Consider the following 125,139-nt stretch of genomic DNA (forward strand, 5'->3'; position numbering starts at 1 on the left):
TGCTACTGAGCATATATGTGATAGCCAACTCCTACAGAGCAGAAAACTGCTGTCAGACACCTCTCCCGGAAAAGAGAAGGGTTGAGCATTTGAATTCAGACTCTAGCCTTATCTTCCCAGGGAAAATCTGTTGAAGAAGAGCCAAGAAAGACCCGTACACAAAAGATCATAGAATCATAGAATCGTAGAGTTGGAAGGGACCTCCTGGGCCATCTGGTCCAACCCCCTGCTCAAAGCAGGATTCGCTAAATCATCCCAGTCAGATGTCTGTCCAGCCTCTGTTTGAAGACTTCCATTGAAGGAGAACTCACCACTTCTCGTGGCAGCCTGTTCCACTCATTGATCACTCTAACTGTCAAAAAGTTTTTTCTAATATCTAATCTGTGTCTCCTCCCATTCAGTTTCATCCCATTGCTTCTAGTCTTTCCTTGTGCAAATGAGAATAAAGTTGATCCTTCTACAATGTGACAGCCCTTTAGATATTTGTAGACAGCTATTAAGTCTCCTCTCAGTCTTCTCTTTTGCAAACTAAACATTCCCAAATCCTGCAACCTTTCCTCATAAGACAGGGTTTGCAGACCGGTCACCATTCTGGTCGCTCTTTTCTGAACTTGCTCCAGTTTGTTGATGTCTTTTTTAAAATGTGGTGCCCAAAACTGGACACAATATTCCAGATGAGGTCTGACCAAAGAGGAGTAGAGGGAAATAATGACTTCACGTGATCTAGACTGTATGCTTCTGTTAATACATCCTAGAATTGCATTTGCCTTTTTTGCTGCTGCATCACACTGTTGACTCATATTCAGTCTGTGATCTATTAGTATACCCAAGTCTTTTTCACATGTGCTGTCACTTAGCCCTATTCCTCCCATTCTATATATGCTTTTTCCATTTTTATTGCCCAGATGTAGTACTTTGCATTTCTCCCTGTTAAAAACCATTCTGTTTGTTGCTGCCCACTTCTCCAGTTTATTTAAATCTTTTTGAATCCTCTCTCTCTCTTCTCTAGTATTAGCTATCCCTCCTAGCTTTGTGTCATCAGCAAATTTAATCAGTTTACCCTCAATGCCTTCATCTAAATCGTTGATAAAGATGTTGAACAATACAGGGCCCAGGACAGAGCCCTGTGGTACCCCACTTGAGACATTCTTCCAACTGGATGTGCAGCCATTTACGACCACTCTTTGGGTCCGATCACTAAGCCAGTTATGAATCCACCTAACAGTTGCCTTGTCCATTCCATACTTAATCATTTTTTCAATAAGGATTGTATGAGAGACTTTGTCAAATGCTTTGCTGAAGTCAAGATATACTATATCTACAGCATTTCCTTGATCCACCCAATCAGTGATACCGTCATAGAAGGAAATTAAGTTAGTCTGACATGACTTATTAGTTACAAACCCATGCTGACTCTGTTTAATCACTTCATTCTTATCCAGGTATTGACATACATGTTGTTTAATAATTTGTTCAAAGATCTTTCCTGGTATAGAAGTCAGACTCACCGGCCTATAGTTACCTGGGTCTACCTTCTTCCCCTTTTTGAAGATAGGAACAACATTTGCTCTTCTCCAGTCTTCTGGCACTTCTCCTGTTCTCCAAGAATTTTCAAAGATTATAGAGAGGGGTTCAAAAATTTCTTCTGCTATCTCCTTCAGTACTCTGGGGTGTAATTCATCTGGACCTGGAGACTTGAATTCATTTAGGCTAGCTAAGTGTTTCCTCACTATCTTTCTGTTTATAGATATCCTGGATTCTTCTATTCCCTTAATAGGACAGTGAATAACAGTTGATGTTACATTTCCTTTCTGAGAGAAAACAGATGCAAAATAGGAATTTAAAAGTTCAGCCTTCTCAACATCCTGTCTTACCATTTCATCATTTTCATCCTGTAAAAATCCTATAGCATCTTTGACTTTTCTTTTACTTTTGACATATCCCCAAAATCCTTTATTATTGCTTTTGACATCTCTTGCAAGCCTCAATTCATTTTCAGCTTTAGCTAATCTGATTTGTGCCCTGCAGGTTCTGCAGACAGCATTATATTCTTCTTTAGATATGCCTCCCTCTTTCCATTTTATAAACATTTTTTTCTTCCTTTTTAGCATGTGCTTAAGTTCTGTGTTCATCCATCTTGGTTTCCTTAACTGCTTCCTATTCTTCCCTCTTTTCGGAATTGTTAACAACTGTGCTTTGAGAATTTCATTTTTCAAGATTTCCCATCCTTCCTGGACATTTTTGTCTTTAAGGATATCCAGCCATTGGATCCCTCCAATTCTCTTTCTGAATCCCTTAAAATCTGCCTTTCTGAAATCTAACCTTGACGTCTGAGTCTTCACAGGTCTTCCGCCTCTAGTTATCCAAAATTCTAAAATAGCATGGTTGCTACCTCCTAGGGTCCCAGCCACTTTTACCTCCTCAACCATTTCCTCCCTGTTTATAAGGATTAGATCCAAGGTAGCAGTTCCCCTTGTTTTCTCCCTTACCTTTTGGAAGATAAAGTTGTCAGCAAGAGAGGATAAGAATTTCCTTGACCTGTTAGTTTTGCCTGAGAGAGATTCCCAACAAATGTCTGGATAGTTGAAATCTCCCATGACAACTATGTCATATTTTTTGGAGAACTTGGCCATTTGATGCATAAAGAGTTCATCCATATCTTCAGCTTGCACAGGCGGCCTGTAGTAAATGCCTACAATGGTGTCCTTTCCATTGTTCTGTCTGGGTCAGCCGATCTTTTTGATATTGACTTTCAGCAGATTTTAGTCTAAGGTGACATTCACACGTTCAGTATTTGATCAGTATTTGACATCAGTATTTGTAAGCCAAAGTCAGGAGTGGAGCAGTGAGAGGAAAAGTATAATAGAAACACATCACCACTGCTTCATTTTTCACCCTCTTCTGGTTTTGGATTGCAAATACTGAGGTAAACTACCATATTTTTCAGACTGTAAGATGCATTTTTAACTACAAAAACTTGTTAAAAAGTGTGTCTTATAGTCCTGAGGCAGCCTCCTGTGATAATAATAATAATAATAATAATTTCATTTCTACAGCGCCAACATATTCCGCAGCACTTTACATCATAGAGGGGACTGTGATGGAGAAGAATGCTGACACCACATCCTTCTCGATCACATGGAAGGCTACTGTCTTTCCTCCTGTCTGACACTGACCTATGTGATTGGTTCAGCACAAGAGAGAAAGCTTACCGGGAATGAACGGAGGTGGCAGGACCTTCTGCATGAGTAATTCCAGGACCTTTCAGGTCATGTGACTAATCACATGACTTGAAAGCTGCTTGAGTTAATCAAGTGTAAGGACCTTGAAATGTTCTGTAAGATGCACTTTTTTCCTCCAAAAATGTGAAGGAAAATGGGGGATGCGTCTTATAGTCCAGATGTACCGGCTCTGGCTGTGGTGGGGAGGTGGGGGAGCGGCATTGGTGGAGCAGCAGGTCACTGGACCTGGTGGCTGTGGCTAACTCCCATTCCTGCTGCTAAAGAGAAATTAATATTCATTGCATTCCACGCTCATGGGTGTGGAGGGCAATGAATATTCATTTCTCTTTAATAAGAGTATCTTGGAATGATTGGCCTTCAACCCTGGTCCTGGTATGCATGGCCCCATCCTTATAATTGGCCCCCTCCCCCATCCTGGTATGCCTGGCCCCATCCGAAAGTATAAAGCAATTGCTGGCATCAGAGCAGGACGCTGCAAGGGAGCGCAGGAAGGTAAGTATAGTGGTTTATATTTTTAATGTTTTCTGATGGGGCCATGCATACCAGGACCGGGATGGGGGCCCTGCATACCAGGATAAGGATGGGGGCCATGCATACTAGGATGAGATGGGGGCCCTGCATACCAGGATATTGATGGGGCCATGCATACTAAGACAAGATGGGGGGCCCCTGCATACCAGGATGGGGATGGGGCCATGCATACCAAGATAGGAATGGGGCCCTGCATACCAGGATAGGGATGATACTAGTATAGGGATGAGGGCGATCATTCCTGCCAGGATAGGGGTGAGGAATCCATGCATACCAGGTTAGGGATGAGGGGGCAATGCATACCAGGGTTGGGACGAAGGGGCCATGTGTATCAGGATGGGAATCAGGGGACCATATATACCAGGATAGGGGATATTAAGTACAGAATTGGCCACATTTTTTGCATCAAATTTTTTTCCTAATTTCCTCCTCTAAAACCTAGGTGCGTCTTATAGTCCGAAAAATACGGTATATGCCCATCAATTTTTCACCCAAAATCCCACGTCATCATAGGTGAGATGGACCCCTGTAAATGTTCTGCATATGGGCATAGTCTGAAAACCAGACCTTTGATAATACTGGAGTACTGATATTCTCTACAGTACACAGGTATTCCGTATGGCCGTGACAAGGGCATGATTTGAAGCAATCCAAAAATGTTTGCATTCTAGTGATAATGCACAGTGTCCTCCACAAGATGATCCTAACTTTGATTTTTCTATTTAAAATTTGGTCAGTAGTTGAACACTTCAACCCCCAAAGGGACATATCTGTAGATGAATCCCTGGTTCAATTTAAAGGGAGGCTAAAACTCCGACAATACCTGCCCTGTAAGAGGTCCAGGAACAGAATTAAACTGTACAAGCTGTGTGAGAGTACCTCAGGGTAGACCCACAGATTTAGGGAGTAGAGAGGAACAGGGAGTCTCCACCCAAACAGCCCAAATCCAAATGAGGTAGCCAAATGACGCTGGAGGGTGCGGATCCTGCTGGTGAGCACAGCAATGGTAACAGGAAGGGAAGGATTTGTTCTCAGCACTCTGTCCAGGTAAAATCAAATCCAAATTCTATTAATTAATTGTTAAAGCAAAAGCATAAACAACCTGACGCCTTTCTGGCACGATAAGCGCCCTTAGTCATAGGGTGTCAATTTGTGGATAAGAAAGAGTATTTTTAGAGGACAAAACCAATCATAATGTAGCTAATGATTACATTAGAAACAGCAGGTGATCACAGGCCGACGGACAGGTTAAAGTGGTATATACCATCAATAGCTGTAAAATACGGTACATCATTTTTAAAGTTCATTCCATTTTGAAACTTGGTATCTAGATGTAAAATCCAGAAGGCTTCCCTCATCATTAAGTTTCTGTTATTCAAATTTATATTAGACTAGCTAAAGAGCCCAGCATTGCCTGGGCATAGTAACTAACTGTGGTTAGTTATAAAAAATTATAATGATTATATTGCACATAAAAACATTTCACATCATATATTCAACACTACAGATTTGCAACACAAATTAACTAATCGATTACCAAAGTATTGATAGTATTTTATTTTCAACTCATTCAAGATTTTTGGTTTTTCCTTTCTGTGCAAAGATGAACAGATTTATGGCAGTTCCAACTCTTGAACAGACCGCGTAAAGTTGACCATGAGAAAAGCATGGAGATTGCAAATCGATCCCTACTACTTTCAAGGACTGTCCCTGAGCATTGTTAATGGACATTGCAAATAGCAGTTGAACTGGAAACTGGAGGCGTTTAAAATCAAAAAACAAATCAGATGGAATGAGTGGAATTCTTGGAATAAAAATATCCTCTCCTTTGGCACATCCTGTTTCTCAGCTGTGTATCTAACTCTATCCTGTGTGATAATGTCTGCTGAGCTGTGTACCTAATCCTCTCCTGTGTGATATTTTCTGCTGAGCTGTGTATCTAATCCTATCGTGTGTTACTGACTGCTCAGCCGTGTATCTAATCCTATCCTGTGTGATACTGACTGCTGAGCAGTGTATCTAATCCTATCCTGTGTGATACCGTCTGCTGAGCCGTGTATCTAATCCTATCCTGTGTGATACTGACTGCTGAGCCATGTGTCTAATCCTCTCCTGTGTGATACTGACTGCTGAGCCGTGTACCTAATTCTATCATGTGTGTTACTGACTGCTCAGCCGTGTATCTAATCCTATCCTGTGTGATACTGACTGCTGAGCAGTGTATCTAATCCTATCCTGTGTGATACTAACTGCAGAGCCGTGTATCTAATCCTATTCTGTGTGATACTGTCTGCCGAGCCGTGTATCTAATACTATTCTGTTTGATACTGTGTGCTGAGCTGTGTATCTAATCCTATGCTGTCTGCTGTGCTGAGCTGTGTGTTTAATCCTATGCTGTCTGCTGAGCCATGTATCTATTCCTATCCTGTGTGATACTGACTGCTGAGCCGTGTATCTAATCCTATCCTGTGTGATACTGACTGCTGAGCTGTGTATCTATTCCTATCCTGTGTGATACTGACTGCTGAGCTGTGTATCTAATCCTATCCTCTGTGATACTGACTGCTTAGCCATGTGTCTAATCCTCTCCTGTGTGATACTGACTGCTGAGCTGTGTATCTAATCCTATCCTGTGTGAAACTGACTGCTGAGCCATGTATCTAATCCTATCCTGTGTGATACCATCTGCTGAGCCGTGTATCTAACCCTATCCTGTGTGATACTGACTGCTGAGCCGTGTACCTAATCCTATCATGTGTGTTACTGACTGCTCAGCTGTGTATCTAATCCTATCCTGTGTGATACTGACTGCTGAGCCGTGTATCTAATCCTATCCTGTGTGATACTGACTGCTGAGCCGTGTATCTAATCCTATCCTGTGTGATACTGACTGCTGAGCCGTGTATCTAATCCTATTCTGTGTGATACTGTGTGCTGAGCCGTGTATCTAATCCTATCCTGTGTGATACTGTCTGCTGAGCTGTGTATCTAATCCTATCCTGTGTGATACTGTCTGCTGAACAGTGTATCTAGTCCTCTCCTGTGTGATACTGACTGCTGAGCCATGTGTCTAATCTTCTCCTGTGTGATACTGACTGCTGAGCTGTGTATCTAATCCTATCCTGTGTGATACTGACTGCTGAGCTGTGTATCTAATCCTATCCTGTGTGATACTGGGCTCCCCCTGCAGTCTGTGTCAGAGGGTGGTCTGTGTTGGCACAGTAAAAAATTGTACTATTTCCAGCTTTACAGAAGGATGATAACACCATAGAAATGATAAGAATAATAGGCCAAATTGTTTGGTGAATTGGAACGCACGGGGTTAAAATTTCACCTCACAACATAGCCTATGACGCTCTCGGGGTCCAGACGTGTGACTGTGCAAAATTTTGTGGCTGTAGCTGCGACGGTGCAGATGCCAATCCCGGACATACACACATACATACATACATACATACATACATACACTTTTTCCCCATTATGTACCTAGGGGCAAAATTGTTTGGTGAATTGGAATGCGCAGGGTTAAAATTTCGCCTCACAACATAGCCTAGGACGCTCTCGGGGTCCAGACGTGTGACTGTGCCAAATTTTGTGGCTGTAGCTGCGACGGTGTGGATGCCAATCCCGGACATACACACACACTTGAGCCTTATATATTAGATACTATGTTCTGCAATCCTTTTCTCGAGTTTACGAATCTTGCAGCCAATGAAACTGATCTGACAATGTAGGCAATAGATGACATAATTTGTATCACAATTGATAAAAGTAGTAATGTTATGTTTAGATGTGAGAGATATAGGGAAGGATTTTGTTTTATTCAGGGCATATGGACATAATGTACATTGCATCTATTACTTCCACATTTATTTATATAATTTATACAATGTGATTTTCTGGATTTTATTTTTGATATTCTATCTCTCAATGTTAAAATTAACCTACCCTTAAAATTGTAGACTGCTCATGTCTTTGTCAGTGAGCAAACTTACAAAATCAGCAAGGGATCAAATACTTATTTCTCCAATTGTACATTCTGCTTATCGCGCCAGAAAGGCGTCAGGTTGTTTTTACGTTTTTGTTTTAACCATTAATACAATTTGGTTTTGATTTTACCTGGACAGAGTGCTGAGAACAAATCTTTCCCTTCCTGTTAACACAGATTTAGGGTCTACGAAGGGAAGGACATCACACCATACATGCCACCACATCATAAATTCCTGCACAAGTAAAACCAAAAGCATTATTATTATTACTATAACTATGCCTCTAGAGAGGAATAGTTTCCAAAATAGGGTGATGTAGGAGGGGTTCTACTCTTTAGGCACATCAGGGGCTCTCCAAATGTGACATGGCGCTTGCAGACCATTCCTTCAAAGTCTGTGATCAAAATCGTCACTCTATCCCTTCCGAGCCCTGCCGTGCACCAAAACAGTAGTTTTTCACCACATATGGTCTATTGGCGTACTCAGGAGAAATTGCATAACAATTTTTGTTATCCATATTCTCCTGTGACCCTTGTGAAAATAAAAAGAAATTGAGGTTAAACGAACATTTTTGTGGCAAAAATGTTTATTTTAACATCCCAACGTTATAAATTTTTGTGACACATATAAGTTCCCTGAGGGGTCTAGTTTCCAAAATTGGGTCACTTGTGGGGGGTTTCCACTATTTACATTAGGGGCTCTCCAAATGTGACATGGCATCCGCTCTCGATTCTAGCCAATTTTGTGTTCAAAAAGTCAAATGGGTGCTCCTTCCCTTCTGAGCCCTGCCATGCGTTCAAACGATAGTCCTTCCCCCCCATTTGAGGTATTGGCATACTCTGGGTAAATTGCACAACAATTTTTTAGGTTCATTTTCTCCTGTTACCCTTGTTAAAATGAATAAAATTGGGTCTACATTAAAGTTAAATCTCCTCATCTCGGCATGCTTAACATGTCACTCTCCGCATGGAGAAACATTACTTCTTGGATCCCAGTCAGACGCCTCTCACACAGCCAAACCAGATCTCACACTTTGCACTGATGAGGGGCAGTAGCCTGAAACAGAATGTCTGCAAATTGAGATTCTGGTTTTGGCTTTTATCCTAAGTCATGTAACAAGGCTCGTTAAAGGGTTGACATTGGCTTCTAGGATTGCTTCTTCCTATAGGTGGCACTAGAGTTCGTCCTCTCTGAAGAGACAATTTGCATATATCCCAAAGAAGCATTGCGGCTTTAAGTCTCCTCATCTCAGTATGCTTAACATGTCACTCTCTGCAAGGAGAAACATTACTTTTTGGATCCGTGTGAAAAAAGTTAAATGTTCCTTTTTTCCTTCCACATGGCTTCAGTTCCTGTGAAGCACCTGAAGGGTTAATAAAGTTCTAGAATGTGGTTTTGAGCACCTTGGGGGTGCAGATTTTAGAACGGTGTCACTTTTGGGTATTTTCTGTTATATAGGCCCCTCAAAATCTCTTCAAATGTGATGTGGGACATCACAGGGTGGGACCTTGTGGGATGATGTGGGACCTTCCTAGGGTCTCACCTAGATGAAGAGACTATTAATAAGATTTGGTCCAATGATTATGTGGCGCCCCTGAGGGTTCAGTCGCCACAGAGGTACTGCACCTCGTCCTGAGGTGTGGTACCCCACCATCCAGGTGAGGTGGAGACACCTGACCACACTCCAACACCTGCACCCCACACCACAAAGTAGTGTAGCAAAGCACCTAAAGTGGCTCCCTGATTGGAGTGTAGCATAGCACCCCTTGGTGGCTCCCTGCTTGGAACACGAAACGTGCTGGGAGGTGGGTGGAGTTTAGTTCACATGAAAGAGCGGGAAGAGTTGAATAAGCCGTTCAGTCAGTCCTTTCACTCAGTGAGTGAGTGATGATGTAGAAGGACAGAGTGTGAGACAGAGAAGATCCCCGGGAGAGGGATGGAAGAAGGAAGTGCTGCAGCAGGCCACAGTGATCTGGGTCTGCTGGCACAGGAAAGAGACAGAGAAAGGAAGCTTGATTCTCCATTGGGAAGAAGGATTAGCACGGAACGTGAGGAGAATAAGAGAACAAGGACCAGGGTTAGAGGAGAACCCTTTTCAAGTTCTAAGCGCAAGGCCGGGGCCCGGTCCCCGAGGTTGTACGGATACTAATGGTCCTGCAGCAGACACCGGAAGAATAGAAGTTGTCTCCGCTTTATTCCCACACAAGACTTGGGGGCACAACAGCAACATATTAGTGAGCCGGGACTTGGTAGCAAGGAGTCCCCGAAGCAGGCTGCAGCTGTCTGCCGTACAAGTAGAGTTCATAGGAACATCTGACAGCAGGAACTCAAGTGTAACTCAGTACTAGGAGTACTTCATTCAAAGGCGCTATAAGAGGAGACGTTCAGAAAAGGCACATATGTTGGTGGAGTGTTGGAAAGGAGTACTTCATCTTGCCTGGAAGTTGGCTGAGCTCCTGACCCGGAGGACACGGTACGGATGCGGGCACCTGTACCTGCAACAGACTGTGAGTAAAGCTTTGGAACTACATGCCATGGTGTCCACTTATTCCTGCGCCAACCTGCCCAGCACTGCTACATCCCTTGCGCCTGACACTACACTATCTAAGTGTCACTTCACCTACACTGCCCTGGGACTACAGCCCTGCCTGTGGAGGGCTATAACATCACTGCTGCACCACACCATCTGTCCCAGAGGATCTGTCTGCAGCGTCGGCTTACATCTCTATTGCCAAATACCACAGGTGGCGTCACGAATCACTCATCATAAGCACACTGAACATTCCCCTTTTACAATGGGCGCCTAGGGCCACGGGCAGTGTCCCAGCTGTCGTGACATCTCCCATTGAAGCTCATCGGGCCCAGTACCGAGTACCCCACAGCCCTGGGAGGGCGACCCAATTACATCAACATTTAGTCCCTAGTCTCCACCGACCAGCATACAGTTGATAAGAAACATTGTGCTGGAGATAGGCTTGTCGTGCGCAAACCAAAAGTCGCTAAGACCATTAATTATTGGCTGCAGGCCTTTTTTGTCATGGGGTGTGTTATGGGTCAAAAACAACCTGAGCTCTGCTTGGAGATATTTATTCACCTTGACACTATAATTCCTATAAAGCCCACGGTGGAAACACCTGGTAGTGATGTGATGAGGAATTTAGATGGTGTTTAACCCTTCATCCCCCATTGGGTTTAGGGGTAAAGGCCACAGATACTTGGCTCCGTCTTATGTTAGCCCAAAATGCCCAAACACTATTTCATGCAGGGGCCTCTGGTTCCACCACCAGCACGGAGTCAGTGGCCGTCCACAAACTCGTTCCTGCTGGCGGTTTAATAAAGGTCATTGCCATTTTTATGGACTCTACAAATATAAACATGAGTGTTCCGCTTGCAGAGGCCTCCATGCCAGCCGGAGCATAAGGTCCTCAGTGATGGTAACTGTGATCAGGCAATGGCTTGAGCTGTACCCCAATAAAGAAGCAAGAGCTCAATCTTGTTTTGGTTTCAGCTGTGGTTTATTTATCCCCTTCACTTTTATCAGAGAGCCGTCCTTTTTGTTGAACCTAAATTCAGCCAGGGATTTTCCTCAGGTTTTAGCTGAAAAGTTATAAAATAGAGATATCCATGAGTAGAATTTTGTAGGTGCCTTTTACAACTACCCCTTTTTACAATTTACAGGTTTCCACATTAGGAGTTGTTCCCAAGAAATAAGCCGGAAAGTTTTGTTTAATTCAACACCCTTCCCATCCCAAAAGTTCATCGGTAAACGACGGCATTTCGGATGATGACGCGTGAGTTACATACGTTTCATTTGACAAAATGGTCACTCTTTCTTGCAAGACCATATTAAATGCCTAATGTACCTGAAGCGTTTCTGAATCACTCCCATGGCGCCAGAAAGGGCGAGCGCAGATAAAGGCTGACCAGGTCCGGAAGTAGACATTTCAGGTCCAACCTCCACACTGCCAAACCAGCAACCACGGATGAAGGGTGAAACAGGCCCACATTATGCATTTAATGTGGTCTTGCTTTTAATACATTTAGGAGGCCATAATGGCACAGTGAATATAAAAAACATAGAGTAGGACTGCCCCATGTGAGAATGCCTTGGTGTGGCGGGGTGGCTCAAAGAATTGATCAATTGTTTGCTAAATGTCTCATTTTTGAAGTGCAGTTATTAATATGTGCATATGCACTTTATGTATTGCGTTCTGACCATAGGCAGCGCTGGCTTCTCCCCTTTTTTTTACTCTTTGTCTTATGTCACATTTTAGGGTCACCCTGTCCAAAAAAAAACTTTCAGCCTGGTTACTACTTTTTCCTTTTTTGGAATTGAAATTGATTTGGTAGCAATGGTTTTCTGCCCTCCTCTTGAAAAACCTCTTATTGCCATACTGTATTCACAACAGAACACTGAGCACAGAAGCTGAACGTTAAACATTTTTCCATTTTATTTGAAAAAATTATCTAATTTACAAACTAACGACAGCAACACATCTCAAAATGCTGGCATAAGACCATGTCTACCATCGTGTAGCATCAGCTCTTCTTTTTACAACTGTCTGTAAACGCCTGGGAAATGATGAGACCAATTGCTGCAGTTTTGGGACAGAAATGTTGACCTATTCTTGTCTGATGTAGGTTTCTAGTTGCTCCATAGTCCGAGGGCTTCTTTGCTGGATTTTTCCTTTCATAGTATGCCAAAAGTTTTACAATTGGGAAAGGTCTAGACCACAGGCAGCCATGTTATCACCAGAACTCTTCTTCTGTGAAGCTACGCTGATGGGATGAATATTCGGACCCCCCAATGATCAGTAAGTTCTTCCCTATTCTATGGACCTCAGATAACTTATTATTACATTGAAAATAACCATTTAACAAATTTCACCAGTGTGTAACATATTTGTGGCCACTAGAGGACAGTAAAGCCCTGCACTACCAATATTGAATAGGATCACATCTGTTGATGATGATATGAATACAGTATTTTGGCACAATTATGTTTTGTGCACTTGTACATTTTGAGGATAATAAAACTATAAACGCCCACAAATTTTTTAACATATCAGTAATAACAGTAAAGCAAGCTGTCTAATGCTGACCATGCCTCTAGAGCTGTGATAAGGGGCACAGGACTTGTGACCACCATATTTGCGAATAGCAGGGCTCCCTATGATCTAACGAAAGCCTAGCACTGTGGAAAAAAAGCATCTTTAATCCTTATTGACAGCCCCATACATGTATAGTGGCCCTACATTGTCTCTTTGTGGAGCAAGCTCAGGAGCTGATCCTGCTCCATGCAGCTCTAATGCCCACAATATTACATGGCCAGCAACTCATGATAACTGGTGAGATAATAGCTAGCCCTGAGCTCAACAGTTTAACCTCTTAAAAGTTGATGTCCAGTGTTGACTGTAGGCGAGACACACTTGTCTTTGTACTCATCACCTGGTTGCCACCACACACGCTTGACACCATCTTAACCAAATATGTTTATCTTGGTCTCATCAGACCACAGGACACAGTTCCAGTAATCCATGTCTTTTGTTTGCTTATCTTCAGCAAACTTTTTGCTGGCTTTTTTGAGCATCACCTTTAGGAGAGGCTTCCTTGTGATATAATAGCCATGCTGACCAATTTGATGCAGTGTGTGGCGTATGTATGGTCTGAGCACTGTCAGGCTGACCCACCATCCGGGTAATCGAGCCCCCTCTCTTTTGCTCACCTGGCTCCAGTGGCAGAATTCTGCCGGTTCAGTAACTGAACATGCGTCATAGAGCGCATATTCAGTTAGAATCTATATTGTCGTTCGGGAAGGCATCCCTCATGGCTATAGGTAACAGCCGCCAGCCAATTACTGGTCGGCAACTGACATTAGCACACACGTCACCGTCATATGATGTCACTTCCATATGCGGCGCGTCCCCACCTTAGATGAATCAGAGAGAGGATGCAGCTGGACTGTGGACAGGTAAGGAGAAACTTTTTTTTTTTCAATTTTTATTTTGTAAAGCCGCAGTACGCAGAGACATGGGGCAGGATGGAGTCACATAGGGTAGAATGGAGAGGCTAGGGCCAGGAATTGGAGAACATATGAGGCTAGGAATGAGAAACATGGGGTCCAGATTGGAGTGTATATGGGAGCAGGATGTAGGACATTATTACTGTAAGGGCTAATTAAGAGATAGTATTACTACTGTGATGTATTTTATTTTTTAGGATACTCTTTTCAGTGGGGGAGTTCCTGTTACTGTGCAGGGCGACACTGTTGCTTTTTTCTTCATCTGGCGTAGTGTACAAGTTGTAGAAAAATTGAGGAATGTGCTCTAGATAAATGTGATATTTTCTACAGAGATGATTCCTGGCTGGAAGAAGTGATGGCAGTCTTTGCTGGATGAAGAAGAATAGTTATGAAAGACTTCAACTAGAGACATCACCACTGGGTCAGTGTGTTACCTGTATACTGACACTGTACACTATACACTACGTATAGAGCTCCTGTGTATAATGTCACTGGTGATCACTGTATTAACTGTACATTATATTCTACAGTTGAAACCAGAAGTTTACATACACTATACAAAAATACACATATGCATGTTTTTGTACTGCAACCCCCGACCTACTGTCTCCTTCCCCATAATCCTGTAGAATGTAAGCCTGAAAGGGAAGAGTCCTCTTCCCTCTGTACCAGTCTGTCATTGTTAGTTTATTTACTGTAAGTGATATTTGTATTTTGATGTAACCCCTTCTAATGTACAGCACCATGGAATCAATGGTGCTATATAAATAAATAAATAATAATATCTGATATGAAGTCGGAATAAACCGTTCCCATTTTAGGTCAATTAGAATTGCCATAATTATTAATATTTGCCAAATGCCAGAATAATGAGAGAGAGAATGTTTTAAGGAATTTTTATTACTTATTGCAAAGTCAAAAGTTTCCATTCATTTTATTAGTATTTGATACCATTGCCCTTAAACTGAATAACTTGGGTCAAACGTTTGGGATATCCTTCCACAAGCTTCTCACAATAGTTGGATGGAATTTGGGCCCATTCCTCCTAACAAAACTGGTGTAACTGATCCAGGTTTGTAGGTTGCCTTGCTCGCACCTGCCTTTTCCGCCTTGCCCATATACTGCATACTATGTACAGAGCTCCTGTGTATAATTGCACTTACGGTAATATTAGTATTGTGTTTTTTTTATTAATCAGTATTGTAGTATTCAGTCACTATGTGATAGTAATATATGGTCCGTTCATGGTGTGGCGGTATTTGTCCCTTGTATGTGGTATTATTCTGTCAATATGTGGTGGTAATATGTGGTCTGGTCATGGTGTGGTGGTATTTGTCACATCATGTATGTGACATATTCCCTTAAAGAAAAATAAATAAAAATTTACCAAAAAAGGAAGGATATTTTAACAAATGTTCAATAGTTTACAGTAGAGTAGGCACTGCCAAAAGAATCTACCTTTTCGTGGTGGCAGCTTAAAAAAATCTTTAAAAATTACTGGCTATAAATGTGATGTGGTGTTCGATGGGAACGGTTAATGTGTGATTTGTGAGGACGTGGTGCAGAAGTATAGTTTTTCCAAGAGTGGGAAATGGGACTGTGGAAGGTTCAAGGGGTGGAGGCGGAGCTGGGGTGGAGCCTGGTCAGAGTCTCAAGGGGGTCCAAAAATGTTGCCATTATGGGGCCACTAAATACCTGGTGTAAGCCTTCTATATATCTCTTTTAGTGTTTGCCCCTGATCAGCATAATTGAACAAACCTGAAAAATCATGTTGCCAAGTCTTAAAAATAATTTGATCAATTGCATTTTATTTTATTTCACATCAGTTGTAATTTTGTTTCCATAACATCTGGTAAAATAAATGATGTCAATCAAAACTACGTCCTGCAAAAAAAAACAAACAAACCCTCAGACAGCTTGAAATGAAATGAAAATTGCCTGGTCTGAAAAGGGTTAATAGCAAATTGAAAAAAATAATTTTACAACTGAATTGAACTTACAAAGCACCAGATCCAAAATTGTGTTTAGTCTAAATGTAAAATGAAAAGCAGCACATTTTTCCAGTTCACCTTCACATCACTTCTAAAATTGATGACAGAAACTAGATAGCAAGGCAAAAAAAAAATACATGTACAATGTAATTCTGTTCTTAGCTGAGTCTGGGAATAAAATTAAAGATAAAGAAAGATATTGCTATTGCTGATGTAGCAAAAACGACACACCAAGCAAGTGAGTCTGACCCATTCCTTGCTGTCGCCCTCTGTGACTGTGCTTGTGTATAAGCTGGAACCTGACGGAACAGATGAGGATTTCTGCATTAATGATGTATTCTTTTTATATACATTACATGTAAAATAGCATGCAAAACCAAATAAATGAGCCGGACAACAAGCTGGTATATTATTATTTATTATTATTATTATTATAGCTCCTTTTATTCCATGGTGATTTACTTGTGTAGAGGGGTATACGTAATAAGAAACAAGTACAGTAATCTTGAACAAAACGAGTTACCGACTGGTACAGGAGGAGAGAGGACTCTGCCTGCGAGAGTTTACAGTCTAAAAGGGATGGGTGAGGATACAGTAGGTGAGGGTAGAGCCGTTTGTGCAGTGGTATGGTGGAACAAGGGTTACTGCAGGCTATTTGCTTGTTGGAAGAGATTGGTCTTCAGGTTCTTTTTGAAAGTTTCCATGGTAGGCGAGAGTCTCATATGTTGGGGTAGAGAGTTCCAGAGTAAGGGCGATGCACGGGAGAAATCTTGTATGCGATTGTGGGAAGAGGAGATAAGAGGGGAGTAGAGAGGGAGATCTTGTGAGGATCAGGGGTTGCGTGCAGGTAAGTAATGGGAGACTAGGCCACAGATTTATGGAAGACACAGGTTGTGGATGGCCTTGTTTACCATGGTTAGAGTTTTGATCTGGAGTCTCTGAGTAATGGGGAGACAGTTAAGGGAGTGACAGGGGGAAGAGGCCGGGGAATAGCAGTGGGGGGGACAGGTGGATTAGTCGGGCAGCAAAGTTTAGAATAGATTGGAGGGGTGCGAGAGCGTTAGAGGGGAGGCCACAGAGCAGAAGGTTGCAGCAGTCAATGCAGGAGATGAGGGCATGCACTAGTGTTTTTGTAGACTCTTGGTTAAGGAATGTACGGATCCGGCAGATATTTCTGAGTTGGAGTCGGCAGGAAGTGGAAAAGGCTTGGATATGTGGTTTGAAGGAGGGTTACCCCGAGGCAGCGAGCTTGTGGGACTGGGGAGAATGAACAGCGATTGACTTTGATGGGTAGGTCTGTTGGTGGGGCTAAGTGAGATGAGGGAAACATGATGAATTCTACGTTTTCTATGTTAAGTTTTAGAAATCTAGAAGAGAAAAAAGATGAAATAGCGGACAGAAATTGTGGGATTGTGGTTAGTAGGGAGGTGATATCAGGTCTAGAGAGGCAGATCTATATGTCATCAGAGTCCTATGACTTTCAGTATCACCTCTATGCTATGAGCTGCCCAAGATGTGCAAAGTGTTAGAGCACGTTCATACTGTAGCCATTTTACAGACAAAATCAAAAAAACAAAACAAAATGAGAATATATCCTAGAGCAAGTAAATAAGTACATAGTAATAGTAAATTTAAATAACATAGGGTACTATTTTAATCAAAAAGGCATAAAAGCCATCCCACAACAACAAGGTGTATCCATAGGGACAGTGCTAACCTGTCTAGTATTAAACTCTCACACTGTGTCACACAATGTCACGGTGAATAAGGGCAGTGCAGGATAGAGCCCCAACTGAGGCACCCAACCATGGGAGACTATGCAGATTAAATAATTAGGTCAGAATGAATGAGACGTAACTTCTGACTGCACAAAGTACTAGAGATTACTGTGTTTTGAACCAGATTAATAGATGTGCGTCCACAATGCCCGTTTCACTCTTGCTTCGTCGCGCCCCTAACGAAGAAAGGGTGGCGTGGGGACTCACATCTACTGTATTACTGAAGAACCTGGAGGAAACCGACACAAACACCGGAAGAACATACAAACTCGTTGCAGATGTTGTCCTTGGTGGAATTTTAACTCGGGACCCCAGCGCTGCAAAGTAACAGTGCTAACCACTGAGCCACCGTGCTGCCATAGTGTATAATAACTGATCATAGCAAATGTAGATTTTTGTGAATTACTTTAACCTTGTAGAAACAACTCAGAAAAAAAAGTAACATACTGTCACTGTGTATTCATTTATTCATTGTTATGTGCAATAACCCACATACCGGTACAATTGACTTGTGAATCAAACTTTAAAAGGGTTGTCCGGTGCCGCTTGCTTCTACAGGTGAGCGGCGTTGATGAGTCGATGGATACCTGCCGATTGTGTAAATGTCCTGGCAGATATCGGAGAGTCATCAGTACCGCGCACATAACATCCCTTTGCAGAAGTGAGTTTCGCTGGACAACTCCTTTGGTGCAGGCCTTCCATATGGTAGGCTTCAAAATAAAATGTGGTGTATAAATATATCCTTTACAAACTGAATACAAATAGCCATGCATGTGTGTAATTACACAGAAGAAGTGAGTGTTCAACCTGAAGTGTCCCTCAGCATTAAAGGTCAAGTCAAGTCTATGAGCCAGCAGTCCGTCCTATTTTAGTAACCGCAGTGACTGTTGATCTCACTACTATTCTTGCAATGTACATTTGATACATGTTGGAGAGGACACCCAGAGCCCTGGCCTTAGGATGGCAGGGAGATCTTTACTAATCCTTGGTAGCCACAATCAAGGATATACTCCCTATAGACAGATCTGTGTCATCAGCGCTTGTTCAGCAATGAGGTTTAGAGCTTTCTTACAAATGAACAGATGAAGAGTTTGGAGCTACTCTGCCTGTTTCGCCTGCAAAAGGTTATCAGAGCATTGACATTTAGCACAGAAAACCTTCCCAGGCTCAGTGCTCAGTCAGCAGATTAGGTTCCTTCTCCCTGCATGAGGGGGTGGGAGGCTGAGTCCTTGGAAAGGTCAGAGTCTACATAGGCAGGGCAAGCCCCTCAGCTGCCTGGTGGTCAGAGGCCACTTAGCATGCACCTTGTGTGGTGCACCTTGTGTAGTGCACCTACAGGGCAGACAGCTGCTCAGAGATGTCTACTAGTTACCTGTCCATGGCAAGAGGTCTCTAATTCAAAAGACGCTTGACGCTTGAGCTTCCTATGTTTTAGTTAGTTTTTCTCACTTCCTATGTGTTCAGTTGGAAAGACTATATCACAAAGTTGAATTGTCAGCTCTTCTCTCTTCTCTGGAGATGTCTGTATGGATTTAATTTTTTTCCTTTCTGACACTTTCAAATACTAATATAAAATACTGACCAGAATACAACCATGGGTATGAAGGTAAAAGCTTGGCTCAAACAGAGGTTTTTTTGGATGTTCTAAAACTTCAAGCTTCAGAAATTGCTTCAGAAAATGTTCCAATTTTGGGTAATTTTGGAGTAATTTTTCTTTTCATGCAGTGTTTTTAAAGAGGTTTTTTTTCCCTGAAGAACAGTTTTCAGAGTTTTGATTTCAGAAAGCCTATTATGTAAAGGTTTTCTTCAGGATCAGCTTTGAAGACGCAATCTACACATTCTTTTAAAACAGGGTATTTTTTTCTTCAGGAAAAAAACTTAAAAAAATGTTACATAACAGCAAAGTAGATTTCCCATATAAATCATTTTTTTTCTTAGGGTATGTTTCCACGTTCAGGATTACATCAGGATTAGCTGCGGATTGGACGCTGCGTACAGCCCCAGCGTCCAGATGTTACAGCATAGTGGAGAAAATTTTATGAAATCCCATCTCCACTATGCGTGCAAGAACGTGGGTGACACACCCGAAATCACGGACATGCGGCGCATCTGTTTAGACCGCAGCATGTCTATTTATCTTGCGGAGACACTCAGTCTACGCAAGATAAATTACACAGTTTATGAATACGATGCCGTGATACCGCATGTGTTCAATGAACATATGTGGTATCACCGCGCGTAGAAAAAGGGGCGGCTCTTGGGCTGAGCGGGGTATCCGCAGCGTCCAAAGTGCCGGCAATATGCTACGTGGAAACATTCCCTTACCCTTTTTCCAAGAGCCATAACTTTTTTATTTTTGCATAAACAGGGTCTTAATTTTTGCCAGTCGAGTTTCATTTCACTATGTAATGCACGGAAAAACAGAAAAAATGTACATCTGTCAGACTGGTAACTCCCCCTACCATGTAAAAGTATTTCTGGAGGCAGATTCTCATGCAGATCAGTGTCCGGCCCATAGATCTTAACAGCTCATTTGCATAGAAGACAAACATGGATGTTTTTGGAATAAGGCTAGTTTCACATTAGCGTTTACGGCCGCCACCGCTAAGCCCCGCCCCCTGCCACGCCTCTGCCGGTAGCTCCACCTACGGACGAATGACGCTGCATGCGTCTTGCGTCCCCTATCTTTAGCACTGGGGACGCAGGCCGTGCGCAGTATGCGTTTGGCGGCACATGCGTCCTTTTGACGCTGCGCCTAGCACACCAAATTGCAACCTGTTGCGTTTGGCGCTGGTCGGCGCAGCGTCAAAAGGACGCATGCGCCGCCAAACGCACACTGCGCACGGCCTGCGTCCCCAGTGCTAAAGATAGGGGACGCAGGATAGCAGGAGCTACCGGCAGAGGTGCGGTAGGGGGCGGGGCTTAGCGGTGGCCGTGCGCAGCCCGACGCTGCGGCCGTAAACGCTAATGTGAAACTAGCCTAAGACATCGGATTGCAGATATAGAAGGCATAATTTTATTCAGCTTCCTATGATCTACATGCCCATATAGATGGCTTAGAAGGGTTGATCCCACTGACAGATTCCATTTAAAGTTACTTTTTTTTTTTACTGCAGCAACAAGGAGATTCTCTCCTACCAAGAGATGCTACTGTGCAAGCGCCGGCGCCATTTTGTTGTAGTGTACATTTTTATGGTTGCAGCAACAAGGAGACGGTGCTGGCGCTTGCACAGTAGCATCTATCAGAAAGCGATAGATGCTAATGCGCAGGTGTACCCAACGGCGCCATATTGATGGTGATTTTTTTTCTTTGAAACACAGGAAGATAATAGGCACTAACCTATAAGAGAAAGTGCGCCGGCGCCCCAGGCACCTCCATTTTGATTAAGTGACATGCTTTTTTCAAATACATACATTAGTATATTCATTATGCAAACTAGGGGGCAGGTCAGTGAGGAAGCAGTGACCTGTCAGCAGTCTGCATTATGAATAGCTAATCAGAGCACACATACACCAACCCTGCCTTAGGGCACAAGAATTTCATTAACACAAAACTGATAATAAAGATTAAGAAACAACAAAAAGACATATTTCATCAACCAAGGTATAATTTTATTCAGTATAATGGCACCGGCCTGACCCTGTGTGTAGGTTACTATGCACAATCTTGCTGACAGGTTCCCTTTAAATATCAGCAATGGAATTTATTTCTGGTTGCTGCTGTTAGAGGTAGATGCCAGCCTGCACCCTCCAGTTTTTGAGTCCACTCCACACACTTGTTCCTGACGTACGATATAAATATAGGCTATTGTGTTGATAGGGGGTAAGTGGGCCCAAAGGTGCCTCTGTTACATAGGAAGACACCATTGGTATAAGCGACCCATGATATATAGTCATTGCCAAAAGGTTGGCACCCTTGAAATTGTTGCAGCAAATTAAGTATTTCTCCGAGAAAATGATAGCAATTACATATGTTTTGTTATACACATGTTCAAATTGGACAATTTCGCCCAAAACCCCAAAATTGGGCCAGACAAAATTGTTGACACTAGAGTTGAGCGACTTTGGTCGGATCGGGTTTCGTGAAACCCGAATGAAACAAAATAAGTTTCAGATGAAACTCGTCCGACTAGAGCAAAAAAAGTCGGAGTTTCGTCCAACTTTTATTTCCCATTGACTTGCATTGGGGTCGGGTTTCGGACGAAACTCCGACTTTGTTTTGCTCTAGTAGGGCGATTTTCATCTGAAACTTATTTTGTTTCATTCGGGTTTCACGAAACCCGATCCGACCAAAGTCGCTCAACTCTAGTTGACACCTTTTCAAAATTGATGGTAAACAACTTTGTTTCAAGCATGTGATACTCATACAAATTCACCTGTGGCAAGTAATAGGTGTGGGCAATATGAAAATCATACATGAAACCAGATAATAAACAGAAAAGTTGACTCAATCTTTGCATTGTATGTACTACATTAAGCATGGGGAACAGAAAGAGGAGAAAAGAACTGTCTGACGATTTGAGAAATAAAATTGTTGAACAGTATTAACAATCACAAGATTACAAGTGGATTTCCAGAGATCTTGATGTTCCTTTGTCCATGGTGAGCAACATAATCAAGAAGTTTACATCCCATGGCACTTTATCTAATTTCCCTGGACGTGGAAAATTTGATGAAAGGATACAATGCAGGATTAGTCTGTATGGTGGATAAGTAGCCCCAATCAGGTTCCAAAGAAATTGAGAGGTGGAAGAAGCTTGTTGATGGTAATAGGAAGTGATTGATTTAGTTATTTATTCCAAAGGGTGTGCAACCAAATATTAAGTTAAGGGTGACAACAATTTTGCCCAGCCCATTTTGAGGGACTTGTGTGAAACTATGTCCAATTTGCCTTTTTCTGTTTTTTTTTTTGTGTTGTTCCAATACACACAAAGGAAATAAATATGGGTACATGTGCAATTGCAATAATTTTTCTGTGAGAAATACATTTTCTGAAACAATTTAAAGGGTGCCAACACTTTTTGCCATTTGTATAAGGGAAACTATACTTTTTTTTAACTTTTGCTGTAAGGTTTGCCAGAGCAAAGTACCTGCCTAGATGTATAAGGAACCATAAAAATTGAGTAACTGATTCAGACTTTTGTGGAAGAACCTTGACCTAAGGGCTACTGGGCAAAGAGAGGACTTTAGGTAATAAAACTAATCAGCAGTGTAAAAATGATTAGTAATAACACAGGTCAACGAAAAAAATTTTTTTTTCTGGTGTCCAAAATATTTTAATGAATTTGGGGTATTTTTGGGGTGCTGATTCTGAATATGTCATCAGTTTTGCCAGATTGGCTCAAGTTTTTGAGATTTTTGGTATCTTATTTATAGCACTTGTTGGTAAATGCGACGCATCATCTCATTAATTTCTTTGGATTAGTACTTGAACTGAGCAGTTCTCAATATAGTTTTGTGTTAATTAGTGTTCTAAAAGTTTGTTCATAGCTTGATTTTTGCACTAACTTTATGTTGTTGTCTGTTTTCCAGTGAAAAGCATGAACTCATCATGAAGAAGTTGTCTTAACGATCCAGACTCATTCTGTTACATTTGTGGTGAATATACACTGCCAAAACATAGAAGAAACATAACACACTTCGTAAAAAAAGTGTATTTTGCCTATTTTGGGGTTATGCTTGGGGACCAAGACAAGTTTTGGGCACCACACATAGTGTGCAAAGCATGTATCGAATTATTACGAAAATGGAGCAAAGGACAAAGAAAAAGCTTCAAATTTGGTGTTCCAATGGTGTGGAGAGAGCCAAAAAATCATCATGATGACTGTTATTTCTGTGCAGTGCAAGTGCAAGGATTCAATAAGCATAAGAAACGAAAATGGGAGTAACATGGAATCTGCAAGAAGGCCTGTCCCTCATTGTGAAGATGTGCCTGTACCTGTGTTTACCATAAATAACAGTCATCATGATGATTTTTTGGCTCTCTCCACACCATTGGAACACCAAATTTGAAGCTTTTTCTTTGTCCTTTGCTCCATTTTCGTAATAATTCGATACATGCTTTGCACACTATGTGTGGTGCCCAAAACTTGTCTTGGTCCCCAAGCATAACCCCAAAATAGGCAAAATACACTTTTTTTACGAAGTCTGTTATGTTTCTTCTATGTTTTGGCAGTGTGTATTCACCACAAATGTAACAGAATGAGTCTGGATCGTTAAGACAACTTCTTCTTGATGAGTTCATGCTTTTCACTGGAAAACAGACAACAACATAAAGTTAGTGCAAAAATCAAGCTATGAACAAACTTTTAGAACACTAATTAACACAAAACTATATTGAGAACTGCTCAGTTCAAGTACTAATCCAAAGAAATTAATGAGATGATGCGTCGCATTTACCAACAAGTGCTATAAATAAGATACCAAAAATCTCAAAAACTTGAGCCAATCTGGCAAAACTGATGACATATTCAGAATCAGCACCCCAAAAATACCCTAAATTCGATGAAATATCTTTGGCACCAAAAATGCTGTTGACCAGTGTAATCAGAGCCAAGGTCCTGTGAATTGCAGCAATCTGTAAATGTGAGTTCACTATGTGAAATGTCTGCACACAGGTCACCAATCGTCTTCAGCGGTGCTAATAAGTGATCTCACAGCTTTGTGTATGGAGCCATGACTAGAGTTGAGCGACTTTGGTCGGATCGGGTTTCGTGAAACCCGAATGAAACAAAATAAGTTTCAGATGAAACTCGTCCGACTAGAGCAAAACAAAGTCGGAGTTTCGTCCGAAACCCGACCCCAATGCAAGTCAATGGGAAATAAAAGTCGGACGAAACTCCGACTTTTTTTGCTCTAGTCGGACGAGTTTCATCTGAAACTTATTTTGTTTCATTCGGGTTTCACGAAACCCGATCCGACCAAAGTCGCTCAACTCTAGCCATGACCATTCCCCGTCTCTCTCATCTAGGCTCCTGCTTCTGTTGGGTTTCGTCATTTCTTTCTATGGCACCCCCTACATAGAATGTTATACTGCATAGTGAATAGAACAAGCACAAAGGACGTCATTTATTAACCCCTTCACATCTCACCCAATTTTCATTTTAGTACTTTTAGCTTTTCCTTACCTTGCTCTAAGAACAATAGATTTTGTATTCTTCCGTCAACATACCCATAGGAGGGCTTGTTTTTTGTGAGACTCCAATCATTTTACCAGACAGTGTACTGGAAAATAGGAAGCTAATTCTATGTGTGGTACAACTGTGAAAAAGAATCCAATTCTGCATGGGGGTATTGCTTTACAGCATTCAGTATAGAGATAAAATGGTAACATGACCCATTGGTACGATTGTTGCAATACTAAATTTGTATAGTTCTTGTTTCATAACTTAGGGCCCCGTCACACATAGCGACTCACCAGCGATCCCGACAACGATATCAACTTGTCAGGATCGCTGGTGAGTCGCTACATGATCGCTGGTGAGCTGCCAAACAGGCAGCTTCACCAGCGATAAGCACCAGCGACGCCGAGCGCGCGGCGTCGCTGTGTATGTTAGTTACCAGTGCGCTGATAACTAAGGCTACTTTCACATATCCGGCGGTAAGAGTCCGGCGGCGTGCGGCAAAAAGCCGGACTGCCGGATCCGGCCTGTAACGGAGACACCAGAAGTAGATGCGGCGCTACTTACGGCGCCTCATACGGCTTTGACAACATGAAGCTGCCGCAGAACGGGGGATGACAGAAGGTATGGAGGCAGAACGGGGGATGACAGAAGGTATGGAGGCAGAACGGGGGATGACAGAAGGTATGGAGGCAGAACGGGGGATGACAGAAGGTATGGAGGCAGGCGCAGGGGAGAGAGAGAGAGAGAGAGAGAAGACTGATCCGGTGGCCGGATTTTCCCATTGACTTTCATTGTACCACAGAGCTGGGAGCGCCGCATCCGCGCATGTCTGTTTTTTTTTCGCCGTACAAAAAAACCTTGTTGCTCGCGTTGTGTCCGGCCGCCAGAAACGAGATTTCAGCCGGATCCGGAAAAAAACGGAACAACCTCAAGCACATGCGGCACGATCCGGCGCATGTGCTAGTCAATGAGAAAAAAACGCATCCGGCGGAAAAAAAACGGATCCTTTTTTTTTACACACATGCCGGATTGTGCCTGATGGGAAAAACTCAGATGTGTGAAAGAGGCCTAAGATACACATCGGGTTTCTAAGCAGCGCGCGTCACTTAGAAACCCGATGTGTACCTTGGCTACTAGCTCCCTGCATCAGCACACTGGTAACTAAGGTACACAGAGGGTTTCTAAGCACAGCGCGCTGCTTAGAAACCCTGCGTTTACCTTAGTTACCAGCTGATCGCTGGTCTCCCGCCTGTCACACGCAGCGATGCGTGCTGGCCAGCGGGAGATCAGCGATCAAATAAATGTCCAGGGCTTTCCTACAGCGATCAGCGATACCGGCAGGGGGGCCGGTCGCTGATCGCTGTCACACACAGTGATCTCGCTGGTGAGATCGCTGTTACGTCACAAAACTTGTGACTTGGCAGCGATCTCGCTAGCGAGATCGCTATGTGTGATGGGGGCTTTAGTCATTAAAGAAATTCAGTGTATATATATATACTAGATTAAGGCCCGATGCTATCGCATCGAGAGGATAGTGACACACCTCTTGCCATGTTAACCCTCAATACACACACACCTCCTCAACACACACTCCTCTCACCATTCACCATCTCCACTCACGTCCACTCACTCTTTCACTCCACATACGACCCTTTCTCTCTCATTCCATCTCTCATACTCACACCGTCATCGTCGCTGCCCCGACATCTTCCTCCGCCGCCGCGATCCTGGATCCAGACGTTCTCCAGGCCGCCGACATGTTCTTGCGGCGACGCCATCTTGGATTTCGTGAAATCCCGCGATATTCAAGATGGCGTCGCCGCAAGAACATGTCGCTGGCGTGGACGACATCGGGATCCAAAATGGCGTCGGCGTAATCTCGCGAGATTTCGCCGACGCCATCTTTTTGGATCCCGAGTCGTCTACTCCAGCGACATGTTCTTGCGGCGACGCCATCTTGAATATCGCGGGATTTCACGAAATCCAAGATGGCGTCGCCGCAAGAACATGTCGGCGGCCTGGAGAACTTCTGGATCCAGGATCGCGGCGGCGGAGGAAGATGTCGGGGCAGCGACGATGACGGTGTGAGTATGAGAAACGGAGTGAGAGAAAGGAACGTATGTGGAGTGAAAGAGGTAGTGGACGTGAGTGGAGATGGTGAAAGGTGAGAGGAGTGTGTGTTGAGGGTTAACATGTGCGTGTGTGTGGTGACGTCACCGGTTACAACTGGACGGAAGTTGTTACAACCGGAAGCTGCTTAGGGCATTTATTATTATAGATATACACCATATATATCTTTACTTTTGAGTGGAGAAAAGGGCATTTAATCTCCATAGGGCATGTAAAAGTTCGGGATATATATTTATCTTTTACATTTTAAGAATTACAAAAAAGTTTGGTAAAAGTTAATAAAAGTTTGGGCCCCATGCATGGTTAGTACCTAGCAGCACCCTCTTTTGAAAGTATCACAGCTTGTAAACGCTTTTTGTAGCCAGCCATGAGTCTTTCAGTTCTTGTTTGAGGGATTTTCATCCATTCTTGCTTGGGAAATTCTTCTAGTCCTGTGAAATTCCTGAGTCATCTTGCATGCTACTATTTTGAGGTCTAGCCACAAATTTTCAGTGATGTTCAGATCAGGGGACTGTGAGGGCCATTGTAAAACCTTCAGCTTGCGCTTTTTGAGGTTATCTGTTGTGGATTTGACGTGTGTTTTGGATCATTATCCATTTGTAGAAGCCAGCTTCTTTTCAACTTCAGCTTTTTTACAGATATTGTAAAGTTTGCATCAAGAATTTGTTGAAATTTCATTGAATCCATTCTTCCCTCTACCCATTAAGTGTTCCCCGTGACATTGGCTGCAACACAACCCCAAAACATTATACATGAAAAAATATATCAAATAGTCAAACCCGTTATGTATCCTTATTGGAATTTGAACCTAAAACATGATGCACAACGCATATTCAAGAAAAAGTAAATCAATTTCAATACATCAAAATAGCAATGACATGAAAGAAATTATTCGAAAAAAAATCAAGATAAAATAATTAAAATAGCACAGGAAGTGGATTTTGATAGAAATGTAAAGCAATTTTTAAATAATGAAACAACAGAACAATTAATTAGTGGCCAGATCAGGTAAAAAGAATTCATAAAAATTATAATATTCAAATATTATGAACCTGAAATGATATTGTGTAAACCAAGATCAGTCCCAAAAGTGAATAAAAAAGTAAAAAATTCACAAATAAATATAAAGCTTCCAGTAGCATGATAATGTTACATACATGTGAAGAGTTGTGACTTCAATACATAGGGAATACAATAATGTGCAACATGATTCATGTGAACAATCGGATTAGATATAGCAGAGTATTGAATCAAATGCCAAGTGCATACAGGATGAGACATGTAAACTGACAATTTTCTAAAGGACAAAAAGTAAGTGCATAAAGTGACAAGCGTCTGAAGATTGCCAGTTCCCAAAGGAATAGAAACATGAAAAAATACATGGAATAGAAGTTGCAAAATAAGTATGATGAAGTCTGACCAAAGTACTAACCCAGCACTCGCTGCGTGTGCCCAACGCGCGTCTCGCCAGTGCCTTGTCAAGTTGGCCGGCAACTTTGTTATAGCTTAATTTTGGCCCTCTGTTTATTATAGTGGTTTGAAAAAAACACTATATTGTAATCCGAACGCTGCTAACTTCTTTTTCTTCTTCTTCTTATTATTATTCAGTTGATTTCCGCAATTAATGCGGCCCGAACCGCTACACGCACAGACTCCGTTGAGGTGTCGTTTCGAAGCCAGCGTCCACGAATGGTGTGCTAAATATTTTTCGTGTCGATCGGATTTGTAGTTTTTGCACAATTTTCATTTGAAAAAAATGTTTCCCGCCATCGGGAATTTGAAATTGGAATGCATTGTCTCAATACATTTGAATGGGAAAATTTTGCCATAGGAATACATTGGGCAGTCGTGAGGCGATTCAAATGGCAGTTAAGCTCATTGATATGTGCAGGCAGACCCAGCTACTATGCCAACGCCTACGAACTTTACATGACCCCACCAGGACAGAGTTTCTGGCAGATAATATCAGCTCTTAAAGCAAAACCCTCAGCACAAATGCAAATCTAGCTTCATCACATGACGCATGCCCCTGAGAATGCGCGTCAAAGTGGATTTAGAAGCCCAGTGCGCCAAACTGGCTCTTAAAGGGCCGACACGCCAAAGTGATTCTTAAAGGGCCGGTGCACCAAAATGAGTCTTAAAGGGCCGGCACGCCAAATCGAAAGCTCAGTGACCCCAGGCTCCAAATCGGAGGCTGAGCCACCCTGGCCTCCAAATCGGACCCAGAGTGGCCCCGCTCACCAAATCGGACCCAGAGTGGCCCCGCCCACCAAATCGGACCCAGAGTGGCCTCGCCCACCAAATCGGACCCAGAGTGGCCCCGCCCACCAAATCAGACCCAGAGTGGCCCCGCCCACCAAATCAGACCCAGAGTGGCCCCACCCACCAAATCAGACCCAGAGGGACCCCGCCCACCAAATCAGACTCTGAAGGGCCCCGCCTACCAAATCAGATCCTGAGGGGCCCCGCCCACCAAATCGGACCCAGAGTGGCCCCGCCCACCAAATCGGACCCTGAGGGGCCCCACCCACCAAATCAGATCGCATCACCAATTGAAGCCCTGAGGAGCCCAGGCCACCGTATCGGATCCTGAGGGTTCCCACCCACCAAATCAGACCCAGAGGGGCCCCGCCCACCAAATTGGACCCAGAGGGGCTCCGCCCACAAAATCAGACCCAAAGGGGCCCCACCCACAAAATCAGACCCTGAGGGGCCCCGGCCACAAAATCAGACCCTGAGGGATCCCGTCCACCAATTCAAGCCCTGAGGAGCGCAGGCCACCGAATCGGATCCTGAGGGTCCTCACCCACCAAATCAGACCCTGAGGGGCCCCACAGGCCAAAGTGGCCCCTGAGAGGCACCCACAGTTAGAATGGATCCTGAGTTGAAAGTCTTTAAGGGGCAGCAGGCAAGTCTCTCTTAAAGGGGCAGCCCGGGCACCATTTCAAAGCACTATCTGTACTTCCTTCAGGAAATACACATCTAGTTATTATTCAGTTGATTTTCTGCAATTAATGCAGCCCGAACCGCTACACGCACAGACTCCGTTGAGGTGTCTTTTCGAAGCCAGCGTCCACGAGAGGTGTGCAAAGTAATTTTCGTGCCGATCGAATTTGTAGTTTTTGCGCAATTTGCGTTTGAAAAAACATTTTCCTCAATGCATTTCAATGGGAAAATGTTGCCACAGAGAAAACATGCCCTGAGGCAATTCAAATGGCAGTTAAGCTCATTGATATGCGCAGGCACACCCAGTTACTATGCCAACGCCTACGACCTTCACATGACCCCCCAGGACAGAGTTTCTGGCAAATAATATCAGCTCTTAAAGCGAAACCCACAGCACAAATGCAAATCTAGCTTCATCACATGACGCATGCCCCTGAGAGAGAATGTGCGCCAAAGTGGATTTAGAAGCCCAGTGAGCAAAGCTGGCTCTTAAAGGGCCGACGCGCCAAAGTGATTCTTAAAGGGCCGGCGCACCGAAATGAGTCTTAAAGGGCCGGCGCGCCAAATCGAAAGCTGAGTGACCCCAGGCTACAAATTGGAGGCTGAGCCACCCCGGCCTCCAAATCGGAGGCTGATCGACCCTGGCCTACAAATCGGAGGCTGAGCCACCCTGGCCTCCAAATCGGACCCAGAGTGGCCCCGCCCACCAAATCGGACCCAAAGTGGCCCCGCCCACCAAATCGGACCCTAAGGGGCCCCGCCCATCAAATCGGACCCAAAGTGGCCCCGCCCACCAAATCGGACCCAGAGTGGCCCCGCCACACCAAATCGGACCCAGAGTGGCCCCGCCCACCAAACCGGACTCTGAGGGGCCCCGCCCATCAAATCAGACCCAGAGTGGCCCCGCCCATCAAATCAGACTCAGAGTGGCCCCGCCCACCAAATTGGACCCTGAAGGGCCCCGTCCACCAAATTAGACCCAGAGTGTCCCCGCCCACCAAATCAGACCCTGAGGGGCCCCGCCCACCAAAATTGGACCCTAAAGGGGCCCCGCCCACCAAATCAGACCCTAAGGGGCCCTGCCCACCAAATCGGACCCAGAGCGGCCCCGCTCACCAAATAGGACCCAGAGGGGCTCCGCCCACAAAATCAGACCCTAAGGTGGCCCCACCCACAAAATCGGACCCTGTGGGGCCCCACCCACAAAATCAGACCCTGAAGGGCCACACCCACAAAATCTGACCCTCAGGGGCCACACCCACAAAATCAGACCCTGAGGGATCCCGGCCACCAATTCAAGCCCTGTGGAGACCAGGCCAACGAATCGGATCCTTAGGGGCCCCACCCACCAAATCAGACCCTGAGGCCAAAGTGGCCCCTGAGAGGCACCCACAGTTAAAACGGATCCTGAGTTGAAAGTCTTGCAGGGGCAGCAGGCAAGTCTCTCTTAAAGGGGCAGCCCGGGCACCATTTCAAAGCACTATCTGTACTTCCTTCAGGAAATACACTTCTAGTTCTTCTTTTTCTGCTTCTTATTATTCAGCTGATTTTCCGCAATTAATGCGGCCTGAACCGCTACACGCACAGACTCCGTTGAGGTGTCGTTTCGAAGCCACGAGTGGTGTGCTAAGTAATTTTCGTGTCGATCGGATTTGTAGTTTTTGCGCAATTTGCGTTTGAAAAAACATTTTCCTCAATGCATTTCAATGGGAAAATGTTGCCACAGGGAAAACATGCCCTGAGGCGATTCAAATGGCAGTTAAGCTCATTGATATGTGCAGGCACACCCAGTTACTATGCCAACACCTACGACCTTCACATGACCCCCAGGACAGAGTTTCTGGCAGATAATATCAGCTCTTAAAGCGAAACCCACAGCACAAATGCAAATCTAGCTTCATCACATGACGCATGCCACTGAGAGAGAATGTGCGCCAAAGTGGATTTAGAAGCCCAGTCGGCAAAACTGGCTCTTAAACGGCCGACGCGCCTAAGTGATTCTTAAAGGGCCGGCACACCGAAATGAGTCTTAAAGGGCCAGCATGCCAAATCGAAAGCTGAGTGACCCCAGGCTCCAAATTGGAGGGAGGCTGATCGACCCTGGCCTACAAATCGGAGGCTGAGCCACCCTGGCCTCCAAATCGGACCCTGTGGGGCCCCACCCACAAAATCAGACCCTGAAGGGCCACACCCACAAAATCTGACCCTCAGGGGCCACACCCACAAAATCAGACCCTGAGGGATCCTGGCCACCAATTCAAGCCCTGAGGAGACCAGGCCACCGAATCGGATCCTTAGGGGCCCCACCCACCAAATCAGACCCTGAGGCCAAAGTGGCCCCTGAGAGGCACCCACAGTTAAAACGGATCCTGAGTTGAAAGTCTTGCAGGGGCAGCAGGCAAGTCTCTCTTAAAGGGGCAGCCCGGGCACCATTTCAAAGCACTATCTGTACTTCCTTCAGGAAATACACATCTAGTTCTTCTTTTTCTGCTTCTTATTATTCAGCTGATTTTACGCAATTAATGCGGCCCGAACCGCTACACGCACAGACTCCGTTAAGGTGTCGTTTCGAAGCCAGCGTCCACGACTGGTGTGCTAAGTAATTTTCGTGTAGATCGGATTTGTAGTTTTTGTGCAATTTGCGTTTGAAAAAACATTTTCCTCAATGCATTTCAATGGGAAAATGTTGCCATAGACAAAACATGCCCTGAGGCGATTCAAATGGCAGTTAAGCTCATTGATATGCTCAGGCACACCCAGTTACTATGCCAACACCTACGACCTTCACATGACCCCCCAGGACAGAGTTTCTGGCAGATAATATCAGCTCTTAAGGCGAAACCCACAGCACAAATGCAAATCTAGCTTCATCACATGACGCATGCCCCTGAGAGAGAATGTGCGCCAAAGTGGATTTAGAAGCCCAGTGGGCAAAACTGGCTCTTAAACGGCTGATGCGCCTAAGTGATTCTTAAAGGGCCGGCACACCGAAATGAGTCTTAAAGGGCCGGCACGCCAAATCGAAACTGAGTGACCCCAGGCTCCAAATCGGAGTACGATCGACCATGGCCTACAAATCGGAGGCTGAGCCACCCTGGCCTCCAAATCGGACCCAGAGTGGCCCCACTCACCAAATCGGACCCAGAGTAGCCCCGCCCACCAAATCGGACCCAGAGTGGCCCCGCCCACCAAATCGGACCCAGAGGGGCCCCGCCCACCAAATCAGAACCAGAGTGGCCCGCCCACCAAATCAGAGCTTGACATTCCTGCTAGGGTATTTCAACTTGTTCTATATAATGCTATAGTAGATTACCGCAATATATAGATGGGCTGATGGTTTCAACAGGCAGGGCTTCACAGAAGCACAAAGATGGCAGCCATGGGGGTCCTTCAGCAGGCCCCCAGCTGCTATGGCACACATCATCACCGACTTAGAGCACCAGTCTGGTTTGTGTCACTTAAATGCCACTATCAGAGATTGACAGCTCCATTTAACCCCTTTCCAACCTTGGACGTACTCAGTACATCATGGTCAGACGGTACTTCCATGTGATTTTGTGTGCTCGTGATCGCCACCGGTTGTCAGCTGATTCAGACAGCTGACACCCATCTCTCAGTGCCTAGCAGAGGTGCCCACATTGTTCTCAGCACTTTATGATCGCAGCATTTAGCGAGCAGGCAGAGGAAAGATAGACCATCTGTCTTTGGATCAGAGACCCCACCACATCATCGCCAGGTCCCAATCTTTGCCATGGTGACCCGATATCAGGGTCACCAAGTTACAGCAAGCTGCTTAGACCATGCGCAGAGCGTGGTCTGAGGGGCTTGTGTTAGCCCAGCACTGAGGTTATAAGCCATTGGAGTGCTTGTGCATTGTAATGGATTATAACTGTGATTAGGCTGCTAAAAGTGGGACAAATAAAAAAAGTTAAAAAAAAACTACACATTTTTTTTTAAATCAGAAAATAAAAATATACACGTATTGTACTAATAAATTTCTATTTTTATATATATAAAAAAGTACACATATTTGGTATCGCCGCGTCCGTAAGAACTCACCTTATAAAACTCTCCACTAGGTAACCCCTTCAGTGAAAAGCGTAAACAAAAACGGAGGGGAGCCATGAGTTTTCATCATATCGCCGAATAAAAAGTGGAATAAAACGCAATCAAAATTATGAATGTAAATACAAATGGTATCTCTGAAAACCTTATCTTGTCCCACACAAAACAAGCCATCATACAGCTCCATCAGTGGAAAAATAAAAAAGTTATGTCTCAGAATAAAGAGATGTAAAAATAATGATTTTTTTCTATAAAATAGATTTTACTGTATAAAAGCGCCAAAACATAAAAAACTATATAAATGTGATATTGCTGTAATCGTACTGACCCAAAGAATAAAGCTGTCTTACCAATTTTACCACACGAGGAATGGTATGAAAAAAAAAAAAAAAAAATTTCTGAATTGATGTCTTTTGTTCATTCTGTCTCTCAAAAACCAAAACAGAAAGCGATCAAAAAATGTTGGGACCAAAAATGGTACCAATAAAAACGTCAGCTCGTCCCGCAAAAAACAAGCCCTCACATGACTCTGTTGGTCAAAATATGGAAAAATTGTAGCTCTCAAAATATGGCGATGCAAAAATTAGTATTTACAATAAAAGCATCTTTTACTCTGTGACAGCAGCCAAACATAAAAACCCGATATAAATCTAGTATCGCCGTAGTCGCACCGACCTGAACAATAAAGTCATCTAATCACTTATACTGCACAAGGAGCGGCATAAAAAATAAATAAATCCAATTCTTCACATACTGTTGATTTTTTCATTCTGCCTCCCAAAGATCACAGTAAGGCTTGGCGTACATATATCCTGCTCTCTGCGCTGAGCGCTTACACCGTGGTTTCCGTGTAAATCTCTGAAATACGTGATTCAGACGGAACCCTTCTTGGAAGATTCCCTATAATGAGGCAGATGGAGGCACTGTGGACACAGTCTGGCCTATGATCCAGCAGTGTCCGTCTTTTTAGGAGAGCATAAATGCAGGGTCCGCCACAGTTTTGTGCACTTCTGAAAATAAGGAAAAAGCTGAAGAAAGACCAGACAGAGTCCAGAGTAACTCTGATACCTCATTGTAGTGAATGAATCTCTCAGGGGTTTCATCTGAATCACATCATGCAGAGATTTAGATGGACACCCCTAAGTTAGTGCTCGGCGTAGAGCACCTGATAAATGTGATCCCAAACGTTATGTAAAATGTTCCCAATAAAAGCTTCAACTCAATCCACAAAAATAGTAAGTCCCCACTCAGGTCCATCATCTGTCAATGGAAGGGGGCTTCCATGATACTGGTAGCACCAGGCTCTGGGAAGTGCTATGGCTCCTCACAACCTAAAAAAAATCCAGCGAATTTTGCTCCAGCAAATCCAAATGCCCTCCTCTCGGATCAGTTTTATTCTATGGGGCCTTACACACGTCTGATTTTTTTTCTTAGACAGTCTGTCCAAGGGGAAAAAAAAGTGCAGCATGCACAATTTGTATCTGCTAATTTTTTGATCCAATTCTCACAGCCTGACAGAATGGAGAATATGGAGAATTTTTTTTTCCTTCTCATTCCAGAAAATTGGATCTCAATATGATCATAATCTGAGCAAACTCTGATGAGTGTTACTAGCATAATCAAACTGATGTTAATGGATGAAAGACTATACGGTTTTGTGACTCTAGCGAGTCAACTTGCAGTTTAATGCGGTTTCTGTACCAGACTTTTGCCCCCAGAAGGCTCCACAATGCAGCAGTGACAGTTGTCCAACAATGCCCCATTGTCACACAACTCATTCTAGTTGGGCTGGCACATTCCCACGATGTCACCAGACTCTGGCTACAAATGAGGCACTGGACAAGTCCAAGATTTAACTCATTGTGTCACTGGAAAAATCCTAGGCTGTCCATAAACACAAATTAAATCTTTGCTGAAAGAGATTCCAGATCAGAAATAATAAATAATTTTATTTCTATAGCGCCGACATATTCCGCAGCACTTTACATTTCAGAGGGGACTTGTACAGACAACAGACATTACAGCATAACAATAATCACATAGATCATAACAAATACCAAGAGGAATGAGGGCCCTGCTCGCAAGCTTACAATCTATGAGGAAAAGGGGAGACACAAAAGGTGGGTGGTAACAATTGCTTTCATTGTTCGGACCAGCCAAAGTGTAAGAATCGGGTGTTCATGTAATGCTGCATGAACCGGTTATCAGCCTAAGTATGTAACAGTACAGACACAGAGGGCTATTAGATGTATAAAGCATGTGAAAACATGACACGAGGAACCAGGTTATGGTAAAAATTTTGAATGGGCAACACAGGGATAGTTAGGTTAATGCGTTGAGGTAGTAGGCTAGTCTGAACAAATGCATTTGTAAGGCACGCTTAAAACTGAGGGGATTGAGGATTAATCGTAATAACCTAGGTAGTGCATTCCAAAGAATTGGCGCAGCATGTGAAAAGTCTTGCAGACGGGAGTGGGAGGTTCTGATTATTGATGATGTTAACCTCAGGTCATTGGCAGAATGGAGGGCATGGGCAGGGTGGTAGACTGAGGCAAGGGAGGAGATGTCGGGTGGTGCTGAGCCACTGAGTGTTTTGTGGGTGAGGGTAACAAGTTTCTACTGAATTCTGGAGTGGATGGGTAACCAGCGCAATGACTGACATAAGGTAGAGGTATCGGTGTCATGTTTGGTGAGGAATATGATCCTGGCTGCAGCATTCAAGTCAGATTGGAGGGGGGAGAGTTTGGTAAAAGGGAGACCGATTAGTAGAGAGTTACAATAGTCCAGACGAGAATGAATAAGAGAAACAGTAGAAGTTTTTGCAGAGTCGAAAGAAAGAAAAGGTTGAATTCTGGAGGTGTTTTTGAGGTGCAGATAACAAGAGCGAGCCAGTGATCGGATGTGGGGGGTGAATGAAGAAATAGCCAAATGTGTATTAAAAGGGTTACTCCTATTTGAACATCTTGTGATGGAGTCCACTCCAAAGTAGGCATTTTCAAAACAAGAAACTGCAAAAAAACTTCAAGGGGAAAAAATAACAAAACACAGAACACTGCACTTTACAGAACCTGCAAAGTGAATGAGATTTCTGAAATCTCATATACATTCTGCCAATATTTTCCTTCTGGATATGAACCATTAAAGCATTTTTGGAATCTGCAGTGTCCGTTCTTTCAGCGTTTTTCACCCATTCAAATGAAGATGCATAAAAAAGACAGTGTATCCCAGCCAATACTATGGGTACTGGTACAGAATAATCAGCTGTAAATATTCAATGTGTGCACATGCCCTAATACATTTGTTTTGTGAACAATATCAGAATATTATTGTTCTCGGCAGTAGGTGTTCTGGTTACACAGGATCATCAGCTTACGAGAAACCTTTAATTAGTCACAGGGGGTCCATAGGACCCCAAGCCAGTTTGTTTTCATCATAATTCTGCATGTATGTGAAGAAATCACAGGAACGTGAGATGTCGTCATGGGCAGGACACAGGTCAAGAGTTAACAGGGTTTTATTAACAACAGGGATACTCCACGCAGGGAGGATGAGGAAAATAGGTACATTTGGATGGAGGAAGGGACAGGGAGTTTGGAAGGGGAAGGACGGGAACAAACAAGAGTTTGATAGAGGGGTGAAGGTCAAACTTATCAGTCTGTAGTCTTCTTGATTGTAGCGTCTTGGTACTCCAACAGTGGCACCGACAGCAGAGGCACGTGTCATCTCAGCAATGTCTGTAGAAGACCGGGTTCCAGTCCATGGGCAGGCTGAAGGATCCTTGAAGGCTGCAAAAGATTCCCAAGCTCACGTACACCACAAGCTGCGCTCAGTCCAGTACTTGGGACTGCCGGAACGAGACCTTGCGCCGTAGTGTATGAAGGTTCCTCTGGCCTAGTCACCCATTTCTCACTGCGCCACGCGCACGTTACAGTCTCTGGATGAGGATGTGAGTCACCTCCAGACACAGAGGTAGACCGGTATACCAGGGGTCTGTCAAGTCGACCTGCGGCCAATGGATGCTCTACCCTTACATCTGACACCGTGCCCGACTGTCCACCTATCTCTCCCGCCTGGACTCTGACTCTTTTCCTGCGCACAGCGCTTTTTAGCCCGGCTCCACCTACAGCAGCCACATGGAAGGGACGGTCCTTGTCTGAAAGTCTTCCCCTCTGCAACATTGGTGACAGTCCCGGTAATTCTGGAACCAGTGCGAGATATGCCCGATCTTGTCTTCCCTCTAACATATGAAAGGTAGGTAACCGTCCATGTCGGTAGCTTTCTGGATCATTCAGTGCATTGCGAGAGGCGGCTTTGACTACACATGTCACAGCGACGTGCGCGACTAACTGAAGGTTAGCTAATCTTAAAAATCATTTCTCCCAGAAAACAAAAGTTTGCTGTGTGATTGCCGCCTGTTTCGGAACACTTGTCTGATTGAAATAAACCCTTAGGACCAATTTACCAAAGGCTAATGGGTTTTGTAACCTTTTCCCTACATTCACTTTCTCTACAAGTAATTGTTTTACCTAGAGCCTACAAAGAGCAGGAGATCTGCTCTACCCTGACTGTTGGCATGAAGTTAGGACTTCTTATCAGTGTAATTAGGACTTTGAAGGCTGCACTTTGTAAATTTCTGTCTGACACTGAACACACTTGTTATCAGTAGTACAGTACCTGTATGCGGATTAGTTTTGCTGATGGTTCACACAATGACTTCTCAATACAGCAAATTTCAACCAAAAAACATCTGTAAGTTGAGGTTTCAGCAGTAAATAGCAGGGAATTTATGTTGTTTGCAATCTTTATGCTGGTAAAAAAAAAATTCTTAATATATTTTTAGTACCAAGTTCAGATGGCTTTCAAGATCTCTGTTTGCTGTCATACAGGAGGAACCATCACTGCTTCTATCCAGAGGATAATATCGGTTTATGGTGATGTGAGGGTCTCAGGATCACGGCCCATTAGCAGATAACTCTGGTGGCTGTACTGTCAGAAGTTTTGTTTTTAGATGTATTTTTTTATTGCAGTGGATCAACTGTAAAAACACATCAGAAATAAATTGGTGCGAAAAAAAATGTTGAAAGCCTCTATTAACTTGTGTAATAAAACCACTCTGCTCTTCATATCATTAGCCTTCTGAGCATTTTGTTTTCCCGCTTCAGGTTTTGGAAAAATGACTGGGGGGGGGTGAAGAAACTATTCTGCTTTTTATGAAGTGGCCCTTGATGGAAATCGCTCCAAACTAAGCACAATCCAAGCAAAAGATTTCTAAGATATTCCAAAGTGGCTTCATGAAGCAAAAAATGCTTTAAAAAAAATCTCCAATCAAAAAGCGTTTCCTCAAGCGGATTGCACTGAAAACTGGGCGTTTTTAACTGGATAAAAAAAAAACCCTTCATGGGCACATATCCTGAGGGTATGAAAACTCAGATTTGTTGCATAAAACCAAAATATCCCTTCTAGAATAACCTCTAGATGTGTATGAATAATGATGAGGGAACGTGCTGAGATAAGGTGTTGTCCGAGCATGCTGGGTGCTAGCTGAGTATCTTCAGTGTGCTCGAATGATGTGTTTTGAGTCCCAACTCCTGCATGCATGTTATACAGCTGCAGCACACGCAGTGATAGCTTAACAGCCGTGGAGACTTGAACATATATCTGCATGTGTTGTGGCTGTATAACAAGCAGGGTTGGGGACTCAAATATACAACCCCTGGCAAAAATTATGGAATCACCGGCCTTGGAGCATGTTCATTCAGTTGTTTAATTTTGTAGAAAAAAAAAGCATATCACAGACATGGCACAAAACTAGTCATTTCAAATGGCAACTTTCTGGCTTTAAGAAACACTAACAGAAATCAAGAACAAAAAATGTGGTAGTCAGTAATGGTTACTTTTTTTAAACTAAGCATAGGATTATGGAATCACCCTGTAAATTTTCATTCCCAAAACTAACACCTGCATCAAATTAGATCTGCTCGTTAGTCTGCATCTAAAAAGGAGTGATCACACCTTGGAGAGCTGTTGCACCAAGTGGACTGACATGAATCATGGCTCCAACACGAGAGATGTCAATTGAAACAAAGGAGTGGATTATCAAACTCTTAAAAGAGGGTAAATCATCACGCAATGTTGCAAAGGATGTTGGTTGTTCACAGTCAGCTGTGTCTAAAATCTGGACCAAATACAAACAACATGGGAAGGTTGTTAAAGGCAAACATACTGGTAGACCAAAGAAGACATCAAAGAGTCAAGACCAGAAACTTAAAGCAATATGTCTCCAAAACATGTCTGTGATCTGTTTTTTTCCTCCAAAATTAAACAACTGAATGAACATCCTCCAAGGCCGGCGAATCCATAATTTTTGCCAGGGGTTGTATTATTCGAGCACGTCGAAGACACTCGGTTAGCACCCGAGCATGAACTGATAACACCTTATTGCAGCATGTTTGCTCATCACTAGTAATGAATGCTAGATTGTTGGAGGTCCGAATACGTAATTTAAAACCTATAGTAGTAGTGGAAGAAGACAAGCACAGTCCTTGGCTCTTACTTAATGGGGTTGTCTGACCATAGGGTACAAGTCAACAGTCACTCTGTGTGACTTCAGAGTTGTGAATCCTCACAGTATGCACACTGTGTACTGTGAGGGATTCTCTGTCACCAGGCATGTGAACACAAGTATGTGATGTGCATACTTGTGGTCACATGTCGACTAGACATGGCAGCCTCTCAGTACAAGTGTATAAAGCGAGGCTCCACAAGTCTAGTTAAAATGTGGCTGGAGGTATGCAAATCGCAGTCACATGACCGCCTGCTCCCAGCGCAGGCAGCAGACTTGTACCCTAATGCCAAACAGCTTTTTTAAAGAGAAGCTGTCATAAGGATTTTATATCTCAAACTAATGGCATGTTTGTAAATTTGCTTTCATGCAGATTAAATCCTCAACTTTCTTGTAGAAATCAATTTTGCTGTTATAGAGAAATCCATAGTTGAAATGGTATGCTAATGAGTCTCAAGGACAGTGGGTGGACTCTGTACTTGCAGCTCTCCTGCCCCTGCCCCTATTCCCCCCATCTCTTCACTGATAGGTCCCTTCTGTTTCATAAAAAAGTGGCCTAAAAAGTTAAAAAACAATAAAAATGAAAGCAAACTTGTTTTTTCTTTTTAAATGCTTCCAAGGGATTAATATATTGTGGCACAAATAAAGAATGCTCAATTGATTGACAGTTCAGGCCAGCAGCATTGTCGTACTGCCGGACTGAACTGTGCTCATCTGATGCCGCTATATATGAGGCAGCACTGCCACTTCAGAATCAGAAGTGAGGTGGGTTCAGTGTTGGAGGTCATAAGTAGCTATCATACAGTGCGCCCCAGCGATCCCAGCCGGCTGCAGTGCAAGGCTCAGAAGATCCGCATTGCAGAGCCTATAAGCACTGTTCATGTCTCGCAGTGGTGGCTGATCCCATTGATAACCACAATAATCAAAAGAATCTGGTGAATGAAGCCAAATTTTATTAATGAGTAAACTGCATAGGCGCTTTAAAGAAAAAAAACAAAACATTTTGCATGTAAGGACCTCTGCCAAGACTCTTGGATAATGAATTGCCAACCAAACATTGTATAGGGATAATGTCTAAATTTATAAGGAGTAACTATTTTAAGTTATCAAGTGTCTTTTATATAGAAATGTCCACACCTTACTATGTTTTATTTGTTGTTGAGCTGCCCCAACCACAGGCAGAATGTATCAGACACTGGCTGTATGATTGCATTCTAAAACACTGTGGCATTTCAAAGAAATAAAGCCGGTCAGCATTGTGTTCTCCCCGCCCACTCTGCCTGACAGACAAGTTTCTCCCAACATACCTGGATAGGGAGAAACCTTTCAGTAATTGGCAGCAAGCGAGGAGAAGCCACCGGCCTTTCCAACTAATCAACCGTGCGATTTAAAGTATGTTCTTCTCCGAAACGCAGCAGAGTCAAACATACATGACTGGAAAAGAAGAATGCGGCCGACCTATTGTAGGCCTCACTGTATATACCCGAGCCTGCCCCTCTCTCTGCTGTGTGCGACATACACTTAATTTATTCCCTGATGCCTGGCTTATGCAATGTAGAAATCAGTAATTCCCAGCTACATTGGTGGCAATTTTAGCCTTTTACATGATCTCTCTGGCGGGGATTATTTGATAAGAATGACCCCCCTGCAGAGCTTTATTCAAGCACAGGTCTGCACACGCGAGAAAATCCAAAGAATCATCCCAGGTTCTCTACAATGATAGAAACTACAAAGTCACAGGCTTTATAGAAGACGCCTACATGCGAAAATGCCTATACGCTGCTGGACTAATAAGGGTTCACGGTCATTTATTGTAACCCTAGAAATAAAATAGTCAAAGCTGCAATTTCTAGTGGTGAGAATATAAGGCGTCACACACTGCTCCAAATTCGATGAGGGGTTTATGACTTCAAAATGACCAAAAGAGGAATGCCAACCATAGCATGTCAATTCATAACAAAAAGCCTCTTCTCCGTGCACGGTGTGCGGTTATCATCTACTTCATCCTAGCACAATTTCGGGACATGCCAGTGTGGGATCTGCCATATAGAGAAGTGGAACAGTAATGCCCTATTCTGAATTTACCCACACGTTTTCAGCACCTGCCCCCTTTGTAGGCACTTTTTGCCGCAGTACCAGTTTACAATTGTTATCCGATTGTTGGCCTGTGGTTAGAATTTCGCAGATCACAGCCGGTAAAATATACGTTACATCAGACACAACTTGCTAGAGCTTGGTGATGGAAAAGGCAAGTAACAAATTAATTCTCTAGTTCACTGGAGCAGGGCAGTCCTAGTTTACATATGTATGATGTACGGAGTCTGTGATGGAAAGCAATTTATGCGGGAGCTCATTCTAGAAGATCAATATAGTTCCGGTACTGCGGACTGACATGGTTTAGAATGATGTCTGCTGTGACATTACATGTGCAAGTGTTGTAACCAAAAGCATTAAATCACATATAGATATAAAGGCTGAAATTACTACATGTAATTATTTGCAACGCTACGAAACATGATGACATTTGCTTTTTTTATGAACTGTAACAGATCATAGCAAAACATAGAAGTGGCGCTCCGGAAAATCGATTTTTCCACTTAAATTAGGTCCAACATTCCGTATTGATTAATATAGTAATATGTTCTTTTAGCTGTCAGGGCTGTGATTTTGTGATATAGAACTCGAAATCTCCTGTATGAACAGATAAATGGGTGGCCTAGTTTAAAACATATTGAAAGATTATTTTTTTCAAATGACAAGATGTACACAGCTTTAGCCACCTTCAACCCCGGACGATTTTTCGTTTTTTTCTTCCCTCCAAATCCAAGCAAATCCAAGAGCTATAATTTATTTTTCTCTCTATATAGCCGTACTTCAGCTTGTTTTTTTGCAGGGAAAAGAAATCCAAAATTGTTGAAATGGCAAATAAAAAAACAAAAAGTGCAATGGTCAGTACAAATACTTACAGTAGTTACCAAACATGAACAGGTGTTGAAAATAAATGTTTAAATTTGCTTTAAAAAAATAAAATAAAATAAACATTTTTTTGCTTTTGTCGCCATTTTACAAACCTTGTAGCAGTTTCACTAAGTGATGGCTTATTTTTTGCACCCCGAGTAGACTTTTTACTCATACCATTTAGGGTTAGATACGATGCTTTGATTCGCTACTTATTGCAATGTTGCAACAGCCAAAAACTGCAATTCTGAAGTTTTTATATTTTTTACGTTACGCCGTTTACTGATTGGATTAATTTATTGTAGTTTTTAATAGACCAGACTTTTACGCATGCAGCAATACCAATGTGTGTATTTTATTTTTAATGGGGGAAAAAATAGGTATTAGACCTACCGGTAATGATGTTTCCAGGAGTCCATCCTGACAGCACCATGGAGGACATCCTCCTCCTCCTTACAGGGACAGGAAGCACACGAGAGGTTAAAGGTCACGTCCCACCCCCTCTCCCTCAGTGATTTACCAAGTACCGCAAGGTGTATGATGCTAGTAACAGTTTAATGAAACAATCATATTACAGCATATGACATATCAAAATACAACATAGCATAACATAACAGGGAGGGAGGTACCCGTGCTGTCAGGATGGACTCCTGGAAACATCATTACCGGTAGGTCTAATACCTATTTTCCAGGACGTCCACCTGACAGCACCATGGAGAGTACCAAAGCACCTCCTCAGGGTGAGATTACCGCCTGGAGAACTTTTCTCCCGAATGCGGTCTGCTGACCAGCCAACACGTCAAGCTTGTAGTGCTTGCAAAATGTATTCAGATTGGCCCAGGTTGCTGCTCTACAGATTTGGTCAACCGAGGCCCCCGCCCGTTCAGCCCATGAGGCTGATACCGCCCTCGTAGAGTGGGCTTTTATGGACCCTGGCGGGCTAACGCCTTCGGCTTGGTAGGCGTCAGAGATTACTGAGGTAATCCAGCGCGCGATAGACGCCTTAGAGGGTTTCTTCCCCTTATTTTTACCCCCAAAAAGGATGAACAAGTTTGGGTCAATGCGCCAGCTATTGGTGGCTTCTAGATAGTCTAGCACCGCGCGCCTCACATCCAGCGAGTGAAGACGCTGTTCTTTTTTATTACGGGGATTGTCGCAGAACGATGGTAACACTACCTCTTGGTTTAGATTCTTTGAGGAGACTACCTTCGGGGTAAATGCCGGGTCTAACCTTAGGATTATACTATCCTCTCTTATCTGTAGATATGGGTCCTTAGTGGACAGGGCCTGGATCTCCCCTATCCTTTTGGCCGTGGTAATGGCTACTGGGAAGGCCGTTTTACGGGTGAGGGCAGAGATGGTTATTTTCTCCCCTAGAGCGTAGTGGTCTGTACAGAGGGACCTGAGTACCAGACCCACATCCCACGGCGGGGTGAGCTGCCTAATCGTGGAGCGCAGGCGCTGCGTGGCCTTTATAAATCTTATTACCCAGGGATGAGCAGCTAGCTGGTAATCGAAGAAGGCGCTTAAGGCTGAAATCTGGACCTTTAGCGTGCTAGGCTTAAGGCCCTTATTAAAACCTGCCTGCAAAAAACTTAGTATGCTAGGGAGGTCAGGGGTGCCTGCCACGAGATCGGACCTGCCACCCTCCAGACAGAATCTTTTCCATATCTTCCTATAGATTGCGGATGTCACCGGTTTTCTACTGGCCAGTAGGGTGGATATGACCTGGTCCGACAATCCCTTTGTCTTCAGGATGTCCCTCTCAGGATCCAAGCCGATAGATGAAGTCTTGCTGGGTTTGGATGGTAGATCGGGCCCTGGTGGATGATGTCCTTCCACAGGGGTAGCTCGACTGGATTTCCGACTGCCATGGCTCCTAGAAGGGGAAACCAGCTTCTCTTCGGCCAGTATGGAGCGATCAACATCACTCGTGCGTGGTCCTCGCATATCTTCCTGAGCACTGCCGGTATGAGGGCCAGTGGCGGGAATGCGTAGGAGAGGGATTCTCCCCAGGTCTGACACAGGGCATCCACACCTTCTGGGTGGTCTATCGGATTCAGGGAATAGAATCTGGGGACTTTCAAATTCTTTCGGCTTGCAAAGAGATCTATACTGGGGGTCCCCCAACGCTGACAGAGATGGTTGAAGATCTCTTCGTTCAGTTCCCATTCTGTCAGGCGGATCCGTTGTCTTCTCAAGTAGTCTGCTACTTCGTTCTGGGAACCCTCTAGGTGTACTGCAGTCACTGATCGGACTGTTCTTTCTGCACAAGTGAATATTTTTCCCGCTAGGTCCTGTAGTGGTTGATGTCTGGTCCCTCCCTGGTGCTTCAGGAATGCCACTGTCATCATATTGTCGGATAGTATACGGACATGACGATTCTCTAGTATCGACTGGTTCCGCCGTAGCGCTTCCCAGACCGCGTAGAGTTCCCTGAAATTGGAGCATCTGGTCTTGATGTCTACTGGCCATCTCCCCTGGAAGATTTTCCCTTCTATGTGGGCTCCCCAACCCCACACACTGGCGTCCGTGGTGACTACCACGTATGGAGAGGCTGTCCAAAATACGCCCACCTGAAGGTTTCTGGACCGTGTCCACCACCGAAGGGACTCTCTTACTCGTTCTGGCAGCCTTAGGGGTCTGTCTAGCGACGCCTGACTTCTGTCCCACCTCGCAAGGATCTCTTTCTGCAGTGATCTTGAGTGGAATTGGGCCCATCGGACGCACTGGATGCAGGCCGTCATGAGGCCCAGGACATCCATTGCCTCTCTTATGGAGCAATGACGTCTCAACAGGTCTCTGGTTCTGGTCTGAATAGTCCTCTGCTTCTGTTCGGGTAGCCAGGATATTCTGTCGGTTGAGTCTAGGAGGACCCCGAGAAATATTTTCCTGGTTTCTGGCCTGATGTTCGACTTCTCCCAATTGATCACCCATCCGAGGGACTCCATTACCGCAGTTGCTCGGTTTCTGTCGCGAACAAGCGCTTCCCTGGATCTTGCCACCAGTAGGAAGTCGTCTAAATAGGGTATGATCACAATACCCTGATCTCTCAGGTAGGCCACTACTTCTCCCACCAGCTTTGTAAAGATTCTGGGAGCTGAGGCCAACCCGAATGGAAGACACTGGAACTGGAAGTGGCAGGTCCAGGCTGGTAAACTGACCGCAAACCTTAGCAGTCTCTGGGAAGAGGGATGGATAGGGACCTGGTAGTAGGCCTTCTTTAGGTCTAGGGTGCACATGACAGCGTCCCAATCTATCAGGAGGGTTGCGGATCGGACCGATTCCATCCGGAATCTCTTGTACTTGACCCAGGCATTTAGTGGTTTCAGGTTTATGATGGTACGGGCCTCGCCAGACGGTTTTGTGATCGAGAACAGGGACGAATAGTGCCCTTTCCCTCTTTCTGACGGGGGAACTGGTACTATGACCTTTGATTTTACCATGTCCTGTAGATCCGTCCACATTGCGGAGTCCTTCAGGACGACAGTGGGGGTAATATATCTTTTGGGGGGAGGTGAATAAAGCTCTATATTGTAGCCCTCCGCGATGGTTCTGAGGACCCACTGATTGTGGGTGACTCGGGACCAGTTTGTTGCGAAGTGGCGAAGTCTCCCCCCAATACCTATGGCGTCATTGCCTCCTCGATCTAGAGGTTGATGTGAATGGAGGACCTCTGTCCCTTCCGATCTGGCTGAAGGAGCCCTTATAGGAGCCTCTACTGGACCATGCCCGACCCCTGAACTCGGTCTGCCTCCTAGAAAAGGAGCCTCTCCGAAAGGACTGGGGCCGTCTGGGTTTTTCCTCCGGGAATCCCTTCTTTTTATCGGACACCAGCTCTAGAATGTTATCTAGGGCTGGCCCGAATACCCTCAGGCCCGAGAAGGGGATGGCGCATAGCTTAGTATTTGAAGCGTTGTCCCCCGACCAGGATTTGAGCCAGACTGCTCTTCGGGCCGCGTTGGAGAGGGAGCTGTTTCTGGCTGCAAATCTTACCGATTCGGCCGACGTATCTGATAGGAACGCCGTAGCTGATTTCATGAGCGGAAGGGATGCTAGGATGTCTTGTTGGTTAGGTGCTCTTCCAACTGCCCCATCCACAAAAACATAGACCTGGCCACCGAGGTGGCTGCTATGTTGGCCCTAATAAGAGCCGCCGACGTCTCCCACGCTCTTTTTAATAAGACGTCTGCCTTCCTATCCATCGGGTCTCGAAGACCTGATGAGTCCTCGAATGGGATAGCCGTCTTTTTGGTAACTTTAGCGACTGGGACATCTATTTTAGGAATTTCCTCCCATGCTCGGGTTTCCTCAGGATCAAAAGGCAGTCTGCTTCTAAAGTCTCGGGAGAGTGACAGTCGACGCTCTGCCTCCTTCCACTCCTCCTGGACCATCGTTTTGATGTGTTCACTTACAGGGAACACTACCTGTCTCCGGGCCACCAGTCCTCCGAACATTAAGTCCTGCCTGGACTGTGGTTTAGGGACCTCCTCTATCTGCATAGTATTTCTGACTGCTTGGACCAACTCGTCCGTGTCCTCCAGTCTGAATAGGTATTTCCTGCTCTGATCTTGTCTATCCCCCCGGATCTCGCCTTCTTCTTCCTGATCCGAATCCCAGAATTCGGACTCCTCACTAGGGCTTTCTTCCGAATCTGGGTCCGCTTCCCACCTCGGACGTTTGCGACTCGGCCCTGGGCTGGGGGACTGATGCCGTGCGAGGCTGGATGTAGAGGCCCGAACTTCCTCCCTTATCAGCGATCTCATTTCGGCTAGGAGGGATGGCTGTTCCTCGCCTACAACCCTTGAGGTACAGGGTCCGCATAGGGTCTTGTTGTATGCGTCTGGCAGCTTTACCCTGCATACTGGGCATTTGACCGATTTGGAGGTGGCCTTTGCCGGGTCCTTCGCCCCCGAGGGGGATTCTGTCGGGGCTCCCTTCTCCTAATAATACAGAAGGGGCACCTACTCAGATCTGGGTTGGGGTAATGGGTGGGGGAGGGTGGTCTGCGCTATGCGCACTTACCCCTCCGCCTGCTGGAGCGACCCCTTCCATCCTGGCGCGGTCCGCAGGGCGCTATGGACCTCCGAAGCATGCTCCCTGGATCTTCCAGAAGCGCGCTCTGTGCCTTAGGAGCGCGCGCTGTGGACCCCAGAGGCGAGCGCTGTGTGGCTTCAGAGGGGAGCGCTGTGTGGCTTCAATAGCGAGCGCTGTCCGGCCTCAGTAGCGAGCGCTGTCTGGCTTCAGAAGCGCGCGCTGGGATTCAAAGGCCGGCGTCTGATGTCACCGGAAGTGACGCGCGGCCTCTCGCGCTAGGCCGCCTCCTCCACTTCCTGCTCTGCGCGCGACTATGGCGGCCTCCTCTGGCCTGCCGCCGTGGGGAGCCAACCCCCGTCCATCTGCGGCGGACTGGCACTCCGGCCTCTTCGCCTGCTATGGCGGACTGCGGAGGCCTCATTCCTGCCTCCCAGCACCGCTGCACCAGTCGTCTGTCGGTGCCCGCCCGGCCAGCCGCCTGCGGGGAGCCGACCATCACCTGCCGTGGCGGTGAGTTTTTGGAGCCGAGAGCCTCCCATAGGGAGGAACGGCTCCCTCCAGGAGCGTCGTCCTGCTCCTGGCCTTTGGGGCAGAGGGACTCCCCACTGGAGAGTTTCGGCCCCGGGACCTCTTGACAGGGGAAGGCTTGGACTAGCCGTACGATCCCCTGAGCCCCTCCGGTAAGCTTCTCGTGTGTCCCTCCATGCAGGGACAGGAAAAACACTGAGGGAGAGGGGGTGGGACGTGACCTTTAACCTCTCGTGTGCTTCCTGTCCCTGTAAGGAGGAGGAGGACGTCCTCCATGGTGCTGTCAGGTGGACGTCCTGGAAAAGGGGGCTTTTTTGAATGTTTTTTTTTTAAATATTTTTTTTTTTTTACTGTATTTCATAGTTACCTTAGGTGACTTGAAGCTACGATCACCTGATCACTGGTGCCATATATAGCAGGGCTTCAGCACTTTTTAAAACGAAAATCATGAAAAGGAGGGCAGGGGAGCTGCGAGTGCAGAGTCCCACCCAAAGTACTTGTGGTTCATTTGCATAAGATTTAAACACTGGCTTGCTGAGAAATGACAAAATGAATTGCTAAAATCAAGGTATGGATTTAATCAGCCTCAAAGTGCCCAAACATAAAGGTCATTAGTGTGAGACATAAAATCAACATAACAGGTTCCCTTAAGTACTAACATTTATTAGCTACAATTGTTTCTCACTAAATTAGAATATCATCAAAAAGTTAATTTATTTCAGTTCTTCATTACAAAAAGTGAAACTCATATTATACAGTCAAACAAAAAACTCCTGTAAAGCCTTCCTAAGTGTTTAAAAAGGTCCCTTAGGCTGTGTGCCCACGATGCGATTTTTAAGCGTTTTTGCAGCGATTTTTGGAGCAAAAATGCTGCGAAAACGTTTAAAAATCGTGTACAGAACGCCCCCCATGCATTCCTATGGCATTCCGCACATGCTGTGCTAATGCTGCACTTTTTTCCACGGCGGAATCGCATGGCGGAAAAAATCGCAGCATGCTCATTCTTTTGTGCGGAATCGCAAAGAATTGCCGCGATTCCGCACCCATAGGAATGCATGAGAATCGCTTACTTCCCGCATGTGGCTATGTCCACCATGTGGGAAGTGAAGCGTCTCATGTGCGGTTGGTACCCACGGTGTGGAGGAGAGGAGACTGTCCTCCAGGCCCTGGGTACCATACCCCTGTAAAAAAAAAAAGAATAAAAATAAAAAATTGGGGTATATTTACCTTCCGACGTCCCGCGCTGCATTCCCAGCCTAAGTGTTCCCAGTAATGCCTTGCGGCAAGGTCCTGTTATAATGTAGTCTCTCGTGACTCTAGCTGTCTCGTGAGATCGCTATAGTAACGCGAGACCAACGTCATCACAGGTCTCGCAAGGCATCGCTGGGAACGGGAGCGTCGCTGAGACTGCGCAGGACGTCGGAAGGTAAATATACCCCGATTTTTATTTTTTTATCATTTTTAACATTCTATCTTTTACTATTGATGCCGCATAGGCAGCCTCAATACTAAAAACCTGGTCACACTCGTCAAACACTATGTTTGACGAGTGTGACCAACCTGTCAATCGCTTTCCAAGCGATGCTTCAAATCGCTTGAAAAGTGCTTGAATATCGCACGCGAAAATTGCGGCAAAATCGCGATCATAATCGCTGTCAAATCGCATGGAAAAAAACGCGCAATTTCTGGGAAGGAGTCCGGTTTTCAGTGTCCGGATTTAAACGCAACGTGGGCACATAGCCTTAGTCTGTTTCAGTAGGCCTCCAAACAAACAGGATGCAGTGGACCCATGTAGTTAAGATGGCGGCAACACAGGTACAAAAATACCGATGAGACAACCACTCTCGGCCTACCAATCCGTGGAGGAGGTGGTTGCTTGGTATATTAATGTACAATAGAGGCTTGTATGCCTGTTTACATGGGGTGCATTTGGACAGCACTGTGCGGCCCGCCTGATCAAATAGTATGGACGACACTCAGAGGCGTAGCTAGGGTTTTGGTTCAGGGGGGACAAAGCTTCTGAGTGGGCCCCTAACCAGGTAACCTTGATTACAACTGGGTGTCGCACCCTAATAATGGAGGAGAACCTCAGCAGATGACTGCGCTGTTACTGAAAATAATCTCTATACAAAGACCAGCATTGATATTACCGCCATATGGTCAATGGTAGATACCAGGCCTACAGAACATGTAAGGCTATGTGCACACGCTGCGGATTCTGCTGCGGATCCGCTGTGGATTTGGCCTCTGCGGATCTGCAGCAGTTCTGCAGACAGTGTACAGTACAACGTAAGTCTATGGGATTTACAATCCGCTGTGCACACGCTGCGGATTTTCAACGGCGGAAAAGCTGCGGTTTTGAATCCGCAGAAAGAATTGACATGTCAATTCTTTCTGCGGATTCCGCTGCGGTTTACCACCTATTCCATTGTCCAGATGTCATACTGCAGGGGAAAACCGCTGGCCAATCCGCAGGTCATTTTAGCTATGGTTTTACCTGCGGATCCGCAGATACAAATCCGCGGGTGAATCCGCAGCGTGTGCACATAGCCTTAGAGATCACAACATAGTTATAGATGGTGACTTGCCGCTGATGTTCTTTCTGACGGAATCGTTCACTTTTCCGGTCTTTTCCATCTGGCCCAGACCAACACAACTTCTTCCACCCAGGACTCATCTGCAAAGATTACAACAAAGACACATTTCACTTCTCATATTTTCAGCACGTCACCATCTATTCCCAACCTGCACAAACTCCTTATCCTGCTGATACCCCAATGCTCAGCCGCTGCTGCTATATGTGACCCTATTACTGCACCTACTGTGTGGTTTTCTGTCCCCTCTAAATTCTAACGCAACTTTCTAGAATATAGTAATGAAGAGTGAAAGAACCCTAGAAAACAGTGCCTACATTTTGCCCCCTAGAAAGTAATAATGCTCTGTGTGTGCCCCTTTGATAGTCACAGTAACTTGATTTTCCCTATAACAATAAGTGCTCACTTAATATTGAATAATGTCCTGCGTCTCCCCCATGTACAGCTCCCCTATACACAGTATGATGCTCTCTTATGCACAGTATAAAGCCCCCTCACTTTATAGTACCACCCACACACTATACTGACCCCTTAGTAGCCCCCAAACTGCTTGATGGCCCCTTCACTGTAATCCCCACACTGTATGATGGCCCCCTAGAAAGCCTTCATATAATATAATGTACCAGATAGTCCTCAATATAGTGTAATATACTCCTCATAGGCCTCTATAGCATAATGCACTCCCCATAGGCCTGTATAATATAATGCATTCCACATAGGCAGCCTGCATAGTATAATGCATTCCCCATAGGCAGCCTGTATAGTATTATGCACCCCCAGAGGCAGCCTGTATAGTATCATGCACCCCCAGAGGCTGCCTGTACAGTATCATGCACCCCATAGGCAGCCTCTACAGTATCATGCACCCCCATAGACAGCCAGAACAGTCTAATGCACCCCCATAGGCTGCCTGTACAGTATCATGCACCCCCATAGGCAGCCTGTACAGTGTCATGCTCCCCCATAGGCAGCCAGAACAGTATAATGCACCCTCATAGTGTTCTGTCCCCACATGAGGTGAATGGAGGTGTAGTTGATTGGGGTTGGGAGAGATTCCTACCTTCTGTTTCCTCAATGCAGAGCAGAAAAGACCATTGTTGCTGTTTTGCTGTTCATGCGTCCGGAGAGATGATACACACCAGATATTGTGAAGTCCAGACTTGTTTATTGGAAATCTGGACATACAGGGTATGATTGGTAATGCAGTACTTCACAAGAAATGCAGGTACAACGACTAAGGTGGTACAGCAAGATGCAGCAAGGTGAGCAATGGATTTGTATGTGAAACTATGGTCAAAAAACTGATGCCTTTCACAGCCTGGTAAGCGTGTCTCTCCCAGGAGAAAATGAAACTAATAATGGCCACCAGCAGGAAGAGAAGGACTGACCTGACCTGGAAGTGGAAGGCATGTACTAGAATTAATTAGCTGCAGTCAGCTATACAGAAAAAGGACAGCAGGTGGCAGCAGACCAAATGCAAAACTGAACAAAGAATGGTAACATAACACAATCTATATAAGCATATAGTCATAACTTTAGATGGAACAGCACACATAGGCAGCCAGAACAGTATAATGCACCCCCATAGGCAGCCTGTACAGTATGATGCACCCCCATCGGCAGCCTGTATAGTATCATGCACCCCCCATAGGCAGCCTGTATAGTATCATGCACCCCCCATAGGCAGCCTGTATGGTATAATGCACCCAGATTAGAAAAAATTAAATCCAATACTCACCTCTCTACCTCCTTGTTGTTCCCGCGGTGCTCTGAGCGCTCGCACATCTCCAGACAGCGGCCGCCAAGTACTGACATCATCGCGACCCCGTGTCAGCGTCGGTGTCTGAGGGGGTGTAGTGCGAATATAAAAATGGCTATTTTGAGCCCACATATTGAAATATATAGAATGAATTCTATATATAACAGAGCTGCATTTCTAGTTAGACATTAACAGCTACAGACAGACAATGATGTAATCTCTGTCTGTGGTGGGTTTATCAGACCATTAGATAGCTGCATTTCTGATGTGAGAGACAATGCTCATCTTGAGATCTATTGTTTATTACCTGAAACCATCTCGCTTCACAAATAGTTCTATGTTTGTTATTGTAATACATTAAGGTTTACGTAACCTCCGTCTGTGGTGTTTTTATCTAAAACCACGTGGCTTTTATATTCTAAAGGCCCCTTTACATTTAGCGATGCACCAGCAATCTGACCCGGTCAGGATCGCTGGTGCATCGCTAAATGATCGCTAGTGAGCTTTCACACCTGAAGATCTCACAGCGATGCAGTGCACGATACTCACCTTTCACACACAGCGATCCTGACGTCCTCCCGCCCGCGTCCACGCGTCGCTGGACGTCACAGCAGGAAGCTGACGACGAGAAATGGAGCCGGACATTCTTACGTGATCAGCGACAGACAGCAGGGGAGCCGGTCGGAGCTAAGTATCACACATAGCGATATCGCTATAACGTTACAAAATCGGTGACGTTGTAGAGATATCACTATGTGTAAAACCCCCTTAAGGGTCTATGACCCATTGTCTGATGATGCCATGTTGTCTGTTTCATCCAATCTTGAAAGCTGGCTACTTGAAAGGTGGGATGAAACTAGTGGTTACACATTAGTGTAATTTATTATATAAGGCCAGAGAAACATGACTATGGCAGAAGCACAACTTGGACACCTGTACACATGTACAGTCATGGCCAAAAGTATTGACACCCCTGCAATTCTGTCAGATAATATTCAGTTTCTTCCTGAAAATGATTGCAAACACAAATTCTTTGGTATTATTATCTTCATTTAATTTGTCTTAAATGAAAAAACACAAAAGAGAATGAAGCAAAAAGCAAAACATTGATCATTTCACACAAAACTCCAAAAATGGGCCGGACAAAAGTATTGGCACCCTCAGCCTAATACTTGGTTGCACAACCTTTAGCCAAAATAACTGCGACCAACCGCTTCCGGTAACCATCAATGAGTTTCTTACAATGCTCTGCTGGAATTTTAGACCATTCTTCTTTGGCAAACTACTCCAGGTCCCTGATATTTGAAGGGTGCCTTCTCCAAACTGCCATTTTTAGATCTCTCCACAGGTGTTCTATGGGATTCAGGTCTGGACTCATTGCTGGCCACCTTAGATGTCTCCAGTGCTTTCTCTCAAACCATTTTCTAGTGCTTTTTGAAGTGTGTTTTGGGTCATTGTCCTGCTGGAAGACCCATGACCTCTGAGGGAGACCCAGCTTTCTCACACTGGGCCCTACATTATGCTGCAAAATTTGTTGGTAGTCTTCAGACTTCATAACGCCATGCAACGCCAAGCAGTCCAGTGCCAGAGGCAGCAAAGCAACCCCAAAACATCAGGGAACCTCCGCCATGTTTGACTGTAGGGACCGTGTACTTTTCTTTGAATGCCTCTTTTTTCTCCTGTAAACTCTATGTTGATGCGTTTGCCCTAAAAGCTCTACTTTTGTCTCATCTGACCAGAGAACATTCTTCCAAAATGTTTTAGGCTTTTTCAGGTAAGTTTTGGCAAACTCCAGCCTGGCTTTTTTATGTCTCGGGGTAAGAAGTGGAGTCTTCCTGGGTCTCCTACCATACAGTCCCTTTTCACTCAGACGCCGACGGAGAGTACGGGTTGACACTGTTGTACCCTCGGACTGCAGGGCAGCTTGAACTTGTGTGGATGTTAGTCGAGGTTCTTTATCCAACATCCGCACAATCTTGCGTTGAAATCTCTTGTCAATTTTTCTTTTCCAGCCACATCTAGGGAGGTTAGCCACAGTGCCATGGGCTTTAAACTTCTTGATGACACTGTGCACGGTAGACACAGGAACATTCAGGTCTTTGGAGATGGACTTGTAGCCTTGAAATTGCTCGTGCTTCCTCACAATTTGGTTTCTCAAGTCCTCAGACAGTTCTTTGGTCTTCTTTCTTTTCTCCATGCTCAATGTGGTACACACAAGGACACAGGACAGAGGTCGAGTCAACTTTAATCCATGTTAACTGGCTGCAAGTGTGATTTAGTTATTGCCAACACCTGTTAGGTGCCACAGGTAAGTTACAGGTGCTGTTAATTACATAAATTAGAGAAGCATCACATGATTTTTCAAACAGTGCCAATACTTTTGTCCACCCTCTTTTTTATGTTTGGTGTGTATTTGGCTTTAGGACAATTCTTTTTGTGTTTTTTCATTTAAGACAAATTAAATGAAAATAATAATACTAAAGAATTTGTGTTTGCAATCATTTTCAGGAAGAAACTGAGTATTATCTGACAGAATTGCAGGGGTGTCAATACTTTTGGCCATGACTGTACAGTGTTGATACCTGCACAATTGGGGACGCCCGTGCAGTGTAGAGAATCTTCCAGGGGTCTCTGTCTTGGTGTTGCTTCTCTGATATTCCAGACGGATGATGTTTAAAAGCCTCTTGGTGATTGATGATGTGAGTATACTGTATATAGTTAATCTTTATAAATACCTAATCATATGTATTCAATCTTTATCTGTACTTAACCTTTGTATCTTAAAATATACAAAAGTGTACGCAATCATATTATCTAATCATACCATTCCTTTAATTTTGTACCGTGAAATAAAATTGCATTATATCGCAAGCAGTAGCCTTCTTTAAAGCCGTATCCGAACCTTAGTGTTAAAAACTTGGCAATACAGGGGGATGATGGGAGAGGCAGCATAACGCTTCCTCTCTCATCAATGTGGTCAGCTGTATCGGCATCTAGCTGATACAGTTGACCCTGCGATGATGAGCGGGGGGCCCACATTGTAACTGTATCGGCGCAATGTGGGCCCTCTCAAAGCGAGAGCCTGGGGCGATGGCCCCCTCTGCCCCCCCCCGGGTAGCTACGCTACTGGCGACCCTAACAGGCTGCTAACCTGGATGCTGTGCTTCACCTGTATGTGAACAGTGCCACATAAAAGGCTGTATTGTGCATTAATATACCAAGCAACCACCCCCTCCATGGATTGGTAGGCTGAGAGTGGTTGTCTCATCGATATTTTTGCACCTGTGTTGGCTCCATCTTAACTACATGGGTCTACTGCATCCTGTTAGTGCATTTGTGTGGAGACCTGGGCAGGTTAACATCGCTGCCTTTTTTCTGCTGTTTTTGAATTTTTGGAGGATTTTTAAGTCCTCTTTTTGTGGTTTTGCTGTTTAGTGATCTGTTTCAGTAGGGTCCACAATCATGGGGAAGACTGCTGACTTGACAGATGTCCAGAAGGCAGTCATTGACACACTCCACAAGGAGGGTGAGCCACAAAAGGTCATTGCTAAAGAAGATGGCTGTTCACAGAGTGCTGTATCCAAGCATATTAATGGAAAGTTGAGTGGAAGGAAAAAGTGTGGTAAAAAAAGGTGCACAAACAACCGGGATAACCTCAGCCTTGAAAGAATTGTTAAGAAAAGGCCATTCAAATATTTTGGGGAGCTTCACAAACAATGGAACTGCTGCTGCAGTAATTGCTTACAGAGCCACCACACAAAGACGTATCCAGGACTCCAGGACAGGGGCAACAAGTGTCGCATATTCCTTGTGTCAAGCCATTCATAACCAATTGCAACGCTAGAAGCGTCTTATCTGGGCCAAGGAGAAAAAAGAACTGGGACTGTTGTTCAGTGGTCCAAGGTGTTGTTTTCAGATGAAAGTAAATTTTGCATTTCATTTTGAAATCAAGGTCCCAGAGTCTGGAGGAAGAGTGAAGAGGCCACAATCCAAGCTGCTTGAGGTCTAGTGTGAAGTTTCAACAATCAGTGATGGTTTGGGGAGCCAGGTCATCTGCTGGTGTAGGTCCACTGTGTTTTATCAAGACCAAAGTCAGCGCAGCCGTCTACCAGGAAATTTTAAAGTTCTTCATGCTTCCCTTTGCCGACAAGCTTTTTGGAGATGGAAATTTCATTCTTCAGCAGGACTTGGCACCTGTCCACACTGCCAAAAGTACCAATACCTGGTTTAAACACAACGGTATCACTGTGCTTGATTGGTCAGCAAACTAGCCTGATCTTAACCCCATCGAGAATCTATGGAGTATTGTCAAGAGGAAGATGACAGACACCAGACCCAACAATGCAGACAAGCTGAAGGCTGCTATCAAAGCAACCTGGGCTTCCATAACACCTCAGCAGTGCCACAGGCTGATCGCCTCCATGCCACGCCACATTGATGCAGCAATTGAGGCAAAAGGAGCCCTGACCAAGTATTGAGTGCATTTACTGAACATACATATCAGTAGGCCAACATTTTGGATTTTAAAATCATTTTTCAAGCTGAGTTATAAAGTATTCTAATTTAGTTTTCATTGGCTGTAAGCCATAATCATCAACATTAACAGAAATAAACACTTGAAATAGATCACTCTGTGTGTAATGACTCTATATATGAGTATTGAAGAACTGAAATAAATTAACTTTTTCATGATATTCTAATTTTGTGAGAAGCACCTGTATATGTTACAATGGAATAAAGGAATAACCCTTTAACGATTAAGTTCAAGGCATGAAAAGGGTCTTCCACAACCGGACCACCTCTTGCACACATTTAAAAACTTCTATAGTTACCCATTTCTTGGAATGTTAATAGACAACAGACTACCAAGAAAAGTCCACAGGAGGTCATTAGTCGTATTTATCAGTTTTTATTTCAATCAAAATACAATGTTTATGCAGAGATTACATCCTGGGAAAGAAAAAGCATTTTAACATTTAAAACATGAATAGTTGGTAAAATATTCAAATGTTGTAATAGTTCCTGCTAGAAAATAAGAACTTGTTAAAGGGAATCTGTCACCAGGATTTTGCTGTGAAATCTGACAGCAACATGACTTAGGGGCTGAGAGCCTGATTCCAGTGATGTGTCACTTGTTGGTCAACGTGCTGTCATTTTGATGCAATCCCTGTTTTCTCTGCTGCAGATTGAGCAGTGCTCAGAATGCTGAGCCCTGTGTAACCCCGCCCCACCACTGATTGGCAGTGTTCTGTTAATGCACAGTGCACACAAAAGCTGATAAATTGGTGGGAAGGGGGAGGATTTAACACAAAGCAGTTGACTAAAAGGCAGGAGAAACTTAGTTCTGTACTGATAATCTTCTGCTGATAAAACACTTATTTTTACTGAAACACCAACACATCCCTAGGAATCAGGCTCTCAGCCCCCACATTGTGTTGCTCTAAGATTACATATAAAAGCCTGCTGACCCATGCCATTAAGCGAATTACAAACTAAAGGACTAAACCTTTACACTTTGGCTGATGCAGGGCACTGGCCACCTGTGATATCCAATGGATGTGTGATATACCCGCACATCCAAGTGACGACTGTAGGAGAGTTGGGGGTTCAGCCATGTGCACAAGACAGACCGCGTGGTCTTACGCTTAGAATAGGTTGATATGTGGCAAATTTCTGCAGCTTAAATTCTGTTCCATACATTTAAAGCCGCGTTCACAAGATCAGTAATTGGTCAGTATTTCATCTCAGTATTTGTAAGGCAAAACCAGGAGAGGAACAATCAGAGGAAAAGTATAAGGGTATGTGCACACACTGCGGACTGCTCTGTGGATTTGGCCGCGCGGATTTTGTAAAATCCGCAGGTAAATCTGCAGGTCAAAAGACCTGCGGTTTTACCTGCGGATTAGCCTGCGGTTTTGCCCTGCGGTTTTTCATCTCCACAATGGAGGAGATGGCAAACCGCAGCGGAATCCGCAGAAAGAATTGACATGTCAATTCTTTCTGCGGTTTTGAAACTGCAGAAAATCTGCGCGGAAAATTCCGCAGCGTCTGCACAGCGGTTTTTGTTTTCCATAGGTTAGAATGCTACTGTACTGTGCAGCAGCCAAATCCGCTACGGATCCGCAGCAGAATCTGCAGCGTGTGCACACACCCTAATAGAAACATGTCACCACTTCTGTATTTATCACCCACTCCTGGTTTTGACCTACAGATACTGATGTAAAATACTGACCAAATACTGATCGTGTGAACGTGGCCTAATAGGGTAGATGCTGAAACATTCTGCAAACCCCTATCAGATGAATGGAACCACAGTAAAAAAAAAAAAATCTGCCACATCTAAAAGATTTTTAGGGCATTTTCATGCCATATGATGAAAATAACCTTTTTTTGCTGAACTTGCCTACAGGACACCATTTCCTCTGCTGTTTGCCTATGACCAGATAACCATTTCAAGTTTTCTTTCCTTATAGTGGCATCCATGTAGATTATAAAGTATTATTTTTTTCCTATTTTAAAAAAATTCCCTTTGGGAACATACCTTAAAATTCTCAGAGCAAACATGTCTAGGGACGAATGAGTCCAACCTGGCAATATCTGCATTAATGAATGCTTCTCTTCTGGGTATGAGCACCGATATAGTTAATCTCTAAAACTGCAGGTAATGGGGCTAATAGAATCAAGTAGTCAGTGAACGATCTCTCTGTGTACAGTGCAGACATACATCATATGTAGAACACGTGGATTGGTGTTTGTTACGGACGGACCCATGATGTGGCGGGGTTGTAGTGCGGCGGTCTCAGGTTGCTTTACATGTGCTCGGGATGGTTCTGGAGGCAGGTTATGAATTCTGTCACTGGCTTTCCTTCATAACAGATCTGATATACAGCTGTGAAGAGTGGAAACCTGCAAGGCAAAAGAATTATTTCAGATGTCTGTTAATAAGTTCTTGTTTTTCATGCTTGGTTACACAAGATAATGAGAAATTGAACAGAGATGTATGTTTAATAAAAAAAAAAAAAAAAAAAACACGAAAAAAATACACATTTTAAAGGGATGCTATACTTTTGAGAAACTTTTTTCTTTTTAAATAGATAACTAAAATAAAACATTTTTTTTTTGTAAAGTAATTATTTTCTTTGTTCAGAATGCCAAAAACTGGCGCTCACTAAATAAGTGGATGTCGTCAGCAACTAATGTGAAAATTGCCTCTTCAGAGAGAAAGAGGACCAGAACTCTATAGCGCCACCTGTTGGAAGCAGCGATCCAACCATCAACCCTTAAACAAGCCTTGAAATGTGACTTAGGTTAAAAGCTAAATAAGAATCTCAATTTGAAGACACAGTGTTTCGGGATATTGGCCCTTGTCAGTGCAAAGTATGAGAACTGATTTGGCTAGGTGAGAGGCTCTGGACTGAGTCTAAGGCCGGGATCACACTACCGTGCGTGATGCGAGAAACTCGCATGAGTCTCTCGCATCAATACCTGGCACTGCCGCCGGCACTCAGGACCGGAGCTGCAGCTGCATAGAAATACATGAAGCCGCAGCTCCTGTCCTGAGTGCTGGGAGAGATTCGTGCGAGTTTCTCACATCACACGCGGTAGTGTGATCCTGGCCAAAGGGGTGACGCCAGAGTTGGCATGTCATTCTTCGTAAGGAGAAACGTTGTCCCTTAGACATCAGCAACTAAAACATCTTGCTGACAGTTCCAAGTAAGCGAGCAGTCAGACGGCCATATAAAGCTGACAGAGGTTGGATCACAATGCACGGACTGGCTGGCAGCTCTCTCAATCTGAGTGTTACAGTTGTCTACAAATATATGAAGCTGTCACGCTTTGGTAGGGAGAATCGCCAGCCAGTCAGTGCATTGTGGTCCTACCTATACGGCCAACTGACTGCGCCCTTAGAAAAAGCAGAATTCATAACAGTGAAAAAAAGAGGAGCAACTCGATTCCTTCATGGCAGACAGTTTTAAAGTCTGTGCACTGGATTCTGCGCGCTTTCTGGTGCTTACTAGGCCTTCTGAAGTCCTGTCGTGGGGTCTAAGATAAAGAGGTGTCCAGGATGCCGGACACAAAAGTGAAGGATGGCGGCCATAGAGAGCCAGACTGGACACCAGACGAAGGCAGCTAAGAATCAAATTGCCTATCTCTAAAAAAATATCATTGGCTCATAATACTTACAAATCACAAATCAACTAGCTAGGTTACTTCTTATATTGATATAAGCCTGTGATTTAATCCTGTCAATCTACAGAGAAGCAATCCTTACTAGACTGTACATTAGCGGTTTTACAAAACGCTAATTCCCCAACATTACAAATAAAGAAAGTTACAATTAAGGTCGCAAGAGAGCAAATTGCCAGTTCGGAGCCGGAAGGAGCGCACTCTCCTGCCGGCTTGTCACTTCTCTTTACCGACGAGGGAGCGCACTGTCAGTACAGAGTGAAAGTAACAGCATCCAGCAAGAACAGCGTATTGAGCATGTGAGTATAACAGAGCATAGCCCAGCTCCTGAAAGGGTCATCCCTGATGATAATTTGTTTAAGAGTGTGGGGACAGCAGCACCAGCAGTGACCGCAGCATCAGCCACCTGAGGACGTCTCGTTTGAGAACCCCCAGTGCATGCTAGGAAACTGAAAAGGAGCGCCATCTGCAGGAGAATAAAAATACACATAAGAAGGTAAAATAGAGGGGACAGAAGGGATTCTTTAATTGAAGTACATAAGAAAAGTGCTTAAACATCAACTAGATTGGGTTCAATATAAATTCTCTGTTAGATTTCAGACAACCCCAATAAACGGTATTTTAACCTTATCACATCCTCAAAAGTTTTGTTTATCTTGAATATTCACACGCAAAAGGTTTTGTAGAATTGGATATATTTTTTATAGCCTTTTTAAAAATAAATTTAAATGCTCAAATATCCACTTTTTTTTTTAAGTCCTATTCTACAGAATCAGGTTTTTTGCTGGTACTATAAAACGCAGTTGAAAAATGGCATAAATAAAGCCTAGTGTGAATTTACCCTTAGGCCGGAGTCAGACGCAACATAAAAAAAAAATAAAACGGTCAGATATTGTCATGCGAAAATCACACAACTGTTTTCCATATGTTGATCTGTATGTAATCCATTTTAAATGCAATGATGCGATTCTCGCATCTAAGCATCCGTGTGACATTTGTATGATGAGATTTTCTTGCAAATTGGACATATAATGGATCCCAATGACAGGTTAAAACACAAACGAAAGAATACTTACCGTATATACACATATATATATAATATAATTGTATGTATTCTATGTGTGTGTATAAAATTATATATATATATATATATATATATATATATATATATATATACATACACACATATATACACACACACGTCATTGAGACACATATAGATATATATATTTTTATAGTTCATAGAGTTCTACATAGTATAATAGCCGCTAAATGAATTGCTGGCTTCTGTAAAATCATTACAAAACCCGACATGAAATGACACATGGTAGTCAGTGAGGCTGCATGGAGTCCCCGGCTGACCTGAAGTGAACGCATGAGCGTGGGAAAAACATCAGAAACTTTCGCACGCTAATCAGTTCATCTCCGGTCTGCCGGGGCCCTGCGCAGACATGAATTCATTCATTCTGCAGTGGTTTACAGCGGGGCCAGTAGCATTAGCACAGGTCCCGGTTGTAAACTAGTTAACCCCTTGTGGTGGATTGCAGTGGGGGACCTGACTGAACGGAGGAAAGGTATGGATATTGTTGTTTTTTTATTTTTTTTATAGGAGAACAAGGGACTCAGTTGGATTAGCAGAATAAATTTGGTAAAAAACTTTTTGTAATTATTTCATTAAAATAATTTGTAATTAATGTCTGTGTGTATTTTTTTAACCCTTTACTACTATAGGATTAATAATGGATAGGTGTCTTATTGACACCTCTACATTATTAACCTGGCTTAATGTCACCTTTCAATAGCAAGGTGACATTAACCCCTTTTATTAACCCATGAGCCACCGCTAAAGGCAATGGGAATAGAAAGGCTAAGTGACAGAAAAGGCGTATCTTATAGATGCGCCTTTTCTGAGGTGGCTGGGGGCAGATTTATTTAGACAGGGAGGGGCCAAAAACAATGGTCCCTCTCTAGGCTATTAATATCTGCCACTCAGTCACTGGCTTTCTCTCTCTGGCGGAGAAAATTCAGCGGGAGCCCACACAATTTTTTACAACGAATTTACCCGTTAATTTATCACCTACATGTCCCAAATTTCACACACAACCAATAATCTAATTATTAGTCAAATACATATAAAAAAACTACATGAAATGAAATGGTCTACTGTATGTAAACCATGTGGCATCTCATAATGATTTTACAGAAGCCGGCAATTGATTTAGTGGCTATTATGCTATGTAGAAATAAATAAATATATATATATATATATATATATATATATATATATATATATATATATATATATATATATATATATATATCCAACAATGTAGACCAGCTCACTCCTGTGAACCACCTGGAACCTCAGCTGACCTGGTTAACTCCGTTGTGCCCGGATCTGGATGTAGGAGTCCATCCATACAAATGTGAACAACGACAAAGCAAAGTCCAGCAATTCTGGACAGTGAAGAAGGCGGGTTCTACCGCTGAAACGCGTAGTCCTATCTGCATGACTTTCCTGCATTATTGCTGTTTTGAACTGCTTGGAACATTGCATTTTAATGGATTTATGAATAAAAAGAAAAAATTTTTTAACAGCATCCTGGATTGCTGACGTTATTGCTGGAGTTTGCTTTGTCGTTGTTTATATATGTGTATCAGTGTCCAGCTGCAGCAATGAGACTCATGGGTCTTTCCCACCTGGTAATCAAGTACCTACACGGACTGGATTAGGAGTAGATCCTTCAATAGAACAAAAAGGAAATCCAGCAAGAACTCAGTAAACCAGGGTTGGAGTAAAATGATGCTTTTCTTTATTTCTTCAACAAGGTATAAAAACGACCCACAAGAATCAGAAACCAGAGTACATGGCAGAAATAAGCGCAAATGGGACTACGCGTTTTGGCGGCCTAATCCGCCTTCTTCACGGTCCAAACCTAATCTCAAGGTTTGGACCGTGAAGAAGGCGGATTAGGCCGCCGAAACGCGCAATCCCATTTGCGCTTATTTCTGCCATGTACTCTGGTTTCTGATTCTTTTGGGTCGTTTTTATACCTTGTTGAAGAAATAAAGAAAAGCATCATTTTACTCCAACCCTGGTTTGCTGAGTTCTTGCTGGATTTCCTTTTTGTTCATATTATATATATATATATATATATATATTTTCTGTGTGTATATATCTATTCTTTCTATTGTTTATTAAACTTGTCAGTGTGATTTTACTGTATCACGCACTGAATTGCCGGCTTTTCTAAAGGACACCAGTGCGTATTTCTTGCAAGTCACACGCATGGTCCGTGTGTAATCCATTTTTTTCTCGCACCCATAGACTTGCATTGGCAAATCATGGCCGAGATACACGAACAATTGCAGCATGCTGCAATTTTTCTCGCACGTATAAAACGTGCGAGAAGAAAAAAAAAGGATGATGGGAGCTGCCCCATAAATTAACAGTGGTCCGAGTGTTATGCAATTTTTTTTTATCACCTAGCACTCGTCCGTTTTCTACGGTAGTGTGACTCCAGCCTTAGAGTTCATGTATCCATTGTGAGGTAGCTGTTGTGAGTTCATTTTCCCCTTCGTCACTGAGGTCTGGTGAACTCCCTATTCTGGTAAAGGAAGGTAATGAGCCTGATTATCATGCACCTGAGCCTAATGAGGATGACTGGCTGAGTGGAGTCACGGACTGGATATAAGGCTGCCGACGCCCTTCTGCCCTGCTGGTGATTTCTCTGTGGACTTCTAGGACACCAGTCTGATTCCTGCTCCTCTAAAGCTAAGTTTTCTGTTTTGCCTGTTTGCATTTTTGTTTTGTTTTTTGTTTTCCTTGCTTTTCTGTATTCTGCCATTCCCTGCTGGGGTGAGCTGAATCTCCTTTTGCCTGTAGCTCTGTCTTCAGAATATTCCTGAGTACTAACATAGCTTTTTTGAAGCCTAGCGTCTTCAGGGCCTTTTTCACTGTCAGTCTGTTGGCTCTTATTTTCATAGGGTTTTTCACGGATTGCAGACAGCAAGCAGCCTTCCTGTCCTTTTCTATCTAGTTAGTTTGGGCCCCGTCTTTGCTCAGTCTATCTTTCTGTCTGTGTTAGTATTTTCATCTTGCTTCACCGTCATTATATGTTGGGGGCTGCCTATTGCTTTGGGGTCTGCTCTGGGGCAGTTTAGATTTTCCCTTTCTTTCTTTAGGCCTATTTAATTCTCCGGCTGTGATTGAGGGGTCTAGGGCATTGTAGGAACCCCCCACGGCTACTGCTAGTTGTGTTGATAGGTTCAGGGGTCTGCAATCCGATAGCTGCCAACTTCTCTGGTTTTCTGGACTTAGCTAGCATTTCTGTTTTTGCCTCCTACGGTGACTCAATCATAACAGGTAGCGCTGTCATTCAGTTAGGGGATTCTCGCTAAACAGCGAATAAAACACATCCGGCATCGGGTTTTCATAAACCATAACATAGTCCATGCGATTTATTCCTCCATCATAAACCCACAGCAGCAATATACAACAGCTTAGCGTCCATTATAGAGCTTCACTCTGGTTATCCTTTACTCACACAGGTTACGCAAATGTCCATTACACAGGCTCTTCAGCCTCAGTGTTATCTCACCCACGTCAGGGTTAGCTCACGGTTCCTTCATCATGCGGCAGACGTCCATTCCCTCCAGGGAATTCCCAGGCACGTGCAGCCATTCAACACAGCGTTCCCTGCTGTCAGGAAGATGCCCCCATCTCTCTCTCAGACAGGGCCTTCCACACTGGACCAACCAGGTCCCAGCATTCACCACATGTGACCTACCCTGGCCACATTATATGGTCCATAGCCACGCCCACTGGGTCACATGACTATGACCTCATCACAGGTCCTTCAACCACTCACACTCTTTACAACAGTGTTCTTTAAACACACCCCCAGGGTGGGTTTGTAGGTAACTAGGCCTACCCGTCTCCCTAGTTACCTGGAGACTTCTCCCTGACACATTTAAGTAACACCTCAGCAATGTCCTTGCTGATCAACACACATACATAAGTCTCCATCTCAAGGCCACCCACCTTGAGATACATAACGGTCCTTCCATATTCTGCCACTCATCCTCTCTCTTGGGACATCCACAGAGCGCCCCCTAGCAGTGGTCATTACACCACACCATTTATATTATAAGATTGCCTTTGCCCTGTTCATACAATATGTACACTTCATAGCTAACGTTTTACAGGAATGAGTCCCGCAGAAAACAAATAAATCTTTAATATCTGGCGCCATATTTTTTTTTGTTTGTGTCTTATGAGCACTTTGCAATCCCGATTTAAAATGACCAGTAATATATCACCTTCAAAGTATCAGTAACTATTAATAAACAGTATGTGTTTATTTGTATAAATTGACTATACATGAAATGTAGTTTTTTTTAATCATTTTACACAGATTTGCCTGTTGTTCACAAAATATGTTAGATCTTTCCTATGACGACAGTCATAGAATCATAGAATCGTAAAGTTGGAAGGGACCTCCTGGGCCATCTGGTCCAACCCCCTGCTCAAAGCAGGATTCGCTAAATCATCCCAGACAGATGTCTGTCCAGCCTTTGTTTGAAGACTTCCATTGAACGAGAACTCACCACCTCTTGTGGCAGCCTGTTCCACTCATTCATCACTCTGTCAAAAAGTTTTTTCTAATATCTAATCTGTGTCTCCTCCCATTCAGTTTCATCCCATTGCTTCTAGTCTTTCCTTGTGCAAATGAGAATAAAGTTGATCCTTCTACAATGTGACAGTCCTTGAGATATTTGTAGACAGCTAATAAGTCTCCTCTCAGTCTTCTCTTCTGCAAGCTAAACATTCCCAAATCATGCAACCTTTCCTCACAAGACAGGGTTTGCAGACCGGTCACCATTCTGGTCGCTCTTTTCTGAAGTTGCTCCAGTTTGTTGATGTCTTTTTTAAAATGTGGCACCCAAAACTGGACACAGTATTCCAGATGAGGTCTGACCAAAGAGGAGCAGAGGGCAATAATGACTTCACGTGATCTAGACTGTATGCTTCTGTTAATACATCCTAGAATTGCATTTGCCTTTTTTGCTGCTGCATCACACTGTTGACTCATATTCAGTTTGTGATCTATTAGTATACCCAAGTCTTTTTCACATGTGCTGTTGCTTAGCCCTATTCCTCCCATTCTGTATATGCGTTTTTCATTTTTATTGCCCAGATGTAGTACTTTGCATTTTTCCCTGTTAAAAACCATTCTGTTAGTTGCTGCCCACTTCTCCAGTTTATTTATATTTTTTTGAATCCTCTCTCTCTCTCTTCTCTAGTATTAGCTATCCCTCCTAGCTTTGTGTCATCAGCAAATTTAATCAGTTTACCCTCAATTCCTTCATCTAAATCGTTGATAAAGATGTTGAACAATACAGGGGCCAGGACAGAGCCCTGTGGTACCCCACTTGAGACATTCTTCCAACTGGATGTGCAGCCATTTACGACCACTCTTTGGGTCCGATCACTAAGCCAGTTATGAATCCACCTAACAGTTGCCTTGTCCATTCCATACTTAGCCATTTTTTCAATAAGGATTGTGTGAGATACTTTGTCAAATGCTTTGCTGAAGTCAAGATATACTATATCTACAGCATTTCAATGATATCGGCACAACATAGCATCTAGTGGTAATATCTAAAAAAATACGTACATTTTAAATTATTTAATTATGGAATATACTAATAACAAGGACTATGAGTTATGTATACTATAAGTCATTTCTTCTTCCTACATGGCCAACACTAAATTTACCAACGAGAGAGTATTCCTAGTATATGAACGTAATATTACTCGGTAAATAGGAACTAGCTGTGGGACATAAAAAAAAAAAAATAAATAACCACTTGTAAAATAAAATTCTTTCAAACGATCAGAGTATAAACTGTGCAGATTCATAAGAAATTCCTGAGCTTTCACAGTGACACATAGCAGGAATGATGTACAGGGGACATTGCCGCTCCACCATGTTTAGCTCAAATGCCCATTTTGAATCATGGAAATCAAACAAAATATCCTTGGGTTGAATTTCCCTTATGTAGCCCAGAATCCTATCAGCCAATGGCTATAAAAGAGAATCCAACCATCAGTTCACCGAGTTGTTCCCTGTAATGATTGTGAAGATTGACAGTCCAGACCAGCGACATGGTGTTGCCACCGCTCTGAATTGTGCACTCTTCAATGCTGCGAGCGGAGGCCACTTTGATTGTGCAGCATCAGAGGAGCACAGGAGGACTAAAGCTGGCCGGATCCAGAGCTGCGCCTGAAAGCTGTATAGCAAATAGTTGGCAAGTGCACACTCTACTTAGGAAACCGGCAAACTCAGACTGCAGAGGTGGCCGGTAACTTTAGCAACGAGCAGTAAAACAATTCATAGAAATCCTCTCCATTCTCAAGAATAAGGATGTTTAATTTAGGAGATGAATTGCAAAATTTGCTTTTAGAAGCACTTTGCAAATTTACCCATTTAAGAATTAAAGAAGCCCTCCTCCTCTCATCAACATTTTTATCCTTTTAATATATTGCAATAATCATATTATATAGCGCTGTGTACTTACAATAGCTCATTTTGCCTTTCTACCCAGTTAATTCTTTTCATTTCCACTAGATCTATGACATCACCTGTTTAAAAACTGACTAGCTGAATACTGTGCTTCTAGGCTCTATGTAGTGACAGGAAGTCTCTTTTCCCCGTATGAGTCATCATTACAACTACAATTCTACATCACTGCAAAGTCCCTGGCACTGGAGATCAGCGGAGCAGCTGGGTCAGGAATTAAAGAAAGTGATGACTCATGCGGGGAAAATACTTCCCATTTCTACATAGAGCTTAAAAGGATTCAACTGGTCTGTTTTAATCATATGATGCCTTTAATAGTGCATTCATTTTGCAATGTGAAATCTGCTGGCATAACCACTTTAAAGGAGAGGTTGCATCAAAGTTATTTATCTTAATATATTGCAATCATCACATTATATAACACTGTGTTCTTACAATTGCTCATTTTGCCTTTCTGCCCAGATAATTCTTCTTTTTTTCCCCCCATTTGCTCTATGACATCATGTGATTAAAAACTGACTAGCTGAAGCCTTCTAAACTCTATGTAGAAAGAGGATGTCAGTCCCTGTATGATTCATCAGTCACTGCAAAAGTCCCTTGAAGGTGGAGGAGAGGAGCAGCTTGGGGTCAGGAGTTGAAGAGAGGGATGATACATGCAGGGATAAAAGACATCCTGTTTCTACATAGAGGAGAGAAAAGAGAATTGGCTGGGTAGAAAGGCAAAATGAGCAATTGTAAGTGCACAGTACTACGTAATATGATGACTGCAATATATTAAGAGTATAAAAACTCTGATGGAAGGAGAAGGAGGAGGAGGAGTGCTTCTTTAAAGTTAAACTTATAAATACAGTTGTTTTAGAATACCAAAGATATGAACTGAAGTTAGCCTTCTTATGGCTGTTTTGAGGGACTGATAGGAGGGCATATGCACACGTTAAGAATTTCATGCTAACATTTCTGCACCACAAAAAGGGTTGGCAAAAAAAAAAAAATGCATAAAAAGTGATTGGGTGAAAAACTCTGAAAGAATTCCCAAGCTGAAGACTTGGAATTGCAAAAAAAACAGAAAAGAAAGCAACTTGTGCATGAGATTTCAGAAATCTCATTCACTTTGTTGGAACAATAAAAATGCTGTGCTGTTTTCGAGGAAAGAAAGGAGCAAACAAAAACAAAACAAAAAAACCCCGAGATGTGAACATACCCTTACCCTTTACTCTGCAGTGAAAAAAAACAAACAAACAACAACCAATGAATTCTTCAAAACTAACATAAATGGAAGGTATTGATGTGAATTTCAAAGATGTTAGATTTTATATGTATTAACAATTTAGTCAAAGTTTATTAAAAGTAGGGGGCGCTTTGTAAAAATCGTAGAAAGAAAAATTCCACTAATATAAGAAAAATGAAAGCCATTTAAAAAAAAAATGTGAAACTTGTTAAATTCTCCATTCTTTATCTCTGAAGCTCCCGAGGAAGGCCTCCTATGTCACAAAATGCCACACAATGAGGAACGTTTCTTTTGGCTTTGAGCTGGGTACACGACGAGAACTCATTAAATAAAAGTTTTGCTAATAGGGCCACACGGAGCAGGAGATGTTCAATGGCAGGAACAGTGGAAACTGCTCGGCTAGCGCAGATTTAGAGGCCGCCGCATTAATATATTCACAGCATCAAATTAACACCCACTACCGATCAAACAATAGATTATAGAGGATATAAATCTACATCCCTGCGGTGACCAAATTTAGAACCAGTCATCAGAGATCTTGTGCCCTCGAGAAGAAAACCGAGCGTGCTGTGCCCGCTATAGATGTTATAGCGCGTGAGCGACAGCGGCTGATTGACTTTTCGTTGGCTGGTAATGTGCGGCAATAAAACTGCTCAGACGGCACATATGTAAGAATTATTGTAATTACATCCTGTAAGTTATATGTGGATGTAAGTGGGTAGATATGTGCGGAAGATGACAAACTACCAAAACAGACATGATTATATAGTGTTAAGCAATAGAGCAATAGATGAACATCAAGGGGGTAGACATGTAACAGACCCAGCCGGCAACGTGTCGTAGTTAAAATTATCTAAATGCTCAGGAAAAGAGGAGTTAAGATGCAGAACTGCGCACTGATCAGTATCCTTGTATACGCATCAACAATGGATGACCGGCATAGTATAGGACACAAGTCTTAAGCACTGAATTCAGGGTTTCATTCCGTCCAGTTGTACAAAATCCAGTAACTATTAAGTGGTGTTCTTACTAGACATATGCCGCAAACCAATACACAGACTCAGTCTATCGGGTAAGAATATCCTCATGTCTACCATGTACTTACTTCTCTACCATGTTCTTGCTCTTGAGGATGTGGTTGAGCTCAGCTGAGGTCTGTGGTCCCTGCAGTTTTTGTCCGTTCAGCATTTCTATCTCCAGTTGCTCTATAGACTGGAATAGAAAAACAAATCACTTAGGTATTTTCTTCCTTTGGGTAACATACAAATAGCGGATGATCATAAAGAGTTATATTAAAAGCTAATTAATTTCTAAGAAATTGAAAAAAAAAAAATATGTAAAAGAAAGAGCAAAGATGAAGCCCAAGACACATGTCAAAATGCCCCATAACGGTGCTAACATATTGCCAGCCAAATTGCTTCCATAATAGCCGTGCCACAGAATACTCGCTTGTTCCCGCAATGTTTAGCTATTGAGGTGCAGGAAGTTACATATAAGCCGCGGGCTAAACATGTTCACAGGTCACATTTTTATGTACGATTGGCAATAATATGAGGACTACCATTACCAATGATGGAGAGAGATCCAGTGTTCCTTTGTACAACCTTCAGTCCCTGGGTCTTCAGGTAACAAGAATGGTGGGAGCACATTCTGAGACTACTGCCTTGGATACCCAAAATGAAAAAGGTAAAACCCTCTCGAGCCCGACAGCTATTACTCCTAACAAATCCCAATGCTATCCCTAATTGTAAAAGCAAGACCTCAAATTCCTCAATTGCCACGACACAAACTAGTTACACAATATTTCCACCAACTACTTTGCTCCGACTTCTCATGAGAAGGCAATTCCCTATGCCCCTCCCAGCTGTCAATCTATGGGCCATTTAAAAAAGCATCCATCACCAGGTCAACAGTAGCACGTTTTTTATCTTATTTTATTCCCACTGCTCCCACAACTATGCCTTTTTTAATCTGCCATATGGTTGAGACCAAGACAAAGTCTTTTGTAAAGCACATCATTCTACTGTTTACCAAAAACTTTATGAGGCCTACAAAGAAAAGAAAACAATATCTGCTGTCAAATATGGTGGAGGTTCTAAGATGTTTTGGGGTTGTTTTTCTGCCTCCAGCACGGAGTGCCTTGATTGCATGAAAGGCATCCTTAAATCTGAAGATTACCAAAGGATTGTGAGTTGCAATGTAGCGCCCAGTGTCAGAAAACTGGGTTTGTGTCCTAGGTCATTTGTCTTCCAGCAGGACAAAGACCACAAACATACTTTAAGAAGACCCAGAAATGAATGGAAATAAAGTGCTGGAGAGTTCTTTAATGGCCAGCAAATAGGACAGATCTAAATCCCATTGAACGTCTGTGGAGAGATCTTAAAATTGCGATTATGAGAAGGCAACCTTCAAATATGAGAGACCTGGAGCAGTTTGCAAAAGAAGAGTGGGCCAAGATTCCAGTTGAGAGGAGGAAGAAGCTTGTTGATGGTTATAGAAGCGATTGATTGCAGTTATATTCCAAAGGGTGTGCAACCAAATATTAAGTTGAGGGTGCCAACAATTTTGTCTAGCCCATTTTGGGGGATTTTGTGTGAAATGATGTCCAATTTGTCATTTTATCTGTGTTTTTTGTGTAGTGACAATATACACAAAGGAAATAAACATGTATATAACAAAACATGTGTAATTGCATTTATTTTCTGAGAGACATACTTCATTTTCTAGAACAAATTCAAGGGCCATGACTGTAAAATGTATTTGAACATTTTGATTGCCTTTTCCTGGTTTCCGCAGCGGTTTCACACCTTTAACATAGTAGAGGTGTGAAACCACAGGGCAAAACCGCAGACCAAACCGCAGGTCACTTTACCTGCGGTTTTACCTGCGGTTCCGCGCGGGAAAAAACGCAGGTGAATCTGCAACGTGTGCACATAGCCTGAGAGTAAAATATTTTTTAACTCAACTAGATATTTGGAGACATCTTTGTGTTAGAATTCGTAGATGGTATCCTCACCGCTTTAACATGAAGGAGTTTCATATGTTCTTACCTTGCCAGTGCGGGCAAATGCTTCACCAACTTTCCTATTCCTGCCCCCATAACATGTGGTGATGAGATCGGCCACCCCGCAGCTCTCCAGGAAAGTGGCAGATGTAACCGGTCCAGCACAAAATAGTTTGGAAAAGGCAATCATCTCCATTAACCCCAGGCGGATAACAGCGGCTTTTGTGTTATCTCCGAAACCAAGTCCATCACAGAAGCCAGCGCCAACTGCGACAATGTTCTGACAAGAGAGTTAAATAATTATTAGTTATGCCTCCAATACCTGTTCACACAAACAATAACTTCCCTGGCAATATCGCTGAGCAAGTGGTGGTCTTAGATTACATAAGTGGCTCTCAAGAGGAGCCATGCACATTGAACGCCTCAGGGGCATAGATGATGGTGATCGGTGCCATGGAACTTGCCCCATTAGTGGACTATGGGTGTGATAATGAAAAGCTGGCAGACAGAAAACCCAGGAAAGGCCATCACAGCTGGACTTCTGCCAGGTGGAAACAATGCTGAACTGGATTTCTGATATCGGGCATGGAAGTAGTAATGCAGGTCACCAATCATACTCCACGAGATCCAACCACAGTGGCAAAATCAATGTGGTTACAAGGAGTGACATTATGATATACGGAAAATGTTTAGAGCTACTAAATGTGAATCTCCTCTAGGGTAGTCTTAGCATGGACATATTGCTAGGACAGGATACCAATGTTCAATATGTTAGGTCTGAATGTGGCTCTAAAATAGTGTTGTAGTTATGGTTGGATGCCTGCCGATCAGACATTGTACAGTACAAGAAAGTTCAAAAATGGGTGAAAACAATTCAAACACATCTGTCAATAGCGAAACATAACAGTAACAGAAGATTGCAAAAGAATTTAAAGAAAAAAAAAACTAAATCAACAGCTTGGAAGTGGTTCTCTCAGTCTTAGTCTTATGAATACAGCCTATTAGAATACCACTTAATTAATTTCTGTCTGGATATGTATACAGCTGTTCACTGTCCTAACCAATACATTGCTCAGCAGAGCAGAATGTTCTTTCATTATTGTAATAAGCCTGATTAGCGCAGATGGTAATGTAAAAAACTAAAGACTATAGTAGCTTGAATTTCTGCTAATGAAATTGCATTAAATAAAGTACGAATGAAACAATAATTACATCGCTCACACTTATTGAGCATATACAAAACTTCCTATCTGTCCTTTTATCTCACATAGAATTAAGTCAGGAACGCTTGACTGCACCTGTACATAGAGACACTGAATGCTGCCGTTCTTCCTGAATCTGTGCACCCTGGTGATAAGTTCAGCCTGTACATATAAATGTACTCGAGATATAAAAATCTACACACCCTATTAAAATACCAATTCTGTCATGTAAAAAAAAAAAAATCAACCCTAATAAGAATCATTTCAGAGCTTTTTCCACTGTTAACATCACCCATAATCTGTACAATTCTATTGAGAAACAAACTGAAATTATTTTGAAAGGGAAAATAAAAACAACAAAACTAAAATACCGTAATGTGGTTGTGTAATTGGTAACACACCTTCCAACATTTGACGTATATACAAACACACACATCATAATTGGCAAGTACTACCCTACCTATTAGGTATGTATACGTCATGGCGATTGCCTGCGCACAGGAGCGGGCAATCGCTGTATGGTGTTCAGTTGAAATATAGGGGGCTTCCATGGTACTGGTAGTATAAAGGCTCTAGAAAAGTGAAATGGATGCTCGCCTCCCCCCAAAAAATATTCTGCTAATTCTGCACTCCCAAATCCAAATGCCCCCTCCCTTCTAAGCCCTAGTGTGAGTAAACTACACTTAGCATCCACATATTTTGCATTTCTGCAGCTCTCCTATGAGAGTCCTCTTAATTTATGGGCGCATGTCTCCAGAAGCATGAGCTGAGCATAATGTACTGGTCACTACAATGTACTGGTCACTACGACGGCAGTTTGCAATTTTCACTCAGCAACATCCACTGCTGCTTGTTTTGGAAAAACACCCATGGAGTCAAAATGGTGTACACCTGTAGATTCCCCAAAGGGTTATACTTTCCAGAATAGGGTCACTTAAGGGAGAATTCTGCTCTTCTAGCACTTAGGGCTTTATATATGGAGTCCACAAACTATTTTAGCAAAATCTGTGCTCTAGGAGGCAAATTGTGCTCTGTCCCTCTAGGGTCTTGCTGTATGGCCAAGCAAAACTATGTAGCCACATATGGGGCATTTCTACATTCAGCAGAAATTGTAGAGCAAATTTTGGTACCATTTTCACCCATTTCCCAGTGTGAAATCTGGGGCTAAAGCTACATTTTGCTGGTAAAAATGTAATTTTTTTTGTTCTTTACTGCCCAATGGTATAAAATTCTTGACCCACCTGTAGTGTCAATATGATCACTGCACCCCTAAAAGAGTTCTTTGAGAGGTGTAGTTTGTAAAATGGGGTCACTTAAGGGGGAGGGTCTGCTGTTCTGGCACCCAAGGGGCTCTGGCAATGTAACACGGCACCCTCAAACCAGTCCATCAAAATGTGAGCTCCAATATGGTGCTCCTTCCTTTCTGAGCAATGCACTGTGCCTCAAAAGTAGTTTTCAACCACATATGGAGTATTGGTGTACTCAGGAGAAATTACATGCCAAGTTGTATGGTGCAATTTCTCCTGTTACCATTGTGAAAATGCAAAATTTGGGGCTAAAAGAACACTTTTGTGGGAAAAATGTGATTTTTTATTTTCACGGCTCTAAAACTGTGAACACCTGAAGGTTCAAGGTGCTCATCACACATCTAGGTAAGTTTTTTGAGGGGTCTAGTTTCCAAAATGGGATCACTTGTAGGGTGTTTCTACTGTTCAGGTTCTCCAAACACGACATGGCGTCCGCTAATGATTCCAGCAAATTTTGCATTCAAAAAGCTCCTTCCCTTCTGAGCCCTGCTGTGCACCCAAACAGTAGTTTTCCCCCACATATTGGTATCGGTGTGCACAGGAGAAATTTCACAACAAATATTAAGATGCATTTTCTCCTGTTACTCTTGTGAAAATAAAAAAAGGGGTCTAAAGTAAAAATGTGTGGAAAAAAAAGGTTAACTTTTTCATTCCATATTTCTTCAGTTCCTGTGAAGCACCGAAGAGTTAATAAACTTCTTGACTGTGGTATTGCGCAACTTGAAGGGTACAGTTTAAACTGGTATCACTTTTGGGTATTTTCTGTCATATAAGCCCCTCAAAGTCGCTTCATATGTGATGTGGTCCCTAGAAAAATAAAATGGTTTAATGATTTTGGAAATTTTGTGTAAAAGTGAGAAATCGCTGGTCAACTTTTAACCCTTCTAGCTTCCTAACCCCAAAAAATATGTTTCAAAAATTGTGCTGATGTAGAGTAGAGATATGGGAAATGTTATTTATTAACTATTTTGTGTCACATAACTCTCTGAATTAAGGGCATAAGAATTACGTTTGAAAATTGCTACATTTTCACAAATAAACACAAGTCATATTGAACAAATCTCATCGGTATCATGAAGTACAATATAGCTATAAAAAAAAAATAATAATAATATATATATATCTCAGAATCAGTGGGATTCACTGAACACTTCCAAAGTCATTACAACATAAAGGGACACTGGTCAGAATTATGAAATTTCGCCTGGTCATTAAGGTGAAAACAGGCTTGGGGTGAAGGGGTTAACCTGCAGATATGGGGTTAGTCTGTAGGTTAACAGCATTCCCAACTTGCACTTAGACTAACGATGCGGGCAGAAAATTAACTTTATTCTCCCTGGCAGCATTTGGGTTTCAGTCAGGGTGGCGGCGCGGGTTCATTTTCTCCCAACTAAGCGCAGGTGTTGGCCAGGTTAGTAACGCCATTAACCTGCAGATTAAGCCCATGTCTGCAGGCTAACGTTTTTGCTGGTAAGACAGATTCCCTTTAATCCCCTATAAAGTTTATTTTTTTTTTTATAGAAGGATTTTCCTGACATATTTCTTGGTTTCAAAGATCCATAAAAAGCTTACAACACACCAAAGGAATCTCTTTGTTGAAAGCTATCAGTCAGGGGGAAAAAAAAAGTGTTTAAAAAAAAAAAAAAAAAAGTTTTACAAGGTATTAGATATACCAGTTGCTTAAATTTGCCACAGTAGTGACATTACCTGGAACTTGGGGTCTATCAAAAATTGATGAAAATACAAAAAGAAAATTGGTCAGGGTGGCTGCCAAGAAGCCTATACCAACATTAAAGGAGCTGCAAGAATTTATGGCAAGTAATTGTGTACTGCAAGTGACAACAATCTTCCGTTTTCATTATACCTCATTATTATTTTAGTTTTTTATTTTACTTTTTATATCCAAAAATGACTTCAGTATGTTTTTAAATTGGTGTACAAAGCTCTGAAATGATTCTTCTGGGTATGATTGGTTTACATAACAAAACCCAAGTATTTAAACAGGTGTGTGTAGACTTTTTATATCCACTGTACATAGAGACACACTGAATGCCCGAGTCCTACAGCACCTTTCTATGACAGTGTACATGTAAGAGGCTAACTTGTACTATGGCTTTTCTCATTATATGCTTCTACAGGTGGACAAAAAAGGGGTAGTAGAGTGAATACTTGAGCATATTAACAGTGTACCGTACTCATACGGTCAGTATGCACTTACTAACAATAATGCCGCTCTCAGCAGGTCTGTGAAAAGAGAATGTATTTGATCTCGGCTTAGTCCAGTGCATGCAATGCAACATTCAGTCGGCATAAGATGGTAAAAATCTGGCAGATGGCCAACACTATTACAAACATTTACAATTTTAGCAGAGTTCAAAAGGATATTCTGACAATTAACATTTATCAAGGGGGTACTGGTTCTACTTGGGAAGACCCACCAGCTGGCATCCAGAGTCTTCTTGAGAAGGCAATGCTCCCTGGGAAAAGACTTCTGCAAATTTTTTCTCTTCCAAACGTTTGCCATCTTCTGAGACTCAGATGACAGTGTGTGAGCCACCAGCTCTGACAGGCGGTAAAAAAGTTGCTGCCGGTCACAGGCGTCAGCTGATGAGAGTACTACTGATAGCATTGAGAGCAGACGTATATTAAGGGGAGAGTATTCATCAGTCAGCGCCTGTGCAATTAAGAAAAAAAAATGGCATGGGTTCACCTCTATTTTGATAACCAGCGCAGGTAAAGCTGACAGCTACGGGCTGCAACCCCCAGCTATCAGCTTTATATTGGCAGGTTATCAAAAATAGCAGAGTCCACACGTCATATTTTTTATTTTAATAAATAATGAAAAAAGAAAACAGCGTGGGGTCCCACTCATTTTTGACAATCAGCCAAAATAAAGCAGACAGTTGGGGGCTAGTATACTCAGGCTGAGAAGGGGTCATGGATATTGGCCATCCCCAGCCTAAAAATAGCAGCCCCAAGCCACCTTAGAAAATTCTTGAGCTTTGCCCAACTCTTCCCACTTGCCCTGGATGGGTGGCAAGTGGGCTTAAAGGTTTGGGGTTGATATCAGCTGTTTTATGGCTGCTGAAATCAACCCCAGGGGTTAGTTATGGAGAAGTGTCTTTAAGACACCCCATTACTAACCCCATAGACCATCATAATGTGCTTCCACCGCAATGCGCTTTTTGCTCCTGCTTCTCCCGGGAGCGTGTCGGGGTTGAAAGACATCGCTGTGTTAAAAATCAGGGCCAGCCAATGGGAAAGAACTACACAGATGCAGTTGCGTGCTGGGCAATGATAGAGCATTACATCCAAGCGGTGTCACACGTACCAGTGACTTCCAGTATGCGGGCTGGTGGAACGCAGAGGTTCCAGTCACACCCAGATGGCTGCAATGAAATACTCGCTCATTGGCAATGCCATAAATTTTTTATCTTACATACTGAACAATTTTAGTTTATGCAGGTTTTAATGTTATAATATCGGAAGGTTTCATATATCCAATTATTGATGGCAATCTTTACACCAGGGCTGTGGAGTCGGAGTCGGAAACGTGGAGTCGGAGTTAGTTTTGGTTGGAGTCGGAGTCGGTAGAAATGTACCGACTCTGACTCCAGCTTTAAAAAAAAAATGTATTAATATTTCATAATTGAACTTTCATATGAATTTTATAAATGCTACTCAAATATATATGTTCTATCAAACTATGAACAACAGTGATAAGCAGTTCTGCTGGAGATAGAGACATTTCTTACTTCTTGTGTGTCACTGTTCTCCACTGCCCTTATCTAATCTTATACTTGGTTAACCTCATGCTGCCCCAACCCCCCTACTTACAATGTATGAAACTGAAAATGTGTTGCAAATTCTTAGTAGTAAAGCTCCTCCTCTAGACTAGATCATACTAGGTGTGTGTCTTCCAAGCATCTCACAGCTGCCTGCTACTCAGAAGAGGAAGACTGTAAGAAGTATTATCTTTTCAACAAACTTTGCATCAGTTAACTGTGAGTACATGAGGAATAATAACAGTATTACTGACCACTATATCAGTTGTACGACCTGGCAATAATTTTGTACAATTGTTTTTAGGAAAAACAATTGTCATTTGGATTGTGAATGCAGAATTAAAAACCTGAGAATGTCAAAGAAGCATCACATTAAATCAGCTGTATTTGAACATTTCACCATCACTCAAGATAGAAAACATTATGTCTGTCAGTGTATGACAAATGATCCAGACGAAAACAAATGCTGTGAAGCCAAGATGAGTGCATATTCAGGCAAAGATAAAAATGCTCCTACCAGAGCTTCTAATCTAAAGAGACATTTACAGCGCTTTCATCCAGAAGTACTGAAAGCAGTGGATGAGAAAGACTGCATCCAAACCAATGAACCAGTGCCCAGCTCTTCCAGCCAAACAAAGGAGCAGAGAACTTTGCAGCCATCAGTTGCAAGATATTTTGTCAGTGACAAAGTTACTGTGACAATGACAGTAGATACATTTAAAAAACAGATCATAGAGCTTGTTGTAAAGGATAGTGTGCCTATTTCATTATTTTCACGACCAGCTTTTATGTGTCTGAATGGGGAAATGGCCCGCAAGCTTGGTGTTTCTCTGGAGAGAGTATTAGAAAATTAGTAATCGAAGAAGCTTTTAAACAAAAGGAAGAACTTAAAAAAACTCTCAAGGGACGCTTTCTGTTTCTTAAAATGGATGCCTGCACACGTCACAGAGTGAACTATTTTGCCATCAATGTCCGATTTGTTTGTGACAAAAATGAAATAGTTACCAAGACATTGGCAGTAAAAGACACCAAAGCTCATCACACCAGTAAGTTTCTCCAGGTCTTGGTGGAAAAGGTTCTGCAAGACTATGAACTTAAAAAAGAGCAAGTTCTTTCTGTCATAACTGACAATGCTTCAAATATGATAAGTACTATTAAGCTAATGAATGAGAGTAATGATGGTGACCAGCAGTTAGAAGAACATTCTGGGTCCACAGACACAGAAATGTTTGAAATAGAGGAACACAGTATTGTAACTGAGGAGCAAACTGAAGTTGCTTCAGATGAACAGCAACATGATAGTTTAGATGATCTTGTTGAAACTGTGTCAATATGTTCTTTCATTCATCACATGCGCTGTGTTGTGCATACGCTACAGCTGGCTATAAGAGACAGTCTGCAAGAAGGACATGCTGCTGCACTGATTGGCAAGGTGAGAAAATTGGCTACTGTTGCCAGAACCCCTAAAGTTGACTCAATTTTGAAGAGACGTGCTGGAAAAGGGGCAATTATTGATCAAGCCACACGATGGGGCAGTACTTACTTAATGATTCAGCGCTTGGTTGAACTGAAAACCTTTCTTGTAGACATGGCTAACCCTCAACTGACGCTAAATGAAAGTCAGTGGAATCAGGTGACTGAGCTGGAAAAATTGCTAGAGCACCCATTTACAGTGACTAAAAAATTACAAGCAGAGGACTTAACTCCAGGTATTTTCTTAAAGGAGTGGAAGAACCTGATGTTTCGCCTGTCCCAAAGAGGAGGGTTAATTGCAAGTGGCATTGCTACATCAATGAAACGGAGAGAGGAGCTACTATTACAAAATAACATTCTTTTGGCAGCTGTTTATGTAGACCCAATGCATCGGATTCTTCTAGATGATCAACAGCTAAGTAAAGGAAAAGAAGCTCTGTTTGAAATAGCAGTAAGGATGAAAGGGTTGCAGAACAGTCAGGAGGAACAAGAAGAATATGGTCGTCCTGCCACATCTTCACCCTCATCATCAACTGATGAAGAATTTAATTTCGAAAAATATTTGGATCACAAGGACCGTGCAAAGCGTTCCCGCATTGAGAAATTTGACCGTTCATCAAAAATAACAGTGCAACAAGCGATTCCTCTGTATCCTGACATTGTCAGAGATGTTGCCCGAGTGGTTACTGCTTTGCCACCAACACAAGTTAGTGTAGAGAGGTTGTTCTCTGCTCTCAAAATAATTAGATCAGATTTGAGGGCATCTATGAAGGAGGATCTGACAGAGGCAATACTTTTTCTGAGGACAAATTTATAGATTTCTTCTTATTAACTGCATAAAAGTGTTTATTGCATATTTACTTACAGTTTAGAAAAGTTTATAAAAGTTATTTGCTATATTCTAATTGTATTCTAATAAATGTAGTTTTTTGCTCTAAGTGGTCTGATTACTTATATGATGGTGAGAAACTGAATAAGCACGATTTTTAATATTTTACAACAGTAAATTTGTTGTTATGAATTGGCCATTTATGAAGGAGTCGGAGTCGGAGCCGGAGTCTGATAAAATCCAGGAGTCGGAGTCGCAACTGTTGCTTACCAACTCCACAGCCCTGCTTTACACTATTACTAGGTCACTATTTAGACTCCAAATATGTACCCTCTCTGTGAGGCACCTTTTTATATACGTAGGTTTTTAAAGTATTTGTTTTTTCTAATAAAGAAATACTATATGCCGTACTTTTGGACATTTGTGTTTACTTTTCAGCGACTTATTTTTATCAGTGAGTTGGTTTGGTAATCTACTATATAATTGTCTAATTCTGTCTGTCTGTCTGTAATGGAAATCCCACCTCGCTGATTGTCGCGGCCTAACTGCCGCGACCAATCAGCGACAGTTGCTTAGTCGTCATGGCAACACGGCCGCATTGCTTATTATACAGGCACATTACGGCCGTTAAAGGCATCACTGCTGCATTGCTCATTACACAGGCACAGTTCTGTACATATTCTGGAGTACAATACATTAGGTAATTAGGTAACAGTAGAACAGTGACTGCAGCTCTGGGTGTAACTTGCGTACAATATATTAGGTGACAGCAGAAAAGTGAATGCAGCTCTGGGTGTAACTGGTGTTCAATACATTAGGTAAGATCTGAACAGTGACTGCAGCTCTGGGTGTAACTGCAGTACAACACATTAGGTAAGATCTGAACACTGACTGCAGCTCTGGCTGTAACAGGAGTATAATACATTAGGTAAGAGCAGAACGGTAAATGCAGCTCTGGGTGTAACTGGACTACAATACATTAGGTAAAAGCAGAACAGTGACTGCAGCACTGGGTGTAACTGGACTGGAGTACACTACATTAGGTAACAGCAGAACAGTGACTGCAGCTCTGGGTGTAACAGGAGTACATTAGGTAAAAGCAGAACAGTGACAGCAGCTCTGTGTGTAACTTGAATACAATACATTTGGTAAGATCTGAACAGTGACTGCAGCTCTGGCTGTAACAGGAGTATAATACATTAGGTAAAAGCAGAACAGTGACTGCAGCTCTGGGATTAACTGGAGTACAATTTATTAGATAACAGCAGAACAGTGACAGCAGCTCTGGGTGTAACTGGAGTATAATACATTAGGTAACAGCAGAACAGTGACAGCAGCTCCGGGTGTAACAGGAGTATAATACACTAGATGGTGGCCCGATTCTATCACAACGGGTATTCTAGAGTCTCTGTTAAAATAAAAAATAGCGATATACTCACCTTCCGATGGCCCCCGGACTCTTTCTCTCCTCTCACCACGTTCCCGGCATCTTCCGGTCCCAGTAATGCTTAGCGAGAAGGGCCTGAGATGACGTCACTCTCACGAGAGCGCGACGTCCTCAGCGGTGTTTCGCGCTAAGCATTACTGGGACCAGAAGATTCCGGGAGCGTGGTGAGAGGAGGGACAGAGTCCGGGGGCTGTCGGGAGGTGAGTATATCACTATTTTTTATTTTAACAGAGACTCAATCGGGCCACCATCTAGTATATATATATATATATATATATATATATATATATATATATATATATATATATATATATATATATATATATATACACACATAGAAGTGCTGTCCATTATTGGACTACTATATGTATTCACATGTTTGCATGCACAAAATAACCTTTTGTTTTTGTGCTGTATAAGCGATTATTCAATTCTTTACACCATAATAATCCTCTTTTGTTTCAGGCTTTATACCTCCTCATTGCCATGTAACCAACAATCAAACATAATATTGCAAGTTAAAAAGTGTATTCAACAAATGTCCGTCCTGACTGAGAATAAACCTCTTAAGTTAAAATAAAGTCTGATCAAGTATTTGTTTAATCGTTAACTAAATAAAGGGCTATTGAAACTCGGAGCCTGGCAGAAACAGGGAAAGCAGCAAGCGCCAAGCCAAAGTCAATAGTTCTCATTTGCATAATAGCGAGCAAACATCCTTGTTTGTGACCAGAATCATTATCACTAAAAGGCCAGGTCTGCCAGCAATCAGGCATTAGGCTGGATTTAGGATGCTTTTTTCAGGTTAAGATCTGTGAATGTTTGGGGGGCACTGCTACTCCATTCTATTGGGCAGTGGTATAACTAGAGTCCGATGGGCCCCGATGCAGAATTTTGACCTGGGCCTCCCTCCCCCATTACGTAATAATGTATCCCATCCTGGGCTCCACCCTGGTATACATGTCCCTCATTCTGGGCCCATCCTAGCATACATGTCTCACATCCTGGTATATATGTTCCCCAACCTGGTATGGTTCCCTATCCTGGTACAGTTGTGCTCAAAAGTTTACATATATCACTATGCTTCTGTAGTAATGCGGCTAATAAATCTGTTAGCACACAGTGAAGGGAGGGTGATCGGTAAAGGAGTCTGTGAACGACTCTTGTTGGATGCAGAAACCGGAGATGTAGCATTTAGTGCAGGGAGAAGAGCAGCTGCTCACCAATTCGATGCCCACACTCCCAGGCTCAAGGTGAGAAGAGTGGAGGGTGAATCACAATTTTACTCCTCTGCAGTCAGGAGGTGAATCACTTGTCGCTCAATACAGAAGAGGGGACTGTGGCCACGGTTGTGCAATCGTCTCACTGTATAGTGGAGTGTACATACACTGAGCACGCACTGAGACTACAAGATTTTGAAGCGAGATGGCAGGAATTTTTTCCCATTCATTTGTGAGATCAGAAACAGATATTGGAGAAGGCCTGGCCTGCGACCTCCATTCTATCATTCAATAAGGTTGATGTCGGAGTTTGGGGTCGCAGGTCAAGTTCTTCCACACCAAACTCCTCCAACCGTACATTTAGGGACCTTGCTTTGTGCACAGTCATGCTGCAACAGAAAAACACCTTCTCCAAACTGTTCCCACAGAGTTGAAAGTTATAATTGTCCAAAATGTCATGGCATGCGGAGTCCTAAGGGGTGATGTTTCACCTTATGGAGAGGGACATACCGGCTCTGGCATGCCAAGGTAAGGAGGCTTATTCGCCGTGCATTGCTCCTCTCGGAAATGTAATATGCAAATTGCCTCTTCAGCCACGAAGAGGACTTGAACTCTATAGCGCCACCTGTTGGAAGTAGCAATCCTACAACTCACTATCGACCTTTCAACGAGTCTTGCAGTATTAGGAAAAAAGCCAAATCTCACTTTGCAGACACGGCGTTTCGAGCCGTTGCCCTTCGTCAGTGCAACGTATGAGAACTGATTTGGCTAGGTTCCAACAGGTGGCGCTATAGAGTTCAAGTCCTCTTCCTCTATGAAGAAGCAATTTGTATATTGGAATGCTGAAGCATGAAAGATTTTCCTTCCTTGGGAGAGGCCTAGTCCAAACCCTGATAAACAACCCCATAGCATTAGCCTCCCTTCGCCAATCATCATCTGGGATCTGATGGACAAATCTGTGTTTGGTTAATGCCAGGAAACCGTTACCTGACTGCATTGTGCAAAATGTAGATCCGTCACTTCACGGAACAAGTTTTTCACTGCTCCAGAGTCCAATGGCGGTGTCTTTGATGCTTTGCATTGTGCTTGGTCATGTAAGGCTTTCATGCAGCTGCTCGGGAACGGAAATCTAAGCCATGAAGCTCCCAATGCACAGTTTTTGTGCTGATGCTAATGCCAGAAGATGTTAAAGTGAATCTGTCACCCATTTTTAGTGATATCATGTAAAGATATCACCCAATTGTGTGTCCCAAAAGGATTCTATTAGGACTTTTGATTCCCCCTGACCCCGCACCTTTGATGCATAAATACCTTTTTTATCTTGGTGGAGGAGATGTATGGAAATCACCGCGGTCCAGTCCGATGGGCGGGGCTTATTCGCCTTCCCCCCCCCCCTTGGCTTACTGAACGTAATTTTCATCTGTGAATATCACAGATGCCGTAGGTTTCCGCACTTACACATTGAAAAGGTCTCCGGCGCATGCGTACTATGCTTTGCCCAACTGTGGGCGAAGCATATAATCGGTACTGCGCATGCGCCGGTATTTTTCAGAGCGGTCTATGCCCCGGAAGTGTGTCCTGCATGTGAAGACTAGGTGGCACTATTAAGCTGGTGCCTCGCCAGTACTGGATGTTAGAGGAGAACTTGTGCTGTCCAACTTTGTATTCATGCTAGGAAGTATTTTTTTAAGGAAATAATTAAGTTTTCCAGTAAAGACACAGCTCTAAATGATATTCTCCTCCTTGACTAACAATAATATTAAAGATTGCTAAGGGCACTATCTGTACCCTGCTGTAAAATATGCAGTATGAACGCTGCACTAAACAAAAGCTGGTTCTCAGGTCACTCACTTTTATTGGAGTGAGCGCTCAGGCATTTGATCCCATTGCAGCCATGTTGGGCAGCTGTGTGGCGTAACCCGTTATGGGAATGGACACTACTCATCAGCACAACTCTTACAACTGCCCATTTACTTAGATAGTGGTTGCCTATCCCTCCAAACCCTATCATACACACGCACACATGTCTTCTGAACCAGTATCGGGGTGGCATAAGCCGCCAGACAGCTCTATCAGTGCTACTACTTACAATTCCAACAACTATTGGCTCTTTATCTTCCTTCTCCTACTGATTTCAGGGGACATCTCCCCCAACCCTGGTCCACCATCCCCCAACCTCGACCCCTACCCTACCTCATATCGAAACCACAATAAACTGATTAACATTACTTGCACTCCCTCATCTCAATCTTTTAATTGTGCCCTCTGGAATCCACGGTCTGCTTGTAACAAGCTTCCTTTCCTACACAACTACTTTCTGAACAACTCTCTTAATCTGTTGGCCCTCACTGAAACCTGGATTCAGGATTCTGACACTGTCTCTCCTGCTGCCATTTCCTACGGTGGCTTACAATTCTCTCACTCCCCGAGACCCACAAACAGACCTGGTGGTGGAGTTGGCATACTCCTGTCCCCACAATGCACTTTCCAGGTCATCCCCCCAGTCCCATCACTCTTATTCCCTTCTTTTGAGGTCCACACCATCAGGCTCTTCCGTCCCCTCTCCCTCAGGGTAGCGGTCATATACCGGCCCCCAGGCTCGCCCACCCTCTCCCTTGACCACTTTTCAGCCTGGCTGCCACACTTCATGTCCTCAGAACTACCAACCCTCATCCTGGGAGACTTCAACATCCCCATTAACAGCCCTAATTCCACATCTGCATCCCAGCTTCTATCACTAACCACCTCTCTAGGCCTCTCACAGCTTTCAACCTCTGAGACACATAAGGACGGTAACACCCTTGATCTGGTCTTCTGCCGGCTCTGTTCAATCTCCCACCTAAACAACTCACCGCTTCCACTCTCTGACCACAACATTCTCTCCTTCACGCTCACAAATCCTCGCCCACCCCAGCTCATTCCTACCTACCACACAGTCAGAAATCTACAAGCTATTAACCCTCAGACACTTTCAGATTCCCTACACTCATCTCTGTCCCCAATCTCCTCTCTTTCCTGTCCTAATCTGGCTGTTCATCACTACAATGACACTCTTAGAAGCACCCTTGACCAAGTAGCTCCCCTCACCCTCAGAACCTCCAAACACAGAGTAAAAGAGCCCTGGCTCACATCGCAAACTCAACTTCTCCAGCGATGCTCCAGGAGTGCTGAACGCCTATGGAGAAAAACCCGCACACCAGAAGACTTCATCCACTTCAAATTTATGTTAAGAACCTATAATGCTGCCCTTCACCTTGCCAAACAGACCTACTTCACCACCCTGATCTCCTCACTAGCCAACAACCCCAAGAAACTTTTTGACACTTTTCACTCCCTCCTCAGGCCAAAAGCACAAGCCCCTATCACAGACATTTGTGCTGATGACCTGGCCTCCCACTTTACAGAAAAAATAGATAATATCCGTCAAGAAATCTGCTCCCAACCACCAAGTGCTGTGACTCCCATCCCTTCCTACATCTCCCCTGGCTCACTCTCCACATTTGATCCCATAACAGAAGAAGAAGTCTCCAGACTCCTCTCCTCGTCCGACTACATGCACTACCGACCCCATTCCCTCACATCTCCTCCAGTCTCTCTCTCCAGTCGTCACAACCCACCTAACTACAATCTTTAATCTCTCCCTCTCCTCGGGCATTTTCCCATCCTCCTTCAAACACGCCATCGTTACTCCACTACTAAAGAAACCTGCTCTCGACCCATCCTGCACAAACAACTACAGACCAGTCTCCAATCTCCCCTTCATCTCTAAACTTTTGGAACGCCTAGTTTACTCCCGCCTTACCCGTTACCTCTCCATTCACTCCCTTCTAGACCCTTCACAGTCCGGCTTCCGCCCCCTACATTCGACTGAAACTGCACTCATCAAAGTGACCAATGACCTTCTGACAGCAAAACGTAACGGTGACCACTCTCTGCTCATTCTTCTTGACCTATCTGCAGCTTTCGATACTGTTGACCACCATCTCCTACTCTCTAGGCTCCAGTCACTAGGCATTAAGGACACTGCACTCTCCTGGTTCTCTTCCTATCTCTCTGACCGCTCCTTCAGTGTTTTGTTCTCTGGCTCCACGTCATCTCCTCTTCCTCTTGCTGTCGGGGTACCTCAGGGCTCAGTCCTTGGCCCCCTTCTTTTCTCTCTCTACACGGCCCCAATTGGACAGACCATCAGCAGATTTGGCTTTCAGTACCATCTTTATGCTGATGACACACAACTATATACGTCTTCCCCCGACCTTACCCCCGCTGTACTACAGAACGCCAGTGACTGTCTGTCCGCAGTCTCCAATATCATGTCCGCTCTCTATCTGAAACTCAACCTCTCCAAAACTGAACTTCTTCTGCTCCCGCCGTCTACTAACCTCCCTAAATCTGACATTTCCTTCTCCGTGGGTGGTACCACAATAACACCCCGGCAGCAGGTGCGCTGTCTGGGTGTTATGTTTGACACCAATCTCTCCTTTACATCCCATATACAATCCCTTGCCCGCACTTGCCGCTTACACCTAAAGAACATCTCTAGAATCCGCCCTTTTCTCACTATGGAAACAACAAAAACCCTCACTGTTGCATTGATCCACTCTCGCCTGGATTACTGCAACGCTCTATTAATTGGCCTCCCCGTCACTCGACTATCCCCTCTCCAGTCCATACTCAATGCAGCAGCCAGGATCGTCCATCTGGGTAATCGGTACTCGGACGCGTCCGCTCTTCGCCAGTCCTTACATTGGCTGCCCATTCATTACAGGATCCAATTCAAAGTACTTGTTCTCACCCACAAAGCTCTCCACAGTGCGGCACCCCCTTACATCTCTTCTCTCATTTCTGTCTATCGGCCTAGCCGATCGCTGCGCTCTGCAAACGACTTTCGACTAACCTCTGCACTAATCCGTACCTCCCACTCCCGACTCCAAGACTTCTCCCGTGCTGCTCCTATCCTCTGGAATGCTCTAACCCAAGAAATCAGGACTATCCACAATTTGCATAGTTTTAGGCGCTCCCTCAAAACACACCTGTTCAGAGCGGCCTATCACATTCACTAATCAAAGTCATTCTCTGTGTAAGTGTGCGTGCGTAGCCCATTCACTATCTCCATCCATCCTTCACTCCTGCAAATACACACCTGTACTCTGTATCTCCCTCACCTCATTGTAGATTGTACGCTCTCACGAGCAGGGTCGTCTTATTTCGTCTTATTTTGCTTTAATTATTGTATTGTTAGCGTTGTTACTTATGACTTGTGTTTTGAAACTGTTAAACTGTAAAGCGCTGCGGAATATGTTGGCGCTATATAAATAAAGATTATTATTATTATTATTATTATTATTATTATTATTATTATTATTATTATTATCAGTGGTCTGCTCACCCTGAGAAAAGGAAAAGGGGGAATAAAAAAAAAAAAAAAAAGGATCGGGCATGTTGAAATCCAATATGCCTGATCTTACTCTCGCTAACCTCTGCCATCAGGCAATGGTCCAGACACCACCATATACATCCGTGCACATTAGATGCTGCGCTCTAATGTACATGGGGTCCTTTAATTCTATATTCCATAAAGCTGTGAACACAATGGCGGACACAGACAAAAAAAAAAAAAAATCTAGAAATGAGCAAAATCGATGTTAAGCACACTCTGATCAGAGTGTGATCCCATTTTATTTGATGTGGAAAAATAATAATAATAAAAAAAAAAATTCTCAAATGTTTTTTATTCTGTCAATCCGTGAAATTGCTGCGCACTCATCCGACATCAGATTTTATTTCCACCGGTTTTTTCTCAGTGACTTGCTGGGCTGAAATGCGAACAGCCCCACAGAATAACTTGAAGATCTGAAAAATGACGGAGACCATTCATCCGATTTTTACGGTGCCCTTATAGCAAGTAATCACATTGCTGTGTCCGCACTACTGCCCTGCCAGTGTTAGTGAATACATCTATTACCTATGAAATCATTTCTTACGAAAATCGCCTTGCGCTGTTCCTCTGTGGTGAAGTATCTGTATAAGTTGGTGTCTGGAGGTTACCATCCCCCTGTATATCTGGCTGGCCCGTTCAGTTCTGACAGTGTCATGGGTGCACCCTACCGACAATGCGAATAATAACCCTCAGTTTTACTACTCCAGTACAATAGTTCTTCCTACCTTCAGTGCTCCGCAGATTTCTACAGTATCGGCTTCCTCCACTACAGTGATACGGAAATTTGCTGTCTGAAACAACTCCTTCAGGATCTTTCCTTGCTCCTTATTTTTGCTACCTGCAGGAAAAAAAAAAAGAAGATTACAACATGGCAAGAGTTTTCTGGTGGAAAACTTATTATAAGAAGGGAACAATACACAGATATTGGAGCCATGGAGTTAGAGGACCTAGCTTTAAATGCTTCCCGTCACAGTGGTTACCTGCAGCTGCCACTAGGGAGGGGATTACCGCAGACAAATTCTCAGCATCCATTGTGTTTAATACTAATTGTATAACTCTGTATGCAGTGAGCTCCCCCTAGTGGTGGCTCCAGGGAGCCAGAATATTATTTTCCAGGATGTCCTATCCTGACAGCACCATGGGGTTGTCCTTCCTTCATCACAGGGACAGGAAATGCACGAGAGGTTGAAAGGTCCCCTCCCACTCTCAGACTTCAGTGTTTTTCCTGTCCCTGTAAGGACAGACACGAGAGCGCCGCGGAGGAACATAGCCGCGCATCCAAGAGAAGCTTACCGACGGGCCAGGGGGATCGGGGTCCAGACACCAGCTCTCCCCATCAGATAGTCCGAGGCGGCATCCCCCTAAGGGGGTTCTCTGCCAGGCATCCCATGGAGCGCTGCTCCGGGACTCAGAGCCGCTTCCCCTCAGCGGGGCTCTCGGCTCCCGCCGTCACATGCCGCATCATTCCCAGGGCCGCATCACGTCCGGGCGCCATATGACAGCTTCCGGTGGCGTCCCAGCGTGAGAACGGAGCAGCGACGCGGCTGGAGCAGCGACGCGGCTGGAGCAGCGACGGCGTGAGGATCAATCGACCCACTCAAGACAAGGTACGACGATGGGGTGGGTCAGCTGCACGGGGCACCGCCATGGAAGGCGTTGTGGAAACCCAGCGATGACCCTGAACTACCAATGTCTGTAAGTAGCGGACAGGATGGACATACTTAAGACAGGAGCTTTAACCAAAAAGCTCCTGTACTTTATGATAACAAAAGACAGCACCGACTCCTACAGCTTCAACCTCCAGGAAAACAGGCAGATCTGATACTACGAGCAGTTGGGAGACACTAAAACGAAGCTGGTCGAGTCCACAGGGCCAACTTAGGAAAGCCAGGTCAAACATTATAATCACAGTATCTTTCCTACGCCACCAGGGGGAAAGCTTCAGGACCTGGCAGCCCGCATTTTCACCTGGGCAGAAAACAGGGTTCGCTCCATATCAGTGATACACCTGCAGGGCCCAGGAACAACATAGCCGACTATTTGAACAGACAAGAAGTCTGAGCCACCGAGTGGGAAGTGAATGAGGAGACATTCATAGGCTTACGCCATTGGTGGGGAAACCCTCAGCTAAACCTCTTCGCGAAAAGGAAGAACACCAAGCTACAGAGATTCTTCTCCCTCGGTCCAGCAGACCATCCAAAAAAGGGGTCGACTCCTTGAATCGGAGATGGAGTGGGGGACTGCTATATGGTTTCCCCCTATTCCTATAATACTGAGAGGCCTCAGAAAGATCCAGGGAAAGGCGAGTGACGCTAGTAATACTCTTCAGGCCCAGGCGAAGTTGGTTCCACCTACGGAAGAAGACGGCTCAGGAAGGACCGCTCCATCTACCAACGCCAGAAGATCTACTTTCCCAAGGCCCAGTTCGGCACCCAAACCTGGGAAACCTACAGTCGGCAGCATGGATCCTGAGAGAGGGATCTTAAGATCCAGAGGTCTCTCCGACAAAGTGATCTCAACGGTGCAGACCAGCTGTAAGCCCGTTACGAGGGCAATCTATCATAAATCTGGGAGAAGTTCTGCTCAGAAGGTGGCAGTATCCCCATAGATCCGTCTTGCCCAGATATCTCTCAAATCCTTGACTATCCCCAGGCAGGATTTAATAAAGGTCTGAGTCCAAAGCACATGGAAGTTCAGAGAGCAGCTTGGAGTACTTTAATTCACCTTGGCCTCTCATCCAGGGATGGCTTGTTTTACAAAGGCCATTCAGAGATTAAGACCCACAGTGCTCTGGGGGACCTAAATCTGGTACTTACTGCTCTTCGCAGACCCCCATACGAGCCAATATCAGAGATAAATGTCACAAGACTTACAAAAAAAAAAAAAAAAAACAACATCCTTTTGGTAGAGATCTCCTCAGCCAAGCGGCTGGGTAAAAGCCAGGCCCTGTCAGTCCAGAACTCCTACATTCAACTATTCAACGATTGCATAATACTAAAACGGAACCCAGGATTCCCCCTAAGGTAGTATCTCCCCAGAATTTAAACTAGGAGATAGTACTGCCCTCATTCTGCCATCCACGGAAAACGGAGTAAGATTCTTTCACTCATTAGTCGTCAGACGAGTGGTCACATGCTACTTGGAGGCCACTCAGGAGTGGCGACAGGACGCAGAATTGTTTATCCAGTACAATGGTAGAATAAGATAAAGGCACATCTACGCACACCCTGGCAGGGTGGATAAGTCAATTATCTTCTCAGCATACGACACTGAGGGATTACCTACCAGGGAGCTTAGAGCTCATTCCACTAGGGCGATAGCAACGTCATGGGCAGAGAAGGCGGGAGCCTCAGTAGAGCAAATATACTGGGCCGCCACTTAGTCTACACTAGACAATTTCTGTAGACACTACAAATTGGACACACTAGCAGCTAGCCAGACGACCTTCGGTCGGTCGTAAGATGCTAAAAGCAGTAGTCCCACCCTAAACGAATTCCTACTTTTGTATTCCCCATGGTGCTGTCAGGATAGGACGTCCTGGAAAACAGAGATTAGACCTACCGGTAATGTTATTTCCAGGAGTCCATCCTGACAGCACTGGTAGTTCCCTCCCGATGATTTGTATTGGTAATAATATGCTTTTACTAAATCTAAATAAATTATAATTGCATCCATACTGTTGTGGTACTTGGAAAATCACTGGAGTGTGGATGTGGGAGGGGACCTTTTAACCTCTCGTACATTTCCTGTCCCTGTGATGAAGGAAGGACAACCCCATGGTGCTGTCAGGATGGACTCCTGGAAATAACATTAAGGCCCCGTCTCACTAAGTGATCTCGGTAGCGAGATTGCTGCTGAGTCACAACTTTTGTGACGTAACAGCGATCTCACCAGCGAGATCACTGTGTGTGACAGCGATCAGCGAGCGGCCCCCCTGCCGGTATCGCTGATCGCTGGAAGAAACCTCTGGACATTTCTTTGGTCGCTGGTCTCCCGCTGGCCAGCACGCATCGCTGTGTGTGACAGGCGGGAGACCAGCGATCAGCTGTAAAAAATAATAAAAAATATAGTTATTCTCACCTTCCGACGTCCTGTTCAATCATCTTGCCTCTCTCCACGCTCCGGCCCCAGTGATCCTTTGCATGAATGACCGCGAGATGTCACGGTCTCGAGGGATAACAAAGTCTCGCGGTCATTCATGCAAAGGATCACTGGGACCGGAGCGTGGAGAGAGGCAGGATGACGGAACAGGACGTCGGAAGGTGAGAATAACTATATTTTTTATTTTTTTTATTAATTTTTACAGCGATGGCCAGCGATGCCGCACGCTCGGCATCGCTGTGCTGAACGCTGGTGAAGCTGTCTGTGTGACAGCTCACCAGCGATCACATAGCGACTTACCAGCGATCCTGACACCTTGATATCGGTGTCGGGATCGCTGGTAAGTCGCTTAGTGTGACGGGGCCTTAACTGGTAGGTCTAATCTCTGTTTTTTACTTGTGACGGTAATAAAGGTGTGTAGAATTGTATTTGGCGAGGAAAACACACCCTTAGTAAGATACATTCAAGCAATTAAAATGGATGCTAACTAATAACAATAGTGCTTATGGTGTGTTTTCAATGCAGGTGGGACTTATTCTGAGTTTTGCTATGGGGATTCTATGGTTTCTAGGGTGAAATATCTTACCAATTGTAGTCTCACAAAATTTCCCATCAGCGACTTCATTGGCAATGTTGGCACCCATTAGCACGCTCATTTGGATGCCTAACCTCTCACGAATGATGTCAGATATTAACCGAAGACCTTCAGGTCCCTCATCGACACCCTGAAAAGAATCGAAAAGCAAGAAATAATTCAGTGTTGACCACTTTATGCTAAATATCTATAGCAGATTATTGTACATTTTATTCCAATATTACAAGCACGGTATAAATCTTCTGACTCGTGCTGGCTGAGTTATCACAATGTAGGGCTGCCTTAAAGAGTTTGTTTTAGGAGATCGGACCCCATTAAGTAGCAGCTTCATGTCATTGTATCTACGTGCATGACATTTGGCAAACGGTAAGGTTTTTAATATTAAAGTGATGTCCCAATTACGGTCACCGTGAAGAGGTGGCATTGCTTTCGCATCTTTATTTTTTTTAATCAAAGACATGTTAACCAAGTACCATGTATTATTTTCATGCACTATGCTGTTTATTCATGATATTACAGTCTCTGTTTTTTTCTGGTAATGATTGTGACTAGCACGTTCACATTGTGGCTACTTCCCAGACAAAACCCAAGGAAAAAAATGGCCATAGTGTGAATGTGGTCTTAGACTTTGTAAATATACCAGCTTATAGTCCAGCTCAGATTTTTGGTTTTGCTTTTATATCTATTGTATTTGTACAGAGGGCATTGCCACCCTTTCTGAGCTGAATATTCCATCTGTATATCTTCCCATGGATGGTGTCTCAGTCTGACCCTGTCCTGCTTCACACGGTCGTCATTTGACACATGGTAAGGGTTCAATACTGGAGACAAGTTAGGACCGCCCTGATGGGTTCACCTTGTCGTGGTGGGATGGCTTTTATGCTCTTTTGATCAAAATTGTGTTAGCCAAGTCCCCTATGTTATTTACTGATTTACTTGCGGTAAGGTATATGCTAATTTTTGCTCTTGGGTCTTGCATGACTCAATTAATATGTTCCATTTTGCTGTCAAATCCACAGAGCTGTTGTAATCTGATGTTACCAATAGGAAAGAAATAAAACAGTATTTTTTTTCCTAAAAAAGTGGCAGCCATGCATGGGATTGTGTCAACAGAAAACCATTAGCCCTATACGCAGTCTGAGCAAATAACACGAGAAGAATGATAATCACTCACACCTTTATGAGCGACACTCCAAAGGCTTCTTTCTTTACTAGAGTTTTCAGTTGTTCGCATAATTTACCAATAAATTGATGAGGGACAACAAAAATTAATATATCTGCCCCCTTTGCGGCCTCCAGCAGATCCGGCACTGCCACCTAGTGAATGAAAAACATGAAGGATAACTTATGAGTAAAAGGGTGCACCAGCACGAGCACAAATAATATAAGGATTACCCAATCTTATATAAATAATGCCTAGAGGTTCTACCATGGAAGGATTAACAGCATATCCCACCCAGTGTGGATCCCGGGAATCTGATTACAGGGACCCCCACACATCATGGGATTAGTTTTTATGCACATTGCTGCGGCTTCAGCGATACTTCGCAACGTGAAATGACTTCTTAATTTTAGTGATTGTTGGATGTTTCAGCTCAATATTATGCTACCACTTTCATATGTAAAAATTTTTTTAAAAAATCCTTTATATTATTGAAAAAAAAAAAAAACCTCAGATGTAGATGCATTCTCTACAGTACGGATAATAAAAAGGTGAGATTACTGGGAGCACCATCGATAACTAACAGGGGCTCTGTTCCTCCACACTTTGTATGAGGCAGTAGTCACACACACACACACATTCTGCCGTTTATATAAAAACTTCATAGATATTTACGGAAGCAGTCTAAGCAATCACTAAGTCTGTGCCCGTTATGCATTGGAACAGTTTTTTTTTTATCCATGCATTGGTCGGTTTTTCATCTGTTATAGCCCCACAGAATATATGTGATTATTAGCTGTATCTAAGGCCTCTTTCAGACATCCGGTGTCAGGGGTCCGGCGAAAAGCCGGGCCGCTGGATCCAGCCTGCAGCGGTGACACCGGATGTACATGCGGCGCCTGATGCGGCTTGGAGGACATTTAAAAGAGCCGCAACACAGGGGGACGAGAGAGCAGCCAGAGAGAGATCGTGAGGCGAGAGAGCAGCCAGAGAGACAGCGGGGGACGAGAGAGCAGCCAAAGAGAGAGCGGGGGACGAGAGAGCAGCCAAAGAGAGAGCGGGGGACGAGAGAGCAGCCAAAGAGAGAGCGGGGGACGAGAGAACAGCCAGAGAGACAGCGGGGGACGAGAGAGCCAGCCAAAGAGAGAAAGAGAGAGCGGGGGACGAGAGAACAGCCAGAGAGACAGCGGGGGACGAGAGAGCCAGCCAAAGAAAGGTATAAAGCGTATGGAGAGAGAGGGAGAGAGAGAAGGGGAGGGGGAGAGAGAGAGATGCGCGCTGGGCACTTGTGGGGTTAAAACTCACTGCGCTGTTGAAAAAGCCGGTCCGGCGCTGCAAAAAAATGTTGCAGCCAACGTTTTTTGCAGACGCCGGACGGCGCATGTTTGCCTTATCCAGCAAAACCCGGAGGCGCGGCATGTCCATCCGGCACGATGCGGCGATCATTACATTCTATGTGAAAAAACCGGATCCAATTCCGGATCCGGTTTTCACAATTTTCGCCGCATCCTGCCGGATTTAAAAAAACGGATGTGTGAAAGTAGCCTTAGAGTCCACTTTTACACTGTATGAACTTCAAATATGCAAAATTCAGAATAGAACAAGAATTAAGAAGTCAGTCACAGCTCCGTGTTCCAAATCTGTAATATCAGGGTCATTAAAGAAGCATCCCATCAAAGTTTTTACCTTCTTAATATATTGCAGTCATCATATTATAAAGCACTGTGTACTTACAATTGCTCATTTTGCCTTTCTACTCAGCTAATTTTTCCTCTTTTCTCTGATCTATGTAGAAACAGGAAGTCTTTTGTCCCTGCATTCTGATTCACTGTGTCTCTTTCCTCTTGTGCGGGACCTTAGGTATCAGCTAGTTGCTAGTGGTCGTAACCATGGATACGCAAGGTCCTGCAATGCCTGCACATGAGGCTATAGTCATAGCAAATCACAAGAACTATACTACATTTCTCATTGGAGATATTTGCTAATATTATTATTACACCTACTACATATTGGGATAAGATCTTAGACATGGGAACACCCCTTTAATGCAAAAATTTGATAGTTGTTCTGCAGTCATCAGCCAGGTCAAGGACACTTTATTTTTGATGGGGCCCTAAGCTTTTGTTCATTCTGTTAGGGAAACAAAAACGGAGCAGCACCTCCTTCGATGTTACAGTACAGAGTCACAGGGGCTCGCTGTACAACCTGTATGCACATGAGCAAAGCATCACGTCTTCCAGATATAAAATAGATCTATTCTTAAGTGCTCCAAAAAAAAAAACAAAAAAAAACTAAAGAGCAAAAACATACTGATGGCATTTGTAGCTGTCTGTAATGATGTGTTCACAGGACATCTTTTACATGCAAACATTCTCAAAAGAATGAACACGTACAGCTAGTCGTTTTTACATAGCAAGGCATATATTCAGGCTTTTGATCAATTCAAGTTTCTAAAAACACTGAGCAGCTAAGGCTATAGGGAGACTTTGGTCACTCGATTGCTGTCGTGGCCAAAGTTTTCTCAGTGCCGCTGTTACCTCATGGCTTTATTCAAGTGAATGGGGTCACATTGTGATATCTACAGTACTGAGACAAGCAAGTCACAAAAAAAATAAATAAGAATCCGTCTGGGGTAGACATTTTGCAACTTGTCAGGGTTTTGGTAGTGTAGGAGTCACAATATGACCCCGCTCACTTCTATAGCACCGCGATGTAGCAGCAGCATCAAGCGAACCTCAGATGCAAGACGACTATTGCAGCCAAAGGCGCGCTGTAGCCTGAGAAGTGACATGTCCATTGTATTTCGAGTTTTCTGCTTGGAAGATACTCTGTACTTTACAGTACAAGTTAAGGGGAAAGTTCAATAGACGCCAAAAGTTTTGCTTGTGAAAAAAGAAGAACAATTTCTTCATTGTTCAAGAGAGTTAAAAAAATAAAAACTAAAACAAAAACAGAAAAACAAAACTACAGTAAAAAAAAAGTTAAAAAAATAACGGGGAAAAAAAAAACCCTTTAAAGAGACACTAGTGGCCAAAAACCGTAAGAAAAACAAAAAGTTCAGAAAACTACAAAATAAATACACACACACACACAAAAAAAAAGAAAAAAAAGTTATTTGCGTCAAATGGTAAAGGTTTCAAAATACACTCCAAAAATGTAGTGACCATACTTTTAGGTTAAGTACACATTGCATTAGTGCGCAGTGTCGCGTGCCCTCGCTCAGGAGGTATGCGCCCGAGTCGGACAATGACCACACACAGGATGGATACCAAGTCATCTGTCCACTTTAGGGCACGTAATAAGAAACGTACACCGCACAGTTAATGCTTCTTTGCAGTAGCCCTCTGGATAAGAAAACACATTCTCCTGCACTTTTCTGCCCAGTAAAACGGCCGCTATACAGAGAACACATCTGGCCTCTGTCTGTGAATGGGCATGTTATAGTATATGTTGGGAAAAGCCATTGATGTAGGTTTTCTGCAAAACGTGCAGACTGGTGGTGTTATTATTGATGAAATAGGTTTAGATAAGACATTAACAGCAAAATATCTATTATGAATATGAAGGTAATCCAATGTATAATGTTAACCACTAGAGAATGTACAGTCATGGCCAAAAGTTTTGAGAATGACACAAATATTATATTTTCACATGATCTGCTGCCCTCTGGTTTTTATGTGTGTTTGTCAGATGTTTTTATCACATACAGAAATATAATTGCAATCATATTATGAGTAACAAAAGGTTATATTGACAGTTAGAATGAGTTAATGCAGCAAGTCAATATTTGCAGTGTTGACCCTTCTTCTTCAGGACCTCTGCAATTCTCCCTGGCATGCTCTCAATCAACTTCTGGATCAAATCCTGACTGATAGTCCATTCTTGCAAAATCAATGCTTTTATTTTGTCTGAATTTGAAGGTTTTTGTTTGTCCACCCGTCTCTTGATGATTGACCACAAGTTCTCAATGGGATTAAGATCTGGGGAGTTTCCAGGCCATGGTCCCAAAATCTCTATGTTTTGTTCCCTGAGCCATTTAGTTATCACCTTTGCTTTATGGCAAGGTGCGCCATCATGTTGAAAAAGGCATTGTTGATCGCCAAACTGCTCTTGGACGGTTGGGAGAAGTTGCTCTCGGAGGACATTCTGGTACCATTCTTTATTCATGGCTGTGTTTTTAGGCAAGACTGAGAGAGAGCCCATTCCCTTGGCTGAGAAGCAACCCCACACATGAATGGTTTCAGGATGCTTGACAGTTGGCATGAGACAAGACTGGTGGTAGCGCTCACCTGGTCTTCTCCGAATAAGCCGTTTTCCAGATGTCCCAAACAATTGAAAAGGGGATTCATCAGAGAAAATGACTTTACCCCAGTCCTCAACAGTCCACTCCCTGTACCTCTTGCAGAATATCAGTCTGTCCATGATGTTTTTTCTGGAGAGAAGTGGCTTCTTTGCTGCCCTCCTTGAGACCAGGCCTTGCTCCAAGAGTCTCCGCCTCACAGTGCGTGCAGATGCACTCACACCTGCCTGCTGCCATTCCTGAGCAAGCTCTGCACTGCTGGTAGCCGATCCCGCAGCTGAAACACTTTTAAGAGACGGTCCTGGTGCTTGCTGGTCTTTCTTGGGCGCCCTGGAGCCTTTTTGGCAACAAGGGAACCTCACTCCTTGAAGTTCTTGATGATGCGATAGATTGTTGACTGAGGTGCAATCTTTCTAGCTGCGATACTCTTCCCTGTTAGGCCATTTTTGTCCAGTGCAATGATGACTGCACGTGTTTCTTTAGAGATAACCATGGTTAACAGAAGAGAAACAATGATGCCAAGCACCAGCCTCCTTTTAAAGTGTCCAGTGGTGTCATTCTTACTTAATCATGACAGATTGATCTCCAGCCCTGTCCTCATCAACACCCACACCTGTGTTAATGGAGCAATCACTGAAACGATGTTAGGTGGTCCTTTTAAAGCAGGGCTGCAATGATGTTGAAATGTGTTTTGGGGGATAAAGTTCATTTTCTAGGCAAATATTGACTTTGCAAGTAATTGCTGTTAAGCTGATCACTCTTTATAACATTCTGGAGTATATGCAAATTGCCATTAGAAAAAATGAAGCAGTAGACTTTGTAAAAATTAATATTTGTGTCATTCTCAAAACTTTTGGCCATGACTGTACTTCAATAGATATGTGAGCAGACTAAGTATATACAGCTCATAGCCTTGTGAGGTCTGTGGTTAGTTGTCCATTGAGCTACTGTTAATATTAGTTATACAATTTTATCTCTCTATATAAAAGTGAATGTATGTATGTGTGTGTGTCACCAACCAATCATGAAGCATCTTTCATTTCAGCAGAGCTGTTTAAAAGAAGCTGAGCTGTGATTGGTTGCTATGAGCAATAGTTTTCCTTGCAACCAATCACTAAGCAAAGAAGCTGAGCTGTGATTGGTTGCTATGAGCAATAGTTTTCTCACTCCATGACAACACCTCAGCAGACACTGCTGTTATGAATGAGTCACCGGAGGAGGAAAAAACAAAAATGCAAGCTAAGTCCAGAAAACCGTAGAGGTTGGTAGCTAGCGGATTGCAGACCCCTGATCCTATTCACAACAACTAACAGTAGCCGTGGAGTGTTCCTTCGGTGGTCCTAGATGCCTCTTCACAGCCGGAGAACTAAATAAGCCTAAAGAAAGAAAGGGGAAATCTAAACTGCCCCAGAGCAGACCCCAAAGCAATAGACAGCCCCCAACATGTATTGTCGGTGAAAACAGATGAAAACACAAACACAGACAGAAACACAGGCAGAGCAAACGATGGGGCCCAACTAATTAGATAGGAAAGGACAGAAAAGATGCTGGCTGCAATCCGCAAAAACCCTACCAAAAATGTCCCAACACGTCTGATAGAAAAGGCTCTGAAGTCACTAGACTTCAAAATCCCCATATCAGCACTCCGATATATTCTGAAGACAGAGCAAAAGAGATTTAACCGATCAGGGACAAAAATGGAAATTCAGCAGAGCCCCAGCCGGGGCTGGCAGAACACAAAACTAAGCAAATCAGACAAAATCTCATGGAACAATGACAGAGCAAAACTTAGCTTTAGAAGACAGGAACTGAACTGGAGGCCAGAGCTCAGAGCAGAAAAATCACCAGCAACCCTACAGGGCGTCGGCTGCCTTATATCCACTCAGAGATTCTGGATGTCCAATCGCAATCCACCTGTTCAGGTGACAGGTTTCTCCCATCCAAATCAGTTTCACTACCTCCTTTCACCAGCAGAGGGAGTTCATCGGACATCAAAGGTGAACGAGAAAATGAGCTCACAACAGTACCTCCCCCTTGAGGAGGGGTCACCGAACCCTCATCCACGCTACCAGACCGATCAGGATGGGCCCGATGAAAAGCACGAACCAATCTTTCGGCATGAATATCAGATGCAGAGACCCAAGAATTATCCTCCTGGCCATAACCCTTCCACTTAACCAAATACTGGAGTCTCCGTCTAGCCAGACGAGAATCCAGTATCTTCTCAACCTCATATTCCACATTACCTTCAACCAATACAGGGTCAGGAGGTGCCACCACAGGAACTACTGGCTCAACAAACCTCTTCAACAGAGACTTATGAAACACGTTATGGATCTTAAATGTAAAAGGAAGAGCCAATCGAAAAGAGACCGGATTAAGAATCTCCAAAATCTTGTAAGGTCCAATAAATCTAGGTTTTAACTTTGGAGAAGCCACCTTCATAGAGATATTCTTTGATGACAACCAAACCATATCACCCACCTTAAACCGGGGACCAATGGTCCTATGCCGGTTAGAAAACCGCTGGGCCTTTTCCTGGGAGAGAGACAACTTATCCACCACTTGGTCCCAAATCTGGTGCATTCTCTCCACCACAGTGTCAACACCTGGGCAGGCAGGAGACTCCACCTGCCCTGAAGAGAATCGAGGATGAAACCCAAAGTTACAAAAAAAAGGTGACATCAAAGTGGCAGAACTAGCTCTATTATTTAAAGCAAATTCGGCAAAGGGCAAAAATGAGACCCAATCATCCTGATCAGCAGAGATAAAACATCGCAAATAAGACTCCAAAGTCTGGTTTGTTCTCTCCGTCTGCCCATTGGTCTGAGGGTGAAACGCAGAGGAGAAGGACAACTGAATTCCCAACTTGGAACAAAAAGTCCTCCAAAATCTAGAGACAAACTGAACTCCTCTGTCAGATACAATGTTCTCAGGAATCCCATGCAAGCGAACCACCTGTTGCAAAAACAAGGGCACCAACTCTGAGGAAGATGGCAACTTAGGGAGTGGTACAAGATGGACCATCTTAGAGAATCTATCACAAATCACCCAGATAAGTCAGTCATTCTCTGAGAGACAGGCAGATCAGAAATAAAATCCATTGAAATATGGGTCCATGGCCTCCTGGGCACCAGCAAAGGCATCAACAACCCACTAGAGTGAGAACAAGGTTTAGACCGGGAGCAAGTCCCACAGGACTGCACAAAATTCCTGACATCACGAGATAAGGTGGGCCACCAAAAAGACGACTCACCAAATCTCTAGTACCAAAAATACCTGGATGACCAGCCAATGCGGAGCAATGAACTTCAGACATTACCCTCTTCCTCCACTGGTCAGGAACATACAATTTTCCAATGGGACAACGCTCAGGTTTGTCCTCCTGAAACTCTTCCAGAGCACGTCTCAAATCGGGCGAGATGGCGGAAAGAACTACCCCCTCACCTAAGATGGTAGCAGGCTTGGTCACAATAGGAGAATCAGCAAAGTAACTCCTAGAGAGGGCGTCTGCCTTGACATTCTTAGTGCCCAGAAGAAAAGAGACCACAAAATCAAAACGTGTGAAAAACAAGGCCCACCTAGCCTGTCTAGGATTCAAACGTTTGGCCGACTCAAGGTAAATCAAATTCTTGTGGTCAGTGAGGACCACGACTTGATGTCTAGCTCCCTCCAACCAATGTCTCCACTCCTCAAATGCCCATTTCATGGCTAACAGTTCCCGATTCCCCACATCATAGTTGCGTTCGGATGGGGAGAACTTTCAGGAAAAGAAAGCACAGGGATTCATTTTAGATGTTACCGGTTCTTTTTGGGACAAAACAGCTCCTGCACCAATCTCAGAAGCGTCCACCTCTACATGAAACCGGAGTGAGACATCAGGTTGCCGCAAAACCGGAGAGGTTGGTAGCTAGCGGATTGCAGACCCCTGATCCTATTCACAACAACTAACAGTAGCCGTGGAGCGTTCCTACGGTGGTCCTATACGCCTCTTCACAGCCGGAGAACTAAATAAGCCTAAAGAAAGAAAGGGGAAATCTAAACTGCCCCAGAGCAGACCCCAAAGCAATAGACAGCCCCCAACATGTATTGTCTGTGAAAACTGATGAAAACACAAACAGAGACAGAAAGACAGGCAAAGCAAACGATGGGGCCCAACTAACTAGATAGGAAAGGACAGAAAAGATGCTGGCTGCAATCCGCAAAAACCCTACCAAAAATGTCCCAACACGTCTGATAGGGAAAAAGGCCCTGAAGTCACTAGACTTCAAAATCCCCATATCAGCACTCCGATATATTCTGAAGACAGAGCAAAAGAGATTTAACCGATCAGGGACAAAAATGGAAATTCAGCAGAGCCCCAGCCGGGGCTGGCAGAACACAAAACTAAGCAAATCAGACAAAATCTCATGGAACAATAACAGAGCAAAACTTAGCTTTAGAAGACAGGAACTGAACTGGAGGCCAGAACTCAGAGCAGAGAAATCACCAGCAACCCTACAGGGCGTCGGCTGCCTTATATCCACTCAGAGATTCCGGATGTCCAATCGCAATCCACCTGTTCAGGTGACAGGTTTCTCCCATCCAAATCAGTTTCACCACCTCCTTTCATCAGCAGAGGGAGTTCATCGGACATCAAAGGTGAAAGAGAAAATGAGCTCACAACACACTGCCATGGTGGGAGAAATCTAGCATCCCCGGGAACATAAGCTCCAAGCCATTGTCTGCCCCCAGAAAGGAGCAGAGAGCACAGGACTGAAATGAATCCCCCCTCCCTTCCCATATACCCATATATTAGGGGTAGTAGTCCGGTGGCTCTGATGGGATGAAGTGGGATATTAGGGGTAGTAGTCCGGTGGCTCTGGCTGAAGGGATGATGTTGGATATTAGGGGTAGTAGTCCGGCGTCTCTGACGGGATGATGTGGGATATTAGGGGTAGTAGTCCGGTGGCTCTGACGGGATGAAGTGGGATATTAGGGGTAGTAGTCTGGTGGCTATGGCTGACGGGATGTAGGATATTAGGGGTAGTAGTCTGGTGGCTCTGGCTGACGGGATGATGTGGGATATTAGGGGTAGTAGTCCGGTGGCTCTGGCTGACGGGATGACGTGGGATATTATAGTGAATGTGGCTTTGCAGAGTGGGCGGGGCTCTACACTCAGGATATATATATATATATATATATATATAATCATTATAAATTGTTATAACTAACCGTAGTTAGTTACTATGCCCGGGCAGTGCCAGGCTCTTCAGCTAGTATTTAATAAAGTTGACATTTGAGATATTTTGTAGCACCATTTTTCTTTTGGGCCACACAAAACGTTACAAAAAGGTGGTTCCGGCATTCCTGTGGATGCTGCCCAAGTGGGATCCGATCCCAAGTAAACCTTGTAGAAAACATGGCACTCGGGTAAATGTTGTAAGAAGATAATTTTATTTTTGGCTTGCCTGTGCTGCAGACAATAAAATTATCTTCTTACAACATTTACCCGAGTACCAAGTTTTGCACAAGACCTAAGCAGTAACAGGCAGGTAGTTGCTACCTACCTTCCGGTTGTGCCCAGTGCTGATGTCTGCTGGCACAGAGTGGTCACAGACTGCTTATTCCAGCGATCCAGAGGATTTCGCCGACGTCAGGTTGACATGCTGATTGACGGATGGCTCCCCACTGCCTAACTGCAGGGAGCTGGCTGTCAGCTTGACATCGGCAGAGCAAGAGTTGCTCTGTGAATGTGGAGCAGCTGAATCGCCGGCAGGAGCAGTCAATGACCGCTCTGAGCCAGTGCCGGGTAGAACAAGCAGGTAGTTGGCAACTAAGGACTGTTAGTTTTTAGTAAAAAAAAAAAAAAAATGATTATGGAATCCAAAATAAAACTGTCCACTTTAATGATTTTGGCAGATCTTACTCCAGCGCTCTGCTCAGCGGTGATACACAATGCCGGTCTTGATGAACCAGGAGCTTCCTTTGTCTATAGTCAATACCATGGCCAGGAGAAAAGTAATTCTTAGTAGCTTGTAAATTTGTTTTGCTGCCAACCAGGAATTGTGCAACATGCTGTGACTTTCCATCCTGCACACGGATGTGCCGGTGAGGACGCCCCTGCAGGTGTCACGGATTCACGCTGTCAGCAAGCCACCCTGAACAGGGCAGAATCCTGGCCGAGGCAGGACAGTGCGTGCAATAGCATGCCAGCCTGAAAGTCCTTACACAGGGCGCCAACATACTGTGCAAGTAGAGTAAGAAAGCATATACATTTATTTGGCACAAAAGGGGTTTTTTTTTATTACTGGATTATCAAATATTCTGGATTATCAGACAGTCATCAGCAAACATAGAAAATCGCCCTTGAAGGTACAAATCGGATGTCTGCTCAGTCCAGTTCTGAGAATTTCCACATCATACTGCTGTTCTGCTCTCAAAACTGGATTACCAGATTGTTCCAAAAAGGTATTTCATCCAATTCATTATGCGGCGCGTCTTTCCGGACTGAAATGTCACCCATAGAAAGCATTCGACGCGGTGGATCCACGCGGTTCAGTGAACCCATGCCGATTCATTAGACGGCAGCGCTTTGGACACAGCGAGCGTACGCTGCAGACAACTTGCTGCTAGTTCCGTATCGTGGGCGCCAGCCTGAAGACCATTTGGAAAGAACTAGATCCCTTTTTTCCTAGTTCTACAGCGCCTCCTTGTCGCACACTGTAAATGGCGTTTGATGCATGTTTTTCCACAGAGATGACTGTGGGAGAAAAACAATATCAGGGCGTGCTTCAGTTACAGCATGCTGTGCTTCGATGACGAACTGGCTGCGAAACACTAAACTAAAAATAGGCGTATATTCATATATTACTACAAAATATGGAAGTCAGGCGGCAGCATTTGTGAGAGGCCAAAAAATAAATAAAAAAAAACCTCACAAACAGATTTCTGCAAACTGCAGTATGTCACTTCTTTCAGCGTTTTTGAAAGATTATTTTCACACACAAAGCAATTAGCAAGCGCAAAAAACGCAGGCATCAGGTTCTGCTGCATATTTTTTGGTGCAAAAACCTCAAGAAGTTGCATCATGATTTTTTCTTTGGGGAGGGAGGCACTAAACTTTTTACTACACATGATAGGATGTAGTTAATATTTGGGACTAGCCCACATTGGGAGAGAGTTATTAGAGGGATAACAGGGGAATCACTTCCTGTTTAGAGGGAGTGAAAGTGTTCGTTGGAGACAAGGTCAAGTTCAAAGAGTGCAGTGGGCTGGAAGCACGGTGTGGACAAAATGCTCTAATACAATAAAGTACATTTCCTAGAGCTGCTCATCACAATCTAGATTTTCCTCCATGATAAACAGCCGTCTGTCTCCTCGCGAGAGGTGAAGAGAGACAAATGACTGAACACTTGTGGATCTAGCAATCATTCATGCATTCATTCACTCCGTCAAACCGAGCAGAACATTGCATTCTGATTGATAAGTAGGATTTATGTATCGAGGGCAAAGGCTGTGCTGCATTAGTGAGCAATAAAATGGTCGTGCTGGTGCTGATAATCTCTCAGTCTCTCTTGAAATGTAATGATTGATCAGGACATGCCTTCTTGCCTGGGAATAAAGAGAAGATTATATACACTGGAAGGTGCATCAATTTACGCTGGACTAATGCACACGTCCAGGAACGAAGCAAAGCCACCAGATCTAAAGAGAAAAGATCCTTACACTCCTTCATTCCAGGAAAACCTAATCCTCATGGACGCGCAGCAATCATCCATCATATTATTACATGTATTGATGAGCTCAGATTATCTGGGAGATACAGGGGCTTCTCACAAAATTAGAATATCATCAAAAAGCTAATTTATTTCAGTTCTTCAATACAAAAAGTGAAACTCATATTATACAGAGTCATTACAGACAGTGATCTATTTCAAGTGTTTATTTCTGCTAATGTTGATGATTATGGCTTACAGCCAATGAAAACCCAAAAGTCATTATCTCCGTAAATTAGAATAATTAACAAAAAACACCTGCAAAGCCTTCCTATGCATTTAAAAAGGTCCCTTAGTCTGTTTCAGCAGGCTCCACAATCATGGGGAAGACTGCTGACTCGACAGACGTCCAGAAGGCAGTCATTGACACACTCCACAAGGAGAGTAAGCCACAAAAGGTCATTGCTAAAGAAGCTGGCTGTTCCCAGAGTGCTGTATCCAAGTTTATTAATGGAAAGTGGAGTGGAAGGAAAAAGTGTGATAGAAAAAGGTGCACAAGCAACTGGGATAACCTCAGCCTTGAAAGGATTATTAAGAAAAGGTCATTCAAAAATGGGGGGGGGGGGGGGGGTTAACAAGGAATGGACTGCTGCTGGAGTCATTGCTTTAAGAGCCACCACACACAGATGTATCCAGGACTCCAGGAGATGGGCTGCAAGTGCTGCATATTCCTTGTGTCCAGCCACTCATGACCAATAGACAACGCCAGAAGCGTCTCACCTGGGCCAAGGTGAAAAAGAACTGGACTGTTGCGATGCATGTTCATTTTTAGATTTTTAAATTAGATACGAAAGAAAAGAAACACAAACCAAGACTCGGCTTAACGTGTCCACAATTGATGGACCTTGAAGTTAGGTTGGATCCGGACACCTGCATTCAGTCCAAAAATCGCAGTCTGTACACAGATTGTGAAACACGAAAGTGTGAAGACGACCCAACTCAGGACAGCACACACTGTGCTCCTAGACTGCCCGTAAAATCACCGGAACGGAATGGGTCAAGCAGCCTTCAATAAGGATAGGTTCACACAAGCGGTTAAGAAAAAAATCACATCATTCAGAATTTCATCCAGAAATCTCAGATGATTTTTTTCTCACATGTCCTCAGTGTGTAGTCCGCACAGCAGCTATAATTTACGGGACCATTTGCAGCTTCCCATGTTACAAAACTTCAATGTAACCGTAAAAATTGCTTGCTATGCTGTGTCTCCATATGGCATCCAATTCTTTTTTTTTTAAAGTTCCTTTTATTTATTTGGCTATGCTTTTTGATGTTCCTTTAATAATTTACAGAACCATTTCCAGTTTCCAATGTTACAGGACTGCAATGCATCTGTAAAAATCGGGTGCCATGTTGTGGCTCTGTGCGGCATCCAATTTGTTTGCTCAACCCATAGACTTGAATGGGTGAGTCTCATCCCATTTACATAAGAAATTAGTCCATGTTGCAGATTCAGTCAGTGGAAAGAAAAAAAAAAAAAACACAACCCACAAACTAAATCACAAAACTGTGATTTTATCAAAATGACAGCAAGTAGCCCAGTAAGTGGCACATTGCTGGAATCTGAGTCTCTGTCCTTACATTATTCTGCTTTAACATGGGGTGGCAAAAACCTGGTGACAGATTCACCCGAAGGGCTCGCTCACGCTGCCGTATAAAACGGAGGTCAATGTTGGGAAATCTCGAATTGCACTCTGACCACTGTGTTCTTTAATGAGGCAGAGCAGATCAGCAAATTTTCTCTCATGCTGAATAACATTTAAAAAAGAAAAAACGCAGCTTGCCGTGATTGGTAGCGAGACTATCAACTAATCAAGTGAATGGGTGCGTGCAAAGCATCAGACTGCACTCAGATGTAATCCGAGTGCAGTCCGATATACGCAGAGACAATGGAGAAGATGGAAAGATTAAGCTCTCCTTCTCCTCACCTGTGCGGAGATTCTCTTGATGCGAGAGGGTCGGATCACAGTAAAATGCCACTCGGCTCCTGCTCGCAGCAGAGTATGAGCAGAGTGTCAGTAGCATTTTTTATTCTGAGCCTTCTCTAGGTACACCGGTTCAATTTTATACCAAAGTGCTTTGTGTAATGGGCAACTGTATTAAAAGAGAAAAACAGAATGTTCATCAAAAAGTAACATGCAAAAGAGTTTATCAATCCACCTGTCAGATAAAAGAGGAATAATGCCGTAAATCAGACATCAGATTGTGCAAAGCGATAAGTACCTCCCCTAACTACACACACGAGAAGATTATTACCGGGGTTGGTGGAAAAGGATTAAAAAAATAAAGATAATAATAAACACAATCTACAGTCTGCTTTCCCTGGAGTCACAGAGGAGCAAGTCTAGGCTAAAGAATAAGAAACAATGAAAAGCATACTTACCACGTTGGCTGGAAGTTTGTGCCCCGGGAGATATTTCACATTTTCATGTTGGGTGTTGATTATCTCCGTCAGTTTCTTCCCGGATATTAGCTCCTCAAATACCCACATGTTCACTATGTTCTCAAACTGAGGAAGACGAGCCGCATTCTCCCCGACGAGCTTCGCGATGGCAGATCCCCTGTGCAGACATGAATACGGTAAGCGAGGCAGAAGACCAGAAATGAACAAATATTATTACAGCTGCGGGCACAAATCTTCTGTCGGGATGACGGAGAAAATCTACTAACTGAGGTCAACCCGTCACCCTCATGGTGCCATGTGTATATACAGTCGCGCTATACTACGTACACTCTGTTCTGGGCCCATGTAGGCGGTATATATTGTAACACTTAGGTGACCGTTTGGAGACAATGCTACTGGGAAGGTCATTTTTGCCAACCTGAATTCAAATCACAGACAGCCAACATTTTTTACTGAAAAATTGTAAAAGCAAGTCAATTATAAAGATAATAAGTAATGCATATTTATAGCTTAATATATCGATAAGACCCCATTACACCAGTATTTACTTCCAGCTGTAAACTTCCATCTAAAATGGGAGAAAAAAAAATTATACCAGGAAGGGTCCCAGCATGAGGGACATTATACTAGGAAAGGTTCCAGGACTGGGGACATTATGCCAGGAAAGGGTTCCCGGACTGGGGTCATTATACCAGGAAAGGGTTCCAGGACTGGGGACATTATACCAGGAAAGGGTCCCAGCATGAGGGACATTATACCAAGAAAGGTTCCAGGACTGGGGACATTATGCCAGGAAAGGGTTCCTGGACTGGGGTCATTATACCAGGAAAGGGTCCCAGGATTGGGGACATTATACCAGGAAAGGGTTCCAGGACTGGGGTCATTATACCAGGAAAGGGTCCCAGCATGGGGGACATTATACCAGGAAAAGTCCCAGCATGGGGGACATTATACCAGGAAAGGTTCCAGGACTGGAGACATTATACCAGGAAAGGGTTCCAGGACTGGGGTCATTATACCAGGAAGTGTCCCAGCATGGGGGACATTATACCAGGAAAGGGTTCCAGGACTGGGGTTATTATACCAGGAAAGGGTTCCAGGACTGGGGTCATTATACCAGGAAAGGGTCCCAGGACTGGGGTCATTATACCAGGAAAGGGTCCCAGGACTACGGTCATTATACCAGGAAAGGGTCCCAGGACTAGGGTCATTATACCAGGAAAGGGTCCCAGGACTAGGGTCATTATACCAGGAAAGGGTCCCAGGACTGGGGTCATTATACCAGGAAAGGGTCCCAGGACTGGGGTCATTATGCCAGGAAAGGGTCCCAGGACTGGGGTCATTATGCCAGGAAAGGGTTCCAGGACTGGGGACATTATGCCAGGAAAGGGTCCCAGGACTGGGGACATTATGCCAGGAAAGGGTCCCAGGACTGGGGTCATTATGCCAGGAAAGGGTTCCAGGACTGGGGACATTATGCCAGGAAAGGGTCCCAGGACTGGGGACATTATGCCAGGAAAGGGTTCCAGGACTGGGGACATAATACCAGGAAGGGTCCCAGCATGGGGGACATTATACCAGGAAAGGTTCCAGGACTGGAGGCATTGTTACAAGAAGCTGCCAGGATGGAGGACACCATCACATAGAGGGTGAACACATATGTCTTTCTAAGATGTAGAACGCTGCAAGGGCACATACATTTGACCAGCATGCAGTGGCTGCCTAGGTCCAAATTTTACATTGGAGTCCATTAGACTAATTATGCCACTGGTCATTTTGATATGTGTCAGTGTATATGTGTACACATGAAATCTTATGAATTCAATTTTATGCCTGTCAGGATTCCACGACTCGCTATGTCCCGACCACAGTGAGTTGACGGCTCAGCCACCCTATAGAATCAGGCTCATGCTGAGTTGTCAGTATTGTGAGTGACAGTCCAGCTGCAAATAATGGCCAGGGTGTGCTGGTCTGCTCCACGTTTCTTCCTTTGTGGGCGATTACCTGGCTGTCAGTGTAGCTTTAGCTCAGTGATGTGTGCGCGCCCTGTTTCCCAGTGCTCCGTTTCTGATCTTTTGCTGCCTGACCTTGGACCTTGCTTTTGATCATCCGTTTGCCTAGCCCCTTTATCTTGATCTGCTATCTTCCTGGAATTCTAATCTCGGACTGTGATCTGACTATGCCCTTGTCTTACTCATCTGTTTATGATGAACCTTCTTGGTATCTGACCCCGGACCTCTTGGCTACCCTGTCTCATGGCTTGCCCGCGAATAGTGACTCTGCATCAGAACACCTACCTTTGGGCCACCCTGTATATTTCATACAATGATCTGCGTCCAAAGGCAAATACACAGTAGGAAATAAGTGATCAGTATTCAATAAAGTTTATGGGAAATACAAAAACAGGCAAGTGAGTGCACCATTGCAACCAATCTATGGGCTGCATAGCATCAATGTTGGACGACCGTTCAGACCAAACACCCCTCCAGGACCAACAAGAGGCTACATAAGCTAAGTAGACGCATACTGTTACTTCACTCCTCACTATATGGCCATCCGTCAATGCAAATAATATTCACAGGTGATGTTTCACAGGGAGAGGTGTCATAAGCAGGTCTGCTGATCTATGAAGGTATCCGACCGGATGCACGCTCACCCCAGGGCACCTGTACTGGCGAGGAGCGCCTGTATGCTGTCGTCAAGGTGAATAATCTACACAAAGACAATATTACATGCTGTCTGATATAAATGATAAATCGATTGAGTGCACTTATCTAAAATCCCAGCCGAGGTGGCTGACTACAGAGGTGGCAATTAGTCCGCTACTATTATTCCCACTCAATTAAGCTCCGGCAGCATTGATGTACAGTATAAATGTATTGGCACATCGGCTGAGATAGGCGGCAGCCAGGGACTTCACACTGATATTATAATATGTTTTATAATCCCGGCACACACTGGCTCCACAATTAATGGAGTCCCAGGATGAGGCCGACGGGATATTGTGTACACAATGTTTTTCAAACAAGGGATGAGCCACCCGGAGAGGGTGCGAACACAAGAGCAAGAGAGCGTCGACAGCTCCAGATTTTTCTGTGTTGGCAGGAGACACGCTGTTAAGTGTCGGGTTCCTGTACAGCCGGAATCCCGAACCTTGCATTCGGCAGTCTCCCATTCCTCTCCGGCCGCAGAGGAGGCTGCTCAGCAGACTCGTCGATCCAGGCTCTCTGCTCAGACTAGCACTGTGGGTTTAGTTGCTGCTGCCACCTCTGGTCCAGCTATAGCAATGCATGCTGGTCAGCAGCGAGCTACTCCAGGGACTAAGTCCTCCTTTCGGTCCACTGAGCATACCCGTGGGACGATCTCTCATTGGAGATCGGAGGTCACATGCTCAGGTCCTTCTCCAGCTCGGATTGGACCATCAGGAAGGTCCCGGAAGGACGCTGCTATAAAAGGTTTGCATGGTCGCTCGGCCATGCGCTAATATAGAGAAAGATTAGACCATGTGGAGTGTTGTATGCATGTCTCTGGTGAATGACTCATTATGAAACCCCTACCCTTGGTACTCATGTGTTGTGTAGCCTAGCCTGCTAGCGCCCAGGCTGAGGTCCAGGTAGAGGCCGAGTCAGAGACTGGCATCAGCATTCACCGGTGGCTTTGTCTGTACACCACGGTGCACATAGTCTGCACTCCTCGGTGGTCAGCGTCAATTAGAGGCGTCCGCAGGTGCGACGCCGCATGCTCAGTAGGTCTAGAGGGACTCAGACCTCATGTCCTTGGGGCTGAGTTCTGTGACCATATACTGAGCGCTCTCTTGCCGAGTGCTATGTATTTTAACAGGCTCCGGCATTTATGTTCCACGGCATTGCAGCTCTGTGACGTAACAGAGTTCGCTCCTGTTCACACCGGGTGACGTTAACCTGCGTGTGACCTATTGTATACCGCTATATAAATCCGCCATTGCTAAGCAGCAGTTTACCACCCTTGCATGGTGGACCCCGGGCTGTAAACGCACCTTACTATTATTTTATTATTTGGTGCGTTACGCCAGCCCTAACACACGCTCTGTAAAATATGCACTTTTTATGCATTTTTCCCCCCATTTATTTAAATGGGTTCAAACAGCTAAAAGAATGGACACGCTGCAGATTTATGAGGGTTCAAAGGATAAAATAAGCAGAATGTGCAGGAGATAGCAGAAACCTCACTCACTTTGCTCGTACTGTAAAACGCAGCATGCGAGCAAACGCGTAGGGTATTTTTACTTATTGCTCTGTCTGATGAACCCTTTAAAAAGATGACATTCTGGCAGCCTAGGGCACCACTAGAGGGCGCTGGAGAGACTTCGGCATACAGATCTGTCATACATTTTGTGCTATAAGCGGGCGTCATGGCTCTCTGACCTAATCCGATGTAATGCCACAACAGTCAAGCATTACGCTATACTAGTCATATACAGAAAAGTAATATATATTCTACAATAATGGAGTTTCTCTCTTTTTTTTACAACACAAAGCTTTCCCCAGAAGCATAAAACACATTCCTCCCATTAACAGATATCTCCTAAAATTTCTCTACTCCTGTCTGTTCAAGGCCGTCCATATCTTATCCAGACCCGTGGTTATCACCCTCAGGCGTGATACTTTCTGGGAGAGTCTCTGTCCATTCTCCCCACTGTACGTATTCCTAGCAGGTAGAGCGACATTCCCAAATCACATCGTAGGTGGCGGCAGAGGGTTTGTAGGTCTATTAGCACCGCAGGGGTGCCCAAACTTTTCACCTATGGGCTACGGTAACAGACTGTACTACTGAGTGTTTGAACACATACGTTAAAAAACGGTACCGGTGTCATCGGTGTTCGGTCCGGGGGTCCGTTTTTGCCTTTAAGTGTTTTTCACGGATGGATAAATCCCAAAGCTTCTCCTATACTTTGCAGTGCTCTATATGGACAACATGTGCAAACAACCAGTACGAACAACTGAATGAGGCCTTAGGACAATAACTAAATTATCATTTCAGTCACTGGATCAAGTTTAGAACAGACTAAAAATTGACCTCATCACATCTTCACTCCAAGTTACCACCCAAAAGCCATGTTCCCATGTAGAATAAATGCAGCTTCTCCCCATTTTTTGGCCTGATCCTGCTGCCTATCAGCTCTCAGGTTCCCTTTAACAATGTCTGGGAACACGCAGCGCGCACGAGCTTCCATGAAATCACATCCACTTTGCTTGAACTGTGAAACGGTCATTTTCTGCCAAAAAGTGACCCAATTACACTCCATGTGAACACGGCCTTATAAGGCTCCCATCATCTGGAGAACTGGATGAAGCAAATTCAATTATCCACAAAGAGGGGGAAGCAAACACATTTTCTTCTACTCAATTAAGAGCAGAAATCAGTTGATAAAGAAAGAAATGTACGTAAAGGGAATCGGTCAGTAGATTCTTGTCGCCTATTCTGAGAGCAGCATAATGTAGAGACAGAGACACTGATTCCAATGATGTGTCACTTATTGGGCTGTTTCCTGTAGTTTTGATAATCTCCTGCAGATAAACAGGTATTTTATCACTACAGGACTAGCAGACCTCCTACCATGTAGTTCTCCATATTCATGTGCTCTGTATAACCCCACTCACACTACTAATTGGCAGCTTTCTGCCTATGCAGTGTACCCAGAAAGCTACCAATCAGTGGTGTGGGCGGGGTTATACAGAGTTCAACATTCAGAGAGCTGTTAGATATCACACAGATAAAGCGGTTATTTTATTAAAATTGCAGTAAGCAGCCCAGTGACACATTGCTGGAATAAAAGTCTCTGCCCCTACATCATGCTGCTCTCAGGTGATCAATTCCACACTAGCCAGTTAATTTTCAATATATCATCATCGGGCAGTCTATGTTCCCGTCATTTCCTGCAATTTATATTTACACATTCTGAATCCTACAGGCAATCAGCTGCCCCCTGGCATTACATAGACCGCTACGTGGCCATAGGTGCCGAGGGCTTGGGGATGCAACCTTGCCTTGACCAGGATATTAGGATACAGGGCTGAACTTTTGCCCTGAGTGTAAAGGCTCTGACATGAGGAGGAGAGGGCACAGTGCTCCGGTCACCTGATCGCTTCTGCCCAGCAGGGACAGAAGACTGATGCCATTCATGAAGGCACCGTGACTCCTTCTGCAAAAAAGATGAATTCAAATATTGTACAACAGACAATTGGGAGTGACAAACTCAAAGACCGGGTATGAGTCCTCCATACATCAGGATGAGGTGGGGTGAGAAATATACAGTGAGGTCCATATATATTTGGACAGAGACAACATTTTTCTAATTTTGGTTCTAGACATTACCACAATGAATTTTAAACAACACAATTCAGATGCAGTTGAAGTTCAGGCTTTCAGCTTTCATTTGAGGGTATCCACATTAAAATTGGATGAAGGGTTTAGGAGTTTCAGCTCCTTAACATGTGCCACCCTGTTTTTAAAGGGACCAAAAGTAATTGGACAGATTAAATAATTGTAAATCAAATGTTCATTTCTAGTACTTGGTTGATGGTTGAAAACCCTTTGTTGGCAATGACTGCCTGAAGTCTTGAACTCATGGACATCACCAGATGCTGTGTTTCCTCCTTTTTGATGCTCTGCCAGGCCTTCACTGCGGTGGTTTTCAGTTGCTGTTTGTTTGTGGGCCTTTCTGTCTGAAGTTTAGTCTTTAACAAGTGAAATGCATGCTCAATTGGGTTGAGATCAGGTGACTGACTTGACCATTCAAGAATATTCCACTTCTTTGCTTTAATAAACTTCTGGGTTGCTTTGGCTTTATGTTTTGAGTCATCGTCCATCTGTAGTATGAAGCGACGACCAATCAGTTTGGCTGCATTTGGCTGGATCTGAGCACACAGTATGGCTCTGAATACCTCAGAATTCATTCGGCTGCTTCTGTCCTGTGTCACATCAATAAACACTAGTGACCCAGTGCCACTGGCAGCCATGCATGCCCAAGCCATCACACTGCCTCCGCCATGTTTTACAGATGATGTGGTATGCTTTGGATCATGAGCTGTACCTCGCCTTTGCCATACTTTTCTCTTTCCATCATTCTGGTAGAGGTTGATCTTGGTTTCATCAGTCCAAAGAATGTTCTTCCAGAACTGTGCTGGCTTTTTTAGATGTTTCTTAGCAAAGTCCAGTCTAGCCTTTTGATTCTTGATGCTTATGAGTGGCTTGCACTGTGCAGTGAACCCTCTGTATTTACTTTCATGCAGTCTTCTCTTTATGGTAGATTTGGATATTGATACGCCTTCCTCCTGGAGAGTGTTGTTCACTTGGTTGGCTGTTAAGGGGTTTCTCTTCACCATGGAGATTATTCTGCGATCATCCACCACTGTTGTCTTCCGTGGGCACCCAGGTCTTTTTACATTGATGAATTCACCAGTGCTTTCTTTCTCAGGAAGTACCAAACTGTAGATTTTGCCACTCCTAATGTTGTAGCAATTTCTCGAATGGGTTTTTGCAGCTTAAGGATGGCTTGTTTCACCTGCATGGAGAGCTCCTTTGACCGTTATTTCCTTCACAGCAAAACCTTCCAAATGCAAGCACCACCCCTCAAATCAACTCCAGGCCTTTTATCTACTTAATTGAGAATGACATAACGAAGGGATTGCCCACACCTGTCCATGAAATAGCCTTGGAGTCAATTGTCCAATTACTTTTGGTCCCTTTAAAAACAGGGTGGCACATGTTAAGGAGCTGAAACTCCTAAACCCTTCATCCAATTTTAATGTGGATACCCTCAAATGAAAGCTGAAAGTCTGAACTTCAACTGCATCTGAATTGTTTTGTTTAAAATTAATTGTGGTAATGTCTAGAACCAAAATTAGAAAAATGTTTTCTCTGTCCAAATATATATGGACCTAACTGTAGATCCTTCCCCATCTCCTCTGTACATAGTGCATGGAGTCTAGTGATTTACAGGCCGAAATGCACAATGCATCGCTCAGCAGAATCCAATCCCACAGAAGTCGCACTTCCAGATATCACACAGTAACATGTACAGCAGAAGTCGTCTAGACTTAAGGCCCTTTTACATTTAGCGATGCACCAGCGATCCGACCAGCGATCCCACCCGGTCAGGATCGCTGGTGCATCGCTAAATGATCGCTAGTGAGCTTTCATACAGAAAGATCTCACAGCGATGCAGCAGCGACGCAGCGCACGATACTTACCATTCACACACAGCGATCCTGACGTCCTCCCGCCCGCGTCCAGCGTCGCTCGTCGTCACAGCAGGAAGTCTCAGCAGGAAGCGCCCGACGAGAAATGGAGCCGGACATTCTCGCGCGATCAGCGATGGACAGCGGAGGAGCCGGTCGCTGGTAAGTATCACACATAGCGATATCGCTAGCAATATCGCTATAACGTCACAAAACCAGTGACGTTTTAGCGATATTGCTAGCGATATCGCTTAGTGTAAAACCCCCTTTACAGAGCGAGCTCTGCCCTGACTATCTGCAGGCTGAGGTCCAGCAGTGAACTCGGTCTATAGACACAGTTCTGGAGCCAAAGACTCATCAAGGGCCACGTCAGGCCAGAGAACAAGGATCTACAAAGAGCCCAAACTTCTGAGAATTGCAGAACATTGAGTCTTGCTTCATTTCCCCCATAAAAACAAACACAACCCTGCAGGTTTTGTTTTTTAAGCTCAGTAGGTTCCCTGCAGCTCCTCACCGTAGTGTAAGGAGAGGCCTTTAAGTGGAATTTGCTCTTCAGCACATAGGCCATAGTGCAGAGGTTGTGTCATGAGCACACAAGATTCCCTGCAGATAACAGTCAGCCCCAGAGAGTAAACTTCAGCAGATCTCTAGTGTAAGCAACATGAAGGACTTTAAGAAGACAATGTTGGCCACGAGCACTCGCCCGAGGGTCGTCAATGTTGGCCACGAGCACTCGCCTGAGGGTCGTCAATGTTGGCCACGAGCACTCGCCTGAGAGTCGTCAATGTTGGCCACGAGCACTTGACTGGGAAGTGGCAATGTTGGCCACGAGCGCTCAATGGTGGGGCGGCAATGTTGGCCACGAGCACTCAATGGTGGGGCGGCAATGTTGGCCACGAGCACTCAATGGTGGGGCGGCAATGTTGGCCACGAGCACTCAATGGTGGGGCGGCAATGTTGGCCACGAGCACGCAATGGTGGGCGGCAATGTTGGCCACGAGCACGCAATGGTGGGGCGGCAATGTTGGCCACGAGCACTCAATGGTGGGCGGCAATGTTGGCCACGAGCACGCAATGGTGGGCAGCAATGTTGGCCACGAGCACGCAATGGTGGGCAGCAATGTTGGCCACGAGCACGCAATGGTGGGCGGCAATGTTGGCCACGAGCACTCAATGGTGGGGCGGCAATGTTGGCCACGAGCACTCAATGGTGGGCGGCAATGTTGGCCACGAGCACTCAATGGTGGGCGGCAATGTTGGCCACGAGCACTCAATGGTGGGCGGCAATGTTGGCCACGAGCACGCAATGGTGGGCGGCAATGTTGGCCACGAGCACGCAATGGTGGGCAGCAATGTTGGCCACGAGCACGCAATGGTGGGCAGCAATGTTGGCCACGAGCACGCAATGGTGGGCGGCAATGTTGGCCACGAGCACGCAATGGTGGGCGGCAATGTTGGCCACGAGCACGCAATGGTGGGCGGCAATGTTGGCCACGAGCACGCAATGGTGGGCGGCAATGTTGGCCACGAGCACGCAATGGTGGGCGGCAATGTTGGCCACGAGCACGCAATGGTGGGCAGCAATGTTGGCCACGAGCACGCAATGGTGGGCGGCAATGTTGGCCACGAGCACGCAATGGTGGGCGGCAATGTTGGCCACGAGCACGCAATGGTGGGCAGCAATGTTGGCCACGAGCACGCAATGGTGGGCGGCAATGTTGGCCACGAGCACGCAATGGTGGGCGGCAATGTTGGCCACGAGCACGCAATGGTGGGCAGCAATGTTGGCCACGAGCACGCAATGGTGGGCAGCAATGTTGGCCACGAGCACGCAATGGTGGGCGGCAATGTTGGCCACGAGCACGCAATGGTGGGCGGCAATGTTGGCCACGAGCACGCAATGGTGGGCAGCAATGTTGGCCACGAGCACGCAATGGTGGGCGGCAATGTTGGCCACGAGCACGCAATGGTGGGCGGCAATGTTGGCCACGAGCACTCGCCTGTGAACGGTAGGTAGTTATACCAGTAGTTGGTATTAGTGCCAGGAAGTACTGGGGGAATCAGCATCGAATTTGCAAATCCCTCATCCCCATGTCTGCCAGGTTCTGTGTCCTTTAAGCTACATTGCAGCGTTCTTGGTTCTCCGCGCCCCACAGGCCACATACAATATATGACCATCTACAGCCTGTAAACTAGATTATCGCGGGGAGATCATGTCCTCCTGCTGCTCAGTGAGCAAGAAACAAAGGCCTGTGTGTCAGCTCGCCAGTGTCACATGCTGTATGGGGCACAGCAGCTGCAGCGGATCCTGGGGACACTCAGTCTCTTACACCAGACAGAAGCGACATGTACCGATCACACAGATCACGTGCACATACTAACCAATTGCCAGAGCCAACGATGCAAACTTTCAGTGCCATGTCTGCTGTGCCCGCAGTGCAGAGTGCCGCTCTCCCGGCTGTAGACAGCTCTGCGCCCTCCGCGCTCTCACCAGCTCCAAACTCCTGGCATTTAACCTGAGCTGTCAGTTTGGTGCAAGCCCGGCCCCGCCCCCGGTCGCTGATTGGCTGAGCGCTCAGTCCTTGCCCAACTAGTCAGTGCAGCGCCAAAATATGCGACTGGCAAGAGCCGGGCTGCCAGTGCAGGAGCCGGGCTGTCACTACCGGGGCCGGGCTGCCAGTGCAGGAGCCGGGCTGTCACTACCGGGGCCGGGCTGCCAGTGCAGGAGCCGGGCTGTCACTACCGGGGTCGGGCTGTCAGTGCAGGAGCCGGGCTGTCAGTGCAGGAGCCGGGCTGTCACTACCGGGGTCGGGCTGTCACTACCGGGGTCGGGCTGTCAGTGCAGGAGCCGAGCTGTCACTACCGGGGTCGGGCTGTCAGTGCAGGAGCCGGGCTGTCAGTGCAGGAGCCGGGCTGTCACTACCGGGGTCGGGCTGTCAGTGCAGGAGCCGGGCTGTCAGTGCAGGAGCCGGGCTGTCACTACCGGGGTCGGGCTGTCAGTGCAGGAGCCGGGCTGTCACTACCGGGGTCGGGCTGTCAGTGCAGGAGCCGGGCTGTCACTACCGGGGTCGGGCTGTCAGTGCAGGAGCCGGGCTGTCACTACCGGGGTCGGGCTGTCAGTGCAGGAGCCCGTCTGTCACTACAGGAGCCTGGTATAGGAGCTGGGCTGTCAGTGCTGGATTCAGACTGTCAGTGCAGGAGCAGAGTCAGTGTGGTCACTGGAGCTCATTAACACTTTCATTCAATTAACTCTCAGGAAACAAAGTCAAGGGGTGAGTCTGGGACCAGTGGTTCTCCAAGCTGGAGTATATTTATGTTTTTCCTTACTTTCTCTTGACCTGCTGTTTGCAACGTGACATTAAACCAGAGATTGGACTTTAAGCCTGTGTGTTGCCTCATTACTGCAGCCCTGCCATTACCTACCAGAGTGGATCCCTACACTGGTCATAACATGATGGACATTAAATTACTTGCATTAAAAGGTAACTTCAAGTCTCAAAGAGAGAGAAGAATCTCGGAGTACAAATATATGGAAACTTTCCACACACTCAGTGCAGGAATGAATGTGTCACATAGAGTTATGTATTTTTACATCAATTAAGGAATTTTCTCTTCAGACATTGTGGAGGCATCACAACACAGAACGAGACCCCATCAGAGGGCAATAAAACTTTCACTCCTTATCTATGAACTGCTCCAATATTTATGTTTCTCTCTCTCCCATATTGATAGTTCTGCTTCACGTCACTTGTCTTATCTATTGCATTTTTTCTAGGCTGTATTGTGCATAAATATGTGACTTCAGATTTTGTATTAGTCTAGCCTGATGAAGAGACCTGAGTAGTCTGGAAAGCTTGCAATGTGTTACCATCTTTTCAGTTAGCCATTAAAAGGTATCAACCACTGAGGACTCTCAATTCTAAATATTGTTTTTCAGCAACGTTTTACCTCACAAAAAGAATCAGCTGTGATCCCGCAGGCCGCGCTGTCCAGTCTGTATCCTCTCTTTTGCTTTGTCCCCTGCCCAGGAGCTATGGTATGATCAGACCATGTTCCTGTATAACAAATTGACAAGTTGCAGATTCCAAAGACGCATCGCAGGCAGGTTTACACACAGCTAAAAAAAAAAAAGGAAAATACCATCCACTTTGCTGGAACTATAAGATTTTTGACAAAGCGAAAATATGCAGCATCAAAAACTCATTTGTGGACACAGCCTTAAAGGGAATCTGTCACCTCATTTTTGGCCTATAAGCTGCGGCCACCGCCATCAGGGGCTTATCTACAGCATTCTGTAATGCTGTACAGTCCCCGATGTAACCTGAAAGCTAAGAAAAACGAGTTAGATTATACTCACCGGGGGGGGGGGGCGCGGTCCGGTGCAGTGGGTGTCATGGTCCGGTGCCTCCCATCTTCTAGCGATAACATCCTCTTCCTTACTTCTGCAGCGGCTCCTGCGCAGGCATTCTATATCCCTATTGAGGGTAAAGTACTGCAGTGCGCAGGCGCCGGACCTCTCTGACCTTTCCTGGCGCCTGCGCACTGCAGTACTCACACAGAGCAGAGCAGTACACCTGCGCAGCAGAAGAAGGGAGGATGTCATCTCTAGAAGATGGGAGGTGCCGGACCGGACCCCCGGGTGAGTATAATCTAACTCGTTTTTCTTATCTTTCAGGATACATTGGGGGCTTATTTACAGCATTACAGAATGCTGTAGATAAGCCCCTGATGGTGGTGGCCGCAGCTTATTGTTACGGTTCTGCAGCACAGGACTAGCGCAGGAGGGGGGAAAACTGACCCTGCATTGCGACTAGGCTGACACCCTACGCTGGAGTGGGCGCCCCATTCCTTGTGAATAGACCTGCCGACGATCCTAGGTTAATCTCAAGCAAAGACCTATAGATAGGGGAAAGGGGGTCCCTGAAAGATCTAAGGACTGGGTACATAAACGGGTCACCTCCTAATAGAAAACAAAGAGAAGGCTGCGGAAACAAACTGAAAACAGAAACTAAGACTACCAGAACCAGAGGTCCCAGAACTGCACTAAACACACAGGAGGCAAAGCAAGGCTCCAAGCCAGACTTCAAGCCGATTAACACTGTTGTCCAGCAAGGAATGGAAGACAGGTGCAGGTTAATAAAGGATGATACAATCAGCTGAACCAAGACAAACCCAGCACCAGGGAAAAAGACCATCAGCCAGAACACTACAAGAAAATGGCGGATAGTCACAAACTGAACCGATTCTAACACTTATAGGGCAAAAATGAGGTGGCCGATTCCCTTTAAACTAAGCAAATTAGTGGGGTGAGGAATTAGATCACAGTGTAGATTTGTAAATTCATTGTCTTTCACATAGCTCTATGTATCCGCATCATTTACAGTTGCTAGCAGTATTATTTATACAGTTGACATCCTGATCTTACCCCCAGGATCAGAGATAACCCTGATCCCAACTTTTGAATACTTGTTAGACAAAGTGGGGGGTACATCACCCCAGCGGCGCCCCCACATTACTTATGGTTATTATGACAAAAGTATTTCAGCATATAATTAAGCCAGTGGTGAGCAACCTGCAGTTCGGGGCCCACCTGCCATTCTTTGGGGTCCCCAATCATCATGCCTGCCGGTGTGCGGCTGTTTGTATGTAGTGTATTGTATACATAAAGAATAGCAGGGTGGCAAAGTCATGTCTGTGTCCCCCATATATTTTAGGAGAATGGAGTGACTTCTTTGTAACTCAAGAAAAATTTATATGTGTTTTACAGGTGACCGTCAAGGCTTGTGGCTCCAACATCCTCTCCCAATACGTAGCAGGTGTAATAAGAATATTAGCAAATATCTCCATTTAGAAATGCAGTATAGTTTTTCTGACTCGCTATGTGTCCCATTCTTCATGTGCAGGCATTGCAGGACCTTAGGTATCCATGGTTACAACCATTAACAACTAGCTGTCACTATTTCAGTGGTCGTAAACAAGGATACCTAAGGTCCTGCAGTGCCCTGCACCTGATGAAAGGGATATAGCGAATCAGAAAAACTATACTATAATTCTAATTTGAGATATTTGCTAAGATATATATATATTTTTTTTACACCTATTACATATTGGGATAGAATCTTGGAGATGGGAATACCCCTTTAAGTTTACAATGGCTAAAGCTACATTCACACATTGATTTCTTCTAGCCTAAATGATAACTGGGTAAATGGACCCCAATTACTGCCTTGCTGCAGGTCCCACTGTCTGTACTACCGTTTATCAGGCATTTATGGCATACAATTTTGTCTCAGACGATATTACCCTTTTAAGTTTTCTTGCGGCCCTCTAGAATGAACCGACTGTCCCAATGTGTCCCTCAGACCAAAAAAGATTGAGCGCCCCTGATCTAAAGGTACTGTCACACTTAGTGATGCACCAGCGATTCCGACAACGATATGACCCGGTCAGGATCGCTGGTGCATCGCTAAATGGTCGCTAGTGAGCTGCCACACAGGCAGATCTCACCAGCGACGTAGCAGCGGTCGGCGGTCGCTACTTACCTGTCAGACGCGGCGATCCTGACGTCCTCCCGCCCGCGTTCACGCGTTGCTCGTCTCCACAGCAGGAAGCCCAGTAGGAAGCGGACGACGAGAAACGGCCC

The 125,139-nt window shown here is 44.2% G+C and overlaps 1 protein-coding gene across 1 annotated transcript; it reads right to left on the reverse strand.

The window, feature by feature from the left end:
* Positions 1-58,149: 58,149 nt before the first annotated feature.
* GPD1 (glycerol-3-phosphate dehydrogenase 1) lies at positions 58,150-121,033 on the reverse strand. Its single transcript, XM_073546127.1, has 8 exons — positions 120,879-121,033; positions 110,257-110,434; positions 95,831-95,971; positions 94,646-94,784; positions 90,684-90,796; positions 73,308-73,541; positions 71,363-71,469; positions 58,150-60,162 (listed from the first exon to the last, which is right to left on the reverse strand). The coding sequence occupies exons 1-8, from the start codon at positions 120,914-120,916 to the stop codon at positions 60,066-60,068; spliced, it is 1,047 nt and encodes a 348-aa protein (XP_073402228.1). The 5' UTR covers positions 120,917-121,033; the 3' UTR covers positions 58,150-60,065.
* Positions 121,034-125,139: the final 4,106 nt, after the last annotated feature.

This window comes from Dendrobates tinctorius, unplaced genomic scaffold (assembly GCF_039654945.1).
Source record: "Dendrobates tinctorius isolate UK_male_01 unplaced genomic scaffold, ASM3965494v1 ptg000145l, whole genome shotgun sequence".
In the NCBI taxonomy this organism is placed as follows: domain Eukaryota; kingdom Metazoa; phylum Chordata; class Amphibia; order Anura; family Dendrobatidae; genus Dendrobates; species Dendrobates tinctorius.

What these genes read in the sequence shown, in the direction of transcription:
- GPD1 (XM_073546127.1), bottom strand. Translation starts at nt 120,916, where the DNA reads ATGGCACTGAAAGTTTGCATCGTTGGCTCTGGCAATTG. An exon ending in ATCGTTGGCTCTGGCAATTG is followed by an intron (nt 110,435 to 120,878) that starts GTTAGTATGTGC and finishes ATGTCTGCACAG; the next exon opens with GGGATCTGCCATCGCGAAGC. An exon ending in AGCAAGAACATGGTAGAGAA is followed by an intron (nt 60,163 to 71,362) that starts GTAAGTACATGG and finishes TTTGCCTTGCAG; the next exon opens with GTTTCCACTCTTCACAGCTG.